General features: G+C 53.0%; 1 protein-coding gene across 7 annotated transcripts; it reads left to right on the forward strand.

Annotated features, from left to right (window-relative positions):
• Positions 1–34,405: 34,405 nt before the first annotated feature.
• BCOR (BCL6 corepressor) lies at positions 34,406–116,659 on the forward strand. Of its 7 annotated transcripts, none has more exons than XM_061359345.1 (15): positions 34,406–34,783; positions 77,013–77,143; positions 78,595–78,673; positions 79,580–82,411; positions 83,088–83,141; positions 83,589–83,772; positions 91,653–91,934; positions 92,339–92,692; positions 99,486–99,814; positions 100,137–100,406; positions 105,841–106,007; positions 112,616–112,761; positions 113,914–113,991; positions 114,202–114,352; positions 115,528–116,659. In XM_061359345.1, exons 2-15 carry the CDS (start codon positions 77,058–77,060, stop codon positions 115,820–115,822), a joined length of 5,307 nt encoding a protein of 1,768 aa, XP_061215329.1. In that variant the 5' UTR covers positions 34,406–34,783; positions 77,013–77,057; the 3' UTR covers positions 115,823–116,659. The 7 variants fall into 7 exon arrangements, with proteins under 7 accessions (XP_061215329.1, XP_061215328.1, XP_061215327.1 ...); XM_061359344.1 differs by lacking the exon at positions 34,406–34,783 and adding an exon at positions 57,938–57,996; XM_061359343.1 differs by lacking the exon at positions 34,406–34,783 and adding an exon at positions 58,030–58,604.
• Positions 116,660–122,321: the final 5,662 nt, after the last annotated feature.

The following is a 122,321-nucleotide window of genomic DNA, read 5'->3' on the forward strand; positions in this document are numbered from 1 at the left end:
GCAAAGGCAGCTCCCTAGGGCCAACAGCTGCCAGGGATGGAGAAGAGATTGCCAAGGGATGAGGAGATGAAGCAGTACTTTCCAGGTCTCAGGGCTCCCTGCTGCATGGGCAGCAAGGTCCCTGGACCAGGCACACAGGACCCTGGTGCCAGCGGCCCTCCTTCCTGGCTGTGGGATTTGGGATTTGGAACTGCCCGGCAGCTCATCTTGCTCTAGCCACGTACATAATCCCAGGGCGGGAGCCATGCTTGAACTGCATGTGAACCGTAAATCCCCACTCCTAAGGCTGAGGGCAGATCCCGCTGGCACACCTGCTGCAGCAGCTCAGCCTGGTCCCAAGCACTGCTGCCCAGAGCAGCCATCTCATTTAAATTGCTTTATAAATGGGCCAAAGAACTCTGGCTCCAGCCTTCATCTGAGTAATAAGTACACAATAAAGCAGCCTCAGTGGCTGGGGGAGGCCAAACAATCAACACTTCCAAAACAGGGAGGATGCTCTTACTGAAAAAAGGTTGGCTTTTGTAATGTTTTAGCCCTTTTCTGCCCCTTCTAAGGATGCTTCCTGGAGGAGAGGGAGTACAGGCTATGTTTAGCCAGCTGTATGCCCAGATGGTCACAGTACTTATGAACACCATCCCCTAGGAATAATTGTAAGAAGTCTTCTTTGGATTTTATACTCTTGGGGTTTAAAAAAAAATAATAATCAAGCAACAACCAATTCTGTCTGAAATTAATGGTTTAATACTTCTGCATTTGATTATTGTATTAAGAGAGCAGCCAGTACCCAACAGGTTTTTGTAGGCACCTCCAAACAGGAGACATCACACAGAACTGTGACTTCTTGATGAAAAGATGGGAAGTATATAATTGAGGCTGAGGTAGGACATGCTGACATGCCATAAAGGACATTTGAACCCTGTTATACCAGTATGCCCACATAGGGCAATATCTGTACTCACCAGCTGGGCAAGGAGTTCTTCTTGCACAGGCAAGAAGAGCCAGTGAACAGTTCTCAGCCTCCTGTTAAGCAGCACGCATGAGAATGAATGTATGCTCTATTTGGCTTGCAAATTTCACATCACCTATTGCATTTCCACTCCTTTCTTTGGGGAGAAAGAAAACAAAGAAAAGCAACAAACGAGAGAAATCAATGAACCATGGCAGAGCACTCTGCTGAGCACACACTGCACACCCACCCTGGGAGAAGGCAGGAGAGTGTGTGGGGACAAGGGGATGAATGAAGGCAACGCCACGCAGTTCAGTTAAGGAATGTGCTGAGAGATGAGAGCGATGACAGTAACGTAAAAACTTTTCAAGGAGACCATTTGGAGAGGTACATAAGTTTTAAAAGCTAACGTACACTTTCCTGGTACATCCCAGTGGAGGATCATGAAGTGCTTGACAAGCAACATAATCCTTCATAATCCCACAGCACTGCCCTCCTGTTACGAAACTCCTGTTTGATGACGTACCCATTTTACAGGCAGGGACACCGAGGCACAGAGAGGTTATCCAGTTTCTGCAAGGAGAAATCAACTTACATTATGGAAAGATAGATAACAGCTGTGATGGCAGAGATCTGGCCTTGATGGTCAGGAGGTTCCTGCCCAAAGACTTGTATTTCTACTTATGGCAGTGCTGGACAAGCCAAGAATAGAGACATACAAAGGATCTCCAAAACATCCATCCCATACACCGCCATCACTGACACTTCCCTGCAACCCATCACAAGCTGTGGTAAATAACCTGCAGATGTAAGTGTTACATTGCAGGGGGAAAAAAAAGAGCTGGAAGTGCATATGACTGCTGGTTTGCATCCCTGTGACGGCAGGCAATGTATTTACAGAATGGCTGAGATGGAAATGAAGACTAGTACTAGCCTACTGCTCCTGGTCCGGTGAGGTCTGAATGCTGCCAGTAAATCTTGTCAGAGGTGTCATGCAAGAAAAGCATGGGGAATTAAATCCGTGCTTCCCTGAGGCCATAGCAGCCTACACATCACACCACAGGCAAAACCAGCTGTTAGTGGCCCAGGAGACCCAGCAAGAGACAGCTGTCTGGTGTCAGAAGAAAGGGAGCATTGCTCTCCACCTCATGCTTGGTAGCTGACTTCTGAAAAGTGCTGTTGCAGGACCTCTTGGGTTTGGGTGTGACTGTCCCTTAGCACTGAGATGTTGCTCTGGCAGCTGGGAGCAAAGCTGCAGCAACGTCTTTGGCCATGGCCAGTTACTCCCCACCACGGCCCTTGTTCAGAGCTTGGGAGAGTGATTCCTGCTCAGCTGCTCCATTCCTCAAGACCTTGTTGAAATGGGTTCATTGCCCCTCTCTGCTCCCGCCACACTGCAGGGAGCCTCAGCAAACCAAATAACTGAGGTTCCTGGAATTATCCTCCTACCACACACAGGATTCCTGTCCCTAAAATGGAGCAGAGATGAGATTAGCATCTTCTCCCTCTCTTTTTATGCCAGCTTTTGACAGACAGTTTGATGTGGGAGTAGAAAATGGTGTACGGATAGAGCTGTGAGTTTTGCTAGAAACTTCTATTAGCCTGATAGCAGAAATGCGAGGTGGGGATGAGGTGGCTCTGACTTGCTGTGAGCCGTGGCAGAGGACGAGAACATGGTGTAAAGGGGCTTTACCTCAGCACAGCCCACAGAGTGAATGGGGATAACAAATCTCTGCCTCTGCCTGCACCCTAACCTTGTAACGCCTAAAACCCTACAAACTCAAGTCACACAGTTCATCCTTCCAAAATCACTACTGCAGCCTGCAGGACCAGGCATGTACTTTAAGCCCATTTAATGTATCATTCAGTAGTAAACCAGGTCGTTTTTACTTGTCTTTTAGAAGACACATTTTTTTCATTATATATGCACCAAGTAGAGGCTAAAGACCCAGAAACAACGGCTATGGAGTTTCAGTGTTCCCTCTCATCAGCTTGGTTAATTGCTTGTTTCATTTACTAGCTGGGTTTTAACTTTTCTATGGATCACTTGGCTCCTGAAATTCCATAAGTACTGAAAGTCAGCAAATTTTGGAAAGTGTTCTCTGGAGGAAAGTCCTGGAACTCTTACAACAGGCATAATTTTCGTTTGTGCACATTTAGTGCTCTCAGAGAATAAATAAGCATTAACTATCCAACAACCGCACCAAAATGCATCAGGTTTGTAGCCTGCCATGTGCTGCACTAGAAGCCTAAGCGTTTTACCATGCAGACAGCCTCTCTGAAACTGCAACCATTACTCAGGAGATACCTTCCAGCTGAAGCCTCACTCAAGAATCACTGTGTCTGGACTGACCATTTTGCATTTAAACACTAACTTTTGTGCGAGGGGAATCATGAAGGACAAAGGTAAATTTTTTATTAACCCTTCTAGCCACTGGGTGCCACTAGTGATTTGTGAGGTTAACGGAACAGCAGCAATCTTGCAACTTTAGGGGAGAAATCCATATGTAAACCGTTGCAGTAAACTGTTAATATACATAGGAAGTTCACCTTCAACCTATTCAATTTATTTAAAAACATCCACCTGCATGTCTCTGATTTCCTTCTGTTCTAATTCTCAGTGACCCTATGTCAGTGTCGGGGTATCATTTAATGTGACGATTTAGAGGCTGTGTGTACCCAGCTCTTAGCCTGATGAAGCAAAGCACTCAAGCTTACGCTTACCTGTAAAACAACTGGGTAGTGCCTTTGCAATCAGCGCAACTGCTCACGTGCTTACAGCTAAGCATATATTTGACTGGATTAGTGCATAAACTGAAGACATGGTCAGCAAAGCCCCTCAAGCTATTGCCTTTGCTGCTGGTTATCTTCCCCAAATTCACCCTTTGCAATGCAGATTCAATTCCATACCCTTACGTAGGATACGTACAACTACTGCTATTAATTCCTAGCAGAGGACAAGATAAGACCCCTGGTTTTAATGGTCTGCTCTGTAATGTCCATCCCATCTTTCATTCTGCTTTTCACTTCAAAATATCCTCGCCTTCCTCCCCCTCCTCCATCTGTATTGTTCTAACGTTCCCTGCCATAATATCTCCAAAGGCAGGGGTAGCGAGGCAGTTCAGCTACAACAGTCCATTTCCTCAAAAAGGGACATGCAGGCTGAAGTACGTGTAAGAGTTTATACTACACCTGAAAACATAAAGGGCAAAATAAACTCCTGGGATCTAGTTGAACACTATACCTACAGAGAGGTCTCCACTGTTTACCTGATTTAAAATAAAGTGATACTAATTCTGTGCAGGGAGAAGTCTTAGAGAGTCAGTAATTTGCAGGTGCATATTAAACCCCTACAACACAGATTTAAATTGAAACTGGGCCCCCAGATAAAAACTATGACAGATGAACAGTTGCTGGGGTTTAATGAACTATCTCACGTCAGCTGCACACGGGTAAGTTGCTGGTTGCAGATGTGCTTAGCCAGTGGTACCTGCAGTGAATGTAATACACCCCATATCACTTGTCAGCCCTACTTTGCACATCTGCAGGGGGAGAGCAGGCACACAGGCATCGCATTAGACTGGCTGATGTGCTGTAGATTCACATGTTGGTACATCTCGCTATAAAAGTGCCCATAGACCCCAGTTCACCTTCTTCTCTCTTTCCTCCAGCACCAGGCATATCTGAAGTCCACTGGCAGCTCCACTCACTCTTCCTCCACTCCCCCTTTTCCATTACTGCTGCTGCTCCAGCCGCAGGGGCTGGCAGCTCCTGCGCTCCCATTTGTATGTCACTCACGTGGCTCTCCCCACTTAGAGCTGTCTTCTGTTTCCTGCTGCAAAGAACCATCTCTATTTGAGGCTATCTTTCAAACCCATGATTACTAGAAGCCTTCCTCTCATCTCATCTCACTTCAGCTCTTCCTTACTATTCACTTCTTTGTCCACGTTTTATTTTTGTCTGCGAGTGCATGCTGTGGAGCAGGGAAGCCCCATGTGTGCTCACTGCTCTGCAGAAAGATGTGATGGCATGTTCCTCATTGCACAGAATTAGCCTGGAGAAAAGGGTGCCGCGTTACCTGAAGTCAGACAGGACAGCACCATGATGAATTTTTAACTATTAACCCTGATTCTGCAGCCAGGAATACTCCCATGTTTTTCTCCCACCAGTGAGGCAGCCTCCTGTGTCAAGAGTAAGGGAGAACAGGAGCAGACATCACACAGCTGCCTGCAAGTCTCAGCTGATCTGCTCTCCTCTGGGCCATCTTTTAGCACAGGTTAGATACCAGGCTCAGAGCAGTTTGGTGTGGAAGGCTATAGAGGAACATATTGATGGGAAGCTGTGGGTGCAGAAAGATTGTACTCCCAAGCCCAAAAGTTTAAACCAGAGTTTCATTTTCAAGTAGCTGTACTGGGTAAGTAGGGCAGGATGCAGATAGGTAGCCTGCATGGCTAAGGCCAAGTCCATGGACCATGCTCAACTGCTCATAGTTGGTAGGACTCCCATTTTAACTAATTAAGGTTTTTCTCCCTCAGACATTTAAAAAATTAGTCAAACAGAAGAAGGGTCACATGAAATCACCATTTAATTAAATAAACACCTCTTTGGTCGATGACCCTTCTCCAAACTTGGAACCTCCTTGCCAGCATTAGAGCCCCACATAAACTGTAGCAGTTAGCAGCCTGCTTCAGGATTACAGTGTTCCTAGCATGAGAAATTGCTCCTGAGATCATTTAACCTCCCCAGGGAGATGACAGGAAGGAATTAATCTTCCGCTGCTAATCCACCCTGTGCTGCCGGATCAAAAATTGGCATCAATGGGGGTGCCTACGTAGGGGAGCCTGCGGTGGCATTTACCATCCGCATGTACTCCCTCCCACCTCCTCCTCAGCGCTGCTGAGGAATCAGGGGGCAGCTATTTCAGGAAGCCTGCGTAACGTACTATTAAACTGTTTGTGCTGGCTGGGAAGGATGTTTGGTTTCTAGTGTTACTCTCCAGTCCTATCTATGTAAGCACAGTGAATGCTACAGAAAAGCTTTATCTTTCCAGTCCCAGGAATCAGCCTTCTCATTAGTTTTGCTGTTATTTGCCATCTCTTCCATATTTGTTTGTGTTATTATTTATTATATAGATTTATTTCATTGTGTTATTATATTTATTAGTGATTTATATGTACTACTCACTGGTGCCCAGGTACATCAGGGTTTTGTTCCCCAGGGTGCTTGTAGGAAATAAATATACTGGCGTGACCCCATGCCCATGAGAGAATTTGTATCAAAAGCAGCTCTGCAGCTGTTTGGGATTTCCCTTTTTCTTCTCTTTTCCTCTGGTAAGCACAAAGGATCCAAGGAACAATTCAGTATGCTTGCAGACAATCTGCGAGCAGTGAGGGGGTTCCAGTTGATAAAACCGAGGTGGGGCCAGTCCTGGCACAGGGACAACACCTGGGGATACTGTGCCCAACCATACAACAAAAATAGCAAGTAGTAAATGCCATTAGCAACTGGATTGTGGACAAAAATCATTTGATAAAAAGCACTGGTACTAGGTCGCCTTGAAGAGTTGTAAATCACAAGCCTCTCTGAAGGGAAACCTTCTCCTCTGTAGTCTGTGAGCAGGGATGGACTATTATGATGGATCTGACTGTTCCTAGGTAGCATGAACTTATTAGAAGGAGCTCAGAAAATAGTAGGCTCATACAAATCAAAGGCCAAGCTCCTGTTGATGTTGGCAGAGGCAGGATGGGACGCAATGGGCAGATTTTTCCCAGTAGAGGACAGCTGCCTGGTTCCTTCTCCACAGCACTCACGTTTTCAGCACAGATCCAGCTGCCTCTGCTGAGACCTTGGGGTCCCATAGCTCCCACCTCACCAGGCAGCAGGAACAAGGGGTAGGAGCAGGGTACCCAGCCAAGGCCCTGTACCTGGCACAGAAGATGCTGTGGATAGAAAAGCCAAGCCCAGAGAGGGACAGAGCAGCAGTGAGGGCTCTCAAGAAGACTCTCACCAGTAGGGCGGGCTGCCTAGTGCGGGAGCAAAGTCAGTCCTTTCTGTTGCTAAAACCTATCCCAACACAGGCTTTTTTCTCCCCTGACTGATGCAAACACTTGCAAAGGGCAGGTTTTCTTTTCACTAGCACACCACCAAATGGGATTTGCAACAAGGAAGTGTGAGGGATAACAGCCCATCCCTCATACCTGACAGAGCCTTCTGGCTTCTCTTGCTGCTTTCAAGTTTCCCCTGCATTATCCTCCCAATAACATATGATCATCAGGAAACCCGTGGGAAATAAGGGGCAGGGGGATATGGATGCTTTTCAAAGAGAAAGGTATAAAAGGAAGCAAAGAACATCAGAGTGGGAAAATGTAGGTTGTTTGCTTTTCCTTTCTTTTTTTGTCAAGTGGTGATTAGAAGAGAGAAAGGTCTTTCTGTGCCAGTTGGGAAAAGAAGAAACATGTTCCACTTCCCTAAAAAAAAAACCAAAAAAAAGAGAAGAAATCAAGTGAAATATGAGTTCTGCTTTCTCTAACCCAGAAAAGCAAAGCAATCTTCAGGGGTCTGTGAAGGTTTCTGAAGGTGCCCTTGCAGTTATTGTCCTAAACACTGAAGAAAGCTTGTTTCCCAGATGTGCAGGGTGGCACAGGTGACTCCTTCAAGATGCTTTTCAGTGCCTGGGTATCCCCAGCTATCTAAACCTGCCTCTGGCATCTCTCACCTGCAGTTTTGGAGAGTTTCCTGTAGGTGCCCTGCTGATTGTGCAGCTCTCTGAAGCTGCTCCCCCATCTCTCCGAAGCCTCACCAATGCTGGTCCTGATGTGGCTTGCTCTTGCTGTACCCTCCAGATGCTGACACTGGAGGAAAGCAGGGCTCCTTCTGGACAGATCTTCTTTTGTCTTCTATGCTCCACCATAGGAAGCTACCGCTAACAGCCAGGATACACAGAAATATACTTCTGGAGCACACAGACTGGTGTGGGATCATGGGTTATTGTAGTCTAAAGCAAACAATAACTCAGATGACATAAACACAAGTTTCAGCTCAGTGAATTTCTAGTTCATCTCTTTCCCGGAGCTTTTCTATGTTGTGATGTTTCTTTTTTGTTCACCGAGCATTTTCATTTGGGCCAAAAGTAACATTTGGCTGTGTTCAGGGTGACAACATTCTGCATTTTGTTTCAAGGAGAGCACATCTAGGTATGCTGAGGCAAGTCCAAAGAGCCTGCAATGCATGAGCTAGAGTAATGAGCATGACAGAACTTGAGCACACCCCTGCACTGGTGTGGCAGGCAGGCAGGCACAGGGCTGGAGCTGCCTGCTCGACAGGCAGCAGTGAATGGGTCAGGGCTCCTGAATGGCCATGTCATCCCTGCACGCTCTCGCATTGCACTTCAGCAAGTCTGAGTGCCCAGCCACGGTCTGCCTTGGCTTTGTAGGTGCTGATGACATGCACCATGCACGGCGCAATCTCATCTAATACAATTTCACACAAGGAGTCGTTCCAGCTAGTGATAGTAAAAGATGTATATTCAACATCGCCCTTTGACAGTTCCCCATCTAACATAATATGGTTAAAAACAAACAAACAACCTCATGTAAAACAGAAGTAGCTGCAGCAGAATGTATATTTCATTTTTACATTAAAAACTACTTACGGTGATAGATGATAGCACAGTACGATCCAGAAGCCAGCTGTCTATATTTTGCATTATATCAATATTTATTTTAATTCCAAAGAACTTAGTTTGGGGACTTCTACTAAAATAGATAGTGTAAATGGTATCCTGATGGATTACATTTTGCTCAAAAGTAACTTTACTTGGACACCTCTGAAATCTGTTTGTCATTTGCTCCTCTCCGAGTTTTTTAGCATGCTTGAAAAAAGAAATGATAATAAAAATAGAGCTAGATGTGTATCTGTGGTGAGAATTATCTTCCCTGGAACTGCAGCACAATTGGTCTCCAATCGTAATTACTGCCTTTTTACACTCTAACAATAGATCTGAAATTGTGTTTTGGGGATATGGGGTTCTCCTTTATATAGCCTTTGCTGTGTGAGTCTCTGTGTTAAGAGGACATGCTTTTTCCCTCTTCCCCTAAACCTTTTGCAATGCTAGTAACGTGTCACCTAAGCAAATACCATACACATACAGCACATTGCTATATAGAGAGTGCATTGCCTAAGCACATAGCCCAGGCTGAGGCTCTGCCAACGCTGCTGACGTCACTAAGTCCATGGGGAGCTGGGGGATCCAAAGCAATGCTTGGCACAGCCAGCAGCAGCAGCCAGAGCCCTGTGTGCACAAGAGCTTATGCTGGCTCAGAGTGGCCCAGCAGCAGCAGTACTCTGAGGCGACTTCTCCACAATAGACAGGGGCTCAACATTTGCAAGCTCCAAAGACCACAGGTAAGGGCATTTTGCTACATTGCTGACCTGCAAGATTCTTCTACTGCTTTCTCCTTGCAGAACAAGAGTTAAGGTATCATAGAAAACATGGGAGCTATCAAAAGGGAACATTGACAATTTTCATTCCTTGAAAATGCGTTTATATTTTTGCATCTTCTCCAATGCACAGTTGCCCCTATCCATGAGCAGCATGGCTAGAATGTAGCATTTGTTTCTATTTGAAATCGGAAACAAGTGTGTTATTTCTTTGGTGCAGCCCTGTTTATTTGAAAACACTTGATTCCTAAAATGCAGGAGGAATCCAGAAAGAGGAGAAATTTCCTTTGGCCACAGGTTCAGCTTTTTTCTGGAAGCACTTTAACACCAGAGCACTTTGAGCATTTTCTCAGTCCTGCTACCAGTAGTGCTATGCTTATTGCTCGTGACTTTCCTGAAACTGTCCATGTGGTTTATCTTACCCATCATACATACAGGCATCTTCTTCTACCTATTTTCCATAACTACCCATTTCAGTTAAATTGATCCATTAAATGAAAGATGGTGGGTGCACATTTAATTTCATTATCAGCCAGGTTAATTATGATATTTAAGACCCATTGTTGTGTTGGAGATACTCAAATCAGTGATCATTGCTTTGTTATTGCTGTTACCACAATGATCTGGCATCATTTAACCCAAACCCTTTTGAGAGACCACTTCAGAGGGAAGTGGCTGCTGCCATATGCAGTGTTCTACTCTCTTCTCCAGGATAACTCCTATATGCAGGATAGTACCAACATCCTCACTGCTCCTTGCTGAGGTCTGAGCCCTTAGATTAGTGCTTCCAGGGGAGCTAGGGCCAGGGGGGTATCATCTCCTCCCTGAGCACTGGAGGAGGCAGAGGCAACCAAATGCCTCTGTTGCAGGGAGTGAGTCTGAGGCAGATCCCCACAGTGTGACACAGTTTTATCTTGGGTAGGTTGAGGAAGCCCCAGAACCAGCTCGTCCCCAGTACAAAATCTTTAATCCTGTTCAGACTGCTGGTTCCAATGATGAGCGTTTCTGAAGCTCCCAAGTTGAAATGATATCTCATCTCCCAGCAAATCCAGGAGAATCAATCTCACCTCAGAAACGAGTTTACTAAAATGTTATGATGCTTTTAGTGCTGACATTAAACTGCAGCCAAATTTTACTGGGAGGTGCTCAGCAGTGACGAGGCTTTTTCTGCACTTGCATTATTTAAAGGTTAACAGTACAAGGGCATATTCCTTAAGATATAGGACAGCATATATATGTAAGGTTAACTGTTCTTCAAACAGGGAGCCCTGAAAATGACTGTGCAGGTGTAGCTTAAGGAACAACATAAACATTAACCAATTACTTTTACGTTTTTTCTTTCTTAGTGTAAGCATCAGCAGCTGGGTCCTATATGAATATGTCATCACAGATGACAGTGATATGAGCAGATGAACCCCAAGGCAACCCACTATCCTGTCAAGGAGAGGGCAAAGCTGGGTCCCCTCAATATGCATAGGCTGTGACACTGACAGCAATTTACTGTTGTGGTCAGGCGCCTGAAGTCTATATTACTGTACAAGAAGCAGGTTTTAAAGTATTTTTAGACAAGAATACCATTAAGGTTTGCCTTCAATAAGAATCACTGACAAAGGAGAATGCAATCTTCCACAACCTGGTGAAATTTCACTTTTCTTTTTAATCTGGCATTTAAAATGATGCTTAACTAAGCCCTGCCAGTCTTCTCTACCTGTCTCATTCAGGCTAAGGTCTATAGCAACATTAAGCTGTCAAGTGAGAGGAAAAAAGGTTACTGGAATGGTTTATCATAAGAGTTTACATTCTTGCAATTTAACTTACACCTGCTTTTTGTCTGGCTCTGGCCATGTGGTTCAAAACACTGAAGATGGGGGCAAATACACAGTGTCTTCCTTTAAGGTAAGGCCAGAAACATTTTTAGCATCAGTAGGGTGCAAAAAGAGTGGCTAATCCATCACCTCCATTAGGAGCTGTATAAACAAACCAGCCACCCTGTGATGCTGATAGCGTACAGCCTGTTTCTCGAAACCTTGGATCAGTTCCTCTTCTGGCTCACACCACAGAAAGGGCATAGTGACTAGTGCAGAGGTTTGTATGACAGTACAAAGCATGGGACAAATCTTGCTCCTGGTGCCTCTGTAATAACGGGAATTCAGAGCCGGGCTTACATATTAAATCCTTCCTTTTCCATGTCCTGGTTTCAGTTGTGTTCTCTGTTTGAAATACCTTCTCTGCTCTCAAGTGGTGACCAAAAGCTTTCTATGGCATTTTAAATGGATGTCAGTGATTCCTTACAGCAGGGATTCATATTAGGGGAAGCTGGCTACCAGCTAAAATAAACTGCTCTCAATCAAATAAAAGGGAGGGTGTCAGTGCTGAGGCCATAGTTAAAGCTGACCTGGAATCTGCAGCCAAAACAAGAATCAAATCCCTCTGTATCAAACTTCCCTGAATGAGTTTAATCTCCAGATTCTAGAGACCAGCTCTTGCATAAGGCATGCATAGGTTAATATATCGTTTGCTAGTATTCAGAATTTTATGCTCTTTTCATTTCACTTTTATTTCTAAATAGTTATAAATACCAACGTTAACAGACAAAAGATCTTGTGGCACCTCATGATTTCTGTTACTTTGTACCTTGGAAATTTCAGGCACCAGGAAGTCATCCTTCCTGCTCCAGGTAGCAGATCAGAGGTATGCTGAGTTTAACCAAAGGGACTGGTTGCATTTGCCAGCAGTGTGAATTTAAAAGCCTCTTGCATTCCTCACCTGACAACAGAAGTAATGGAGGTGGATTTTTAAGGTAACAGGGGAGTGAGATGAGTGGGATATGCGCACGTGTGTGCACACATGATGTGACAAGCAAGTGGCTTGGTGATGGGTGAAGTGGTTAAGCCCTGCTAAGCGTCAAGTGCTCCAGCATCTCTGCAGTAGAGGAGGAAAGGACTAAGCCTGGCCCCAGGCCCTGAGGTACTGCACCAGATCAGCTCTCCCTGCAGATGTCTCACTGTGTCACCTTCCAATCCCCCTGCACTCAGCTCATGCCAAAGGAGCTGTGCCTCTGTGCTGGGGCATGCCAGCCCTGACCGCACCACAAAGCTGAGGCAAGAGTGAGGAGCTCCCTCTGAGGCTGCTCCTGTGGGGGTGCAGACTCCTAGCTTTGAGCCTCCCCAGCCCTGTTTCTGCTACCTCTGTCTCTCCCTTAGGCATACTGGTTTCATGGCTGAGGGGATGCAGCGCAGCTGCAGCAGCAGGGTTGGGTGAGGCAGCATGGAAGAGAAGGGAGAGCTCACATGAAAGGTGCTCAGGGTAGAGGAGCTGCCCAGGCTGTGTCAGCACACAGTTCCTCTGTTTCTCCCTGCTCAGGTCCAGGCTGGCTACAGAGCTAGTTTTCTCATATCTCCCTCCCCCTTGGAGCTTGTCAGTCCTGCAGACTCACAGAGCACATTACAGGCAAGCTTCCACCTACACTTCAATAGCTTTATCACCCCTCCCCATGCTGCCCTTCTTACTATCCCATACATATCCCCTTTCTCCTTCCTTTCTCCCTTGCCACCTATATTTTTCTCTCAGTGCCCATAATATATCAACTCATATGGCTATCTCCCATGATTCTGTACAAACAAGCAGTGAAAGAGCTGACTGAAGAGTCAGAAAATGGGAGAAAATGGTTAGTCTGGGCTCTAGGAACAACAGAATATAGAATTAACCTGGACATGGTCTGAAAAGAAGACAGAGAAGGGGACTTAAGTAAAAGGGTTATACAGAAAGCAAGGTGTTATGTGAAGATTTAGGGCTTTGCAAGACACTATAGGAGAAGCAGAGATGAAAATACATGAGCCACCCATGCCATCTGTCAATGTTTGCACAGAAATCCCACCAAACCAAAAATATTGTTAAAGATCCGTTGAAGTTGCTCATGGCACATCCCACCAACAAAAACATCAGAAAGCTATGAAGTCTCTAGCCAAGCCTTTGCTGAGGTTTTGTAGCCCTTAACCACAGTTTCACCTTCGGCATGTCACCCCACTGACTTCTAGAACCCACAGGTTTCCTTCCTCCCTTCCCACTTGAAACCTTTAACCTGAACCCTGCACACAAACCTCTCCTGACAGGAAAACAGAACACAAGACCGTACTTCCTCAGTGCACCATCTAACACATATTCGCACAGGGAGCAGGTGAGAACCCAAAACTACAAACTCTCCTACAACCCATAAGTCACCCACTTACAAGCAAAGCAAAGATTTGCATCATGCACAGTCCTCTCACATAGGACCAGCTGCCTCAGCACCCTGAACCCCAGCTGCTTCACAGGATCCACACAACCGTTCCTCTTGCACGGTTTGAGCCTCCTATTACACACCCTGTGTGGGGATGGAGGGAGGAGGTGTGTGGGTTGTGGGTGGTGGATGTGGCTGGCGCAATGGGGCTGACATCATGTGGAGAAGGTGAAATCACACTTGCAGATCGCAAGAGCTGGGTGAGGACTACACTGGCAACTTCAACGACTATTTCTATGGCTCTGGTAGTGCCTGGTACAGGTGAGACACATTTTTTCTCTCTTTTCAATGAATTTCAGTAAAAGACAAGCGTGGCAGTAAGGAGTGACCATGAAACATAATGATATTTTGTTGTCATCCTTTCCAAATGGTTTTTTTGTTGACACCTTAAGGTCACAGCTATTGGTTTCACTGAGTTTTTCCCCATCCCACTTCTCTCCCCGTGTTGGTGTGAATACATCAGAGTGCTTTTTTGCCATTATGCTGTGCACTGATTAGGAAACAGCCCTAGCACCTTGTGAAGCTCCGGGCTGCTGCAGGATTGGGTAGGAGGAGCAAATGGCCTGATAAATACCTGAAAGTGCACCATCCACTCACAGTTTTCACCATCCTCCAGCCCTACTGCACCTGCATGTCTTAGCAGTTTTGCCTACGAGGTGTAGCTGAGGGCCCAGAAATTAAGACTTTTGTAATCTGTGGCTATTTCTGATCTCACATAAGATACCTATCCAGTGCACTGGACTCTGTCTTCAGGGTACTTACAGCTTGGGGAGGGAGCAAGAGCACCATTTTTCTCCTGATGTCAGTATCTGTAATGAGCATTGCTATCCCAGTGGTATCACAGTTCAAAACGTGCATGATCCCTAGGTGCCAGTTAGTGCAATACAGGCATGAGCAATACTCATCTTACATATGCTGGGGGCTGCCCCATTGCCTCGCCTTGCTCTGCAATGCCCAGCCTCCCATGTGGCTTCCCCAAGCTCCCACCACCACTGTGCCACTTTTTTTTCCTCAGTGCAGCAGGATAATCTCCCTGTCTGGGAAGCAGGGAGCTGCAGGAGGGAGCTCTGCACCCTCCATACAACTCTTCCTTTCTCCAGTGGCATGCCAAAGAAGAACAGATCCCCAGGAGACTCAGTGTCAGTGGCTGTCTGAAACTGAATGAGTGAAAGAAGGGTGGGGGTTGTTGTGGTAAGCAGCCCTATACCTTCGTGAAAGGCAGGGGAGGAAGAGAAGCCACGGTCCACCCTACCTGGGATTAAAGTAGCCCAGTTACAGGGCTCAGCCCCCCTGGTGATATCACATTAGGTACGAGAGAGTGAAATGGGGAAGTGCCTCCTCTTCCACCCATAGCATTCTGTGACTGAGGAGACCATGATTGTCTCTGCACTACTATAAAAGAATCAAATATGATAGATTGCTATTTAGTAGGGTACAAGCTTACATCGTTGCCAGCAACTAGAGAGGTAAAGAGCAGAGCTCATTTAAACAGGACGAGCCAAAGTCCCTGCCTGAAATCCAGCAGCTCCTTGCAGGGCAGGCTGGCCAGGCGCTCACCACTGGCAGCCAGATTGATGCTTCTAGCCAGGCAGCGCGCTCGGAGCAGTGCTTCCCAGGGAATCACAAGGCTCTGAGAGAATCTCTTTGCTCATCAATTACTTGGCTTTTTCTGCCAAGGTTTCCCCCCAGAATACCACGTGCTTATTACTGGCTACCCAGTTCAGCCTAGCTCATTTAACAGAAACCTTAAGTTTAAAACAACTTCATGGTAATCCTGGACATGCACTTAATAGTGCAGAGGTGAGAAATTACCCTGCCTAAGAGTGATTTGATAGCCTCCGAGAGTCCACATAAACCTTTCCAGCGACCAGGACACTGATTTCTGCAGACCGTTGGAGACTTTGGATGAAACCAAGAAAACCTGCATCTTACATGCTACTTACAAAGCGCCAAGTATTGTCTGGGCACTGTTGGTGTTGCCAGAGCTGGGCCCCTACACATAGCACAGGAAGGGTCAACCATTCTGAGCTCAGTGTTTGACCAGCATTCCCAATCGCACTGGTGACCAGACATGGTGGTGATGGAGAACTAGACCACATGAGAACATTTGAACCAGGTCCCTGGTGTGGCAGTGGCCACCATCAGATGAGGGAAGAAAAAAAGGGGGAAGGAAAAAAAGGGGGAAGGAAAAAGTATAACATAAAGCCACATAACACGAAATAGTAAAATGAATTCGGTTACGTGCTGGGAAGGTTTCCAAAAGGCAGGCAAACATTTCTCCAACAGGAGGAGCTCTTTGCTTTGGTGAGACCATGTCAAAGAAGCGGTCACAGTTTTACTCCAAACCCCCTCCTCCTCCTTCCCCTCCCGCCCCCGTTTTATACGAGAGCGGCAGCTTAATTGATTTGATAACAAAATAATCAACAGCCAAAGGCTGCCCGCAGAAGACAGGGAGCAAGGTGATGGATGCGCATCACGCAGCCCATCCCGGCTATCCCCCTCTGCTATCCTCCGTCCCCGGGTAGGGGGGACGGGACAGGGTGAGAAATACCCCCGGGCATTCCGGTACTCCCCTTCCCCGCGCCTGCCACACCGCGGGGGCGCAATTTGCCCCTGGCTCCGCACAGCTTCGCAGCCCTCCCGGCGGAAGCAGTGCGGAACCGGTAGCAAGTCTTTCCCTGCGCTTCCCCGGAGGAGGATGCTTTTTATCTCCCACCCTTTTTCCCTCCACGCAACACCCTCCCCAGACCCCACCACCACAGCCACCCCAGGCGATAGCCGCTAACTTCGCAGCACAAATTAAACTGCTCGTCTTAAAGGCGCTTCACTGTATTTCCGGGACATAGCGCGGCGAGTGCTTTGGGGAAGGAGCCCGCTTAAAGGCTGCCACGGAGGGAAACCGCCGTGGTGGCTGAACTCCCCGCGGGACATTTTGTGACGGGGAAACGGGGTTCCCGAGCAGCCGCAGCAGCAGGAAGAAAACCCGCCGAAGTAACTGCGCTAAGCGGAGCTCGGCGACAGCCCTAACGTGCACTTTTTCTCTCTCCCCCCACCCCCCAGCAAACGGGGGGCTGGCCGCGACCTTCCCTTCCCGGAAGGGTCCCCACGGAGGCCCTCGGGAGCCAGTCTCTGCCGCAGGAAGGTCACACCGCGTGTCCGTGTCCATCACCATCACCCTCCGGTGTCCTTTGGGCCACCGCAGCGCTGCTCGGAGCCCGGTGACCTTGGCGGGGGGCTGGTGGGATCCCCCGCGCCCTCCCAAGCGTGTTCGCGCCGTCAAATGCGAATGAGGCAGTTACACGCTGCCGCCCATGGGGATTAGCGCAGCCCCGAGTAGCAGCACCACCAGCAGCGTGGAGTTTCCAGCGCTTTGTCCGCAGTTTCAGCTTGTTTTTCTTCCTAATTATTTTTTCAAAGACTCGATGACTCCTCTGTGTGCGTTGGGATTTTGGGCTTTGTTGGGTTTTGTGGTGGTTTTATTTATTGGTTGACTGCTTTTTGTTTTCTTCTAGTTTTGTCTGCACTGCAATGGGGATTTTGAGCTGGAGAACCCGAAACCAGGAACCGTGACTAATTTCGGGGTGTATTTCTTCGGTGCGTTCATTTTAAGACAGTAAAAGTTAAAAGATGGAGTGGAGGGGCTATGAGTGTGGGCGAGGGAAGAGGGAGTGAGCATGACGCTTAATCCCCCCTGAGATACTACATAGAGCCCGGGAGGAGGGAAGGGGGAAACACACGAAGCAAGTAAGGAGCAGATTGCCTTAAGATTTAGAGCGATGATGAGGTTTATCATTTGAACACTGATGAATTCAGGGAACATGAGAGCTGCAATTGACATTCCTAAAAACAATTAAATCGATGGGGAGTACTGCTGGAAAATCGATACGGCCCAGGGTAATACGGTTTGACTATAACCAGATTCCTCCCGTAGTAATAAACCACGAAGTGAGTGTGAAGAAGTACCGCGATTCCCTGGCTGAAAGGAGGTCTTTTCCCTTCCCTGCCCCAAAACACAGGCCCCCTCTCGCCCCCGGCAATGCTCCCCGGCTCCCGCAGGGACCCGGTGCGACGGTACCAAGCACCTCGGTGAGATTGTCCAGCAGCAAACGTTCAGAACCCCGAGGGAAAGGCGGGGGATGAAGGGGGGGAGGTGTACTTGGTATTTAAATAGCTTCCCGAGTAAGCAGCGAGCGCTTTTGGACTAGGACGAAAATAAACCGGGACTTAAGCTTTAAATATCCAGGCTTGATTTAAGAGCGGGATGCACTCGGCTGGGAGCGCTCCTGGGGTGGCTCCCGAGGGGGGCAGGCCTGAGAAAGGAAGGAGAAACGTGAAGGGAGGGGATGGAAAAGGGGAAGGAAGAGAAATGGAAGGGGAAGCACGACCGCGGAGCCAGGCCCCGCTCTGGCTGTGCCTCCCCCTCTGCTCGCCGCTGAGCGCGGCGGGGACGTTTCCTGCGCCCGGAGGCGGCAGCCCGGTTGGAGGGGGGAGGTGATGGGGCCCCCCCGCCGCCGCGGTCCAGCACTGCGCGGCGGTTTCCAACAGGGGGCGAGGAAAGCCCGGGGAGTCAGCGCTGGGAGCCCCCGCGAGTGGGTACGGGAAAGGGACCGGGGCGAGGTCGGCCTATCGGTCCCCACCTCCCCCCCCCCCCAGCGTCGGCGGCGGCCACCGCTAGGGAGAGGCCCGCCCTTCCCCGAGCTGCGGAGGGGAAAAGGAGAAACCGACGCCAGGCAAACCCCGCGGACGTTTGCGAGCTGGCTCTTATTCCGGCTTTGGCTGGCGAGCGGAGCACTGCGCCCGGGGCCGCCGAGCCCCGCTGTGCCCGCGGCTTGGCACAGGCAGGCAGTGCCGGCTGCCAGCGCCTCGCCGCCCTCCGAGAGCTGCCATCGTGCGGTTTGCAAAGCGGCAGCGGCGGCACGCCGGGGGCCCACGCCTGCGGGCGGGAGCCGGGTGGCGGTCAACCCCCGCCGGGGGCCTCGCCCGGCAGAGCCCGGGGGCCACCGCCGAGCGCCGGGCCAGAGCGGAAAGCACCCGCTCCCCGCCGAACAGCCACGCTCGGCCGGCTGCGAGGGAAACAGGATCCTGCTGCCGTGCGCTGCACGGGAGCCTGTTCCTGGCAGCCGCCGGCTTCCCAATGCCTCCACGGAAGAGGATACAAGTTGAATATTGTTTGCACGGCCGCGACAGAATATCCAAGGCTGGCGGAGGGGAAGGGGGGGAGGGATTGTGCTCCTCCGCCCGTGATAATAATCCGGGCCGGCCTCCCGGCTGTGGCGGCCAAATCGCCCTGAGATCTGCCAAGAGATCAGCCGCGCTACTTCTGCCCGCGCCTCGGGCACTGTTGGCCTTTCCCCGGCTGGCTCTGGCAGCACGCTCACCGCCAAGCGCACGGTGTGACCTCCGCAGGGGACACTCTCCCAGGGGCCGCAGCGCTGCTCCAGCATCAGCCTGGGACAGAAGGGAGGGGAAGATTGAAGTCTAGCAGTGGCGGAGGAGCGGGACCGGGGGTGGTGTCACCGGGGCGGGGATGCCCCGAGGCAGGTGGTACCCCTGCCGCTGCTCCGCGCCCCGCCGTGCCCGCTGTTCCGGGCTGGACAGCGCGGGGCCGACTGACCCCCCTCCCTGCTTCCGCCTGCCAGGGAGTCTGGTGGGAACAAACACACGCTGTTCCGGCCCGGGGCCACGCAGCTGGCCCAGCGGTGGCGGCGGAGCGCTGCCAAGGGGCCCGCGAAGAAGGAAGGTCCTCGGGTTTCCCGCAAGCTCACACACCCGCGCACGGCGCTAGTGTCGCCCCGGCGTGCAAGCGGCAGAAGCTTTCTGTGTGTTTGTGTGTCTGTGTGAACGAGCCCCTGTGCGTGCGGGTGTGGAGTGCCCGGGGAGCAGCGGGCGTGCGGCTCCGCGTGTGGGAGCCCGCGGCGGCGAGCGCCTGCGAAACGATGCCCGTGAGGGACCGGGAGCGTGCTGCGAGGGAGGCGGCGGGCGTGTGTGTGCCTGTGTGGGAAACCCTGAACGTGTGTGACAGCGTGGCGGGTAGGAGGGAGTGTGTGTGTGTGCGGCTGTGTGACACGGGTGTGAGAGAGGGAATGTGTCTGCGAGCTTCCCCACGAGGGGAGGCAGCGGGTGTGCGTGGGAATCAACGCGTGACACGGGAAGTGTGCGTGACACGGCGCGACCGAGGCAGCCCGTGTGCCACACGCAACGTGTGCGTGACACAGGCGGCATGCCCGCCTGACTCAGCCTGTGTGTGAGTGCACGCGTGGGAGAGAGCTGCCGAGCGCTTGGCGGGCGCGCTGCGGGTCTGAGGTTGCCAGGCAGAGCCCTCACTTTTGTGCTCCCGGGGCCCCCCGCGGAGGCCACTCCCCGCCAGCGGCCCCGTCCGGGACCGGAGCCCCTCGGGCCCACCCGGCTCCGCGCACGGCAGCGCGGCCGGCACTCGCCGGAGGAGGGAGCTGCCGGGGCAAGAGCCGTGGCTGGGCGGGCGGCGGGCCATGGAGGAGGGACCCCACGCTTTTCCCCTCCCGCGCTGCGCCGAGGGCGGCTTTGCCCGTCCCCACCTTGTTTATGTGCGGCAGGAACTGGGATTTTCCATCTGCCTGCTCTGCTGGTCGAGACCTCCGCGCAGGGCTCGCAGGCACCAGCCCACCGGAGCGGGACCGAGCTGCAGAAGCAGCGGGAGATGTTGCCGCCCGCCCGGCGGAAAGGGATGTTCCTCGCACAGTCTGCCAGTGTGAAAAAGGAACGATGGCAGCGGCGGGAAGGGGGGGTGGGGGAGAGAGAGGAGGTTGTGGTGGAGGAAGCTAGCGGGGGGAGGCCCTGGAGATCTGCCCTTCCCGGGGAACCCTGCCAGAGTTGTCCTGCCTCTGCACGTCCAACTACTTCGGCACGATTTTGCTCTTTCCCTGCCCTAGCCTCTGATTCCTCTTGCCGGGGACAGCATAAATACTTAGAGGGGTTTCGGGGGAGGGAGAAGGGGTACCCAGCTTCATTGCTCCACAGGGAGTACGAGACTGCTCTGTGGCTGTTGGAGCACTACAGAGAGAAAGGCCCTCAAGCTCGGTGCGGGAGGCTGCTCCTGCTCCACTGGATCCCAGAAACAACGGGAAACTCCATGGGAGAGATGCTGCGGTTCCTGCTAGTGGATGTGTGTGACCCTCGCCCGAAGGGACACTAAAAACACAGGGACGCGGAACGGATATGCGTACCAGACCTGATTGTCCTGGCAGGGACAGCAAGGTGTCCCCCGGGAATCGGACGGGGGATGCCGGCGGCCTTCGCCCAGAGGCGGCACGGCAACAGCGATGTGAGGGAGCAATGGCTCTCCTCCTCCTGCGTTATAAAGCAGAGGCTGGCTCTGTCTGAGCAGCCAGCAGTGATAAGAGCTGATTTACAGGTAGGGGTGAAACGTGCTCTGAAAACCTCGTGACACTTTCCCCTGGTGGATTCAAATAATATATAAAGACCGTGAGGTGGCGATCTCCCGGGTAGCTCCTAGGATGCGTGGCGTTGTTGTTAACACATGTTTCAATTTTGGATTGAGACTGTCAATTACCCGCTGAGCTGCGAGTCTTAGCCTCAGGCGGGCTGGGGAGAGGGGATGGGTGTATTTATTAACCTCTCAAGCCTGGCGGAGCTCCGCTTCCAGCCTGTCGCTCGGGCTTTCTCGCACCTTCCTCCTGTACCAGCCGGTGCCACACGGGCTGCTCCGGCGACTCCCGCCGCCCGTTGGCAGCCGTACTTTGCCTCCGCCGGGCCCTGCGGAGGGGGCTCTCACTAGGGCAGAGCAGAGCGGGCAGCGGCGAGGTGCTGGGAGCAGGCTCTCTTGGCCAAAACAGCCCCGGACTGCAGCATTTCCTCGCTTCCCTAAGGCACTCTATCGGTTGGAAAAACAGGCCAGCTCTGCTTGGCATAGCCGCTTGGGTTTAGTGTTGACACCCCCACCCCAGCGGAAGAGACCCCGTCTCCCCCGGAGCAGGAGCAAACGGCTGCGAAAGCCCGCTCCAGAAGCAGGAGCGGAAGGGCTGACAATTAGCATTTCATCTGGCAGCAGAGATCTGCAGGCAGATCGCTCAGGAAGCGCATCGCCCCCCTCCCACGGCGTGCCCTCGCTGCATCGCACGGCTGCTGCTAAGCGCTCCGTGCCGTTTACAGAGGCGGATTCTCTCAGGAGGGCCCCGCCCGCTGCCCCCCGACCCTGCCTTACACCGCCCCGAGGACGCTGCGCTAGACCAGCCCAGGAGGCCCCCCAGCACCACTGTTTGCCCGATTTGCGCCTTCGCCGTTTCCCCTCCAGCTGCCTGAAAACAAGCCACCCCGACACTCCAAACACCTCTGCCTTCTTCCTTTTCCCCCTCCCTGGCCGCCCCAGGCTCCCAAACTTCGGGGGTCGGGCACGGCGCCCCCCGCGCGGCTCTCTCTGCTGGGAGCTGCGAGTGCTCCTCTCCACCCCGAGCCTCCGTGACGAGAAAGGCATCGTAGGCAGCCTATAAATAATTTCCATTATGTTCAGCTGACAGCGCGAGGCGATTAATTTTAATAGCTGTGTATTTGCCTGTTTCTCCTAATGCTCTGTAATGAGATGAGAAGCCATCCAACCCCAGATGGCTCCAGCCGCCTCGTTATTTATTTATTTTGTGTATGCGTGCGTGTGTGTGCAAAAGCGGGGAGAAGGGGGTGGTGTGCATTGGTTCCCGCAGCACCCCCCCCCCCAACTCCCTCAGCTGCCCGCGTCCCCGCCACCCCCCCGGTGCTGCCCGCGGGCCGTGGAAGCCATCGTGACACTGCACATTCAGCCACCGGGGAATGGGTACTCGTGGGCACCCCCGGGGACGGGGGCCGGCACCGGCTGGGTGTTTCGGGGCTATTCATTTATTTCTGCGGGAGCGCCGGGAGCCGATCGGCGGGGGAGTAAATGCAGCGGCTCGATGTCGTTCGGGTTGTTGGGCGGGCGGAGGGGACCACGGTTCAAAGCCCATCCTATCAACCTAGATTTTGCCTCCGCGTAGCCTGAGGTCCCGGGGAGCGGACGGGGACACACACACGACGGGAGGGGAGAGCTCTGTAGGAGCCGGGAAAAGCATACCCGTCGCTGGCAGCAGCCAGCAAGGTGGCTGTGTGTGTGTGTGGCGGCGTGACAAAGCCTCGCCGCGCTGAGCGAGCTGTCCCTCCGCCCGGGTGGCGGGCGGGGAAGGGGAGGGCGAAGGGAGATTGAGAAATGTAGAAACGGTGGAGAGTCCCACGTTTGGGCACTGCAAAAGGGGTGTGTGTGTGTGAAAAGGGGCATCATTCCCTGGTAGGACGAGGCTGGTTAACCAGGTGGAACAGCACCGAGGCGAGCACCTGTGTCTTTTTCTAAAAGGCGTGTACTGATAATTACGAGAATTAATTGCATTGCTTTGAAGGTCATTTGAAGTTACGGGGCTCTGTTTTCTTTTCAGGCTCGCAGACAATGCCCGTACGCTATTTTAAATGTAAATCAGAGGGTATCCACATAAACCTGTATTGTAGGATCGAGGCGTAATGGATTCACTCCGGCTGCGCCTGAGCTCGCCACAATACAGCTGAGCAGCCGAGCTGGGAGCGCGCCGGGGTTTCTTTGCGGAAACGCAGTTGCCGAAGAACATGAAAAGCATTAAATCGTGATGGGAAGGGGGCGGCGGGGAGGGGGAAGAGCTCGGGACCGGAGGATGCGTTGCGGCGGCACAGCTACCCGTCGCTAGCAGCCGGGAAGTTTCTAGCCCTGAACAGGCACAGGGCTGGCGTGTCACGCGCGGTGGCACCGGCAAGGACAGCCCCTGCATCGTTCCTCCCGCGGGTGGGGGGGCACCATCCTTTCTGCCCCATCGCCCCCACCTCGGGCACAGCCGTCCTCGAAGGGCTGTTTGCTCCCGGGGAAGGAGGGTCCGTTCCCCGCCTGGCTCGGGGGGACCTCGCCCCCGCCACCTTCACCCCCTCTCCGGGGAGGAGCGAGGCCCGGCCCGACCCGACCCGGAGGAATGTGGCACTAGGGAGGCCGGCCGGCAGCCTGTCCTTGCTGCCTCTAAACCTTCATTAATCACACCGCCCGGGGCCCGGGCGTCCCGCCGAGCTGAAATGCCGTGCGATTAGCCCCACGCCCTGGGGTACGGTTCTCCCCGGAGGCGCTGCCAGCCAGCCCTGGCCTCCGTAGTCCCCACTCCGGCACCTGCAGGCGGCTCCGCCGGAGGCGAGGACGTGTAGCACCGAGCCCGCAGAGAGCCTTCATTCCCTTCCCTTCCCCTTCCCCCGCTAATAACAGGGCATCGCTCAGAAGGCGGCCGCGCCGCACGGGAACAAACGCTCATTGATTTCCACCGCCGGGCTGCTGAAGAACGCGGGGCGTCCGGGGAGCGGAGAGCCAGGCTGAGCTGTGCCGAGCCGCGCTCCCGGCACTTGGGGGTGGGTGGATGAACTGGGGAAGTAACCGACGGCACCCCAGACGGCAGAGTGCGCTTCCCTGGGTATGTCCCTGGGGCCGCCCGTAGGGAGGACGCTCCTCTGCACATAGACGTGCAGGTGACCCGGGGCCGTCTCCCGGGAGAGCGGCCGTTCGGAGAGGTCGCGGGGCGAGCGGCAGCGAGGGACCGCCGTGGGTTGTCCCTTCCCGCGACGCCGGGCCACCCCCGTGCAAATCGCGCCGTGTCACCTCCTTGATAGCTGCCACCACCCCCCTCTCCAGAAAAGTCGTCAGCCCGGTACCGCCGCTTTCCCCGTTGTCCACGGCAACCGGCGTATCTGATTGAACCTCGTTGTAGGCAGTGACACCCGCGTAATGGATCATCCTGTCAGTGCTTTTTTACCACAGGCATTTATTTTGGTCACGGCTGGTGATAACTTTGGTGTTTATCCCTTGTGTCATTACGGGCCCAGCCGCGATCTCCCTTCCGCCCTCGCCTCCGGGCGGGCAAGCGCGGGTGGGGAGGACGGGCCGCTCCGGATCCGGGGGGACCGCAGCTTCGCCCCCCCTCTCTCGCCCAGGCACTGCTGCGAGGGGCGCCCTCACCCAGGGTTCCCGCGGCCCCGGCTGGGTACAGAGGGATCGATCTCTTCGGTTTGATTTCGCTTGCGAAGCGCCCTCCCCCCGTTCGGCACGGCCTCCCCGGGGCTGGGTTATCTTGGGTCATGCGGAGCTGCAGCGGAGCGCCGGGTGCGGTAAGCGGAGGCTCCGGAGGAATCCCGGTGCAGGAGTGAGCCAGGGAAAGAAAGTGCCGTCCGCAGTTGTCCATCAATCCAGACACTTCAAAAGTAAATAAAGCAGGGCAGGGCCTCCGGGGAGGGGAGAGAAGAAGCCTCTGACAGGTGATTGTCTAGGGCGGAGCCAGGGCTATTTCCAGCCCAAGAATAACAACACTCGGGCTGCGGTGGCTCCGACCCGCGTGGCCAGGAAAGACCGGATCGGGGTGTTTGTTTTGCCTTTATTATTGTGACGGCGGGATGACACAGCGCAGGCCAACAATGGCCCCGAGGCGAACGAGAGGGGCACGGGGAGGGCAGCGCCTCCTCAACCCAGGGGAGGGGGTGGTGCGGGGCCAGCTTGGACCCCCTCGCCCGCAGTCGGGGACAGGAGCAGCCCGCAGTGCCTGCTGGCGGAGGACCGGGCCGGGGGCGGCCCACAGTCCCGCTGTGAAACGGCGGGAGATGGCACGGCGGGCAGGGAGGGCTGGTGGGAGACCGGGCCGGGGCCCCCAGTGCGCTAGCGGGAGAGGCTGCGGGGGGCGGGAAGAGGAAGAGGCGAGGCAGCCGCGCTTATCTGGGTCACTAGGGTTAGAGGGAGCAGCTGATAGAAACAGAGGAGCTGAGCTCCCGCTGCTGCAGATACAGAGCCGCGATACGGGCGAGACAGGCACCGAGCTGGAGGAAGGGCGGGCAGGAGGGAGGGAAGAGGGAGGAGGAGGCGGCGGCGGCTCGTTCCGGCTCCCGAGCCGAGCCCAGGTGCGCTGTGGTTTCCCTGCGCTCAGCGCTGTGCTCGGAACCCCCTCCCTTCTCTCCCCATCCCCCGCCCTCCTCTCCCCGTCCCCGTCGACGTTTAACCCCTTCCCACCTCCCCGGGGGTGGAGGCTGAGGCTTGCGCTGGCCGGGCCGACTCCCCTGCGGTTCCCCACTCCCTTCGTGGCAGAGACCGATCGCGGTAGGGGGATAAACGGGGGAGGGGGGGGGGGGGAAGGGAGTGGAAAGGCTGGCCTTGTGTGCGGAGCACCGCCCTCAGGCAGCTCTCGGGACCCGGCTTTGTACACACACACCCTCTCAGCTGCGCCGAGCCAGCCCTCGGCGGCTGCCGCCGCCGCTGCTGCTTGTAGCGCGGCCGGTCTTGGTTTCAATCAGCCACCCAGCGGGGTTTGCTGCGCAGCCGCTGCTTTCTTCCCCCTCTCCGGTCCCCGCCGCCCTCTTCCTTCCTGCTCGGGCTGGGCTGCCCCGGAGCTTCCCCTCCTCGGCGGCGGCAAGTCCCCGCTCCCGGCCACTGCCGGCGGGGAGGCGGATGCGGCGCGGCCGGGAAGAAGGGGAAGAGCTCCCCGAGCGCCCCCATCGCGCGCCCAGCCCTTTAATCAATTTCACCGTATTAATTATTAATTTTCCGCCAGTCAAGCTCGCCCAGGAGGAGCGGGGGGGAGGGGAGGCTGATGTCAGCCGGAGGCGGCTGCGGGGCCGAGGGCCAGACTCCCCGCTCAGCCCCGGCCCAGGAACTTTCGGCTCCGCTGGCTTGGGCAGCGCCGAGAGCAGGGGGAGGCGGCGATCCCCATTCCGGTGGATACTGCCCCCCCCACCACACACATCCACACACGCTTCCCCTCTCGTCAGCTCCCTCCTCTCCCCGCCCCCACTTCCCCCCCCCCCCCCCCCCCGTGTAGACACATCCATACAAGGGCCCATTGCATCGTAGCGATGATGGATCGTGCCTAGCGGGGGTGATTTGGTGTTGATCGCATATTATCACGGGCAGGTTGGACTGGTTGCTGATGGACGGCTTTCTAGCAAGCCGCTCCTTCCGACGCTCGGGGAAGCTGCTCGATCGAAAAAGCAGCTTGCTTTTTACTCCTTCTCTCACCAGCACGCGTAGGGCAAAGCTTAGCATCTGTCACAACAGCTCTCCGGATAGCGCTTTTCCCTCCTCCCACTCCCTTTGCGCTTCGGCAGACCCGCCGCCGGCTGCCTCTTTCCAGTACCGGGCGAGCACCGGGCACGACTGGGGGGCGTTAGGGGTGGCTGTCAGGGTCACCCCAGCTCTCCGGGGGGGAGCTGCGGGCCGGCGGTCGGGTGCCTCTGGGGAGGGAGATGCCCATGGGGGTCCCCACGCCTGCCTGGGGAGAGCCTCCGGACCCCCGGCCCGGCTGGCTCCCCGCCTGGTGAGGGCCGATCCCTCTCCCTCGCCTCCTCGCCTTTTTTTATGTAAGTGCATGCAGATACAAAGGCGGTTTCGTAACGCCTCCCGTCTGCAAGAACCGGGGACCTTGGCTAACCTTTCGGAAAACTGATTGCAAGTGCCTGTTAACAGCCTGGCCCTACTGCACGGGGGATCGGGGCAGGGTCATCGCTTCGGTGACAGGCAGCGAAGGTAGTCATGGAGCCACGGCCAAAGGCCTGCTCGCAGCCTGCCTCCCCAGAAACGCTTCGTGCGAGCGCTTATTCTCTGGCGAGAGAGGAGGGCGGTGGAGGGGAGGCTTAACCCTTTCGCTCCGCGCCGCCAGCCGCCTGGCAGCCTCCTGCTCCGAGCCGAGCCGAGCTGCGCTGCGCTGGCCACCCACGGGCCCGGGACAGCCCCGCTAGGGCCAGGAGCCAGGCCGGGAACTCGTCCGGGACAGGCTGCCCCTATCCCACGTGATGGTGCGCAACGGGGACCGCCGGTTTTATGTTTTTATTATAATTCTTTTACACAGGGCTCTAAAGAGATGCTGCAGGCAGCTGCCTCCTTTGCTCGCTGGTTTAACTCCTTCCTGCAGCACCACTACAGGTTCTTCGGTCGGGGGACTGTTTTCTGTTTGGAAACCGGAGACGGGGAGAGGCTATCGGCAAAGAAGCAATAGCTCGCTCTCTCTGGAGAGCTGCTCTCCAACAGGCAGCGCCTTGAAATCTATTTAAAGAGAGGGAAAGGCGGGGGGGGGAGAACAAAGGGGGAAGAGGAGGAGGGGGCCGAACCAGAGCCAGCGAGAGAGTGAGAAAGCGATGGATCAGCCGGTTTGCAGTGTACATCAAGCTATCACATCTGTATATGCTCCGATCGATGAAAAGGATGGATAATATTTGTCAGCTGCAGACCTTTTTCTTCTCACTTCCCAGGGAAAGGACGGGAGGGGAGGAAGTGAAGGAAGAGGTAATAGGGAGCTTCAAGGCCAGAGGCGCTTCCTGATACAGCCAAATAGAAGAAGAAAGGCTGGGGATTATTATTATTATTCTACAGCAGTCAAAAGGACGATCAGGGGACCGTGCAGCCTTCTCTGCTCCCACTGCTTTCTCCCCCCTCTCGTTTTTTATTCTTTTTTTCCTTTTTTTTTTTTTTTCTGTTAAAACAGGGCTGTTTGCTTGCAGGGCTCCGCAGATTTAACCCTTTGCCCGCGGAGGCTTGAGGTGGGTGAGCACAAAAACACATCGCGAAAGCCTTGGCCTGGAAAGAAGAAAAAACAAACCAACAAACGTGCCCAGCGAGAAGTCAGTAAAACGCACTGTTACACACAGCGACGTGGTTTGGCTTTAGGGAAGACGAAGGGGAGGGGAAAAAAAGAAAAGCGAGAGAGACATAGCCTTTTTCTCCACCACTCCCTGGCCCTGCCAGCCCCTCGCCTGGTGCCTGCAGTTGCACTCTGAGTAAATAGTTCCCACACATGGTCCACATTTTGCACAGCAGCAGCGTGTTTCCTCTCGGTCTCTCGTTGCTGCTCTCAAAGAGAGAGGTTTAGAGGAAGTTAAAAATCGGGCGAGCTGAGAAGAGACTATGTTACACACATCCTGAGTGAAAGTGAAAGCCCAGCGTTTCGGCCTTCTGAGCGCCAAGCTCACCCCCTTAGTAATGTCACTAACATACATGTTGCACATCCCACAGTACTTACACCCGACCAGACGGGCTCTCGGGCGCTCACAGTAGTCAGGCTGGCTGCGGAGCCCGCCTGGGGGAGGCCGGCCGGCAGCCCGCCCGCTGCCTGCAGCTGCCCGCGGGAGCTCCCCGGGAGCGCCGGGCTTTTTCCCCGTCGCCGGGGGATTCCCCGTCCCCGAGGAGGGGGATGCCCAGCAGCCAAGCCGTGTTTGCAAGAAACGGCGATGTGCAACCCGCTAACCCCCAACCCGTCCGGTATTTCTCGGGGCACAAGGTCGTGAGGAGAGAGGATGCTGGTGTGGCCAGGTGGGGCATTCGCGGGGTCGCTCGGATCCAACCTGGCCCGGGCCCCACTTCCCACCCTGCACCAGGGGAGCTGGAAGCCACGGTGCTGCAGCGGTGTGCGCCGCAGGGAAACCATTATCCGGCGTCCTCCTTTCCTTCTCCATCCAGGCCCCGTTCCCGTTCTCCCCGCCCCTGAGCCGGGATCAGCAACCGATCCCTGGCCGTCGGCTGAGCTGGAGACGCATCGTGAGCAGCGTTAAGTGCTCGGCCACACCGCGCTCCCGTGACCTTGCCGCGCCTCGCTCTCTCCGTGGAGGCCTCCCCCTCGGAGTCCGGTGCCCCAGCAGCTCCGGCTGTGCGATATTTAAAAGAAGGGTTGCATTCTCCCCGATAGAAGCCCACTCGTTGCCTTGTTGCCAGGAACAAAGCGTACATTCAGAGGGGTGGCTGTTGACGGCTCCCTCTGTATAGCACTGGAAAGCGGGTGGCCTTTGGTTACTGGAAAGGAAAATTCTAATCAGGGTGCTTGTAAGCGGGGCTTTATAGAAGCTTAGTTACAAAAGGCTTACACCAGAGTAATGCAATAACTATAATAACAGCCAGGGAGCCCTAAAGAGGGTGGAATGTGCTTGTGTCTGGATGATTTTCCCCGCTAGCACAGAGAGGGACTGTTTACCGCGAGTGCCATTAAGTATCGCTGGAAACTCACCAACCGCAGCCTTATTTCAATATACTTTATTGTTGTATCTGCTCTAAAAGCAGCTTGCTTCGGACGACTTTTAGATCGCCCTAGAGAAGAAGGGAAGAGAGGCCGCCCTCGGCCGTCGAAGGGGGCTGGGAGCCGAGGGGCAATGCCAAGGGTCAGGGAGCAGCGAGCCAGGGCCCGGCCAGGGCGGGTGCACCGGAGCGTGCCCTGGCAGGCAGAGCCGCCGCCGAACAAAGCTGCGAAGCGAAACGGCCACCGGGCCCAGCGGCACAAAGACCCCGGGCTCCCGCCCCCCTGGGGTGAGGGGCACCGGCTGACGCCGCCGATAAGGGCTAGGAGGCTCCGGGGCGGACACCGGGGTGGAGAGCAGAGCCCTCCCGCTGCTTCTGACGCCTCGGGCATCGGTGACCGCTGTGTTCCGGCTCAGCCCGGCTAATGGGATCAGACACTGCCCTCCGCCACCGCTGCTGCGTGTTGATTTTTCCAGCCCGCCGCTGCAGCCTTTTTTGCCCGGCACCTCTGCCCGTGGTACCCCAGCCAGACCCAGCTACCGCTTGGCTGCCGGCGAGGGCCGCGGCTCCAGAGGGCAGGAAATGACTTGGCTGGGGAGCCAGGGCCGGCCCCCGCCGCGATACCGGGGCACGGCGGCGTCCGGCTGAGCAAAAGGCTGCGCCAGGGGTGTCCCTGGAGACGGCAGGTCCCCGGGCGGGACGCATGAGGCGAACACAGCTTTACCGCCAACCCCTATCCACCCTTCCCCGGTACCCCCGAGCAGACTTTGCAGCGCTTTATTTTAACGGAACAACGAAGTGCGGCAAGCAAACTGCTGTTCCGCGCAGGGCAAGAAAAATGGGTTTTTAATAGGCAAGGTCGGCGTGCTTGGCAGCCGGCCACCGCGGCCGGGGAAATAAACAAACAGAGGAGCTGCGACTTCAGGTCGGAGCAGAAGTTGCGCTCCCGATGAGAGGATCCCGCAGCACAGTCCGTAAGGCGAGATGCAGCCGCACACGGAGCCGCCGCGGAGAGCTCCTACCGACAACATCACCCCCACTCCCGACCTCCCGGCCCCCCACTTCGCCCCTTTCCGCCGCTCTCGGGGTCCCTCGGCGGCTTCCCGCCGCCCCGAGACCGGAGCGGGAAGGGGTAAGGAGCCGCCCTGCGTGCTGGGAACTGTGCCCCCGGGCTGGCAGCGGGCGGGGGAGCAGCCAGCCGCCCCTGTTTATCGCGCTCCGTCGCTGATGCACGCCTAACCGCTGCCGTGCGGCACGGCCGTCCTCGGGGAGGCGGGAGGAGGGGAAGGGAGGGGAGCGGAACGGAGCCGCCCGATGGCGAAGCGGCAGGAGGGTTTGCAGCAGAACTCGCGGGGCTCCCGTTCCGCCGCCGGGTCGGCAGGGCTCAGTAATGCTGGTCCCGTTGGCCGCTCCCGTTGTCGCCGCGCGTTCCGGGCTCGGTGCCGAGAGCTCCCTCCCGGGTGCCGCGCATCAGCCTCCCCGTTGCCTCACTGCTCGCTCCCGGCTCCGCGGGCAGCGGGGATCCCGCGGTCTCCCCAGCTGCACTGGCCGCCTGTGGAGGGGCCGGGGAAGGGAATGTCCATTCCACCACTCCCTAGCCCATCAGTCCCTTCTCCTGCCTCTTTGCAGCACCATTCTCTGCATTCCCACGGGGGCGAAAGGCGACCCCGACCAGAGCAGGAGCTGTGCAGCCCCTCTGCTCGGGTAAGGCTTGGCGGGCACAGACACCTCCTGTTCTGCACCCACCGACAAACCGGGACGGAGGAGCTGTGGGGAGGGAGGGACAGGCCTTACGTGCCGTCAGGAGAGGAGAGTGAAGGGAACCGGGCCAGGAGAGCCAAGAGCGAAGTCCAAGCCTGGGGAAGCTGAGCGATAGTTCAGAGAGAGGCCGGCAAGCCGCGCCCCGGCGGTCACAGGCCTTTCCCAACGCTTTCGCCGCTGCCCTCAGCTCCCACCGGAGCACAACCCAGGCTTGGGCCCGGTATAACAGGAGAAGGCATAGGAGCGAGGCATGCACCTCAGCTTCCCATGGGGCCGCGGCCTGGGCTCCCGCTGTCACCAGAATCTCCCGGCCGCACCGCGGCAGAGGGCAGGTACCCCCGCTGGTCCCGGCTTTCTCCCCCTTCCCCCGCCGCAGGGCTTGGAGCTGGGTGCGGAGAAACGGGTGCTGCCATCGGGATGGGCGCCGGGCAGGGCTGCGGCGGCGGCTGTCAGCGGCGCTCCCGCTTCGCGCCTCCCGGGCAGCTGCCAGGGTTTTGGCAGCTCCCTCCGCAGACTTCTCCCAAGGCCTCCTGCGGGGGCTGAGGGGGGTCACGGGGAATGGCTGTACAGTGCGAGGGGCCGCGGAGCAGCAGGCAGCTAGGCCGAGCAGGGAGAGAGGGGACCGGCCAGCGTGGAGGAAAGGGAGAGGTGCGAAGAACCGGGACGCACAGGCACACACACAGCATAGGCAAGGCCACCAGCCTGCAAAATGCTGAGCTGGCAGCGTGCCGAGAGCCTGGGGAGCTCTGCAGTCCCGAGAGCCGGGGAAGTGGCTGTGAAGGAGTATCCTGAACGGGGCAAACTCTTACAGACCTGATGTGACCTATCGCTTAAAGAACCTGGCTTTCACTTCCAGTGCCAGGACGTACCAGCAGTGTAGTCTCTGTCTCTCGTCCCATTATTCCAGTACAGTCTAATCTTCGTGTTGTGACCTACAGCAGCGCTCTGATTTATTTTTAATGCGCTCCGATTCTTGTTCCGTTGTCAAGAGATGCATTGAGATTCATTTTATATCCCTTGCTTTTCAGACTTCTGTTTTGCTGGAGGGACCCGCCAATAGAGTTTAATTCGATTTGATATGATTTAATGAACACCTTTATCTTTTGTTTTCTAGCAGGAGGATAAAGAATACAACCGCATTCAGCTTTTGCGAAACCAGACATGTATCCCACCGAAATGCTATCTGGTGGCACATACTCGCTGTAACATTTCATTAACAACCCCCTTGATATATTGATTTTTAATATTTGTATTAAATGTTGTGTAAAATTGAACTCAGGCGTTAGAAGAGATTGTGCAAGCCGCGAGACATGACTCCTACTTAATTGTTATTTTTTTTCAGTCCCGGAACAACAGTTGGAAAGAAGCCAGCAGGAGGAAAAAAAAAATAAAATATTTAAAATAAATTCTCCAGGGGGGGGCGGGGAGGATAAAGGGCAGTGCTCGGGAACGCGCAGGGGAGATAGCGACAAGGCGCAGCCCCTCGGGAGCGCGCCACCACGGCCCGGATGCCCCCACTACCACCCAGTCTCCCCGGTTCCCACCCGCGGCTGCCCCTGTTCCCTCCAGCGCCCCAGGCCGTGGCGGCCCCGGTTCCCCTGTCCTTCCCCTGCTCTGCCGGCTCAGCTCGCTCCGCGTCGCCTCCCTCCCTCCTGCTCCATATGGTTTCTCCCCTCCTCCTCTTCCTCCTCCTCCTCTTCTCCCCCCCTCCATGTTGTCTCCGTGACTCTCCCCGCTCCATGTTACGCCTTGAGCCCCCGGGGGAGCGTTTCCCCGCAGTGGCAAGAGCGGGCCACGTATCACGGCTCCGCCTGGCCCGAGCGGGATGCGCATGGGGCTCTGCCGGGCCAGCAAGCAGCGCAGTGGGGAGGGGGGGGGGCAGCAGGGGAAAAAGAAGGCCGTGGGGAGTGGTGCCAGCCAGAACTCCTGTCCAGAGTTTTCCGGGTGTGCGGGAGAAGAGCCTGAAAAAGTTCATTCCCTTTCGTTCCCCCCCTTCTTGGTTTGTTTTTCTGTTCCCCCCCTTCTCCCTCCCGCCCCCCCTTCCAGGAATACGAGGCATTCGGAGATCAACATAATTCACCTGCATAAAAAAAAAGAAAACACCTCTCGAGCTATAAACTAGCGGCTGATCCTCCGCTTAGACTAGTGTTTAGCCGTTCATGCATCATGAGTGTCAAATAAATGCCTGATTGAGGCCCTCAGCGGAGGAATTAGCTTTCCTTGTGCTGGAAATGCATAATAAAGTGCTGAGGCATCCCTCCCGGAGTTAGCTCGGGCTCCGCTCCCTGCTCTCCTCTTTTCGGGAGCTTTCCCTCCCGCGCCCCTGCTCTGTCCCCTGCCTCCCAGCCCTTATCAGCACGCCCAGCTGGCCGGGGCCGAGGGGACCCCCCCTGTGGGTCCCAGATAGGGTGGAGTGGGGACGGGCTGGGGGTGGAGGGAGCACACGAGCATCGCTCCCGGTGCCTGGGTCGCCGGCCGGAGCTGCGGGGGCTCCCCGGGGAGAGCTGTCCCAGGCCTCCCAGGGTCGGGGAGCAGCGGGACAGGGGAATATCGGGGAACCCGGCAACGACCGGCGGATACGACCCAGCCCCGAAGCCTGGTGGCGAAGTGGGGGGCAGCCAAGCCGGTGCGGCCACCCGGCCAGAGCCGAGGTATCCCCGGGCAAGGGGTGCTGCCGGCTTTGAGGGGTGGCCGAGCGGGGCACACAGGGGTTAACCGAGCCACAGTCGGGAGGAGCAGTTGAAGTGCACGGGCTGCAGATGCTTTTTCAGGCCTCGGTGTCTACCGTTTTAAATTAAAAAAATGCACCCGGCCCGACCATGCACCAGTGACCTGCAATTTCCCCTTCTTCTCAAACTGAAATATGGCCAAACTATCTTCAAGTTAAGGGCTGGGGACGGAGGCGGGGGATGTTGGGGGGGGGGGGGGGAGTGGAGGGAGGAAATCGCTCTGGGTTGAGATCTCTGTGTCAAGTTTCATCCCCTCCTGACATTTCTGGCTCCGCGCCAAAGTCCCGAAAATGGAAAACTGGGGAAGGGCGGGCGGTGTGGAGCGGAGAGGAGGGGGTGAGGGGAGCGGGCTGCAGCTCTCGGCGGAGAAGCAGTAGCGAAAGGCTCCGGCCAAGAGGGATGCATGAGCAAGCCCGCCTGAGCGGAGCGCGGCGGCATCTTCCGCCATCCGTTCCGCCGCCGGCCGCTGCCATTGTTACCGGCGGGCGATGCGGGGACCAGAGCCTCCGCTCCGGCGAGAGATAAATAGCCCCTGACAGCGCCTCTTCGCACCCACAGCTCGGCAGATCGGACTCAGCGAACGGCCGCAGGTCTGTGTCGTTCCCTTTCGCGGGAGTCCCTTTAAATCTCCGCTTCCTCCCACCACAACCTCTCCCGGGGGATGCTGCCGACCTTCCCCCCCCTTCTCTCCCGGCTCCGCACGTCCTCCCCTGCTCGCTCCCGCTATTACGGCTCGGCACGACGTGGAGCCTCCGGCCGGGGGCAGAGCCCCGCCGGGGGTGTATGGGGTGAGAAAAGTCTCTGCTGAAATACTTTCGGCAGGCTGCGCCTTTGCCAGGAAGGGTCTTAGCGCTGGGTCTTTTGTCTCGGGGCCTTCGTCTGCGTCCCCCGGGGCGGCTGGCGGCTCTCCCGGGGAGAGCTTCCGCGGAAAGCGCGGCGGCTCCCCAGACCCCCGCTACCAGCGCCCGGTCGCACTCCTGCAGGCTCCCCCGCCTCGCGGTTCTCCTCTCCCGCCACAGAAACCGAAGGGTTGAGCCCTGCCCGCCGGATCCTCGTCCTACCCGCGCCGCCCCTTCGAGTGCTGAGCGTGACAGCCCGAGGGGGACCGGGGGAGGCCCTCGCTGGCCGTGGTGCTCCCCTCCACCGACCGTCCCGGAGAGGGTGCTGGGGAGCAAGACTGGTAACCAAAGCGCTACTTTCTAGCTGCTCCCCCGCCCCCGGCAGCCCCCGGGCTAACCGGGCGGTCATGTACTCTCCGAACCCCTTGGCACCTCTCCGGACTGCCTTCCCCCGGGACAACGGGGAACGCCACGTCCCCCGCTGGCGCTTGCGAGCGGCTCGGCGTGAAGCAAGCCAGCACTTCATTTCTTTCAGCATCCCATTCCTCGCCCCCCGCCCCGGCTGAGGCCGAGCCGGTATGTGTGTGTGTGAGACGGGGTTATCACCACCCCGAGGCATTTTCAGGCCGGCTGCTGCGGGAGTCTCTCCCAGGTGGAGCCGGTACGGGCGGCCGGACAAAGGAGGGAGCCCGGGCTGCGTTCGGAGCCCCGAGGCGCGGAGAAGTGCGGGCAGTGCTGGCCCGGCTCGGCTCAGCTTGTCCCCCACTCCCCGCCAGCTGTGGGGCTTGGCTGGGGCCTCGGGGTGCTGCCGCCGCCTCGGGAAGCGCGGGCTAGGCTTTCAGAGCGTGTCTTTCCATTTCCATTTAATGCACTTTTAGGCGATTGTTTTCCCTTTCCACTTGTTTGTCTCCTGCTAGCCTCGTAAACTGCCTCATGATTTATTACCTAGGCTAAGTGCTTAATTTGTGAATATGAAACAGATTAAAAGGAGATCGGCGTATTTTAGCAGGCAGGCCAGAGCAAAGCCAGGCAGCTGTTTCCAGTTTGTAGGCATCTCCAACCTCGTGTTAAGCGGGCTAGCCTGCTAGTGATCAAGGGGGTATCCCCGGCTCTTTCCGCGAGGCCCACCGCCGCTGGCTCCCCGGGTGCACGGCTGGCACGGAGACCGGCCACGGGACGGGCGCTTTGGGGTGGGCTTTGAGGCGTGGGGGCACACGATACTGACGCCGTCCGTCGAAACGGTACCCGTGACTCTGGGATCCAGGACCCGCTGGGCAGGCTCTGCCGGCGTCGGGCCCAGCAGGCACGCAGAGGGTTAACGACGACTCTGCCCTCTCCTTCAAAAGACTCACTCGAGATAGAATAAATACGATCGGGGCGGAGAGGGGGTGCCGCTCAGGCCACATGATGCAAAAAGTAAGACAAGCACACTCCGGAGAACAAAGGCTTCCTCCCCCTTCCTCCCCCTCCCCCCAAAATCTGTCTCAATTCCGCAAGTAAACTTGAGCAGCTATAAACCAAAGAGGAGCGGTGGAAGTTACAGCCGAGGGAAAATCAAAATAAATACCTTTGATGCAGTCCAAGCACGCACTTGGTATTTTCTGGAGACACCCCTCCTCAGCCAGGCGGGACATTGGGGGCTGCCCCCCACTACAGTGTTGACGTGCTCCTCCGGGGTTGTGCCTCGGGCCGATTTAGGTCTCAAAGTCCAGGGAGCACCCGCTGCCCGCAGCCAGCACCATCTCGCAGCCAAGCGAGAGGGCCCGCTCCTCACCGTCGGGGCCGGGGTCAGGAGCAGCAGCAGCGGGGCAAGGCTGTCCCAGGTGTCCCGCGGGCCATTTCGCCGGGAGCGAGGACTGCGTGGCCGAGATACATCGCGGTGAGATATGGCCGGGTCCCCGAGCAGGTCGTGGGGCTGGGGGCGATGCCCGGCTCTACGGGAGCCCGGCAGGAGCCGGCGTTTGGGTGATTTGCCCCCTCTATCCTGTGTCATGCAAGAGACACCTCTCTGCCCGCGACCACTGCTCCTGCCTGCCCTGCGTTTGCAGAGCACCCCGGGCACTTCCATGGCTGTCAATAGCACCCTGGAGTAATTCCCATCCCCAGTGCCCCACAGAGCCTGCCTCCTCCCTCTGCACCCCCTTCCTCTGCCTCTTGCGTTGGCCTTGGAGGAGGTTTTAATGCATCGGGGATGGCAGAAGAAGTGAAGGGGAGAAACCATCAAGCCAGCAGCCTGTGCAGCTGAGCAGACCATGAGGCCTGCTGAGTACAAAGCACTGCCAGAGAGGCAAAAATCTATAACCTGCCCTATACCTCTGCGCACCACATAAGAATTGGGAGTAAGAGCACTGTGTGACTCCCACTGGAGCACAGCAGACAGAGCTGGGTAGGAGGTAAATGACTCGTGTACCCTCTGTGCACCTCGTGCAATTGCTCTGCTGCTGCAGATGTGCTTGGCATGGGAGTTATAGAAGGAGCAGGAGATGAGGACAGGCTCTGGGCAAAGCATGGGGACAAAGTATGGGGTGGCACATGGCTGGGCAGGCTGGGCCTCAGTCTGCTGGGGAGCAGGAGAGCAAAAGACCATGCACACAGCATTTGGAAAGATCCCTCTGTGTGTGCGTGTGTGAAGATGTCAGAGCAACTCTTGTCTGGGGAAAGCTGAATATAAGCTGTTGCTGGGAAGCAGTGCTTGTAGGTACTTGAGTGGTGGCTTGGGGACACCCTGTCCCATGTCAAGGAAGCACCTGAAAGAAGAGCGCAAGAACGAGACAGCAGATGTGTTTGTATCTATGCAGATGTTTCAGGTTGGCTTGAGACAAGGTCCTTCTTCGGTATTGGGGGCAAGGGTTGTGGCAAATACTGAACCCCATTTCCCAGGGGCCTGACAGGCTTTGGGTGTAGCTGACAGGCCCCTGCCTTGTGACACGATAGGAGAGCTATTGCATAAGTATTACACACCAGATATTTCTAGCCCTGGGCCTTGTTCTTCACTGACTGAAGGTAGGACTAAAACTTTTGAGCAGCCTGAAGAGCAGTAGGCAAAAACGGCCCCAGGGTCTCCTCACCTCCCTGTGGGTTCTGCACAGAGCTGTTCTCTCGCTAGGTCCCTCCAGCATTTTAGCAAGCAGAGAAAAACACAGGTTTGTGTCATGATGGTAAGATATAGCACTTTTTTTCTTCAAGCAATATACATAAGCCATAAAAAAAAGTGGCTGGAAAAAATCTTTCCAACTTGTTGACTTGGCCTTTGCAGTCATCTCTACCTCAGGCAGGGCCACGGCCACAACGTTAAACACACTGCCGAAATCCACCATGCTATAAAGTCACCTGGTCCCTCAAGCACTCTTGCAAAGCACTCCAGGTCCCCATAGAAAATGCTTTGCATGTGCTTAAAACTATGTGGATTTGCTTCCAACAGCGCATAATGCCAGTTTGAGCCTGATCCTGTCTGGCTTTCACTGAATTAATGCCTGGATGGATCTAAGTCCCAATATCTCAGACCAAAGTGGTTCAGATAGTTGTCCTGCTGCTGTCCCTCACTGCCCCAAAGGCATTTTAAAATCTCCTTGGAAGTGCTGTTATGTGGCCATGGCTAAGCCTCAGAAACAAAGCAGAGAACACTACTAAAGACTCAAAGAATCGCAGAATGGTTTGGTTTGGAAAGGACCTTAAAGATCACCCAGTTCCAACACCCCTGCCATGGGCAGGAACAGCTTCCACTAGACCAAGCTGCTCAAAGCCCCATCCAGCCTGGTCTTGAACATTTACAGGGACTGGGCATCCATAATGCAGAACGAGCAAACCCCTATGGCTTGCAGTGGTCGTATGGACACTGAAAGGTATGAACACTGCTTCAGTTTCGATCAGATGCACCCCAGGCTCCCCTCCTGACCACAGTCCCTTCCTGCCAGCACTCACAGACTGTAGGCACCCCATCCCCAAGAGTCTGCAGCCCTTCTTGCTGCAAGGCTTACACCTTCATCGTTCACCCAGTGACAGTCTGTCAAGTCACAGTGTCTCTCTTTTTCATCACTGCTTCCAGAATGCTCACAAGCAAGGGAAAAATGTTTTCAAAAGTCCTGTCACCAAAAACCCTTAAAGACCACTGCGTGACCACCTAAATGATGTCTTCATGTTCTTATGACCTCTAGGTATGCCACCTCTCTGGGTTCTGTTTAGATTCGTAAGGTTGTGGGACTTTGTCTTGCATCGTCTGATGTACTGTGGCTGTCACCTAAACACAATACAGTGGTGGGAAGTTTTGAACTCGGGTCAGGCTCAGGATGCATAGAGATAGGGGCTAAATTTCAGTGGCATTTTCTCTTTCCAGGTCCACAACTATTGTGTGACAGCAGCTTTAGCATGCTGGGCACTCTGTAGGCACAGAAGGCAGATCGTTGTGCTTGCCCATAAAACTGTAAAAACCTACAACAGCAGATGAGCAGAAGAGTGATGCTGGTGGTAAAGGGAGGCAGGCAAGTTCCTGGTTTCCCCTGCAGGCTCCTTTGCTGTTGCTCTCCAAGGCCACAGCTCCCAAAGCCCGTGTCCTGCAGTTAGAACAGTGTGTGCTTGTATGCGTGTGTTCATGTGAATTTTGTTTCTACATAATGTGGATTACCTTTCTTTTAGCAGCAAATCCGTTCAGGGCTTTGGATAAAAAGGGAAATCCTGCAGCCATTCCTTCTCTGGGAAAGGACATGTCTTCTGTGTGCTCCTTTTTCCGAGCCGTCCCCAAACACCCTTTTTCCTAGCTCAGCATCTGATCTCACCTTAAAAGCCTGCCTGCTCTCAGAGTGAAGCACTCTTACATGGGGAACGAAGGGAAAACACAAGGATTAAGGCACAGCAGGTGAGGTGCTGCTCAAATAAATGGGAGGAGAAGGGAACCAGGGTGTAGAGCATAGAAGTAACCCCCAGTGGCATTGCATTGGGTGGTGCTAACAGAGGGCTTGTACCCCCCACTACCAGCCCCCTAGGAAGCCTCCCCCACAAGGAGACTGGGTGTGCCATAGATGCGGGACACCTAATGGGCTTCCTTCTTCTGAAGCCCGGTAGGACTGCTTGGCTTTACAAAGTGCGGAGGCAATCTTGTAGGAAAAGAGAGCTCCATTGATTTAAATGCAAAATTACCCTCATGCAGTTCTAATTTCCCAGGCGAGGGCTATGCAGGCTCTGAAAACATGAAAGTTGTTGATGTATTGGTTCAATTAATTTTTAAAATAAGTTTGAATGCCATTTGTTTCACATCTGATAGGAAAGCGCTGTAGATTTTTGCAAGCAAAGAGGTGAGTGTGGATAGGGTGTGTATGTTGCATAGCCTTGAAAAGGGCTTAAACGAGGCATTCATTTAGTACCAGGCCTCTGTGCAGGGATGAGCGAGACCCGTGGTGAAAGAAAAAGACCTGAACATCTGTATTTGCTAAGTGGCACTGGCAGCAGTCAGCCAGCTCACAGAGAAGAGCAGACATGCGGGTGTGAGGCCCAGTGGAGGCTGTTGTGTCCCTGGTGCTTTTTAAAAGGAAATAATAGCTAGTGGGGGAACCCTTTCTGGTGGCCTTGGCTCCCGTGACCCCCCTCTGATGTATGATATTTAAACAAGGAAATGTCAATATTGGTTTTCCACATACAACCTCGTTCTGCTCTCCATGAAAACTAATGACAAACCCCTTGGAGGGTTAGAGCAGACCCCAAAACAGTCACTCAGACCCACATACTGTTGGCTGCAGCAGCCTGGAAGGAAGAGGGAGCGGGCTGTCATGAGTGGTATGCGCTTGCAGGTAAATTAGAAAGAAGAGAAGCAATCCCACCCTGCGGCTCACAGAGCCTGAAAACTGCAGGTCTGATGGTTTGAATGATTATTGCTTTTTTAAATTATAAATTGCATTTTGGTACAGTGAGTGAGGATAATGGGCTGCTTACTAGAATTAAGTGCAACTGAAGGGTGTGTTGTTATAACAAAGGTGACTTCTCTGTGCTGGCTTTTTCACGGTCGAAGCTAATGGAGAATTTGATTTAAACCTGATGGCTGTCTGGCAATGGTTTTGGAAAGGAGATGCCAGTTGTACAAGAAGGTGTCTTTAAACTGGGCCATCAGATGTGTCTTCTGATATAAATGTCCTCTGAGGTAGGAAAGTGTAAGTCATAGTAAGAGAGGGCAAGTGTGTCTCATAGTAAAACGAGGGCTCGTGGAAAGTATGGACAAAGGGAGGGCTGCTACTAGTGGGACATGAAGGCTGTGACATGTGTCATGGGAAAAATCATTTTATTGTGGATAATTTAAGCTTAAAGGGGCAGTTGTGGTGCAACTGCATGGCACAGAATGTGAGGTGGAGCATATGCACAAAAGCAACTTAACCATGAATCCCATTCTGCCCTTGTCTTGGTTTACGCAGGCTGGGCCTCTCTGGGTTTTGCAGTAGCAGCTTCAAGGTCCTCTAAGATCACATGAGCCTCATCAGAGTTCACTCCAGGGTAAAAAGCATAGCTACACAGGCTTTGTGCTGTGTTGGCACTGTGTTCCTGGAGGCAGTAGCAGAATAAGTGGTATACGAGTCCCTTAGAGCAGATCTGTGCAGATGGAGAATCACTCCTAGATGGGGACCAGCTTTCCTGGGCAGGTTATAGCTGCTTTCCCACTGGAAGGTGCCTATGGTGCAGGCCCACTATACTCACCCAGTTTCCAGCATGTACCACAACCTCAGGGCAGATGTGTCAGTGGGAAGAGCCTGGGGAACTGAATGAGTGGGTTACAAGATGCCATAGGCCAGTCTGATTGCTTCTGGTGGGGAAAGCACCTTTGGTCTCATGCATGACCACAGTATCATGATTGATGTGAATCTCCAACTGAGACTATGGAAGAAGACCTATCATGTGGGAGGAAAATAAATAAAGGAGTGTTGCTCAGCTATGAGTCCTAGGAAGCACAGGGTTCATGTATGAGGCTCAGCCACTTCCAAGACTCTGTCCTGTAGGATTTTCTGCTTTTGAGGATACAAACAACATGGAAAGAGATCTTTGGGGCACAGGCTGTTTCACCCTCATTACATAAGGCCCAGCACAACATAGGCCTAGCTACAGCTGAGGCTTTTAGAAGCCGGTCTCAATCCATGGCATCTAGGCTACAACTCAGGCCATCTCATGCAGTCCAGGCTTGCAGCACCAAGCGTGGTTGCTCTCACTGCATGCAGTGTTTCCTGGTGTAGCTTGAATAGATCAGAGATTTGGAAGTTACAGGAGCAATACAGTTGCTTCTGTAATACATAGACCTTCCATGTCCATTCCATACTGCCATTGCTCAGCAAGGCTATTTCAGAAGCTGGGATAGACTGAAAAACAGATGGGCATCACCAGGATGGGCAGAGGAAGGGCAGCTTCTATTTCTTTATCAGATGATATATTTAATCTCTTGTCCAGTAGGAGAGCTTTACCCTGCTTTTTGGAGCAGATATTCATGTGAAGGTGAATTGGGAATGACCTGGGGTGTGAAAGGGACTGTTTGCCATGGTTGAAGAAGCCCTTGTGGAAGCTGTCTGTAAAGTATCTGGAAGTACTGTCTCAAAATTGAGCCACGCCACGGCCAGTAAAAAGACTGAATAGTGAAGGTGTTGCTGGAACTTAACTGGGGCTTCAGCACTGCAAGAGAGGAAGAGGGAGGAGAGGGAATGGTGTAGTGGAGCACTGTGCTCATCTCTTGAAAGTGCACAGCCAGGGCTAGTGCCATTGTGAGTATATGTAGCAGTTGCTTCTTACAGCAAAAGCAGAAACATATGAAGCCCTACTGAAGGCTAGGGCTGATGGACACTGAAAAAGCCCCAGATAGAAACACGAAGCTAGCTTTTGCAGTTTGGTCAAATGACGCTCCGCACTGTGAATTTGATGAACACTAGTCTGCATGAAGACAGGTGACTTTTTAAATGGGGTTTTAATAAAGTCAGTATTGCTAAAGCTATCTATAAAGGTAATCTGCATAGGGTTTTAAACAAGCTTAATGATGCCATTAATGCTTTTGACATGGAGACCATTGCCAGAATATTGTGTCTGGCTCTGTTGTGGTGTTTGCATGTTAAAATTGCATTGGCAAATTAATATGGGATCAGAAAAGAGCTACAAGAGTGATTCAAGCTCTGAGAATCGCATCTTATTGCAAAAGACTAAAGAAATCCCATCTATTAATTTATCCAAGAGGAGGCTATGACTTGGTTTGATCATAGTCTTTAAGTGCCCTAAGTGTCTCTATGGGGAGATTTCTGATAGTAGAGATCTCTTTAATGTGGCAGACAAAGGCATAATGAGATCCTATGTTGGAAATGAAGCTATATGAATTCTGAGAAGAAATAGGTACATGTTTTGTTTTGTTTTGTTTTGTTTTGTTTTAAACCAGTGAGGGAACACAGCCACTGGAACAACTGAGGCAAGCAGTGTGTTTGCTGTTACTTAGAAGTCTTCAGAGCAAGTCTGGATGCCAGGTTAAAAGCTCAGCCAGAATTTATGAGTCTGATACAAGAACGTCTGGCTGAAACTCACTGGCCCATGATATGTAGCAGGTCAGAACAGCTGATCATAAAGGTCCATTCTTGGTTTAAAAAAACCTGTGAATTAGGTATTTCAAGTCCCCTGAGCCCCAATATTACTGTACGTCTCGAAGGAATGCATTACAAGCTGTCATTGTTTAATTGTAAGCAAGCAGGAGGATTGCTTTTTTTATTATTATTCATTAATAAAATTTCCAAGCCCTCGTAAAGCACCAGAGTTTAGCAGCTCTCAATAAACATGACAACATTTTAAAACCAATTCAGCTAATTCTCCTTCCCCCGTTGGCTCAGCTTTGGTTTTGCAGTGGCACAATTTCATCAGTGCTGCACCTACCCATGCTTCTGTAGGGAAAACTGTGAATTCCAGCCAAATTAAAGAAAAACCCACAACCTACATAGTTAGGGCAGCCCCCTCACTTTGTGCCCTCCTTCATCTCACAGATACATCACAGGCTTTCTCTCTGCACTGTGCATGAGCAGAGCGGGAAAGAAGTCCCTGTTTTCTAGTACAGGCCCCTCGGATTCCCCTCGGGAGGCCATTGTCCGTCACGGAGCTCCTGGCTTGGCCGAATGAATGGCAAGGAAGGAGAAAAAGGTATTAAGGAGACACCTGGTATTCCTGAAATTATGCAAGCTATTAACCTCCTTGAGGTTTCATAAAATGGCGTCCAGCAAATGGTCAGGATGTTTGGCTTACACGGGAGGAGCAGTTTGCAAGACAGCACAAACTTTCTTAATATCTCTTCGAAGGAAAAGAAAGATAACAAAAATCCCCAGCCGCGGCTCTCGGGAGCCTTGAAAATCATATCCACGGTTGCTTGGACATACTAAACCTGCGCTGCATTCACTGCCTCCTTAGTCTCAGTTATCAAAACTGAAACAAGAGGTGGGAAGGAGCGCAGCCAAAGATGGAGTTTAAAGTTGCCCGGGGACTGTGCTCACGTCGGCGGGAGTCCTCCCCCCATCCCATCCCGCCTCCGTTTCTCGAGCCCGCAGCGTGTGATGGGCAGGCAGGGGGTGAATCAGAGGGACGAGGCCCCAGGGCTCGGCGAGCTGCTCGGCGGGGCGCCGCTGCCTCCCGGGGAGCAGGCGGGGGGCCGGCGGGGAGCCAGGCAGCGGGGGAGAAGGTGAACCGGGAGCCGAGCGGGGCACAAACCCATTAGTTGCACATAACTTGGGAAGGCGCTTGGCCTCGCCATGACAACCGGCGGCTCGGGCGGCTCCCACGTCCCACCGCCTCCCCCCGGGAGCCCCTTTCTGCCCCCTTTCTCGGCGTTTGGGGAATGCGGGGCTAGAGGGACAAGCCCGGTGCGGGTAACAAAAGGGGATGAAAGGAGCTCCGTCGTTCACTTTACACGTCCGAGAAGCATTTTCATGCTCCGTAATAAGAAGGGATCATTCCGAGGAAGTTCAGATCAAAGGGGAGAGCATCCGAGGCATTTGCATAATTGCCGGATTTCGGAGCACGGGCAGCCGATCGGCTGCTGCCCAACCTGGGCACCGCACCGGGGGCTGCTCCTTGCACCGCCCGGGGGCCCCGGCGAGGCCCGGAGAGAGGGAGAGGCTGCAGACCGTGCCCCCGCGGGGAGACAGCGAGACCCATCCCGGGAGCGGGGATACGGAGGCCGGGGGGGCCCGGGCGCGGTGCTGGGGCACGGCTCCGCTGCCCGACGGCAGGGAGCTCCTAAGGGCGACAACCCCCCAGTGTGCCCAAGCGGTGTCCGGGTCGTCAGGGGCCGCTCTCCTGTCCCCCGCCGCTTTTAAAAATTATGTTGTGAATGAAGGTGGTGCCGGTGGGGATTGGCTCCCTGTTCCCAACCGGCGACATCTGCGCCGCGGAGCCAGCACGTCGCCTCCTCGGGCGGCTGGCGGGTGGCTGCCGGCCCGGCGGCTCGCATCGCCACCAGCGAGCAGGGATAAAGGGATTAACCGGCACGCTCGCTCCGCCGGCGGGGAAGGGGGAAGGGAGAAAGGGGGGGGCACTTCGCGGGCTCAATCCTCCCGCTCCCCCGCACCCCCCCCCGTTGCCTCTCCCTGTGCCCGAGCCCTCGGCCGGCCCCGCGGCGCTGCCCCCGGCCGGCCCCAGCAGCGGGAGGCACCGGGCGCGCCTGCGGTGCCTTATTGTTCCTGTAACCAGCCGGGGCTGCCGCAGGCGACCGTGGTGCTCGGGGCGAAGGGGCTCTCCTCTGCTGCTACAGGGGAGGGGATGCCCCTGGACACCTTTTTCAGCCATTTTAAAGCGGTAAACCTGGCGTCTCGCCGCTGGTGCTTCAGCCCCCCCTTGCCCCCTTCTGTGGAACCCACTGCACGCCCTCCGTGGCGCACGGAGATGCGGGGCTCCCTCCCGCCTCTAAATCGATGCAACCCGCAGCTGCCCTCCACCTGCGGCCCCGAGGCAAAACCCCTGCCTGCCGCTGGGCCGAGGCACCAGTTTCTGTCCCGGGGATGCGGCCAGCCCTGGCCCCTGCTCCCGCTGTAGCGCAGCCACCTATTGCCCCATCCCCGAGCCGGGAAGCCGAAAGCCTTTACCCCGTCCCCGAGTCACGGTTCAGCCCGTCTCCGCTCAAGCCGCAAACCAGGATGCAGCCGACCCCAGGCCGGGGTGCAGGCACCCCGTGGGAGCCGCGGCTTCTCCCCTCCAGGCCAGCCCCCGAGAGGGCTGGCTGGGCGCCAGGGAGGTGAAGTTGGGCTCAGTGATGGCTGGCGGATGGCGTGTTAGTGTGGAAAGCGAGGGGGGGAAGGCGAACGGGAGCACGGATGGCACCGTACAAGCTCGCCACGTGACCAGAATGTGTTTATCTCGTCCGGCGAAGCCTACGGAGGCCAGCCGTGCTTCCGCGGCACCCGCGCAACTCCCGCGGACGGAGCTGGGCCCTGCGAGAGAGCGGAGACCGCATCTATTTGCTTTCGCTGTCGCTTCGGCTCTTATCATTTGCCTTGTCATTCATCATCAACCTCTCCCGGTCTCCTCCCCATTTGCCCCCAGCCACCTCCCCCAGGGTCAGTAGGGAAAAGGCTGGGAATCCATCTGAGGAGACGTGGGAATAAGGGTGGGATGGAGATGTGGCTGGGGCGGCGGGGGTGTTGGTGGTGAATAAAAGCAGCTGCATGCAGAACAAAGGTGCTGGAGGGTGGCTTTTGGTGGTGGAGCAGAACCTCGTAAATGGGAGATTTCCGTTCACAAGACTCCGCTTGCACAGTTTCTGTCCTGCCCTTGAACTGACAAGTGAATATCTGCATCGCAACCAGCAAGTAAATCACCCGGAGCCTAGCTGGGGGAGGGAGTGCACAACGCTTCCCTCGGTTGCTAAGAGCAGAAAAGTGGGAGATTTCAGCTTCGCAGCGCAGCCCCGCTTCCCCGCTCCAATATTTACTTCGGGAGCCCAGCGAAACGCGCTCCGTGTTTATCCCGGAGAGTGCCGGAGTAAGCTGGCCTTTGCGTGATTAGGAGCGAGCGGAGGAGCTGCCGTGGCGCGGAATATCAAAGCCAGACCGCCTTGGCAGGGCTCCCAGGCTGGGCTTTACTGGCACCCGTGGGATTCCGCGGGGCAGGGCGAGCGCGGCCCGGGCGGCGCTCCCGCTCCCGGCTCCCCTGGGCACGGCACAGGAGAGGGGGGGGAGCTCGCAGCACCTCGCGGCAGCGGCCTTTCTGCCGTGGGCTCCACGTTAACGAGGCGCAGCGGCTGGGCTTGCCCGCGGGCTCGGCGCTTCGCACCATCAGCTGCGGGCAGCCGGGCGGTAATTTCATTAGTGCCGTCGCGTTCGGGGAGAAAACCGCCCGTCGTCTCCGCCCAGCCTCTGGAGAGCAGACAAAGGTCTGCGAGGCAAGGCCCCGCGGCCGTCCCCTGTTAATGTTCAACCGGGAGCGAGGCAACCGTGCTTCTCCTCCCGGCTCCTCTTCGGGGGGCGCCGACCCCTGTCTGCCGGTGCCGGCCAAGGCTGCGTGGAGGCCAGTCCAAGCGCAACGCACCTCTCCGTTTTACCCCTCCCCGGAATCTTCTCTCCTTGGAAGTTATGCTAAACTTGTGTGCACGTTAATGATTTATTTACGTGGCTAATAACGCTCACATTCTCGATAGTATCTGTCTAGGCGAAAGCCCCGCAGCTGTAGCCAGTGCTAGAACAGAATGCCTTGGAACCAGAAATCAATGCTCCTGAAATGAACAAGTGGACAACTTATTAGGCTTAGTCACTCCCTACGCCGTCCCCTAATAACGGATTGTCAGGAGAAGGGACACGTCTAGGAAAGTCCTACATGCCCACTCCGTGGCGAGGCCGCGTAATTCTACATCCATCCCTGGCCAGCGCAGGGCAAGGGGCTGGGACGCGACACTCGCAGGCTGCCTGGGGTCAGATGGCGATAAGGACGGCGAGTGCCCGCGAGAACGGCCCCGGGAGTCATTGATAAAGGTGTCCGGTTTCCCTGCTCGCTCCCGAAAGCAAAACCGACAGGTTCAGCAAGATCACGTAATCGTCGCCTCTGCCTAGAAACAGTCGCGCTAATTTTGCATTGCTACCCACGGAAAAGAAAAATACCTGCCTTCCCGCAATGCAAATCCCTACGCACATTCTGCGGCCATCCTGACCTCCCAGCCAAGAGTCGTTGGACCGGCATTCAGCCGCCCGGCGGGGCAGCACCACAACCCCGAAAGCAGAAATGGGATCGGGCAAGTTCCCCAGCAGCCCCTCGCAAACTCGCTGCTAGCTGGCAGAAGTCTGACCAGGAGCCTGCGGTTAGGCTCCGAGGCCTTCCTGCATCCCTGGCGAGCAGCGCCCCATCGTTAAGTGCAATTAACATAACAGACACTAAAATAGGAGCGAGCGGCGCTGAATGTAATCTTCAGGCTTACAAAAAGAAAAAAAAAAAAAAAGGAAACCCCCCAAATTAGCATTTGGAGCGATCTGGTGACGAACGCGGGGAGCGAGGTGGAAGGAGCCCTCCTGCCTCGGACAGGGGCCGCGGCCCGTCCCGCAGGCCAGCTCAGGGAGCCGGGACCATCTTAGGGCGCACAGTACCATAAAGCGTTGCTAATGAAGTGAACTCCCCCGACGGGGTTACCTCCCGCTACGGCTCCCCCCCCCGAACTGTCCCCCCGTAACCCTCCCCAGTTAGGGGCCGTCGCGGCGTTATCGGGTCGGCAGCGCGGGCAGGCACCTCAAGGAACCTCCTTTCCCGGAGCCTCCTTCCTGCCCTCACGATAGGCACACAGCGCGGTCAGGCTCGTTTTCCTGCCTCGGGGGAGAGAGAGGAAATGGAAGAGGGGGGAGGTGAGCGAGGGAAGTGGCGGAGTAACCCCCTCCCCGCTTTTCCTCATATTCCTCCTCCTCTGGTTAACTGCCTCCCATTACCCGCTGAAGTTCACAAAAGAGCAAGCCATAGAGGGAGATCTAGGTTTCCGAGAAAAGGGAGAAGCTAAAATAGCGAGGTAGAGATAAAGAAAACAAATCGCCGCAACCGAGGGACCCACCGATGGGCTGGGAAGCTAGTGGTATCCGGCCGGGAAAAAAAGGGGGAAGGAAGGGAGAAAAGAGGGCTTTAAAAACTGGAAGGCAAAAGCTGTTGGGGAGGAAGTGTAAACCGAGAGGGAGGCTGGGGGAGGGGAGAGCGCGCCATCTTTTCATGTCACAGTCACAGACACAGCGCTGGGCTCGGCCACAGCCTCACGGTTTCTTTTTAACAGCGGAAAACGTGCGATTAGCAGCAGACGGGCGGAGACGACCATCCCTGCGCACACACGCAGCCCGCTTTCTGTCTCCGCGCCGCGTAATCCCAGCGCTCAGCCCTGCTGCACCCCCTCATTAAAATCCCGGAGATTTCCTCCTCCTCCTTCGCTCTTTGAGGAAAACAACGCCTGCCACCGCCTGAACCGGGGCAGCGCCGCCCGTCCACGGGCCTCGCCGGCAGGGCCCTGAGAGCTGCCCAGTGTTCGCCGCCCGGCCCCTGCCTCCCCGCGGAGGGCTGCTGCTCACCCCCTACTCCGGGGGCCACCCCTTCGGGGCCGCACGGCCGGAAGAGGGGGGTAGCCTGCCTGCAGCATTCCCCCCCGTCCTGTCTCCCGTCCCCAGAGGCTTCTGCTCGCTGCTCCCACTCCCCCCGCACCCTCCCTCCTTGCATCCCGAGGGTGGGGTGCGCCGCGCCGCGCCGCAGCTCCCCGCGTTGGGGTGGGGAGCAGCGCCAGGATCCCCCTGCCCCGGGACCAGCCGGGCCCTGCCGCCGCCCAGAGCCCCATGAAGGGTGCTTTATTCCGCAGCGCTCAAACCCCTCATTGTGTTTGGCAGAATCACCTGCCTCCTCCGGAGCCGGGCGATTAATTTAATGCGATACAGAGCGCGTTCCGTCCCGACCCCTCCTCGGCGGGGAGATCTCCGCCGGGCGCTGCGCTCTTCCCGCAGCCGCGACGCGGAGGAGGGGCACGGCGGGGCGCGGCACGGCACGGAGCGGCACGGCACAGCACGGCGAGGCGGGTTGGCATGCTCCGAGCACTGGGGTTTCTCGGCGGCGCCCGGAGAAGCCTTCCCCACCCGGTAGCGGCAGGGGCAGCAGCTCCGGTCGGAGTCGCACAAGCAACCGCCGCCGCACAGACCTGCTCGGTGCCCGGGGGGAGCTGCGAGGCGGGCGGGGGCCGAGCCGTGCCTGGCGCGGGGATTTGCTGGGTCGTTGGCTGCGCCTGGGGAAAGGCGGGGGGGGGGGAGTTGGCTGCGCCTGGCGATGGAGGATTTGAGAGGAAAGGGGAGGGGGTGGCTGGGCTCAGTGGAGGGGGGTGGCTGCCGCGGCGGCTGGGGACGGCGGCTGTTATTATTGTTATTACTGTTATTGTTATTTTTAGGGGGCAGCGGTGGTGGGAACGGGGGAGCGGTGTGGAAGGGGGGCCGCCGGCTGCTCCCGCGAAGGGGGCATGAGGTGAGGGCGGTGGGAGAAGCGTCTCCTGTTTCTAATAAAGGAAACGACTTTTATTGAACGATAAATGCAGGGGAACGAAAGTCGTGTGGGTGCGCCTGGGGGGGGGGGGGGGGCGATTGATTTGGAGAAGGGGGGAAGGCTGCCCATGGCGGCGTGGGGTGGGAGGGGGGCGGCACTCGGCTGCCCCGGCCCGGGGGTTGGTCTCGGGGAGGGGGCGAGGGCTGCCCCGGTTCGATGGGAGGCTGGAGACGGGGAGAGCGGGATGCTCGCAGTGGGGGGTCTGAGGGAAAGGGGGGGGTAGGCCGTGGGGTGGTGCCGCCTGCCCCTCTCGGGCAAGGGGGGGGGGCTGAGGGGGAGGTGTCGGCTGCGCCTTGCCAGTTGGGATTTGATAGGGGCGGTAGGAGACACGTCTCCTGTTTCTAATAAAGGAATCGGCTTTTATTGAAGGATAAATGCAGAGAACCAAAGTCGTGTGGGCTGCAGCCGCCGAGCTTCGTTAGCTGCTGATGTGACTATGAAGATAAAACGCTCCACAATAACCCGAGCACGAAGGCCGCCGAGTATGGGGATTCACAGTCCCCGGCGGCCCCGGTCCCCATCTTCACTCTCGCCTCTGCCGTGTCCCACGCCCTCGGCTCCGGCCCCGTGGCGGAAGGTGCCCGGGGAGCCTCCGACCGTGCTAACGGCTCGGGTTTGGGATTTTGCCAAGTTTCTCTGACTTAAGGGAACTCGGGATGAGTAATCGCGCCAGGCTGGGGTTTGGGAGGGTGTTTTTCTTTTCGCTCGTTCGCTCTCTTTTTTCCCCTTGTCATCAGCTGCTGACCCACTCACTTCTAGAACACGGCACCGACGGGTTTCTGAGAAGGGCGGCGGGAGGAGACGGGCAATGTCTCGCTAATTTGGGAAGTTCCCCGCACCGTCTCGGCCGAGCTGCCCCGGCTCCGCTCCTGCCCAGGGCACGTCGAGGCTGCGGGGGGTCCCCCCTGTCCGGGCTCCCGTGAGGGACTCTGGATGTGGCTTTTCAGGGAGACGAGGGGACCCCCGTATACCCATAACACACATTCCTCTCTCTCTCGTGGAGGCCCATAGGGAGGTTTCCCAAGGCAGCGAGGACAGGACACGGCCGCGCCTGGCCCTCGGAGAGGTCTCAGGAAGCTTTTTCCGCTCGTCAGTGGCGACGGCTCAAGGATGGGAGATGGAAACTCCGAGCCTCGTGTTGAGGCTCTGCAGGACGGGGAAGCAGCTCATAGCCCCGGCTGTGGCAGCAGCAGACGTGGGCCCTCCAAGCCCCGTTGCAGGGGGAGAAACGGCGCCCGCATCCTGTCCACGGGGCCGGGGAGGGAGCAGCGGGACCTTCCCTGTCAGGTGCCGCGGAGAGCTGGGCCGCCGAAGTGTGTGCCACGGCCCATGCCCTACCGGGGCCTCCGCCGGTGCCTGCCGGGCAGCGGGACAGAGTAGGAAGCGGCCGGGAGCAGGTCGGGGAAGTGGGTTGGGAGCAGAAGGGACTCGCCCCCGAGTGTAGCCGCCGGAGGAGGATGCTGCAGCTTGATGGGGGCAAGCCTTGGGGAGCATCGCTCTGTGCCGTCGGGAGTGTGCAGGTTTCTGTGCAGCAAAACGACCTAGAAAAGGCAGCCCGGCTCTTGTTCTATGTCACCCACCACCGCGTGTGTTGCTGGCGTTGTGCTCTGCCCAGCTCAGCTCCCTGCCCTCTTTACCCGCAGCGAGGGGCCTTTAAGGACGACTGCGGCCCCTGCCTGCGACGGGGCGGCGGGCGGGCACGGCCGGAGAGCGCTGCTAATCTCGGTGCCTGGCAGGTTTCGGTCCTCTGATTACCTGCGTGATTTGGTTTCCGAGAGGCGCGCTAGGAAGCGGCTGCTGCCCGGGTTTGGGTACCGCGGCGGGGGGGGGCCCAGCATAGCGAGATGAAGTGTGGAGGGGGTTTTAAATGGCATTTCTGAGCAGAAAATACTTCTATTTTCTCTTGTTTTTTTGAAGCTGCTTTCGAAATGAACATTTTCTGCGATAAGAGGTGGCCGATCAGAATCGCTGGGGGGAGGCTGTAAGCAGACGTTTTGCCCCAGCTTACTGTTATCTTTCACACTTGCAGGGCGAAAAAGTGGCTTATCTTTATACCCACCCCCCTCTCGCCTTAATTGCTAAAAACACTGCGAAGTGTTAAGTACAGGACTAAAGAATCTCTCCGCATGTCTGCCATGCGGGGGGGGGGAGAGGATACAATTTGAAATATTAGGGGCTTTTCTCTGGAGAAGTACACACGTTTACACACCGAGAGCCTCTCCCTGCCCCCTCTCCGCTGCGGCTTTGATGTTGCAGGCTCTCATTTCATATGGATGCACCCCGGCGAGCCACCCGCCGCTGCCAGGCTTCCAGCCGGGGCGCATATCCCGCTCCGAACGCCGGCGAGCCCGGGGGCCGCACCGCGGAGGCCTCCGCTGTCACCTCTGGGGCGGAGTGAATAACCTCAGTGTTTATGAACCCGAGTGAGGAATTGGTATTCAGCTCCGAGCCACGGCATCGTCTCCTCGCTTTCTCTCCCCACCCCCTCCGAAACAAAACACAACACAAAAACAAAACCAGAAGGAGGACGGAGGTGATTCATCGACTGTATCCAATTATTAACATACAAGCTGTAGTCTGCAAACACACCTTCAAACCATGGCGGTTCCCCCGGCCGCCGTATTCTATTTAAACACGGGAGGGTGGAGGCTGCGGTGCCTCCGCGGAGCCGCCGCTCGCGGCCGCTGCTCCCGGGCCGAAAAAGAACGGGGCTGGGGCGCAGACCGCGACCCCCGGGGCTGAGGGACCTCAGCGGGAAAAGGCTGGGGGCAACCCCGTGCTCCTGCGCATCACCTTCAAAAGGCGAAGGCTCAACCTCTCACTGCTCTCCGGCAGGGGCCGGGGTTTTGTTTGGCTTCGGCTCCTGCACCCTCCCCGCCGAACCCCCCTTCGCCGCCCGCTGCCCCCCGCCGGGCTGGGGGGAGGCGAGGGGGAAAACGACAACCTCGCCGGCGCTATTTTTACCCCTCTCCAGACTTGTGCGGCGCACGCCCCCTCCCCTGCAGGGCCTTGCCTGGCGGCTGCATCTCCTCGTTGGCTGGAGACGGCCGGGACTGCCCGCGGCCCTGCCTTCACCTTCTCCTGCTCGACACGCCAGCGCCAGGGCCTGGCCGCTGCGCCCGGGGCAGTAGCCCCCTGCCCGAGGGGTCACTGCCGGGGCTCGGGGAGGGGGTGACACATGCGGGACACAGGCGCGCCATAAGCAGACAAAATGGCCGAGGTATGCAAGTAGAAGAGGTGGAGGGGGCAGCTGGCAGCCAGCCTGCCTTCCCCCCGGGGAACTGCTGTATCCCAGTCCCCAGCCTGGGCCCGGCGAGCGTATCCCCGGCTGCAGCGGCAGCCGGCCCCGCATCGAGCTTCCCTCCCGACTGGAGACGTGCGTCTGTGTTTGCCTGCCTGTCCCTCCCGGGCTGCCCGCTCCGAGCGGCGAACCGGGCCCGGAGGGCTCTGGGTATCTCCGCTCTTCTGTGGTGCGGGGAGAGGGTGCAGAGCAAAGCAAGCACAACCAGAGAGATTTGTCATTCGCCTCTGTGAGAAAGAGGGGCTTAGTCCGTGAACCGAGCGCGTCTTGGGCTTTTCTGGGGGTGAGGGAGAAACGGATCTCCTGTCAACTGAGTAGCCCTGAACGAAGTAAATTATAGCGTTTCTGCTATCCAACCCCCCCTGGATTGCAGGGGGTGTGGTATGGTGTGTGTGTGTGTTGCACGGCGGTGTAACAATGTGCTGGCACCGCGTCAGGGCTAGAAGCGCCGCAGACCCTGTATAACGCCAAATGAGGCTTGTTTTTTTCTACACTTCCATTAAAAACAGCCTTACAATAACCAATGATAAAGGTCTGATTTAAGACACACTCAAGCAGAGCAATTCAGAGCTTAGGACAGTGATCTGTTATTTATAGGCTTTTCCTAGCGCTCATCACCAGGCTGGCTGAGCACCTCGGTCGCATTAATTCATTTTACCTCCGCAGCGCCCATCTCCTCCCTCTTTCCTTCTCCGTGCCCCGGAGACCCGTGTGCTCCGGTTACCGTTGGCGCGGAGGGGGACGGGCATCGCCGCTCCCACGGTTGGACTCCCAACTTTCTGAGGTGTGAGCGAAAAAGGGTGAGGCTTCCAATTAGAGGCGGCGCTGGAGGTAAATGAGAGCCGGCGTCAAGCGATTCCACTTGGAAGCCTCCTGCGAGAAGCCCATTCTGCCATTAACAGTGGATTTGTCTTTACGAGGAGGTTAAGTACTTCGCATTATCGAAGCAGCCGTTTTTTAGCGAGAGCATCCTCACCCGCCTCCGCGGCGGCAGCAGCAGCAGCGCGGAGCCCAGAGGACCCGTGCGCGGAGCTTCACCTCCTCTGCTCCCGGGGAGGGAGCAGCGTGCAACGGCCTGACCCAGGGGTCAGATCCCTCCGGGGCCGGGGTGCGGGGGGAGGCAGGCCGGTAATCCGCATGCTCTTGAGTTTTTCGGAGTTAGCTCGGCGGTGCCCGCCCCACCCGCGGCAGGGGAAGCGCGGAGCCGGGCCGAGCCAGGCCGCGAGGGGAGCAAACTGAAGCCCAATGTCTTCGCCGGGAGCCCTCGGCCTCCCGCTGCAAAGCTCGGGCACCCGGGGAACAAAAAAGGCACAGAAGTGAACAAGCGTGGGTCTGTTCCTCCCCACCACGGAGAAAACTGCGCGCACAAAGAAAGTTTAACTGCGGTTAAAAGTGGGGCGTTTACCCCGAGATAACTTGAAATCTTAAAGTGGGATAAAAAAAGGATCCCCAACCAGGCAGCCCCACGCTGTCGGCGCACACATGTAATCCGGAGTTCGCAGCCCGGGGCAAGGGAAACGGGCGACTTCTGAGATGCAAGTGCGGGCCGGTGGCACCGCGGGTTCAGACCTGCGGGGAGAAAAGCCCAGACAAATGCGTCTGGGGACCTGGGAGACGCGCTAGTTCTGCTTTCCTACCGAAAGAAGCAATTTAGTTTTTTTTCCTAGGAAAGGGGTAAGAAACCCCCAACAAAACAACCCAGCACAGGCCTTTCCTCCAGCTGTGTGCCTGTAACTCACGTGTGTTCAGTCTAGTAACTTTTAATGCCTAGCCCTAAAACATCTTTATAAAATATAGGTTTACAGTGTAAGAGGCCAGGTGTCTTTCTGCTTGTTATCGGAGATTAAAAAAACGTGTAGAAGCCTTTTCAGATGCGTGGCCCGCCGCGCAGGGATCAAACCGGGCCGCTGCCTGGGGCCGTGCACCCAGCCGGCCGGTACGGAGGGACCGCAGCCCGTCTACCGCGCTCGGCTGCTCCCCGGGCTCCCTGCGAGGAAGCCGAGTGATGCGGATGGAGTTTCGGGTTTCAAACGGTGGGGATTTCACTTCTGCTTTGTGACGGCCGAGGGTTTTAGGGTTTTTTTGCTTTGAGCCTCAGCGAAAGCCCAAAGCCTCGTGATGGCACTTTCATAAAGTGCCACCCCTCTGGCCGTGACCCGAATGCTGTCTTGTGTGTGCAGTGTCCCCCTCCCCAAGCATCTGGGGATCCCTGTGTTTTTTACGGACGTGCCTTAGATTCTGACCAAAAGAAAAAAAAAAAAAAATGAAAGCTGTTTTGTTTTTCTTCTTTCTTTGTGTGTGTATGTGTGTTTTGGTAGGGACAACTTTCGGGAACTCCTGGTTTCCCATCTTCAGAGCTAAGCGCCAGCAACAGCAGGCAGTCCCGGCAGTTCTGCTCCGGCGCTAAATCCTCGTCTCCTCGCTCGCTGCCTGTGCGCTCTCGGCGAGAAAAGCTTTTGTAGCTCGCAGCAGCTCCGCAGCCTTTTCGCTCAGTGTCCTGAACGTGGCGATTAAGAATTCCCCCCTCCCCTTCCCGGGCGAACTGTCCGCGTTAATCACTTGGCGTTTGGCTGGCACTCGCTCCCACACGGAGCGGCGGCGGCGGCAGGCGGGGGGAGGGGGCTCGATGCGGCGGCGCTGAAGTGGCGAATCTCCCTCTTCCCCGGGCAGGCGGCGGGCGGTGCGGGGGAAGCTGCGGGGCTCAGTGCACGGCTGGCCCGGAGGCCTCCCACTTCCTCCCCCCCTCCCCAGGTTGCCTCTGCGCCCCGGCCTCGGCGGGACCAAACCTGGGAGTATCGGCAGGGATGGGCGTTGTGAACGTGAAATTTACGAGTGGAGCTCGCCAAGCCAAAAGTTGCCTTGCCAAAGTAAATAGATGCAGCCGATAACTACCAACCCGGAGATTTAAGGGCTCCACAACCCGGGCAAAAATCTTAAAGCAGCCGTAGAAATGCCAGCGGAGGGAAACGGTGCTTCAACCCCCTTCCCCCCCCATTCCACCGCTTACCCCCCCCGCTTCCGAAGTGGCCACACCGCTCACACGCGGTCAAAAGCGCGTTAAGGGCTACCAAAGCCGGATCAGGCGAAAACGCGCTGTAATGAGCTCCCCCCCCCCCCGCAATGCAGCCGCTGATGGACGAGTGGCTTCCCCCCCCCCCCCCCGCCATCCCGATTCAGAGCTCGCAGAGGCTGCCCCGGAGGGAAGCGCGGAAATCAGCGCGGTCGAGTCGCGGACGACGCGAAGCTGGGGGCATCGGGTGGGACCCGGAGAGAGGAAATGGGGCCCGGGGGACACCCGCGGACACCCTATCGCGGGTGGGAGGCTGCGGTCGAAAGGGTCGGTGCGGCTGTGATCCCTGCGGGGGGTGTAGGAAGGATGCGAGCAATCCGTGGGTCCTGGGGTGGCGGGGATGCACTGGCGCGACAGGGGGGAACCCGGAGCCGGCGGGTCTGGAAGGGGGGGTTGCGGGCTGCACCGCCGGGGGGTTGCCGGGGAAGCCGGGCGGGAGGACCGGGTGAGTATGGGGCGACATGGGGTGTCAGCGCGGCGCGACCGGCCACGGAGCCTCGCAGCGATGTCTGGCAGCGCCGCCGCCGCCGGGGTTTTCACAGCTTGGCTGAGCGGAGTGAGCGGAGCTTTATGGTAATTGCGGTTCTCCACTGGCCTTCTGGGTAGCGAGCGAGGGGGGTATCTGCGGGGCGGGGGGGCGGCTTTCCCTGCCGGCCGGGGGGGTCGCGGGGTCCCTCCGGGGAGCCGCAGCTTGACAGCGACCTGTGCCAACCGGGGCGGGGGGGGGGGGGAGAGCGAGCGCAGCGAAGCGAGGGGCTGGCGGGGGAACGGGGGGGGCAAATCAATTAGCCAGGGCAAGAGGGGGGAGCGGGTGAGCGGCCGGGCGAGCCCTGCTTGGGTAGGGAAACGCAGTCAAGGGAGGGGGAAACTTGCAGAGGGAAAAAGCGGTGGCGGCGCTGCTGCTGCTGCTGCCGCTGCCGCTGGCGGCGGCTCCCTCGGTGCAGCGCCTGCCCGGGGGGAGGGGAAGGGAGGGGAGGCGGCGGCTGGAGGAGGAGGAGGAGGAGGAGGGAGAGAGAGAGGGAGGGGGATGCGAGGGGAGCGCAGCGTGCAGCAGACGGAGCCCGGTCTCCCAGCGGCAAGGTGAGGAAGAGCGGCTTTCCCGGCGGACTAAAAGGGGGGGGGGGGGGGGAGAGAGAGAGGGGAAGAAAAAGAGAGAGAGAGGAGGAGAAGAGGAGGAGGAGAATTAAATCCCCAGCCACACACACACAAAGCCGCGGCGGCCAGGGCACGGGAGACGGCGGCGCGGGCGAGATGTGGGGAGCGCCGCGTTCGCCAGCGCAGGAACTTCGCCCGGAGCAAGCCAGCAACATGGCGCTGCCAAACCAGAGCCGGCAGCCGGAATGAGCATCGCGGGCTGCCGCTCCCACTACCGCTGCTGAGCCCAGCCGAGCCGGGAAGCAAACCCCTTCCCGCGGGCACCTGCCCCGTTGGCGCAGGCGGCGCCCGAGCTCCTGCCCCCCGCAGCTCAGTGCTTACCCGCACCCGTTGCCCGGCCTGCCTGCGCCGGGGCACGCCGCGGTACACGCACCCACGGAGACGGGGAGGGCGATAGGGAAACTTTTCTCGCCTCTCTCCACCTCTAACCCCCGACGGGGTTGCCCTTCCCGGGAGAGCGGCAGGGCGAGGAGACGGTGCGGGGACCCGCGGTGCGGACGGCGCTCGCCGCAGCCCCGCGGCGCGGCAGGAAGGTCAGTGCTCCGCTCCGCGAACAGCTCCCGTGCGGAAGCGCCGCCGCCGGCGGGTCCCGCGGTGACCGGGCGGCCGCGGGGCTCCCCTTGCCCCGCCGCGGGGACGGCAGTGGCGGCGGCGGCGGCGCAGCCGAAAGTTCCGGCGCGGGTCAGAGAGGCTCGGGCGGGAGTGCTCCAGGCGGTGGCGGGGCGGAGGTGTGTGGGGGTCTCCTAGTGCGGCTCCGGGGCTGCGGTGAGGGAGGGCGAGTTTGGAAGCAGTTGCTTGTAAAGATGCCTGTTCGGGGCGACGGGGGGAGCTGCCGGTCGCGCTGTCGGCTCCGGTGCGCCCGTGTGTGTGTGGGGGGGTGGCCGTGGTGTTCCCGTCGCCTCGCACTTCGCGATCGGGAAGGCGCCGGGGCAGCGGCGACGTGGGGCTCCCGGGGGACAGGCCCTGCCGACCAACGGAGCGGGGACGGTTCCCAAGGCGTGCGAGCCGGGCTGCGCGCTCCGTGCCCGCTTAGAGCAGCGGGCAGGTGAGCGGCAGGGTGAGCCCGCTGCTGGCTGCCTTCCCCCCACCGGGAGAGCCCGGGGCTCCGCTTCCCCCCTCCGCCCCGGCGGGGCGGGCGCCGCCGCGCACGTGGGGCAGGGCGGCCCGGGGCTTTCCCGTGCGCGGAGCTGTGGCTGGCGTGAGGTCCGGCGTGACACGGAAGTTTAGTCAGCCCTAAAATGTAGTTTGGAGTTAGGAGAGCAAGCCGGAGGAGAGGCTCGGGCTTGCCATCAAAGGGCCGGCCGGAGGGGGCCGGTCGGGCAGGGGAGGCAGCTTTGTGAAGCCGGGGCCAAGTGCGGCGGCTCTGCGCAGCATATGAGGCATGTATTTGATGTTTGCGGAGGGAGTCCGGGGGCGAGGGCTGCGGAGCAGCGTTCACGTTCCTCTTTCTTGCTCGATGTATGTTGTGTGGTTCCCCCCCCTTTACTCCCTCTCTGTCGTTTCCGCGATGTCTGTCGGATCCCGGGTTTGGAGATGGGGGAGGGAGAGCACCTCCCCGTTTTCCCCGACCACAAGAAAAAAAGCTCCTCGACCGTAGCGAGCGGTGTAAAACTGCCAAAGTGTGGGGACTGGCTTTAATGGTATCGCCTCGGAGCTCCTCGCAGCATTAATTCCCACTAATGAATCTTTTCCAGAAACTCCGTTCATTGCTTTCATCTGCTCTCTGGAGCCCGCAGCTTTTGTATTCGTGTTTGTATTAAAAGGTTGGGGGGGGGGGGGGAGCCCAGCCAGCACCATGCAGCTAAGCCCGGATTTTCTAAAGGTTGCCTATTAACTTTTTAATTATTATTATATTTTCCATTTTCCCTCCCCCCTCTCCGTGTCCCTTCCGCGGGGGCGGCCGGAGCAGAGCCGTGCCCCACCGGGGCTGCTTGGGAACAAAGCTGGGAGCGGGCGGGCGGGCGGGCGGTGCGGAGTCTCGGTCCCGCTGGGGGGGATGGACGGGACAGCTCCCGCCTACCCCGCCGGTGGTTTCGCCGCTACCCGCTCTTCCCTCCGCTTCTTTCCCCCCTTCCCCGCTCCAGGTTTGTGCGCGCCGGTGCCCTCCGAGCCCTGGAGCACCGCTCGCTCCGGCCGCCGCTCTTGGCTACTTTCACCCCCGAGCCGCGGGTCCCCGCCTGCGTGGAGCCCAGTGCTGCCGCGCTTGCGACACACCGGTTAATTTCCTTTCGGTTCTGCTGTCGGAGCCGCTGGGTGGATTCCCTCCCCCCGATTTTTTATTCCCGAGAGGTAGCCAGCGCAGCGCTCACCCTAATTGCTTTTAGGAGGATTAGGAGCAAATTCCTCTTCCCCCCCCCCCCGCCCTTTCTTCTCCACCTCCCCTCCCCTTCCCCCCCCCGCGTTGCCTTCGCGCGCCGGGGTTGCAGTTTATCCCTGGTGCAGTTCTTTGAATTGCTGTCACAAATAGGTGACTCAGAGTTAATTAGGAAGTATGCACCGGATCAGTGGGCTGCACAGCTCATTAGTTATTCCCCAGCCTTTTGCAGCGTTGGACCTCCGGCTCCTCGCCCCTTAGACCTCTTTAAATACGCACCCCGGAGGGCTGGCAAGGACCAGGGAGCACTTGGGGTGAGGGGGGGGGGCTGATTGCGAAGCGGCGTGATGAATACGGACATTGAAGAGCTTCCAGGTTGGGAGCTTGCGTGTGGACGACTGGTTGGGTCCCCTCTTTATCTCATCCTCTTCTCCCCCTTCCCAAGCCACTCCGGCCCCAACTATCCAGCCTGTCCCCCGAGGGAGCCCTCGTTGCCCCAGGGCCGGAGGGACTAGCCCGGAATGTTACCAAAAACAAACAGGCACCCCCCCCCCCCCAAAAAAAAAGTGTGTGTTTATTGGAGCGTACGCGGGGAGAGCAGACAAAATCTCATTTGTCAGGCATGAAGGTGGGCTGTGTGTGGAAGGCTATAAATACACCGGAGAGGATTGTATCGCGGTCACTTTTCTGTTCTTCGCCATTTCTAAGGTGAGTGGCGGAGGCTGAGGGACCGGGCAGGGGCTTCTCCTGGTATTGTTTGTCCGTCTGTGATAGATCGGTCTAGACAGCCGCTCAGGCTCCCTGCGAGCTCAGGAACCGGAGCCTGAAAGGGAGAGTGGGGGAGCCGGAGAGGAAAAGGTCACCGCGATATTTTTTCTTTTTTTCTTTTTTTTTTTTTTCTCTCTGATGGCGATGGTTGTTAACCCTTAAAGCCGAGAGGGGATCGGGGTCGGCTGCTCCGGCCTGGAAGGATGCGGGAGCATCAGCAGTCACAGCGATGCTGCCGGAGAGGGGTGTGGGGCAGTGCGCCTCGGGCCCCCAGCGCTGCCTGTCCATCCGTTGGCTTCCTCCGAGCTGTTTCCCGCAGTAGGAAAAGAGTTCACGAGGCGAGCGCCAGAATATTTCATTCCCAGGAGTTTTCTCTCGTTGGAAACTCCGAGGAGCGCTTGGAGCCAGGGGTTGTGTGGCCAGGGTGTGAGGGGAACGGCGAGGTCTCTGGGGTGGCCTGCCGGCAGGGGGTGCCCAGCGGCTCTCCACCTCCCCCGGCCTCGCCGTGCCCCCCCCTTTCCCCGGAGCTGCAGGGGAAACCCAGCGGCGGAGGTTCCCGTCCCCGTGGGGGGAGCGCCTTTTCGCGGTCACCTTCAGGTCCCATCAACTTCACCGCTGGCGCCCTCGGCACCACGGGGCCACCACGGGTGTGCTTACGACGTGGGGCAACCCTCGGCCCGTGTCCATGCATGCCAAGGCCGAGCGTACCCACCTTACATCGTGTGGAAGCCCATGGGGCCACACATGACTTGTGGGGGGCAAGGGCAAGCGGGGAGCTGGGTCTTTGTGGGGGCTTGGGTGGGTCGGGGGCTGTTTGCAGCCCCTGCGTCAGTGTGTGCTTCCTTTTGTACTGAGGCGTCCTCCGTGGTGGATGAGATGAGATGCGATCGTGGCGTGCAAGCCTGGGCTGTACAGATTAAAAGCAGTTACGGCTTTAGAGCGATGGATAAAAGCTGGTTTTGTTGGATTCGCCTGCAGCGCAGACCATTCCCATTCCTCTTTGTCTGAGCCCTGGTTCCGGGCGCTACAGCCTTATTGGAAATGCTCCCAAGCAGCCCGCGCAGCCAGGGCAGCAGGCAGCTCAGTGCTTATTTACACGTCACATCTAAATACATCTCTAATTAGAATAGAAGCAATGCCGGAAATGGCAGATTTGTTGCATATCTAATAGAGACCAGTGCAAACAGACTCAGCAGGGTTTTCCCTGTCTTCCCCCCCCCCAAAAAAAAAAAGACCAGCAAGACCAAGCCAGTAATCTGAGACCGAACAGAAATTACTTCTCCCATTTGAGTGCATTAGGAACCACACTGGCGACTGTCTATTCTAATATTTAAAGCAATACTTAGGATGTGTGAACAGAATGCCCAAATATGGACTGGGTCTTGAAACAATACTGGTGCTTTGGCTTTATTCTTGCAGTGGTGGACAATCCAGGCGCTGTGTCACACACCGTATCTGCCTTTACCAGGATGTGCTGAGAGCTGCAGCCTCTTTGGCAGTTCAGAATTGTCCCTTTTCCCTGCTCTATCCCTACCTTGTTACAATCCACTTTTTTTAAGGTTGATAAAGAAGGCAAGGTCCTCTAATGAGGATGCCAAACACAAGGCCACAGAGCTCCAGGGCCTCCCGCATGGTCTTGCACAAGCAAACTCTGGATCTGTGCAGCTGCGAGACCATGCAAAGTTGTTGACATGCTTTTGGGTCTCTGCTTGGGGAGAAAATGCACCCAGGCCACCACAGCCCAAAATAATGAGTGCTGCGCATACCAAAGTAGTTTTAGCAATCTGTAGCTGTTTAAAAGGTCTCAACTTCGACCGGTGAGTGGCCCCTGCAAAGAGGGGCAAAAGGCCTGCTCCAGCTCAGGTCACAGCTCTAGCAGCCGTGTTGCCCTCGGAGGAAATGTGGCTTGGAGTAAACAGGTGCTCAGTATGGAGGAGAAGTGGGCTCTGATTTCTGCATGTCTTGACGAAGGTGTGGGCTCTGGCTGGGACTCTGCGGTGCGGTTGGGTTGCACAGGTGATACACAATACGCTGTCTTTCCCCCGAATGCCGTAATACATCATGCTTTAGTGTGGGTTCTGGAAAAGCAGCATGAAGCCGAGTTTAATACTTCCTCCTCAGGCTGCTGTTGCTTTAGAAATAATTGATGGCCAGAGTGGGCCTGCTCCCCTCTTTCTTGGTTCTGCCGTCACCTGAACTGAAGACGCAAGCCAGGCTGAGCCCTGTTATCCATGCCGAGCAGCTCTGCCTGCCTGCATGCGTGTGTATGCCTGCTTGCAGGAGACAGCGCGAGGCCCGGGCTGCAGGCAGGGGGAGTTCCCTGGCCCTGAGCAGCTCCCGTTAATCCTCGTGTCCTTTCAGGGAACCAGTTTACAGCAGCCACTGCTCCGGAGTAAAACTTCCCCTCCGACCTGGCCTGCTCAGGTCTGGAGGCGGGGGCAGGCAGGGTGTCTCCATCCTTTTCTGGGGGGAATGTCTCCGGAGCAGGCAGCCAGTACTCCTTTGAATGGCCCAGCAGATGAGGTGGGGATGGAGAGGAGGAGGCTGCGAACTTGTTGGAAATGTGGATTTAGGAAAGTTCTGCTACATTCCAGCAGGGAATTCATTCTTCCTTGTTTGCTGGACAGCAGTTCTTGGCTGAGTGGAGATTTTTTTTCCTCCTCTTGTCCACCACTGGAAAAGTTAGCGAGCAAGAGCATGCTTCAGTACCTGCTGTTCTGTTTGCCTGTTGTCAATTATCCGGGACTATCCCTAGGCAGACAAGTGTTCCTCGCACCTCAAACCTACCTTATGAGCTGGTAGATTTGGTGCTGTGTGATTAGACATGCAAGGAAGTTTGCTTGGAGAAGATCCTGACAGCATGAAATATAATTTGTGATCTGAAAGACAGTTTCCAGTATAATCTCATTATGCGCCACAGACTCCCGGTGTTATTTTGTAGAAGGCGGACAATGATCAATTTACATTGACCTAGGGCTGGGCGAGCTTTTAGATGGTAATTGCCATATTGATTTGCATGCAAAAAGAAGACCTGCTAAAATTAAAGACCGGAAGCTAAATTAAACTAAATTTATTGTCTAGGTGAAAACTAAAGGACTTGTCACAAGTCTGGGGTAAACTTGGAAAGCTATGAAATACGGAGAAAATGATTCTCGTCCCAATTGCTCCGGAAAATGAATCTGCATGACAGAGTCCGGGGCTGCAAAGACCCCATTGTGAGCGGAGGCACACAAGCCGGGGCTGTTCTGTGTAAGCCCCGACTCTCTAAACAATCAGAGAATAAAATATCTCCTCTGTCCAATGAAAATCTCGGCCTGAATGTTGGGATTGTCGTGCTAAGGAAAACAAAGCTTTATTTGGATAAGACAATTAAAGTGGAAAGCGCAGAATCCACCAGCCACACTGGGAATGGCTCATATAAAGAGCCGAGTGTGTGCAACGGAGCGCTGGGGAAAGGGGGAGGCTTGGGGCTGCCCTCTGCGGCCGAGCCTGCACCAGGAAAGCCTGGCATTGTGCTTCCTCTGCCTGCTCCTCGGCCAGGAGGGGCGAGAACGCTCCGAGCCAAACCCGCTCTCCTCTCCGTGGCTCCTGTTGCCCTCAGAGCAATCTCCTGAGGCTGGGAGCTGCACCCGTGCAGCTCTGTGGCAGGGTCAATCGTTCCCCACGCACCTCCAGATGGCCCATGGTGTGCTGCGGTCTGCCAGCACTGACAGTTCTTTCTCAGCGTGTTTTGTTTTTCACTTTCAGCTGGATGAGCTCTTGCTCTTACCCAGGTGTTCATTTAATGCCCGGGAATACCTCTCCTATGGGCCTCGTATGTCTTTCAGTATTTGGATATTGCAAAACATTTGGGCCTGTATTCTCAGTTATAAAAGTCAGGTTTTCTCCTCCATGGAGTATCGAAGTGGTTGGTGCCTGGCACAATTGGTAGCAGAGTATGCCTGTACTTGCACAGGAGTCAGACAGACCTGGGGCCTGGGGCAGCCTGATGGCAGTCCTTGTGCTTGTGTGGCATGAGTACCATGGGGCTGCCTGTCTCTCACCCACTGCTGCATTTCTGCCACGCTTCCCAGGAGTGGGGTGGCATTGCAGATGGGGGGCTCTTGGAGGGGTGTGAGGACTTTGTGGACTCATTTAGCCATGGCTTGAGGATAGATGGCATTTTCGTGTGGTGGCAGGTAGGGAGGAAGAAGTGAAATCAAAGCTGGAGGGGCGTATTCTCAGCTCTCCTTGAAATTCACAGAGAACTCGCTAATGGCGAAAGAAGGGATGGGCTGAGCTCCTTCCTAAGTGTAAATTCCCTCCCTGAGCCAAACTTTCTCCATGTGAAAGCCCCTGGCTATGAAGAGATCCTACAGGAATCCCTGATCCCTAGGCAATCCCCTCTGCTCCCACGCCCCGGCATGCTGGGTTGTACTCTAAGCCTCTGCACCTTGCCTACAGCAGCAGGAGTCTGAGCTGGGGATTGGGGAAAGCCCTTCCCACAGTCTGCAGTCCCCCTGGCTCACCTTGCTCTGGCCTGGCCGTGCTCTATGGGCAGTGTTTTCATTTCCTCCCGTTTCAGTAGTTGGGCACACAGTGGATTAGCAAAGCCCCATACAGAATTAAGCAGCCAAGTGCAAAGTTATGCCGAGCTCCACCTGGGACAACTTGCCTGCCTCCGCGGTGCAGACCTCCCATGTGGTAATGTGCTATGACGTGCCAGGGCAGCCCAGGGCCAGCGGGCAGGGATGGATGCTTCCCAGGGTCTCCATGCAGCCGTGGGTGAGGAGAGAAATAGCTCTGGCTAAAGTTGTGAGCAGCAGGGGAAGCCGGAACAATAGTTGTGAGCAGGAAGTGATCTCCCAGGGTAAACGTTTTAATGGGAGTGTAACCTGGCATTGCAGAAAAACCCAACCCAGGGCGGCTGCTGCCAGCTGGGGAGGATGCAGGAGATGTGTGGGAGGCCGTTCTATGCCGTGCTGTGCTGTGCTGTGCCAGGGGCACCCACAGCGGAGCTGGGGGTGGCTGTGGCGCAGCCTGCCCTGAGCAGGTGGCTGAAGGTTGTCTTATTTTAGCTACAGAAATACCTCTCTAGATCCATTACTGCGAGATCTTGCTCGCAATAAACTGTATTGGCTCTCCTCTTTATACAAATTGCTGGTATGAAAGAAAACCCAGCCTATATGCATGGAGGCAAGCATGAGCTAGTGAGATCAGGTTTCTGACTGAGCTCCCGGAGGAGAAGTCAGCATTTGATTGAAGCTACACTTGGTTCTTGGTTCCCAGGGGACAGCAGCCCTGAAACACGAGAGCCCTCCCTCCTTTTCCCCCCTCCGCCCCTTCTCTCTCTTCTTCCTCTAAAAGCCTTTGTGCTGAAAGAGCCTCAGTAGGCACGAATCGCCGGTCTCTCACAAGAGTGTGTTGCAGCCTTTGCTGACATTGTTTTGTTAGCAGTGTTTTTTACCAGGCCAGCAGATTTCCAGCTACGTATGGGCAGTGAGTAGTCAATGATACTGACCTGCGAGTACATACTGGCATAATTTGTTGGAGAATCCGATTCGGAAGTTGATAGATGTATCACGTCAGTGTGAAGCACCTTACCTGCCTGGGGAGTGCTGCCCTTTGGCAGAGACCAGGCCAAGATGGAGGTATGCTTCTGACATCAGCTGTTTCGCCTTGCTGGTGCTGGCTCTCAAACTGCATACAAGCACCTAAAAAGTGTGCTGCCAGATCCTGTGGCCTCTTTAAGAGTTCGTGTGGTACCAGAGAAAGTTGATATATTGTGGGTTTTGTCTTCGAGATGCATGATTTGGGTAATGCTAGGAGTCAAACTGGGCAAGGGAAGGGTTCCTCCAGGCCCTTTATGTTCCCCTCGTTCCCGTTCAGTAAATCCCACCTCTGCTCTAACTTTGCTGCTGATACAGAAATAAGGCCAGGGAAGGAGGTAGGGGCATTGACACTCAAATTCCAGCTGTGCCCAACAAAAGGCCCGCTGAGAGTGTTCGGTGGTCATATCGCACGGGAAGTCCGACTCGTGTTTTACGTTTCGGGGCTTTTTCTTGCTCTTTTCCCTTACGAGGAAAAGGACTAAAGATGGAAACGCGTCTCTGGCGGGATCCTGGCCCAGGGCACGGCCGGCCGGGGCAGAGGGATTCCTCCGCGGGAGGTTTGCTGCTGTAACAGGTCGGGTTCCGGGGCCACTGCCCCCGCTAAGCGCGGTGTTCCCGCGGAAGAGCCGCTCAGGGGCGAGCCGCGCCACGGGGGCGAGCTCTCCGTGTGCCGCTGCGCAGCTGCAGGCACGGCTTTCCCCGCTGCTGCGGGGCTTCTCCTCGCCCTTCCCAAAACCCACATCGAGAGCGGAGCTCGATTACTGATAAGGCTTTCCGTCGGGCGGGCTGGAAAGTCCTCTCCGCTGTCGGGGGGAGCCCCGCAGCGCTCGGGACTTCCACCGGCATCGGGCTGGCGGAACGATTCCTCCCAGCCTCCCTCTCTTCCGCGGAAGCTCCCCGAAGCTCTGCCTGACCCACCGCCGGGTACAAGCACGTTTCTGGCCCCGGGGCGGGGGAGGTGGGTAGAGGGTGTTCCTTGTTTCGAGTAAACCAGCTGCGGTAGTTGATGGTGAAGCAGCGAAGGCAGACACAATGCTGCTGTTGTTGGTTTGATCTCTAACTGGGGATTGTTAGTCGGGATTTAACTCTGTGGCGAGGGAGGGGGGAGCGAAGGCTGTTTACAGCCAGTGCAAATAATGTGACAGCTGTTGGAGCGCGAAGAGCTCGCGCCTCTCCGGCAGTCGCACACAAAAGCTCTCGCTGCGGCCAGAGCAGCCCCCGGGGCCGCTTTCGGGGCCCGGACTGACACCCCTGGGGCTCGGCGGGCATCCGGGGAGGCGGGGCGCCGAGCCTCACTTCCCTACCGCCGCCGGGCGCGGAGGAGCCACCCCATCCTCCTTTTTCACCCTCCCCCTGTTTCCCGGTTGATTTACAAGCGGGAGGGGAAGGGGGGGAGGGATGCGGCGGGCTCCGCGCCCGACCACGACCGGCTTCGGAGCTGGGAAATCCCTCCCAGCGGCGGGGTTTGCGGTGACTTGGTGGGAGCAGCGAGAGGCGTCCCGGGAACCCTGAGGCCGCAGCAGGCCGGCCCCGCTGCGGCCTCGGGTAGGGGGCATGGCATGGCATAGTACAGTGGTGCCTGAGGCTGGCAGTGTGTTTGCCTCCCGAACACGTGTTGGCATAGAAGTTATCGAGCTGGCAGCGTGCACCTCTGGTAGCTTGGACGTGCAGGGACCCCAATAACAGGTTTCTGGTGGAAAAGCTCCTGCATAAATACACCAGGCAGCGATTTTTCTCCTGAAAGCTTCTGCATCTAAGCCCTGCAGCTTGCCTTTTGAGCATAGGACATAGAATATGTTGCCTGTTCTTGAAGTTTGCTCCGATACCCAAAGTGTTCTCCCGGCTCTTTCAGAAGAGCCTCTGGAAAGTCGAGGGAACTTCGAGAACTGGGTTCCGGCCTATATTTGTATGTGACATAGTTCTGCTACTTAAGAGAATCGCTGTGTTTTATATAGTAAGTGACCTCCACGTACTATTGTCTTTTTAATGAGGCAGCTCTGGGGTGGAAAGCAGGTGGGAAGAGGAGATGCTTATTTCCTCCCCTGCCCCCCGTTTTTGTAATCTTGGTCGTCAGTGTGTTGCGTCTATTTCTCTCCAATCTGTGTATTTTTTTCCCCTCTTTTGGCCATGACTGTCCCCTTGGTCCTTTATGGATTATGCTGTGCTATTAGCAACATAACAATTTTCTCATCAATTTCTACAAACTGGTGTTTTATATGATATATGCCATTTTTTCTACAAGAATACAGCTTGCAAAACTAGTTTCACCCTGGAGCAAAGGCGGAAAGATAAACAAGCCTGCATAGCCAAAACACTGGCAATCTATACCTTCTTCCAAATCTTTTAAAGTCACGGAGCAGTATTTTCACGATTATGCTGCTGCTTTTGAGGAGGGAATGTCGCTGGCGTCAAAAAAAAAAAAGGGGGGGGGGGAAGGGAGAAGAGGGAAAAAAAGCGCTAATGCAAATTAGAGAAAAATAATTTTCTTTCAGCGATATGCAATGTATTAGTCACTTGTTATCATGCTTAGAGGCAGACCTCATTTGCGCGTCTGCCAACTCGTTCACATCTGCTCGGAGCTGTTCAGGGCATTTTAACCTTGGCGGTGTCGTGTCGTAGTCCCACGGATCAAGAACGAGTAATTAAAGCTTTAAGCAGCAGCAAAAAATTCATAGCCGCCCATCTGCATCGCAGTTGAGTCGCTGCTTTGTTTCGGTGCAGAGCGCCGGGATGGGAAGGCAGGGCCGGCGGCGGCCTCGTCTCCGGAGGGGCATCTGGATTGCTTTTTCTCCCGCCCCCCCCCCTTTCCTTCCTTTTTCTTCCTTTTCTTTATTTCATTATTTTTCCACGGGAAAACCGAGCCTTGTCGTTGGGTTTCCTTTTTTTTTTTTTTTTTTTTTTTTTTTTCCCTCCCCGGTGTTTTCCACTCGCTGTGGCGGGCGGCGCCGGTACTGCCGGCCCTGGACGTGCGTGAGCTCTGGTTTGTGGGGATAAGGGGCTGGGATACGGAGTTGCGGAGACGTGAGGATGTGGTGTGTGTGGGACACTGAGTTGCGGAGACGTTTCTTGAGGGGGATTCATCGTGCTGCTTTCCGAACCGAGGGCTTGACACCGCTTTCCTGAAGCGTTCAGCAAAGCGTTTTCCGTCAAGGAGAGACGTTAGCACCGTAAAGCCGACATAAACTTTGGGGCGAGGCTAATTTTTATGCACTGTTTAGCAGAAACCGAGCTGTTTGTTGTTGGGAGGAGGAGGGAAGAAAGAAAAAAACGGGGGAGGGAAAAGCCCCAACTTCCCAAGCACTTTTTCTTACGTGTGTCCGACGAAGGTCCCACCACACCGGGGACCAGCCCCGCAAACAAAGCCTTGCGGAGAGCGGGAGGCTTCTGGGCCGGCCGCGCTAGGTGAAACGGCAGACGGAGGCACCCAAGTTTAATATTTCGGTGTTGTGCGCCGGCCATTTGCTGCATGAGGCGCGGAGCCGCTGTCCCCGGCGGGGCTGCCGCGGGAGGGATGGTTGGGGGGAGCGGTGGGAGCCGCTCCCCATCCATCAGCCCCTCGAAGCTGTTGCTCCGTAAATGAGGGAACCACAGGCCCTGTCAGCCGCAATTATGCAAAATGAAGTCGTCCGTGATCAATATCTCCCAACGTCCCCGACGGATGCGGGGAGGGAGCGGGGAGGGAGCGGGGGGGAGCCCCCGCTGGCGTGCCGCGGCGCGAAGCGCCGCGCCGGGTGGCCGGAGGGAAACCAAGGGCGTACGTCCCGTTAATCACTCACACACACCCCCCCCCCCCCCCCCTCCGGGATGCGGCCAGGGTTGGGGGAAGGAAACGGGGGCTGTGCTCCGGTATTTCTGCAGGGATAACGTTGCGGAAGTGAGCGTAGGCTTTCTCCCAACTCCCTTTCGCTGGGACTTTCATATGGGGGGGAGCGGGGGGAAGGAGGTGTGTCTCCTCCCCAGTCCCGTAAGTTTGCCAGGCTATCAGGGGTGAGAGAAGGGGACGCGGCGGGTCTCTGCGAGCCCGGTGAATGGCGAGCCCATGGCGCTGCGCTCGCCCAGCCTCCCGCGGCCGAACAATGGGGGACGGGTGGGGGGAAGGGGCTGGCTTGGTGGTATTTGTCTTTTTTTTATTCTTCTTTTTACCCCCCCGTCCCCTCTGTGTTTTCTTTATATCCCTGTCCTGAAAAGCAAAAGCCATACGGAATAAAGGCAACAATGAAGGGCTATTGGGCTGCCGAGTGCGCGGCGGGTTAATGGGGTGGGGGCACGCAGGGCTGCGCTCTCTTCCCCGCGCCGGGAATGCGGCCTTAAATTACCTGAAATGCACATTTCTGCGTGTGTGTGTATGTGTGTGTGTGTCCCTCTCCCGCCGCTGCCGCTGCTCCTCTTTCGCAGCCCGGGCTCGGCTGCTGCCTGTTGTCTCTGGCAGCAGTAGCGGAAACCTCGCTCCCGTGCGTGTGTGTGTGTGTGTGTGCGTGCCTCTAAAATGGCGCGGACGCCCTGGGTAGGGAGATGCCGCGGCGGGTGGGCAAGGGAGGGAGGCCGGGCTCTCGCCGGGGGTCCCCGTCTGCGCGGGGGCCAGGGGGTTCCTGCGGCAGAGCCGGTTTGCGGCTCTCTCCGCTGCCACCGCCTCCTCCGGCAGCTTTCTTCACGGCTCGGCGGCGGGCTGAGCGGCCGGGCGTGCTGGGGAGGAACCCCCCCCGGTCCCTCTGGCTCCCCCCCTCCGGCGAGGGCAGCCCGCCCGCCGCGGCGGGGAGCGCTGGGCACGGAGGCACGGCCCGTGTCGGAACGGGGGAGTGGTTGTGGGGGTGGGGGCGAGCGCCGTAGCGGCAGTACAGGACTGCCGTTGCGGCGGACGGGATCGGTATTTCCCCGGGAAATCCTTCATGCAGTGATGCCTCGAAGTTGGGTACCAGCTGCCTCGTTCCCCCCCCACCCCCGTCCCTCCCTCTGTGTGTGTGTGTGTGTGTGTGTGTGTACGCGCACCTTGCCTATCGTGGCCCGTCGATCCGTTTTAATGGGGAGATCGGGGGGGGAGGGGTGGGAGTGTGAAGGAGGGCACCCACCCTGCAGTGTCCCGTACCCTTCAGGTGTGGTGGGCATCGCCATGTGCCGAGGCAGCCTTGTCCGTTCCCCCTTTTCCCGGGCCTCCCTAAGGAGCCGTGCGTCTGGGGATGCGGGTCATTCCCCGGCGCCCACACGGTACTGCCTGCAGCGGAGGGAGCCCCGGGGGAAGGCGGCCAGGGTTATTTGAAGGATCGCCAGCCATTTTCTTTCCTTATTGGCCTCCTCCCCCGCCCCCTTCCCCAGTTCTTAGGGCTTATCATTAATTGAAAACTTTTTTTTTTTCTATTTTTTTTTCCTCTTATTTCCCTTTTTGGCTGCCGCCGGCGCTGAGAGCGATGCGATGATTCGCCTCGCAGCATATGGGAAAGGGGGAAAGCGCCGCTGCCGCTGCGACGCAGCGACTGTCTCTGTGCAGGGTCCAAGGCGTGACAGGCGGTGCGGGGGGAACTCCCCCCCCTCTCCGAGCCCTGCTGCGGGTGGAGAAGGAGGAGGAGGAGGGAGGGAGTCTCCGCCGGGCCGGAGCCAGGCCCGGGGCGGCGGGCGGCGGGCGGATACCCCGCTGGTGCTGGCGCTCGCTCGGCGGCCGGGGCTGCCCTCGGACGGCTCCGCCGCGTTGTGTTTACACGGCAGAAAGTCCCGGTCGCCGTCTGACACGTGACGGTGTGGGAGCCCCGGTGGGACAACGGGGACACACGATGGGGACATGACGGGGGTGGCTGCGGCAGGAGCCTTAAAATAGACTTCGACCCCCGTTACACTGCCTGCACCGAAATGCACTACTATCGTGCATGACTCAATATATATTTTAAATCGGTTTAGCGATCTCGCTGGCGCATTGTGCTTTAGCTTCATGGTTAAATGAAATGCCACACGTCCCGGGTAAAGGTCAAACTTCTCTAATCCTGGGATCCGTGCGGCGGCTACTTAGTCTGCAGCTTCCTCCTCTGGGTTACAGGACGTGGCACTGGTGGTGATGCCGTGTGGAGATGGCAGAAAATAACCTACGGTGTAGATAGTTGTATGTGTATTAAAGCGCAGCCACCCCTGTTCTTTAAGCACTTGTCTAATATTAGATCGCTGGCTGCTGCCATTGTGAACGGCGCATTGTAAACGGTGCAGCGGTACGGTGCCTCTGAAGTCTCCTTTCTCTCCGCGGCATTGTGCGTTGTTTTTTAGAACTTGTAAATATGTAAGTCGGAGGTACAAGATAAACGAGGTACCTGAACACATTCATAAGCAGCTGCCCATATTTAAGCTTATAAATACCGTACAAGCGCTGCCCTTTAAATCAAGCTCCAGATGAACGGGTTGAGGGCTAATCGAAGTGAATCGCTACGAGTCCCCGGTTGCTTTTCACTTCTCTCGCAGGGATTTTCACAAATCTAGAAATGATCATTTCAGTGGCCTGGAACCGGGTGGCGGGGGGGTGGGAGGGGGCGCGATCAGACCTGGACAATTTATTGGCTCGGGTTTAATCTCCGAAGGGCCGGGTTGTTTCCCCAAGCGCCTGTCGCTCCGTCGGTGCCACAGGCTCTCATAGGCTTAGGGGTGTTGTTTTCTCTTCCTTTTCACCCTCGCAGCCCTCCCCGCCGGCTGCCGTTGAGCTGCTGCTGCCTCCGTCGCCGCTGCTGCTGGGTCTGTGGCTTGTGCAGTGGAAACTGGCGGGCTGCCAGGCAGAGCTCGGAGGTGGAAAAGAGTAAAGGCGCCAAAAGGGAACTCGTGCGCCGCTGCAGTTCTCCTCCGCTTCCTGGCTCGCTGCAGCAGCCGGCCCCGCAGGGCTTCCTCTATGCCTCCCCCCCTCCTCCAGACATCCACCTGACTCGCCTCCGGGCACCCCTGGGCCGAGCAGGGGATGTGGAGGGCGAGAGGAGGCTGCCCCGGGCCGGGCGGTGTTGCCCTCCCCATCTCTTTTCCCCCGAGGCACGGAGAAACGGCGTCTTCCTCCTCCTCCCCCCCCCCGCGGGCATTGGGTTTTTCTCGTTTCCACGCCAGGAGTGCGTTAACAAAACTTTGCTGCTGCTGCTGCTGGCGTCAGTGGCTGCCAAAAGTCTGTTGACGTTGCGAGGGAGACCCAAACGTTTCCCTTTTTAATCAGCTGCCCAAACAGCGCGGTGTGTGCCTCTGCCTGCCGCTGCGGCGCGGGGCAGCGCGGGGCCGTGGGTGTTCCCGGCACGGCACGGCACGGCACGGCTCCGCTCGGCGCGGCACAGCGCGGCACGCCGGGGCCCTGCTCGGCACCACGCCGGGAGGCAGGTTAGTGCTTGCAGGCGCTTTAAACAACTGGTTTCACACGTCGGCATCGCTGCGGAACCGCGTGTGTGTTGCGCGTCTCCCCCCCTCCCGCCACCCTCCTTCTCTCCCTCTCTTCTTCCCTCCTCCGTGCATCACCGTCTATATTTAGCCGCAGATGGCTTTATCGGCCAGACACCTCCCGGAGGAAATGCCGTTCGCTCTCCGGCGGCCGAGCCCCGCTCCGTTCCGCACCCTGCAGCGCAGCGCAGCTCAGGGGGAGGAGGAGCTGCGGCACCCTGGGGTGCGCTGACAGCGATGGGGGGAGGGGGACCCACGACGGGAGGGGAGGAGTAGCTGGAAAGGAGAGAGGGAGAGACGTGTCCTCGGTTTCCTCCGCACACCGGGACGCTCAGCCCGCCGTCGGGGTTGCATAACGGGGACGGTTGCGACCATTCCCGCGGAAGCTGGGTATAAATAGAAGTGGTGTCGCCCCAAGCCCCCCCTTCTCGTCCCGTCCCCACATTGCCGAGGGCCTGTGGAGCTGCCAGCGTTTGGCTGAGTCGCCCGAGAGTCCTGCGAGCTGCTGTCCCCGACGGGCATCTGCTTGCAGGGAGACAGCAGTAGGAGAGAAGGGGCGTGTGAAGAGTTAAAAGTCTGCTGCTCGTTGCAATGAAATTATGGCTGGCAGTGGCGCCGCTGCTCGTTCAGCAGACCTCCACTTTTAAACAGTTCACAAGAAGTTCATCAGGGCGGTGATTATAGCTGCACACACGCGCACCCGGGGCAGTGAGCACCAAGGGCGGCTTTGGGGAAGGGCTGGCAGCCGTCGGGGTGCAGGCTCTGACCCGCCTGGGTGGCCCCAAGGATATCCCACGGCCTCTCCGTGCCGTTCGTCCTGGTGGACTTTGCCCCCCTCCAGAGGTGGTGGTGGGATGTGGGGCCTCCAGATCACCCGCTGCTGCGGCTGGGGAAGCTCTCGGCCTCCCATGCAACTTCAGCATTTCGCTATCTGCACATGTCAGGGGATTGACGGGCTCTAATTCAGGCACTGCGCCTTATCTTAATGATACACTTCCATCGAGGAAACCAGGCAGGCGCAGGCCGCCCCTCCAAGGAGCAACGGGGGGTTGGCCTTGTGTGCCGCTGAGGCCCGTGTCCTCTGAGCCAGTGTCCATCCCTCATGGATGAGGCAGCGCACGGGGTGGCTACTAACCTTACGTAAACCCCTAAATCACTCTCGCCATGCTGCTGCTGCCTCTATTGAAAACATTACGAGCAGCGCATCTGGAAACCAGTAAATCTGTCCAGAAACCGTCTTTCCAGTGAAATAATTCCTTTTGAATGATAGCATGGTATCTAATCTCAGTGGACTTTTGTTTCCTCACAGTGATTTTTGTGGACTTCATTAGGGAAAGCTAACCGTTGTGGAGGCAGGAGGATCAACATGCCGTTTCATTAATATACATTTGTTCCAGACGTGGAGTTCTGCACAAAAGGCCTCTCTGAGGGGAGAAAAAAGTGTTGGGGAACAAGGCTTTCCTGCCGTTTCAGCTCTTAAACCTCTCTGAACCTGTGTGAAGTATTGTGTTAAAGGCCCAATCTGGGCTTCTTCCCCATTAAATGCCAAAGTGATCATTTGCATATTTGTAGCCTGACAAAGGAAATGAGTTTGCTGGGGAAGCATGGATGCATTGGGAGACACTAGGCATTAAACTCCCAGTGGTCAGTCGCCCGTTACTGGCTTGTGTGTGTGTGTGTGTAAAAGGAGTATCATGCCTCCTGCTTAAAGCTATTTTTGTGAGAGAGGAAGAGCTGAGGGATATCCTGTGCATTAAAGACTCCCCCTACTTATTAACCCAGCATTTAGCAGCAGGATGCAGGCTGAAGCTCAGTCAAAAGAAACGACTCAACCTCCGAAGAGCAATTAAAATCTTGCACTGGAATAAATCATGTGCCGCGATAATCCTGTTAATAAAACGCAGCTTGTCCTGACACTTCGCTCATGCAGCAAACTAGGATTTAATGCCAGCGAAGGTGGCATTAGGAAAGGTACAGGGGAGGAAAAGCCTTTCCCTCTCCACCGCTGGGCACGAAATGCGGTTACCTTTCACCTGCCTCTCTGGCTGCGCACGGTGCCGATCCTCTCGGACTGCTAATACTTCTCCAGCGAGCCCGCTAATGATTTCTTTCCCTGGAGTGAGCAGGCATCATTGAATTACTGAAAGCACTTGCAGAAGCAGCAGCAGCAGCAGCAGCAGCAGCAGCAGCAGCTCCGATGCAGAAGCCACCAGGGCTCCATGCTTAAATCAAATCAAGGGGTGTGGAGCTTGCCAACCCACTTACTATTTTTAACCCCTTTCTCCAAGTTAGTCATGTGTAGATGCTAAAGGGGAGTTTTTATTTAGATCCCTTCTGTAGCAGCGTCTCTCCCGTTTTAAGTCCCTGCGTGAAAGCTTTGTCAACAATCAGCGTAGCTAATACACATGGGATGTGGCTGTTCTTGCTCCACACGCCTGCTCCTGTGCCTTCCTAATGCAGGGCTTTTGTGAGCATATGTGGGTAGTTTGGCATGTTCCATCAGCCTGTGGGGTCTCCCTCCCTGGTTCAGCCTGTGTGAAATGAATATTTGGGGACCAGTGTGTGTACTTGGCTGGCTGAGTCATTTCTTGTGGAAATGAAATGCAGCAGAGAAACTTTTGTTTGTCTATAGCTTGGAATGATTCTTAATTTTCTGGATGTGCGCTGGGGAAAAGATCCATCTCCTCTGACCTATAAATGCCCTCAATTTGCTCCTTTATTGCAGGGTATCTCCCTTAGCGGTTAACGTAGGCAGCTCACTCCCTGCACCAATCCTGCATTCATTATTAATTACCTGGAGGGAGGCTAGCTGCTCTGCCGTGATGTTTGCACTTCCTCCTAGACAAATCTGCTCAACTTTTTTTTCTCTTCTTCCTTTTTCTTTTCAATAGAATATAAAAACTGTGAAGAAAAGCGGTGACTTTTAAGAAGACGTCATGCTTTCTGCAACTCCCCTGTATGGCAACGTTCATAGCTGGATGAGCAATGAAAGGGTCCGCATGTGTGGAATTAATGAAGACAGGTAAATATTTAAGCTTCTGGCAAGTTAAACCACACTGTAATTCTGCAGCGTGAGGTCTTGGAGTTTGCTCGCTGCCCTAATACTGGAGCAGATAGCTCACTGCCCTGCATTGAGATCAGCCCAGCTTGGAGGGAGGGCAGGGGCGAGAAACAAGACGTGCCTGAGAGCAGTAGAGCAGTCGCTGATTTACTATTTAACAGGTAACGTGGGTCAGTGAAGTTGGGATGCCCTTTAAAGAGATTACTCCTCGAAGCAGCCTTTAAATGCGCTTTTACAATTAATTTATTAATTCGTATTTGTGAAGGGGAATTAAACCAAATAGTGCATGTGTTCTTGCGGTGACTCTGTGGCAGACGGGCTTCTGCAAAGTGACTTGGTGTTCCCTGCCTTTGAGCCAACAGTTTGTCCTGTGAAATAGGATCAGCAGCAGCCTTTGCATGCCCTACAGGTGAATCTCTCTTCATCTCGACCTTTTTTTTCTGCTCAATATCATTCAGTTGATGATTAAAATTATAGTCTTTATGACACTGAGCAGAATCAGCAGGCACACCTGTGGTTCTCTGTGCCAGTTCTGTGTGGTTTTAGTGTTTTTCTGTCTTCTCTTTGAGTCCGTGTTCTCACTGTTTGTGGAAAGCCTCTGAGAGGCACGGGAAAGTTTTTGGTCTTTGTAGGGAATACTATTTGCAAACATGCACTGAAGGAAAATGTCCAAATGTCTCACTTTGCTTCCACTCCCTCACTCCTCACTTTCCTCCCAGTTACTTAGGGATAATAATTCTATGTGCTGCTTGCAGGAAAGGTGAATCTTTTAAAAACAGATCCATTAAAATTGCATTCCTGCTTAAAGGTGATGATGTGCCTTTAAGCACTTTGATTGAAAGGACTTCTTCTGGGTAATGCTGAAACTTTCCTTCTGCTGCATGTCAGCGATTTTTATCCTTGGGATTTGAAATTTGGCAATAAGGTATATTCTTTATCGGTGCTTTCTGTGATAACAAGTCCCAGTGCTGCAACACTGGTATGGCACAGATGTGCATCTCCCTCTTTAGCATGAAACAGCTGACATTCATGATATTAGCATGTGTGTTTTAATTTTCTCCTCAGCAGCGTTTATGGATGGTACCTGAGCAGGGAATGTTTAAAATGGCATATTCTCTCCTTAGAAAAAGAGAAGGACAAGAGGCAAAAGAGAAGACATTGACAAAAGTCACTTGCATCGAAAGAGGGTTTTCTGAGATGTGCTTGGTGTGCTCTTGGTGTCAAAACCCTTTATGCTTCTTTTCAAATAGTCCTTGCTTCTAAAGTAGCCACTGTGCATGGGTACACAGAAAGATAAATATGGTATGATACGGGACTTCTTTAGGGCAGTCAAAATATGGAGGTGATACAATCCCGTGCTGATCTGAGATGCAGAAGATGCTTTCAAGTAGTAAGCTTCTATTTTTTAATAGGAAAATTCCCGTTAATGATGGCGATGCACCAAAAAGCAGACTGGAGTTGAGGGAAGAAAATCACCTGAATCACAGCGTGGTAAGAAGTTAATAGCTTCATGGTGTGGCTGAATCTGTGCCTGTCCTCCCCACCCTGTTCCCTACCCCTGGATGTTCCTCGGTGCTAGTACCTGATCCACTCGGAGAAATGGTTGAAACACCTTTCTGTTGCAGCTCTAGCTGGGCTTGGGCACATGGGAGCTGTTTCTGTGAAACAGTGAAATGGGGCCTTATTTATCTTGTTAATCTCTTGACACTGACTTTGTGTTGTGTTTTGTTGTATGATGTCATATTCTTACTTCCGCTCTGCTGTGAATTATGTCCCACAGCATACCAGCATGTGTAACAAAAATAGTTCACGTAAGCATTAAGTACATCCATGTTTCAACATAGTTGGTGGTTTTCTCCTTCTTTGTGCATACGCTGGGAGTAGTGGCAAGTGGGGAAGAAACTCTGTGGCAGACCTTTCTTCTTGTACATCCTCAGACACCTTGCCCTATGAATCATGTGGTGCTGGCAAGCTGTGGCTGCAGGAGAGGTCCTGGAGGACGAGGAGAAGAGGCTCTCTGTCCTTCCTGCTTTCCATGCCACAGCCCACATCCTTTTACTTCGACAGGGCTGGGGCTGAGGAGCCAGTTGCTGCACAGAAGTGATGCCACTGAGCATCATCTCTGGGCTGCTTCTGGGTGCTTGGGCTGTGGGTCCTCATTTCTTTGTTTCTAGCCAGTAAGTTTTGGGTGCAGAGAGATTTTTGTTGGTATTCGTGGTGATACATATTGCTCCATAGGTTCCTGTTTTCCCATTTTCCAGTGTGATCAGCCTCTGTACGTTTTCATGACGAGCAGTGTGTTTGCTTTGGTGTTTCTCTTCCAAAATGCTGATGTATCTGCTTGAGTGGTATCATGTTAGTGAAATGCGAAAGTAACATACTTCTTGTTCTGTGAAGGTGGATGCGACTACAGCACATCGCATCGACAGTCTCGCAGCTCTGAGTATGGACAGGTCTGGACTCATGCGAGAAGGACTCAGAGTCCCCAGTAGTATTGTCTATTCCAGCTTGTGCGGACTCGGCTCGGAAAAATCACGGGATGCTACGGGCTCGATAGCTGGGCTCGGATTTACTCCTGAAAGAAACCCAGAGATACAGTTTAAGTCTAATCCCCCCGAAGTGGTAGAAAGCGCAGCTGTCTCTGGAAAGGCCCCGAACGGCTTCAGCGCTATATACAAAACACCTCCTGGAATACAAAAGACCTCTGCTGTCCCGACAGGGGAGACGCTGGGTTTGGACCGCACTGCGGGTGACAGGCAGAGTCCCCTCGGTGTCAGTGGTGCTAGTTACCTAAGGCTCCCCTGGGTAAACCCCTATATGGAGGGCGCGACGCCCACCATATACCCTTTCCTTGACTCACCAAATAAGTATTCATTGAACATGTACAAGGCATTGCTACCTCAGCAGTCCACCTACAGCTTACCACAGCACCTGGCTTACTCACCCGTGTGTACGAACGGTGAGCGTTTTTTATACCTGCCTCCCTCCCACTACGTTGCCCCTCACATCCCTTCGTCACTGGCGTCGCCCATGAGGCTCTCGACCGCTTCGGCTTCACCGGCGATCCCGCCGTTGGTGCACTGTCCGGATAAGAGCTTGTCGTGGAAGATGGGTGTCAGCCCCGGCAACCCTGTCGATGCACACGCCTACCCCCACATCCAGAGCAGCAAGCAGCCCCGGGTCCCAGCTGCCAAGCCGGCTCCCGCCAACATCCCAGCGGATCCTGCGCTCCTGCTGCCGCACTCACCCCGGCCGTCTCCGCGCCTTCCCTTGCCTGCTCAGGTCGGGGATGCCTACGCTGATTTCCACAAACACTTCCCCAGGATCACCACCTCTCCCTCCTCCGCTGTTACCCTCCCAAAGCCCTACATGAATGTCGGAGGCGAATTTCCACCTTCCCGCCTCTCCAATGGGAAGCTTCCCAAAGGCAGTGATGCTGGGGAGGCACCCCCACCGGCTGCCCCCCATGTGAGGAAAGCCAGCCATGACCGGAAAGACGGCAGGTCCCCCCCGCTCCTGGAAAAGCAGACCCCGACCAAAGACGTTGCTGACAAACCACTGGACTTGTCAGCAAAAGTTGTTGATGCGGAAACCACCAGCAAGTCAGATCACAGTAAGAAAATGATGCCGACAGTCCTGGTGCATGGCAGGGCGGGAGGGGGGACACACTTGCCTGGCAGCGATATAATACAGAAAGAAACTCTTTCTCCTGGGAATGGCTGCCCCATCTACAGGCCTGAAATTATCAGCACGGCACCATCCTCCTGGATTGTTCCTGGTCCCAGCCCCAATGAGGAGAGTGGGAAGAGCGTACAGCTGAAAAACAAGGCTTTGGACTGGGTGATCCCTCAGCAGAGGAGCTCATCCTGCCCCAGGATGGGTGGCACAGAGGCGGTCATTGGCAGTGTCTCAACGACGGTGTCGGCAGGGGGGCGGCCGGCGTCGGCATCGCCAGCTCCCAATGCCAACATGGATTGCACCAAGGCACCCAGGAGCTCTGCAGAGAGCACTGCATCAGTTATACAGCATGTCGGGCAGCCTGTCGCCACCCCGGTGAAACACAGCAGTAAGGTGGCCAAATCCTGCAGCCAGGAAGCCAACTTCAAGGCAAGTGAGAATGCCCTGGCCTCCAGCCCCATCTTTCTGCCTCCTAACGAAGCGTTTCGGTCCCCGCCTCTGCCCTACCCCAGGAGTTACATCCCATACCCAGTGCCGGAGGGAATAGCCATCAGCCCTCTATCCCTGCATGGGAAAGGACACGTGTATCCACACCCTGTCTTGCTGCCCAATGGCAGCCTCTACCCCGGCCACCTGGCTCCCAAACCCGGCCTTCCCTACAGCCTGCCAGCGGGTCGAGGGGAGTTCATGACCTACCAAGACGCGCTGGGGATGGGCATGGTGCACCCCATGCTGCTGCAGCATTCGGCTTTGGAGATCAATAAGGAGGAGAAGGTGGAAAGGAGGTCACGGTCTCATGAGAGGGTCCGCTATGAGGACCCGGCTATGCGGGGCCGGTTGCCAGAGCTCCTAGAGAGCAATGGGAAGATGCATTTTGAAGTACCCAGTGAGAAGAGTGTGAAATTGCACCAGAGCTCTGGCCACAGTAAAATCTCATCCAAAAGTGACAAACACCTCTTCCCAGATCTTCTGCGAGATGAGCAAGAGGCTAAAAGCGAAGCAAATGTAACTAAAGCCAACTTCGTTGCAGAAGGCAGTAATCAGGCTAATGACCCTACAAAGCACAAAGTGGAGCAGGCGTCGCAGCACAGAGATTTTATTGTAATGAGAGAGGAGTTTGGAAGAAATAATGATCTTCATGAAACCTATAATTTCAAGCAAACCCAGAGTTCATCGGTGTTCGGCTTAAGGAAAGAAGATTTGTCTGTGAGCCAGCCTAAAGACAGAGTGGTGGTCCAGCCTTCGCCTGCTTACTTGGAAGGTGCTCACGACAGTGATGCTCCAGCTCTAGCTTTCGGCAAGGTGCAGGAGGATGCGAAGCCGTTCTGCATGGGGACAGCACCTCCAAGTATTGACACCAACCAGACCTATACCAAAGATGGAGCCGATGATACAGAATCTGCCGATGGCAAAATACTAAAACCCAAGCCATCGAAGTTGGCCAAGAGGATCGCAAACTCTGCTGGTTACGTAGGTGATCGATTCAAGTGTGTGACAACCGAGCTGTACGCGGACTCCAGCCAGCTCAGCCGGGAGCAGCGGGCCTTGCAGGTGAGTCCGCACGGTCCAATGAGTGCCGCGCTTTGTGTCGTTATTTCTGTATGGCAAGTCACAGTCAAGTTTTAAAGTTGAGAGAAGCAACACAGGTGGGGAAATCAGGAGGTGTTTTTGTCAGGGCGTGCTCTCCAGAAAAACGGTTTTAAGTAGCAGAGTAAGTCTCTTGATGAGAATAAAGAATAGTATGCATGGTTTTTACCTGTGTATGTGCTAGTAAGCTTTAAAGGGCTTTTACTATGATCTGGTAAAAATGTTAATGTACATATGCAATGTTTGTGGAGTTATGGAGGGGAGTCGGACAGGCGTGCATGTTCCCTTGGCGCTGTAATTTCTCAGCTGGCCTGTAGTGCCAACTAGCAAAGCATACCCAGAAGTTGTGATTCGCATGCCAAATGTGCAGCTTGATGGAGAGGAGTTGCAGCCATGTATTAACGGGACTCAGGCAACATTTGCGCCAAGCAAACGTGTAGGGAAAAGTAGGAGCGGTACTGAGGTTGATGCTGAGGGATGACAGATACTGTATAGGAATATCCTTAAGGTATTTTACTTTAAATGAAGGGATGAGTTAAGCCAAATTGTTATGCATTGTTAAGAAAAGAATTGGTTTATGCTTATAAAAATGGATGAAATTATCTAAATGATCCATTGAGTGCCCATTTTAATTACATAGATGGAAGGATTACAAGAGGACAGTATTTTATGTCTACCTGCTGCTTACTGTGAGGTCAGTTCTTCAAATTTTTATTACTAGACTCTTACATAAACCTTTGAGTTAAATTTCATTTCCAAATACACAAAGGGAAGTCTGTGGGCCATGGTCTTTATTCATTGTACAGTTTTGTGTTGTTTTTGTTTTCTTTTTCTTTTCTTTTTGTTTTTGTCTCTTTTTACCTCCAAAATGGAATGTTTTTGTTTTATATACAGTATACATTTATATATATCTTTTATATATATATATACATACTTACATATGAAAGAATTGTGTGGTTATTTGCCTATAGATGCTAGAACACTGTTTTACGAGTCAGGTGTGTTAAGCTCCTACCCTAGCTATCTATCTGAAAGCTTGGTTTTGAGCTGATTATTCTTTGGAAATGCTTTCATATAAGGTAAGGCAAATGAAGTCGCTTTTATCGCAAGACTTTTTTTTTCATATCAATTCTCTTTCTAGCGTGCAATGATGCGCTTCTCAGAGTTGGAGATGAAAGAGAGAGAAGGCCAAACAACTACCAAAGATTCAGAGGTCTGCAGATTCAGCCAGGCAGACTGGGAAAACTTGAAAGGAAACAGTGAAAAGAAGCCAAAGCCTGTCTCTCTGGAAGATGCCGTTGCTGACCAAAATGACAATGACAGATGTAAGCGAATTTACATGGCTTTCTGAAGCGCGTATGTGTGTGTCTGTGCCACGGCAGCTTGTGGCAAAGCCGCACGGGCAGTTTAATCTTTGTGTTCTTGGGGTGTTGCTGGTTAAAGTCATTGACCTCAAGCTCTGCAGGTGCGGAGCTGCCATGGATGGGGCTCTCTATACTTGTTTTGGGGTCTGCAAGTTACTGATTACAGTTGTACTTGCTTTTCAGGGGATAGTTAACTGCCCCTGAAACTGCCACCTTAAAGAGATTGTCCTTTTAATTGGTGCGGTACCACATCAACCAGGGGAGGCAAAAGGTCCAAGATTATATTTTAAATGCAGAAAGGAAATGAGGGAAGAGAGGGAGGTAAAAAGGGGTTCAGCTTCCTGAAATTACTGTAGTGCTGGGAGATGCCAGTATTGCAGCATTCAGGCAAAGCAGGTATGGAGGACAGAGGGGTGGTGGAGAGTGGGGTAAAGGATGTGATCTGCTAGGCTGGCTTACCTGTAAAAGCTGGCTGTAAAACTGCAGGTGGTGAGAAGCTGGTTTGCCTGGGTGCCTTCTTGCTGCAGTGGCTGGGGATGTGTGCGTCAGGTCCTCATGGGCTGGCAGGGTGCTGCAAAATTCCCCATGGGGCTGACTGTCCCTCCAGGCTGTGGCAAGGTGTTGGAGGACTATGGAAAGTGCATGCTAGTGACATTGTCTTAAAAGTAAGAGAAACTTCAAGAAATAAATAGTATTAGGGGATTTTTTTTACTGTGTGCAAGAAAAATAGCTTTTTTAAAAAACCTCTTAGTGAGCATGTGGCTTCCATCAATTTCCCTTTTTTTTTTTCTCTTTTACCTATATAACTAAGGAATGGATCAGTTCTTCCTGCTGCTACTTTGTTTTGAACAACCTGGGGGAAAAAAAAACCCGACTATGCTGAAAGTATTGCAAAACAAGAGGAATCAATGCAGACTGCACTTTGTGTGTGTGTGCACTTGTAACTCGGTGGTTGAGTGTGCTCTGCTGTAGGTGGGGATTCATGAGTAGGGCTAGCAGAAAATTTCGTTCAGGCAATTTAATAACTTTGAATTATTCTTCTGGTCTTTGGTTAATGCTTTTGGCAGAGATCATGCTGGTCAGTCGTACTTGCTCAGTTATTCACCTAAATCAAGTTACTGGGGTATTGCTGTCACTGAAATAACAGCCCCAACAAAAATCGGCCTGGCAAAATCGCAAGGGGAAGTTCGAACTATGGAAGTAGAGAAGGTACCATAGTGGGGAGAGGCACGCTGAGCTCCTGGAAGCCAACCAGGCTTTCCCTTCTCTAAGTAATACTGAGGCAGATTTTGGAAGGAAGGCACGGCTGCCTTTGCTGTCCTTGTGCTAAAGACGAGCTCGCCAGGCTGCTGCTATGGCTGCCCCACTTGCAGCCTTCCTTGCTTGTCAGAGGGCTCAGGGTGCCTTGGTGTTATGCTCTCTCGGTTATAATCTCACCCTGAGTGTGCTGGAAAGCATAAAGAGCTGCAGATCAGCGGGGTCCTGCCAGCTTGTTCTGGCTGCAGGGCAAAAGGGATCCAGGGGATGAGAGAGGGACAGTGGTCTATAGGGTAGGGATCAGTGCAGGGCAGGGACAGAGAGTCTGCTTAGTGGGTTTGTGGGGAGGAAAAGCACTATAGCATCGTTATTTGCTGAAACACCGCCTTCCATCCTCGCAAAAAGCTGAATATGGTGCCTCATTAAATTCGTCATTTAGTGAGGTCTGCAGCACTTGAATCTGCTGGCTAAAGTGTGTTTGAGACTATTAAATGCAGGGAAGATATGTTCAGTCTTACATTAGTACGTTCCTCTCCTCTACGAATTAGCTCCGACTTAACAGGCTATTTCAGAGTTGAGAGGAAGGTCTGAATTCCTAAAGGTGCAGATATGCTCTGCTGAGGGAGCTCGTCTTCTGTATGCCTGACTGTATAGCAGCAGATACTTACTGGTACAGATTCAGGTCTCAGTAAAAGTTTTTTATTGTGATGGTTCACCTCCTGCCCCTCGGGATAGCAGCTGATAAATCAAGAAGCCAAGTTTCACACTTCTTAAATGCATGTAGTGTAGTGGCTTGTGCTCTGGTGCGGCTTGAGTCATCAGTGGTCGTGATGCATCTCTCACGATGCAGCTAGCAAAGGGGTGATACGCTCTGCCTGCTCTTCCCTTCATTCACCACCAGCGAGACCCAGAGCTACGTACCTCTTGCCTTCCCTTTACCTCCAGTTTCTCACCATGCTGTTGGTGTGTTTGTCTTTAAAGCTCTTCAGTGGGGACTAGTTTATGGTTTGGAACCTCTTCCATTTTCATTTCTGCCTCCTGCAAGTGATTTTGCTGCTGAAAAGATGTTCACCTCGTTTTATGTAGCATTCATCCAGCACTGGCTAAAAGCAAGCAATGCGCCTTTGTGTGAACAGGAGATTCAGGAGCAAAACCAGTGAGCTTTTGGACACAAGCACTTCACCTGCCCAGTGTTGGTGGGGAAGAGGAAAACCACAACTGAAACTGTGATTGTAGCACGGAGCTGGCTTGTGGGGTTCCGTGCTGCTGCCTTGGTGTGGAGTGCGGGAGCCCATTGAGTCCTATCAGCTGCTCAGCCCCTTGGCTCCTCTAAATCTACCATTGCAATGACAACAACAACAACAAAGGCTAAATAACAAGCAAGTGATGCTTATAGAGGCATCTGATAGGGTGGAAACTCCTTTTTTTAGCTTGCTCTGGGATCTGCTCATTTTTGTAGCTGTACAGTGTATGTAGGGATGGACGTTTTTGGAAGTAAATGAAGGCAAAATACTTGATTCCTTAAACTTTCCCTCTAACTTGGTGGTGCATGGCTTTGCTGTACCACGAGTCTTCTTAAGCTTCATCATGCATTCTGGAGACAGGTAAAGAAGATGGGGTTTTGTTCTTTGTTTTTATTTTTTCCAGGTTTTGTTTTTCAAAAAAGGCCCAATTTAAGGGAGGTAGCCGTGTTAGCTAATTAATGAGCAATTAAAGCCAAGGAGTAAAGTAGAAGTGCTTTAATTCTCTCCCATCTCATTTAGGTTTTGCCGGGCATTCTAAGAACAGCCTCGAAGCTGCTTTGTTGCCAAGGTGACTCGTAAATGTTGCTGAGGCGATGCTGCTCTGGTGCATTTCCATAGCACAAACATGATAAATTATGGGATGCATATGTCATGAGTCATAGGATTGTTCAGAGATCAAGTGATTTAAGCTATTGGCATGGACATGCGCGTTAGTACGGGCATGTGATGATCGCATGTCGGTTCATAACAAAGCTCTTGTAGCGGTACTGAAAATCATACCCAAGTGTGAAAGATTGGATAAATTCTACAAGCTGTGAATTTCTTGATCAAGAAGCATGATTTTACCTCTTTCTCTAATTTTCTAAGAGGAAAACACTGCCCGTTTAAATCTGATCTGGGGAAAATGAAAGCTGACATGTTAAAAGCTTGATCTTAAGGTGTGAGGTCACGGGGAAAAAGTTAAACCAATTTCTGTGTGTGAAAGTAAATGGTATAATGTGCCAAAGCCTTTAGAGCTGGTGTGCAGCGTCCAAGTGAGGCTTCGGTGTCCCTTTGCATGGTAATCCCCTGCTTTCCAATCCGGGCTGTGTGTATACCTGAACAAATGAAAGATGGAGACAGTAAACATGTCCTTTGACCTGGTCAGTTATTACCTTCAGCAGGACAGGACATAGTGCAGAAAGAAAAAGGGGAAGAAACAAAAGCCAGCGCAGGGAGAGTGGTGGTTGCTTGCTTGTGCAGTGTGCTAGGCTTGGGCAGCAGGAAACAAATGTGGAAAGCTCCCAACCAGAGGGACTGGGAAGGAAAAATGAACTCATCTGGGTTCCCTTTGCTCCATGGGGTACTCAGAATTGGATGCTGAAGGTGACTTCACAGAATTTCTTACTGATGTTGTGATCTCCAGGCTGAATACTTGGTTTTAGCATTTGTATAGTCATTATCATCCTTGGATGAATAAAGGGTGCCTCTATAAGTGAGCGCAATGAGAGGTTGCTCCAGGGAAGAGGAAAGGCTGTTTTTAGCTGCCATGTTATTTGAACAAGAGAATTGCAGCCTAAACACTAAGATGTGTTTCCTTGTTTGCATCGCATGGGAGGGCCTGGTCTCAGGCAGCTGACAGCAACAGGAAGATGGAAAAATGAAGGAAAGTTTTTTTGTGGATAGCATGTTTGTGTGTATGTGTGTGTAACTGTTTCTCGCGAGATTGTAGCCCGTGCACTAGGGAGATACTGCTTCAGGCAGAACCCATATGTGAAGAAGCATCTTTAATTCTTCCTTGTTTCTAGACTGGTAGGACAGTGAGAAATGGTTTGGGTTGTTGGTGCTGGCTCTTAGAGGTGGTGTGACACCGGCAAATGCTGGAGGCTTGAGGAAGGAACACATTTAAGAGTTTAATCTCCTTACTCATTGAGGTGTGTTGCTATGAGAACTCAGCATTTGTGCTGTGTTTCTGGCTACCTCGTCACTGTTTGAATAATGATGATATGAAAACTCACAAGAATTTTGTTGTTGTTTTCTTCCTGGCATGGAGAAAAGCATGTTGTAGATACATGGCAGGGGGGAACAAAAGCAAATAAATGTTCCTTGTCCTTGTTGGGCTTGCACGATATGCTTATGTTGCTGTGCCTCTTGTTGACATTTATATCTTAATTTGGGGAGACACTGCGTCTGATCTGGGTTGCTTGCAAAACAGTTTGAGGACAGAGTGGAATCCGGTGGTAAAACATTAATAGAGCCTGCACCCTGTAGGCTGCTGCTGCTCTGCCAAGGGGAAAAACCTCTGGGCATGCAACGTGTCGGTACAAGCTTGCGTAGGGAGCCTGACAACCTGTGGGTTATGCTGTGTCCTGAACAGCGACTGACCTTTGGTTTGTCGTGGTGAAAATTCGTCTGTGGAAGAGGCAGGGGGCATCAGCAGCAGAGCAGCCGGGCAACAACGCGTCCTGCATGGCTCTACAGCTTCGCTGTCCTCCTGTGCCGATGCAGGATGATTACACAACCCAGATTAATGTGCGGAGATGTCACTGATCTTTATGGCCTTAACCACATCTAGGGGGACAGATTTTAGAGACACATGTGCAGAGGGATTTCTGGCTTGGGAGCCCGGGAGATGTGGCTGTGGTTGCCCCAGGGGACCCCCTCAGATGTCACCAGAGAGCAGAGGCAAAGGTGTTGCAGGCAGCGAGGGCTTTCTGGATAAACTTCAATAGGTGTTTGCTGCTCTCCCCAGCATGTGGGGCCCCGGAGAAATGCTAACGGTGACAAGCTGTTAGTGGGGTTACAGCAAATGTCTCTCCCCTCCTTTTGATTCGTTAGCATGGATGGTCTGAGTGAGCAGTGCTTGGCATCCTTGTGTCGAGTCCCCTTGCAGATAGAGAAGGAATTAATCTGCAGCGGGTCGCTTTCAGTGGTGGCAGGCTGGAATTAGCTTGCTGTTTCCTGCAAGCCCCAAAGATTAAGAGTGTCAACCCTCCCACCCTCCCCAGCCTGCTACTTCCTCTGACCCTGCAAAAGCTTCTCTGGGAATTGGTCAGGATGTGCCTGCCTTTTCTCAGGCTAGACAAGGTTAGGAGCAGGAAAGCTGTCCAGAACGAGTGACTCTTAGCATGAACCATGGTGTGTAGCTGCTGGTGCTGCTGGAGACGTGAAGGCTATAAACAGTGGGAGTGTGGCAGAGAGTGACCTTACCTCATCTGTTTAGGGAAACTGACCATATAAGTATCATGTTTCCTTATGAAATGGGGGAAAATAGCAGGCAGCGTTAAAAACATAAAATGGAGAGAATAATTTCTAAAGTGATACTTAAAACGTGGCTGGTCCAGCTTCTTTCATGCTGTGTGAAACAGGGTTGCTGGTGCTGTTGATGTGGTTATAGTATACAGCTGTTGGGCAGCATCTTCATGCCACATGTGCAAGCATGGGATGTTGCCAGATTCTGGTTCAGGAGGACACTGGCGATTCAGAGGCACAGTTGTAGGAAGCTGGGATACCCGTTTTCTGCAACACGTCAGCATTGCTGGCTGGAAGTGTGACAAACTGCATTTTAAAGTCTTGAAGGGAGCAGGTGTTGGCCAGGCGGCCTTGTGGAGAGGAGCATCGCCAAACAGCAGAATAGCCTGAGCGTCCAGCTTGCCTGGAAAGAGTCGACTCTGTTTTGATTTTTCTTGGCCAGATATCTTCTGCTGTTTCATAAAGCAGCCCTGCAGGCAGCTTCCCAGGCAGTGTAAAAATGATGGTGGGGTGCCTGCAAACATCTTTAGAACCCTAGGTGCTATTTGGAACTATTTCCAAGTTGTGGTGATGAATGATCTCATGAGAGTTCTCCCCTTTTTCGACTTCCACTGCTGACAACAGGTGCTTCAAGGACAGTTGTGAAACCAGAAGGTGTTGGCAGACCTGTAGGAAGGTGCTCTCAAGGTTAGGTGAGGTAGAGCTGGGCTGTATCCAGGGGCTGCCAGTGCTTGGGTATTGATGTGGTGGGTCTCTGAGGGAAGAGGAGGGGAAAGGGGGCTGCAGGGGATCAACTTCTGCCTTGGTGAGGGGGAAGAGCAGAAGTTGAGGGCCAGGCTGCACAGGAGAGGAGGCTGAGTGAGGATGGGGAGGGGAGGGAAACTGAGCTATCAGGAGCCCAGGTAGGAAACTCGCAGATGAGTTTGCAAGAAGGGAAATGGGAGAATGAGGAAGAGCAAGGAGGAGAAAGAGGAAAAGGAAGAGTGAGCCATGGGGAAGTAGGATGGAGCTTGCAGTTTGCCAAACAGCGGCAGATGTGCTGAAAGGCTATTGGTCAGCCAGGAGAGCTAAAACACATGGGAAGACCAGCTTGCTTGTGAGACTTGTAAATAGGAAGCCGATTAACCGTGTTTCAGTCTGTGCTGTGTGTCTGCCTAACCGTGCCTCAGCTAGTTTGGTTAAACCCAGGAAAATAATACCTACCCAAGGTGATGATTATGTGTCACATTTAGAATTGCTTAAGCTGTCCCTAAATTTGGGGCAGCAGTATTGGAGAGGGGAAGCTGAAGTTAGGGCAAGCATGGCAGCACGGGGTGTTTTTGTGGCTAATTTGTCAGTCTGGTTTCTAGTAAGCTTTTCATAGCTCGCTGCTGGTGGAAGTACTCCCTGAAAAAAGTGAGGTCTTTTTTAAGAGGAGGTGACCGAGATCATGTGATGTTCAGTGACTGGCTGATTATTCGAAGAGAGGGAACCTTTTTATAACCTGGGTTTCAAGTAGTGCTTTTTGCAAAATAACACCGCTATTCTTGGTGGCATTCCCGTGTAGTGTGTGCGTGCTCCATATCCCATTTATATCTCCAAAAGAAGGGACAAATGCTTTTAAGTCAGACTCCGCAGTTCGATGCAAGAAGTTAGGGAAGAATTAGGAACTAGCAAAAGGCTAATACTTGGGTATCATCAAATGGTATTTTTGAAAGCAAAGTCATTGCAAAGTGGAGTTTGTATTATTGTTATTTACCGTGTTTTTGTGGGGCCAGGCTGCTTTCTGAAAAGGGTCCGCTCTTTTGATATCCAAAGATGTTTCATTATTTGAAAGAGCATATTGTGATGTTTCTATGGATACAGGTATTTTGAATATTATACTTCTTAATTTGATGCAAAACCAACAGAAAGTATTGTGCTGCTGGAGGTTTTGTACTTAACTGGTGAGAAAACTGCTGCCTTAGGCTGACCAGAGGAGACTTGCTCCGAAGTACAGTTTCGTGTTTATTTGCATGCCTCATGAGGAGGCATGATGGAGATGACTCTGAAGAGATCAGAGAGCATAGCTTGCTCACAATGAATTGTTTTGTATTTATTAGGTCATGGTGTTTGGTTTTTTGTTTTTAGGTAACTTTACTAGTACAGAAAACAACCAAGGTCACTTTCTTGAAAGTCCAGAGGAAAAAGATCTCTCAAATGAGAAGTGTTACTTAGAGAGACATTCTATATATGAAAAAGCGGAAGACCAGTCAACAGAAGATATTAGCCAACATCCATGTCCACATCTGGACAGGAAGCGTAAACACTCTGGTGAGAGAGTGCAAAATGATGGCAGCCAAAATGAAAGCTTTGTGGATGAACTGCAGGATGAACTTGCATCAAAAGCAAAAAAGAAGAAGAACTCCAAAGGTAAGACAGTATTTTGCTTTGGTCTCTCTTAAGGAATGTCTTGTGAAAGGAATGTCCCTTTGGCTTAATGTGTTTCCATTTTTGAATTTGATAGTTACTAATGTGAGCACTGTCATTTCACTTTAAATTATATATATATATATTTATATATGTATGTATATATATGTGTGTATATATATATGTATATATATAAAAATCTTGGTATATAAGGGTAAAACACTAGTCGCTGGACACTGTAGCCACAGCAGTGCAAGTTACTGTAGTGCATGTAACCCTTAATGAGCGAACCTTTAAAATGCATAGTGTGGTGGTAAAGCTGAGACTATATGCCCCAAAAGTGAAATGTAGCTTTTGTTTTAAGTTGAGGGGGCTTTTTGATTAATTTTTAGTTATTTTTCCATTAGATGACTGGCCTGAGAGGGAAATGACAAACAATTCCTCTAACCACTTAGAAGAGCCCAATTGTAATGAGGTGACCAACCTGAAGGTGTGCATTGAATTAACAGGGCTCCATCCCAAAAAGCAGCGTCACCTGCAGCATCTTAGGGAACTATGGGAGCAGCAGGTGTCACCAGAGAGATCCCCGTCCGGCAAGTTGGGCCGGCAAAGCAGGAAAGATTTAGCTGAGGCTGTTCAGCCAGAGGCCACTGCAAAGGTCAAAGACTTCACAGAAGAAAGGCACACCAAGAAAAGGTCAGAGGCCAAAAGCAATAGAAGTTGGTCTGAAGAGTCCCTCAAAACAAGTGACAATGAACAAGGTATGCAGAGACTACTAGGGAAACCAGCTGGCTTTAGCATTTACAGTGACGCATGCTGCCACCAATGTTAAGGAATTGTTGAGAGCTTTTTTATTATTAAAACATTGTATTTCTGTAAATGTCCATTTGTATAAGGGCTGACAACTCCTCTGTAAGAATTGCATTGTAGCTGATACTCTAGACCAGAACACGTGTTTGTGTATGTGTGTGTAACTGTGTTTGTGCGTGTGTGTGTGTGTGTGTGTGTGTGTGTTTTGGCTTTAAATACTCTTTCATAGATAACGTCAAGATGAAGTTTATGTCTCTAGAGGAGAACTGGGTGGGGGGGCATGCAACGTGGGCATGTGAGGGAGGCAGTGAAGAGGCTGCTAGTTGGTGTAAGAGCATTTAAGTAGACGTAGTATTTGAGGGGCTGTGACCCTGTGAAACACAGCTAGCAGCTCTTGATCTCGGGAACCCAACGCCTCCAGCACCCTCACCACGGCTCGGATTCCCTGCCTTTCCCAGGACATATTGCTCAAGAGCAAAAACGCATCCTCCTCCCAAAGAGGATTCTTTGCTTGTTCACATGGGCATGTCCTGTAAACTCCTGTGGCCCCACTCCCTGGCCCCTAGGAAGAGATCTTCCCAGCAGCTCTCTCCTAAAGGGTCACTTCCTCAAAGCTCATCTGCTTTCTTTGACTTGTTTCCAGCTGCTTCTTTTCCCTTCACTCCACTTCTTCCTTTTCCTCATCTTCTCCCCCTTTTCTGCTCATTCCCTATCCTAGGGGAGAGCCTGTGGAGACAATCTGCCAGATTTTCCCTTTGGACCGGCAGGTCACTCTCCTGTCCCTGCCGTCCTCTGCCCTCAGGCACATTGTCTGCTGTTGCTTTTCCGCTTCCCTGTTACATTTATTGCTGTAGCTTGGTTGGAGAACTGGTAGCGAATGGCAGCATGCAGCTCACGTAGCTGATACCCCTCGTGTGTCCCCTGCAACTCATCATGAATCCCCATCTCCTCTGTGCAAAGCAGGGAGCCCTTGTCTCCTCTTTCAGCTTTTCAGGTTGCAAATACTTTTCTTCCTCTCCTCCTCTTACCCCTCCAAGTCCTCTGTCTGCTTCTGAGGAAAGGCTGGTTTTGGGAGCTCTGAATTGGATATTTCGGGTCCTTTCTCCTTCATAGGCCTGAGAGTTTCATCAAACTGGTAGACATTCACCCTCCACATGTAGTTCAGCTGAGATCCCCTCAAAAGAGAGAAGCATGAATAAAGTGACTCCTCTTATTCCATGCCATGGAAAGGACCAAGTCCAGATCATCCTGCACTAGTGAGAGTTTTCTTGGGTAGCATCTCCGAAACAGTCACAGGCAAATATATTGACTTCCTTTCTATCCTAAAGCTCCTCACCCATCTTTCCCCTCAGTAGGGTTATCTTGAGGGCAGAAATTCCCAAATTTTGATGCTTATTAATGGGGAAGGTTCTCCAAAAGGATTTGTGGAGCAGGAGATCAAAACTTACTTTAAAAGGAGCTTTGACTCTTCTTCCCTTGCTTTATGTGCTGCATTGGTGAGCATGGTATTGGCCAAACACCCCTACCCATCACCTTTGTACGTTCAGAAAGAGACACCTTGTAGAGATTAAATGAGGGCTGCTAACAAGAAGCCACATTGTCTAAGGATGCTCTAACTTTGCCCTGTGATGCCTCCTGTGGCAGCAACAGGCTTCTCTAACACATGACCTCAGGAAGGAAAAGGACTTGGCTTGTGATTTATGCACTTACACACCCTTGCCAAGGGCATTCAGATTCAGTTTCCTCATGGCTATGAAAAACCTCCTGGGTCTGGAAGCCCAAAAACCATAAACCTGACTAAATTATGCCTTGCCATTCATGGTGCAGAGGCATTGGAAATTGTTGAGGTCACTTTGCTGATGCTCCTCCATCCAGTTGAAGCGTAAACCTTTGGATCTCCTTTTTCGTAGTTCATTAGGATGAGGACATTTTTCCCCATTGTGCAACAGAGCACCCTGCATTGACAGTTGCATGGGGATGGAGACTTTCAGCTTGTCTTTCTTGCACAGGAATAGTTCTCAGACTTTTCTTAAACAAGCAGGTATCAGGAATACAAGAATACACCCTGTCTTTTGCAGCTTTTTGTGCTCTGGGACTGGGAACAGCTGGTTCCTGTGCCTGTGAATATGGCGGTTTTTACTGCTGGGAAGCTGGTTGTATCCCAAGAAGTGGCTGTAACAAGGTATCCAAGTCTGCCCCTACACCAGAGAAGCATTAGTCCAATAGCAGGATGATTTGCTGCCTGTGCCAGCAAATCTCCAGGAAGAAGGAAGGGGCTGACTTCTAGGCTTGTTGCTCCAGCTGTGTTCAACCCAGGATTTTAGGTGTATAGGTCATGCAGTGCACTGCAAGCCACCACTGGGCTTCCACCCCTCTGTTCCCCTTTCAGTGCCTGCTGGCTGGGTGACCAAGTGGTGGCCTCTGGAAATGTTCCTTCAATGACACTTCTGGCTGTTGCCTCCTTGCAGCCTCACTTGTAGGTCAGAATCATGAAAGCTTGGGATGTGGCTTGCCCCAAATAATTTCAGAGCAGAGAATGGATTTAGAGCAGCCCTGAGGAGAAGGACCTGGGGATGTTGGAGTATTGTGTGCAGTTCTGGTGTCCTCAACATAAAAAGGACATGGAACTGTTGGAACAAGTCCAGAGGAGGGCCACGAGGATGAGCAGAGGACTGGAGCACCTCCCGTATGAAGATCGGCTGAGAAAGTTGGGGCTGTTCAGCCTGGAGAAGAGAAGGCTGCGTGGAGACCTCATAGCAGCCTTCCAGTATCTGAAGGGGGCATATAGGGATGCTGGGGAGGGACTCTTCATTAGGCACTGTAGTGATAGGACAAGGGGTAATGGGTTAAAACTTAAACAGGGGAAGTTTAGATTGGATATAAGGAGGAAATTCTTTCCTGTTAGGGTAGTGAGGCACTGGAATGGGTTGCCCAGGGAGGTTGTGAATGCTCCGTCCCTGACAGTGTTCAAGGCCAGGCTGGACGAGGCCTTGGGTGATATGGTTTAGAGCGAGGTGTCCCTGCCCATGGCAGGGGGGGTGGAACTTGATGATTTTAAGGTCCTTTCCAACCCTAACTATTCTATGATTCTGTGTTGGTTGACAAGAGTCATAGAATCACATACTACCAGGTTGGAAGGGACCTCAGCGATCATCTGGTTCAGGATGCCCCAGCACTCTGTCCAGCCCAGTATTAAAAGTATCCAGTGTTGGGGAATCTGCCACTTCCCCTGGGGAGATTATTCCAATAGCTGATTGTTCTCATTAGTAAAAATGTTCCTCTTAATGTGCAACCAGAGTCTCCTTAGGGGTAAGTAGTGCCCGCTACCCCTCCTCTTTTCTGTGTGGCTCCTTGTAAAAAGGGAGTCTCCATCTTCCTTGTAGCCACCCTTTAAATGACGCAACATAATGATAAGGTGCCCCTGCAATGTGCACTTGCATCCCAGAGAGCCAGCCATAACTTGGGCTGCATAAAAAGCAGCATGACCAGCAAGCAGGTCGAGGGAGGTGATCATGCCCCTCTACACTTGTGGGACCCCACCTGCAGTACTGTGTTTAGCTCTGGGGACCCCAACACAAGAGGGATATGAACCTGCTTGGGCAGTCCAGAGGAGGCCACAGAGATGATCAGGGTTCTGGAGCACCTCTCCTATGAAGACAGGCTGAGAGATTTGGTCTTGTTCAGTCTAGAGAAGAGAAGGCTCAGAAGAGACCTCAGAGCAGCTTCCAGTACCTACAGGGGGCTACAAGAAATCTGGAGGACTTTTTACAAGGACAAATAGTGATGGGACATAGTGGAAATGGCTTTAAGATGCAAGAGGATAGATTTAGATTAGATATTGGGAAGAAGTTATTCAGTATGAAGGTGTTGAGACACTGGAACAGGTTGCCCAGAGGAGCTGTGGCTGCCTCATCTGTGGCAGTGTTCAAGGCCGGGCTGAACAGGGTTTTCAGCAACCTGGTCTAGTGGAAGATGTCCCCACCCATGCAGGGCCGTTGGAACTGGGTGGTCTCTAAGGTCCCTTCCAACCCAAAACATTCTATGGTCTCCCTAGGTAACCGTTGCCGTGCTGACTCTCCAGGGTGCAGCAGGTCTGTTAGGGTACCTGCAACCTCAGGGCACTTAGCTGGACCTGTGGCTGAGGTGGGAGCTATTGTCTCTGCTGAGGTCCTAGCTGAGGAATAACCTTCTGGTGCTGTCAGTGGCGTGGTAGCCAGCTCCCCAATGTTCTCCAAGGAAGCTGCAGCTGCTCACCCAGCGCAAGGAGAAGACCCAGGTAGAACAGACACTAGAGCCCCGAGGAGAGGAACTGGGAGGATGTAGCACACTGGGAAAACTGCTGCCTGCCCCTTGGAGCTGCCTCTGATTACAGGCAGTGCAGCGGCCACTGGCTTGGCAAGCAGGAGGGGGCAGCTGCTGGGGGGGGAGCCAAACAAACAAGCATTTAGGTGATGCAGCAGCAGCTGCTTTTCCGCATGGACCTCTCTGCATCCCACTGTTGTGGGAAGGGAGGCAGGTCCTGCTCTGAGTCAGGCTCACCACAGCCCACATCAGTCAGAGGTCTGGGGTTTTGGGGTTTGGGTTAGGTTGTTTTTTATCCACGGGTATTTGGGGGTATTCCTGCTCGCTCCTGTCTTTTTCTACTCCATATATATAGTGGTCAGAAGGATGGGGTGGGATTCCAGGATTAAGCACTTGCCTCTTCTCTGTCCGTTTTCCCAGGCTGATGCTTGGATTTTTCTGGATAACGTTGGCCTCTTGCAGCGTTATTGATCCTGAAGCTGCTGGGCATAGCGTTGCTACTCTCCATCTCTTTGCTTCACACACTCTTAGCCAGGTGCCTGCTGTCACCAGTGTGGAGGGTGAATGTGGAGCGCAGAGTTTTATGTGGAGCTTGCAGGCTAGAGTACATGCTTTGTGGCAGTTAAACTTCTGATGCATTGGCATCCCTGCATGGGCAAGCCTTCAGTTTTTTGAGATAGGCTTCTCTTCCTGTGTATTTTCTTCTTCCTTCCTTTTGCTATTTCTGTCCTTCTCCAGACCTGTGAGGTTTTTCTCTTTCTGTTCTACTTTTCCTACATGCAGCAGTTCCTTACTTCCCTTTGCACTCACCCTCACTGCTGCTGCTTTCCATCTTGGGAATCCTTTTAGTAAGTGATTAAGTAGAGAATGATGATACTTTGGTATTGGAATTGGGATTCTTGCATGCTACTCCAGTGAGGTTAGTTTGGAGCAGGAGAGTTAAACATTCATTTCTCCATGCTGTCTGCAGAGTTGGAAGACAGCCTTGCATCCATAGGCTCAGCCTACGACTGGGCACCTGCCTTCAGGATTGCAAAGCCTAAAGAGCTCAGTGGGTTTTTGCTGAACAATCTGCGCATCGTGTGTCCCATAAATTCCCTGACATCTGCTTGGCTGCGCTACGCATTTTTTTGCTAGAAAGTGCCTTGAAAGATCCAAGGGATTTCTGTTTTCATCTTTTAATCTAGAAAGCCTTCTGCAAGTTGCTTTCACAGGTCTATTTAAGGGAAGACAAAAGTGTGAAGCTGCCCGCCAAGCGCATTCTAGATTTGATTTTCTATCGACTGGCTCTGGATCGAGTCTCTTTCAAAAAAGATCTCTCCTTTCCGAGCAGCTGCCTTGTTTGCTCCTGCCATCTCTTCTGTTCTGAAAGTAGCATCACTTCAGAGACTTCTGAGAGCAAAGGAGCCTCTTTCAAGTGCTCAGGGCTTTTTCCGCACCTTCCCTCAGTGGTGTGGTATTGTTTGGCTGAAGTCTCCCTTCCTTTCCAGCAACCTTTAATTTTTCTGCAGAGGAGTTGGTTCTGAGGTCACCTCAATTCTCTTCCCAAGGGAAATTCAGACTATAAAAAGTCAACTTTCCTGTCCTTGTTTTGTTGCAAACCTGCTTGCACTCTGAGGGGAAAAAAAGGTAACCATGCTTTTTGCATGTGGCCCAGAGTGTGGGATCTAGTTTGTAAGAGCTAACCCCTGGAGAGAACACAGCCCTGCCACAGGCAGCAGTGCCTTAGCTTCTCTATGTCCCAGGACTGTCTGGTCTCATAGAAAGACTCGCTTCTGGATGGACTCATCAGGAAAACACAGCTGATTGCTTTTCCTGGGAAATCCACATGCTTTTTGATAGAGTTTGCACAGGGCTTCTGCAGGGACGTCTCTTTGAGTAGCCTTTCTTCTCTTTGCTTGTTTCTTGAGTGAAAATGCTGCGAAGGAGATGTTCCCCATCTTAATGCCATCTTCAGGCTAAACTCAACTTTCCTCCCGGTGCTGTCCCATGCTTCCTGCCTCCCTTGCTTCCCCTTCTCCCCCTCCATCCATGTATCTGCCCTGCCACCACACCTAGCCAAAGGCAGGCAAACCGGCCAGGCCCAGGCTGCTGGAGAAGTTGGTTCCCCTTCAGATAAAGCAGTTCCAGGTAAGCAGGAGTTTTCCCCACAGCCTGGCGGTGGCTTTCCGCTCTGCCTGCAGCGGCTGGGCTGCAATGGCATGGCCTTCGCGGTGCACCGGCACGGGGCATTTCATTTAGTGATTTTTATCAGCATTACAGCTGTGAACGTAACGTTAACTGGCAGGATGCTATTTACAATTTGAATGTGGAATGCTTAAAATATTAATGATTTGAAAATGTAATTGATAGATCTCTTCAGCAGTCGAGGAGCTTGTGTTAAGTGCTAGCGATGCGATTTAACACACCATGCAATGTGTAATGCCTTTCCTTCCCATTTAGGCTTGCCCGTATTCCCAGTGTCTCCGCACATGAAGAGCCTTTCATCCACCAATGCAAACGGCAAAAGGCCGGCTCCACCAGGCTGTACTCCAGCCTCGAGGTTGGCTGCCAAACAGCAGAAAATTAAAGAAAGCCGGAAGACAGATGGGCTGTACACAGACGAAGAGGAGGATTTCCAACATGCATCTCTGCTGCAGAAATACAGCGAGTGTGAGAAGCCATCAGGGAAACGTCAGTGTAAAACAAAACACTTGGCACTGCAGGAGAAGAGAAGGAGGTCATCTCTGACAGGGGATGACACCACAGATATTGAAAATGCTGAAGATAAGGTATCTTTATTTAGACTTAATTGTCCACTGGCCTCTCGGAAGGCAGAGCCAATCTGCTTAAAACTAGCGCACTGTCATACATTCAGGGTAGTGGGGATTGCATTCAAATTCATCCATGTGTGCTTTGCGCATTCTGTTTTTGCTTTTCTTAACCTGACTTAAAGGCACTACTGGGGGGGTGAAGCATCTCACGTTTAAAAGCTGTTGCAAAAAAAAAAAGTATGGGTAGGAAAGTGTAATTCTTTGCTAGCAAAATAAAATCCCATCACTGGGCTGTTTAAAAACAAGGATAAAAACCTCCCCTCAATGATGGTTTTGACAGATCACAGTAACGAGGAAAGTCAGGAAGCGACCAGAGCCTACTTCAGACTGCGACTCCTCGCCAGCCAAGCCGTACGAGCAGAAGCTGTACGATCGCCTGCAGCAGACTCCCTCATTACTACCCGGCTCACAGCCCCCTCAGCTGCCGATCGCGACCCCCCCTCAGGAGACCACCCCGAGCCGGCCCATGCCGCCCGAAGCACGGAGGCTTATTGTCAATAAGAACGCAGGGGAAACGCTGCTGCAGCGGGCGGCGCGCCTGGGGTACGAGGTAAGGAACCGTCCCGCAGTGCCCGGCCGGATTGATGGCTGTTGTTTTTGTTCTGAAAATTAAACACCAATTTCCAGTTTTATAGAGGTCAGTTTTGCAAAGCAGCAGCTTTGAGGCTGGTGGTTGAAATTTGCAAGCCCCCCCCCCCCCCTTCCCCCTGCTGCATTCCCTTCCCTGGCACATGGGGTTTGGAGGCAGGTCACCGTGGGAATGAGTCCCCACCGCTGCTGGATCAGCTGGTGGGGACCCAGCAGCATCCTGTGTGAACGAGCAAAGGGTAAAGCTTTATTGCTAACCCTTGCTTCCCTTTAAATATAAACCATCTGCAAACAGAATGAACGTCTTTTTTCCCCCTTTTTTTAAGTAGTCTTTATGGTGATCTTTAATGAGCTGTACGTTTTTCTGCTTTTGTTATTTGTGAAGAGCGTGTAGTTGAGGAGAAGGGTTTTATTTTTGTTCTTTCCTCCAAGGAGTATCTGGTATGTGACACAGGATGTAGCGCTTGGAGTGTCCTCTTGCATGATCAGATGCATCGCAGGAGCACTCTGCATGCTTTATGCTCAGAGTCTGGAGCTGCTTGGCGTAACTGGAACAATGTTGTCTAATGAAACGGCCCCCCTGTTGCTACAAAAATCAGAAACCGATGAATCGCCTAGCTCTGCTGTTTTGAAGCACGCTTTTATTGGGGAAATATGGGCATGTAGGTATGAGCGTCGCTGTTGCTCAGCTTCAGATCTGGTGAAGAGGTGTTTCATTGCAGAGGGCAATTGCTGCCTTTGGTGTGACTGCGGGGGTCACCCCAGCAGTGAGAGCACTGTTTGGACCGTAGATCTGTGATTGAGCCCCGCACTGGTAGATGGCATCTGCCCGGGCCCAGGTGTGCCTGCCCAAGCATCGGGGATCTGCTGAAGCCTCAAAATGGCCTTTGTGCAGCTGGAGAGCTTTGTGAGGAGAGGCCTTCTTCAGGTCTGGAAGGCAGGACTTGTTGGAAGGTTTTGTTTACCCTAGACAAAGGCTTCTTCTAACCCACGGCTCTTCAGCTCTAGCTAGGAGGAGAAGTGGTTGTTAACAACAGTGCTTCGTAATTTAAATGATTTCAGTTCCTACAGACATAAAATCTTCTATGTATCCGAAGTCAGAAGTAGCATGTGCTCCTAGCTATCTTCCTACATGGTGTATGTCAGGATGAGTATGCATGGGCACTTCGCTTTCTGTGCCTGGTGCACGCTGCTGAGCACAGCAAAATGGGAACAGCTCCAAAATGTAGTGATGGGCTGAGGTCTTGCTCTAGCAGAGGCCAAAGGCTCTCTGCTCTGCTGATAGTGGAAGCTCTCTGAAGCACTTGCCATTAGTGGGCTGGTTGCAGTAAGCTGAGCATGCCTGGGCTCACCAAGACGGGGATTCTTGGGCTGTGGCCTAACCTTGTGTGCACACCATGCCTTCCCGTCATCAGTTGATGGGGGATTTGATTTTCTGACTTGAAGTTTAATAGGCAGCACAGCAGTGGGTCCCATTGTTGTTGGAGTGTGGGACAGGGGAGAGATCCTGATCCATGTGCCTGAGCTGCTGCTGGGATCTGACATAGTCTGTGTCTTTCAAGGTCCAGAGTGGTGTGTGGCTGTGCTGCCTTGTTGGGACTTCATGAGGCCTCTTGGTGAGCTGCTGTATTTTGGTCAGCCGTGGAACCACTGTAGCTGTGGTGGTTTTCTTGCTAGCAACCAGACTACTGCAGTCAGTAGAAAGCCCAATTTCCTCCGTCTCCTGAAAAATTAAAGCAGTCAAGAAGTTACAAATGCTTCCATTTAAAAATAAATAAATAAATCTGGATGGGTCGAGGCAATTTGCTGGTCCATGACCTGTGGCAGCTGTACACATCTGTTTCTGCCGTCCCTGTCAGCAGGGCAGCAACCTTCGGTGGCTGCAGTGCGATGGTCAGGAGCTGGTGCTGAAGCGGAGCGTGGGTGCTTGTGGACACATGGGGCCTTCTCATGGCTGCTGCAATGGTGTCAGGCAGGCCTGCAGCGCCTTGCCAGCTTGCTGGCAGGCAAAGCAGATGAGTTTGCACCACCAGGGCCACAGCTTGCAAAAGGATGCTGAGTGCTGATGCAGGACTTGGAGCTGGAAGTGACTGGCACCGCAGGGCACCGCTGAGCCCTGTCAGCGGCAGAAATGTTGTATAGGGCAGAGCAGCAGCAACAACTCTGCCCTGAGACCAAGTGAGCTTGTGCCTGCCCTTGGCAGCCTGCCTGCCTGCCTTTGCAGCAGGAATGCCCTGCAGCTGCGCAGAGATCCCACCCCAAATGCAGAGGCAGTGTTGTCACCTTTGGCATGCAGAAGTGCTGGTGAGCTGTACATATTAGCTGTGTGTGTGCGTATGTATATATATATATGAACTGTATGTATTACCCACAGGGAGCCCAAATGCCGCTAGCTCAGGTCTTGGGTCTCACAGTACAGATGTGCCATGACTAGTTGCTGGAAGGAGGACACAAGTGGTTATGATTTTGTTTGTAAAAGCTGACATGACATCGAAATGTTGAAGGACAGATGCAACTTGTGTCTGGTCAGATAAATTGCAGGGTGGCAGCCAACAGGGCTACTGAAAGGCAGTGCAGCAAATGGTCTTCAGCTCTGGAAATTCATACGTATGAGCAGAACCCTGCTGAAGCTGGTGAGAAACTTTGCCTTTTCTTCACTAGGCTTCTGTGCTGGGCCTTGTTTCATCAGGGTGGTAGCAACCCATCTTAGTATATGGGCACTCTCAAATCCGTTCTGTTTTCCGCCTTTGAAACAAATGAGTTCAGATAATAGTAGTCCTAAAACTGTTAATTTACTTTTTGTGAAGGGGGAATTACAGGGAGTGTAGAGTCTTTTTGGGAAAAAAATTACAAAAGGCTTGTGTCACGAATTTGACAGGAGAGGAAATACTGGCTGTAATTGTGCCACTTGTTGCTTTTTGGTGTGTGTCTGGGCTTGGAAAGTTTTCTGGTGAATTTGGGATTAAATGCTGCCTGGGAAGGCAGTGAAATTAGAGGAATGTGTAGTGTGTGACGGGTAGGGGAAGGATGGCCTGTGTTTCCAGAGGGTTTAAACAGCCATGAAGATGAGGGGAGAGGGTTTCCTCTGGGGATGCCTCACATGAGGGTCTCAGCCTGGGTCCCTAATGGCACTTTTACAGGAGCTCATGCACTTGCACAGCTCCTGAGGGCTCCTGCATCCTGCCTGGGAGTGAGCATCCTTTATGGGATTTGGCACACCTGCCTTGCAGTGCCTCGGCTAAGAGCCATGTTTTGAGGTTGCATAGAAGGGAATAGCGCTTCTTGGTGGCAGCATGTGTGCCCAGGGAATGGGAGATGAGCAAGGGGGTGCTGACCCCTTCCCTTTGAAAAGGGTTAGGAGCTGCTGAGGGGAGGGGTGGAAGAGACTAAAGTGAAGTGCACCTCTTTGTAGATGAGGATGGAGCATACATATTTGCATGCACCTTTTAACGTTGCTGTTTGCAATTTGGCTAACAAAATGCAGGCAGCGGAAGCAGTGGTGGCACATGTCATGGCTTGAGATGTGCTAGCTTGACTCTCTGGATTAACTGCATCTGATTCTCAGATTGCTGGTTTAAACAGAGTGCCTGAACAGACATTAAATTGCCTTGTGGCACTTTCACGGCCTTTCTCTAGCGAAACCAAAAGTGCATTTGTGACACCACGTGTTCCTGTATGTGGAGCAATGGCTAATTTTTTTTTGTAAATTGAATAAATCATGCTAAAAAAAAAAGTTAATGAGGCATTTAATTAATTAACAATGTAGAGTTTTATGGTCTTTATGGTTACATTTTGTGGTTAATGACATTCTTCTTACAGCCTCTTAACACAGAATTGCCCAACAAAATTGGCCTTTTCGGCCAGTAGTAGGTGTTCCACCCTAGGACGAGACTTTCCTTTCTACAAAAATAGATGAAAGGTCTTTTATTTTGAGTTGCAGGATCTATTTTAAATGGTAAATGCATGCTAAAAGCGGAGCCGAATATGGCAGCTGCTTCTGCTACCTGTATCCATCTGCTAATTTGCCTGGCGGGGTGGTCTGGTGTTGAAGCAAAATTCATACCTCCGGGGTATAATTTTGCACAGACTTTTCTTGGGCTCGAGTAAGCGCAGGGTAAACAGCATCCCTTCTGGACCAGTTTTTGGCCTTTGGGCTGATTAGTAGGAACATTAAGAGCCGATGGCTGCATCAGGTGTAGGGGTGGACCGCTTGGTCCCTGTTGCAGGTGAGGGGGATGCTCTGGTGCCTGGGACAGGCAGCTCATTAGCTTTAGCCTGGTTAGCGAGGGCCTGCTAAAAGAGCAGTTTCATGCTGTATCCTGGATACCGGCTCTCGAGTCAGGTATACTCAGAGCACAGATTATTGCGGGCTTTCCGGTAGATTTTGAAACGGGAAGAATAATAAATGCATTGCAAACAGTGATTGTTTTATTCTCTTGTTTTGGCAAAGCAGACACTCACCCTCTTCATGCCGTGTCTGGCTTTGCGAGGATGTAGCTCAGACCTCGAGAGGAGCAAATGCAAAATTAATGGCTTGCCACTAATCTGGGAACCAGGGGTCTATTTCATGCATACAGCATCTCTTAGAAATGCCGTGGTCTTTTCTCCTGCATTTGACACAAATCGAGGAAGACTCACACCATCCTAAATTTTTGGTTGAGTGATGGAGCAGTCATTGTTTCAAGGCCGCATGGCAGCGTAGAGCTGAGTCTGGCTTAGGCTCTCGACCATGGTATATTTGACTGCAAGATGAATTGTGTTAAATTCACATGGCTTCCCACGGTGCTGGGCTCGTTATTGGAACCTGGCGCCTGGCTTTAGTTCTGCATGCAGCAAACCGCGGTGGGTGAAAATGGGATTTCCCTGATCTTGATAGAGCTGGGCTTTTTTTTTTTTTCGTTTGCCGATAGCAAACTGTCCTTTGTGTGTCTTAAATGTGTTTTGTTTCGGGTCATGCACTCTTTCTTTTTAAAATCAAACTGACGTCGGCTGTGCTGCTGTTGTGCTTGCAGAATTTTCTGCTAAAAAATGCAGATGTAAGAGTAAAAACCTCCCTGCTAGCTTTACGTGTGGAAGTTTTGAGAAGCGAAAAGCTGTGTGTGAGTTTTGTCTGTGAAATGCAACGATTCCTGACGCTGGGGGCTACGGGAAGATCCCCGTGGGGCACTGAGCTCTCGGTGCTGCTTGACCAAGCGGTCTCTGCTATGCCTCCTGAATAAACATGACTTTCAATGGCTCCACCTTTTGTTTTCCTTTTGACTGACCCCTCTCAAAAAGGGTGATTTAGGCATCATAGGGATTTGGTGTTTTGCCCTTTCCACCCTCCTCTCCTTCAAGAAGAGAAATCTCGGCATAAAGAAATAACTGTATGTATCTGTTTTCCCTCCTATTTCCAGGAAGTAGTTCTGTATTGTCTGGAAAACAAGGTGTGTGATGTGAATCATCGTGACAACGCGGGTTACTGTGCCCTACATGAGGCCTGTGCCAAAGGCTGGCTGAGCATCGTGCGGCATCTCCTTGAGTACGGGGCTGATGTCAACTGCAGCGCTCAGGATGGAACCAGGTTAGCAGCACCGCCGGCCCCAATGCTAGGAGGAAGCTCCCCTTGCCCCTCTCTTTATGCCTCTCCTTTATAATCCCCTTGTCCTACCTCCCAGCCTGCATGAAACCCCCCCAAAGCAGGTAATACTGCTGCAGTATCCCCCTGCACGTTGTCCTCGCTGCTGGTCTTGGGGCAGGAGGTGCTAGTAGAGAGGTGGGGGTATGTGTTTGTTGTGACTCGACTTCAGTGTAATATGTTTTCTTCGGGGAATTTTAATAAGTTGTGCTTTTTTGTGAAATTGCCAGCTGCAGGGCAGGAAGGAGTGATACTTGAGCTGCAGCCCTGCTCTTATGTATGCGCTCCGGGTCCTTTCAGCTGTGCCAGAAGAGCGGGCTTTGCCTTGTTAGTGGGGTTACTTTGAAGAGCACTTAAGGCTTTTGTGGCGATTGGGTGTGTGAGTCCTATATGTGCTATATAAAAAAGTTGTTTTCCTGTACTGTTAAACTATCTTCTCATTAGATATTTTTGATTTTTTTTTCTTTTTTTTATCCCAAATTAGCCTTTTTCATTTCCTTCACAGAATGTCAGGAGTGCTTAGTTCCTGTGCTCACAGCTGAAGGAGCATTTCCTTTTTGCATTGTGAAATGCTGCTCCCACACCTTTTTTAAATGTCTTGTGCATCTCCTAAAGTACCTCTTTAACCAACTCTGAGGGGCTGACTTTGGGGTTATTTGTCCTCTGCATATGCAAAACATTATCCAGTCTATGCATTTTGGGGACTGGTTGCTTTGTATTCTGTGAAGCTCCCCTGCAGCTTGTTATCTCAAATGGTTTATCCCATTCACTGTCGCCCTCCAAATAGCCAGGGAGGTAAAATCAGCATAACTAAGAGTCTGCCTCTTTTGTTTTTAATCTCTTGGGAAGGGAGGAGCCAGGAAAACAAAAGTCCCAAGTGGGCCCGTTAGAAGTTCATGATGGTCAGTCGTTCCCGGCCCATCATGGTCCAAAAGAGACGTTTCTGGATAAACATGAGAAATCTGGGTGGCTTGTCTGATTCCTTCTCCAGCTCCCAATTCTTTGTAAGAAGCCTTAGCTCTCTGAAAAACAGCTCCACATTTTCTGCTGTCTCCAGTTTTAATACGTGACCTATGCAGCAGCAGCAAGTTGCCATATAAAGAATCCCAATTTATTTTTGCCTCACTTGCTGGAATAACCTGTATAGAAATTAACCCCAGGAAGTTTTGGACCAGTTTTAATTACCCACCAGTTCAGAGTCCACCTTTGATTTCAATTCACAGATGGAGCTGATTTTCGAGAAAGAAACTTGGCTTGTATACCCTGAAAAGTTGTTTTGGGGAAAATGCATTTTGGAAATTAATGTAATAATGATCTGATCGTAGACGGTAGTGTCAGAACTCGTCTTGCAGTTCCCTGTCTTTTCTGATGGCAGACTTACTTTTTGTTTGAAAAGCTGCCCAGCAGGCAGTGTGAATCCAAACCACATCTAATACACAGATGAAGGATGATCTAGCTGCCCCAAGTTGGGCAGGACAGAGAGCAGAAGCTTCTGTAAGGAACTTTGGTACCCTCTTCCTTTAGGTAGGGCCAGACTTCTCTGTCTCTATAGAGTAAATCATGACGTTTGTAAGGCAAATCCCATTTCTCTCATGAAGCCTCGGTAAGTTTTTCTCCTGTAACTTTTAGGTGGAAGAAAGTGTTTCTCCTTCAACTGTGTTGCTTTTAAAATTCAAATTCCTCAACATGTTCACCCTTTGGAAAGATAGTAAGATCTTAAAAAAGCCCCAAACAAACACACCATCAAAGACTTCTCCCCCTCCCCTGCTTTTTTAACTACACCGAACATGCCTTCTTGCTGCCTCTCCCACCTCACAAGCCCACTAGCCAAAGATACATTTGGTCGTGCTGGAAGCTCTTGTGGCTCCAGACAGTGGCAGCGGATGCATTTCATTCTGTTCAGCCAGTTAAGGTCAGTGTGTATAGAGTGCTGTAGCTGCATGAGCTGTGATATAACTGCACACGCTGGGTTTGTTGGCATGGCACCCGGGGGTGTCACTTGGATCCAGGGTGCCTGAGGCTTCGGTCTGCGTTGCTCACTGCCTGCCACCTCTGTGGTTAATGTTTTGGAGGACGCTCTGCAAAGTTGTGACAACTGAGGATGTGGCTTCATTCTAAGCAAAATGTCCATATGGTTGTGAAGGATGTAGTGAAGTTCTGCAAAGTCCGTGCTTCTCCTTTCAGTCCTGTCTGAAGTGTGCTGCCGATGCTCTGATCAGTGTGGTTGGTGCTTTTGCATGGGTAAAAGAGAAGCAAAGACCTGAGCCTCTTGCTTCAGTGTTGCCTTTTATGCACCTATGCAGCCAGAATGTCTGAGTTCAGTAGATAAGGTAGGCTTTCAGCCTCTAGTCTGTAATACTATCAGAAATCTCGGTGAAGCCAAAAACAAAGGAAGTGTCAGACTGTAGTGGCAGGGCAAGGGGGTGGCAGCACCTGGGGGTATAGGTATGGTGCAGTCCTTCCCTTCACTCTCAGCTGGGGCTCTGCCTGCACACCTACTGCTGCCTGCGGCGCAGGGTGTCCCTGTGTCTGCCCTATTCACAGCACATCTGGCCCAGCTAAATACTGTGGTCTTCCATGCTTTCCCCCTTAAACTGTATGCTGATAGTGGCTCTCCAAACGCAGCGCCTGCAGACCCTGAATACACAAGCACTCTGGCACTGAATTAGTGGCTAATCAAAGATTATTGTAGAACCGGGCAAGATCTTTAAGACCTGTCTCAGAGGTGCCACAGTCACTAAGGGCTCTTAATCGTCTTACCTATAAATAATAACAGACCGTGCTTAAGAGGTGAGAGCTTTCCTTCCCTGACAGGACCCCAGTAAGTGCAGTAGCTCCACACCGACCAGTATCTGACATTAGCACGGATGGTTGCTGGTGTATTTGCCCTTATCTCCTCCTTCTCCTCTTTCTCAGCTGAACAGGCATCACGTTAAAAGCAAAGCTGCATGCCAAAACTACAGGCATCTCCTGCCTGTTAGCAAGGCATCTATTGCTCCAGAGTCCCCTCGCTAGACTTGCTCTCCGAAGCCAGTTCTGCTTTATCCTTCTTGCTGGCAGCTGATGAGCTCAGCATTTTTTATTTTTTCCCTGGGAGGACCATGCCAAGATGGCTCTCTTCCTGTGTCCTTTCAGCTGGTCTTGGCAGAGCCATACCCTCCGGCAGCTAATTGCGTTAAAGAAGACGCATCCTGCCTAGCTGCCCTCCTGCAACTTGTGCCTTTGCCTCCTCCATGGGGCAGCATTGCATAACAGAGTAGATGGAAGTAAAATAAGATGCCAGAGATATGGTATTGGTTGGCGAGTTAGGAAACCTCTTATTGCAGCGAGGAAAATTCTGGTGGTGCCTGAAAGGCTGAGAGCAAACCCTGACTGGTCTAAATAGTTTATAATTTTGGTGGTGGAAGGATAAATCCCCAGTGAAATGTTTCCCTAACTCTAGTAGTGGTAAAAATAGTAGAAAGAATTTGAGAGTACACAAGAGAGGGTTGAGATGTGCGTCTCCTGTAGGAAACTGCAGCTCTCGAATGTCCTCATATCCTTCTGGGGCCTTCTGAAGGGTTTGTTTTAGAAATGAGATGTACTACCATTAACTGTACCATTAGGGATAGAGTGTTTATTTCCACGATGCTCAGGGTGGAAAAGATGATAGGGGCACAGCAGCCCATGAGAGGACTCCCGGGGATCTTTTTTTTCACATCTGAAACACTTTCTGTCTCCAGTAGTCACTTTTGCATCCTACAAATAGGATGGTTAAACTCTGCCAAGACTGAAAAATACTCCCTCCTCTGCTGGCCCTGGTGGGAGAAGCAAACAAGTAGCTGTGCCTTTAGCATGGTCCTGCTCAAGCTTGCCAAGAAGCTGTGCTAGCCAGTAAAAGAGTCTGTCAGCTTTCTGTTACTGCCTTTTTTTCCCTTGCTTTATCTATGGGGAATCTCCCTTTCACACACACACACACACACACACACACACCAGTGTTTTCTTTCCTTTTTTCACTTCCTTCTATTTATTGTTCTTCCTCCTTCTGCATGGCTTTACTGCGCCTTTCCTTCCCCTTGCCTCTATAAAGTCCTCTCTCATGCCTGGGGCAGCCTCTCTGTGCTCCAGCAGGCAACAAAGGTTGGTCTGCCTGCCCTGCTGCCTGCTCCACTGCCAGTCCCGCTGTCTGCTCCTGTCTGCACCACCATGGGTGACCTATAGAAATGGGAAGGGGGTCCCATCCTGGAGTTACAGCCCATGTGCTGTGATTTTTCCTTCCTGGGGAGTGCCCAGGTGCTCTTTAATAAACTCATCCGGGTGTTGTTAAATTGATTGAAACGCTGGGCGGTGATTTAGATGCTGTTTTTAATAAGTTAAGGGATCATCTTGAATTCATTACTGCTTCAAAAGTCACGTAGGTGACTCAGTTTAAGAAAAAGCCAAACAAGAAAACCCACAAACCAATAAATCCACAGTGCTCTGCACCCCCACCCCCCAAAACCAGAAAATCCTAATTCTAAAATAAAACGGAAAACAGTTCAAAATTAAAGACTCCACTAAAGTGAGGGAGTGGGGGAAAAAAAGCATCCCCAGCATTTGGCAGCAGCCGTAACTCTCATCTGTTCCTGATGCCTGTTGCCAGACCGTCAGCCAGGGATGCTTCATGCCCAGTGGGGGACAGGAGGGTTTGCAGCAAGGCTGACCTTTCCTGCTGTAGATAGTGAGTGTGTTGTGACCTGACAGCTCAGGCCTCAGATGCTTGCTGACAGCCAGAAACATGCGATACTTCTTGAGCCTCCGTGTCATCGCCCTTATTATTTGTTACCTCTTGTGTTGTATCGCCTGGGATGTTTAGCAGTGGCCAGATCCTGGATGTGCTGGGTGCTGAGTGCTGTGTAGGCACACGATGTTGCGTTTGTCTCTGTGTGGAAGCACTGAGTCAGCAGGAGGAGGTGGGAGAGTAAGGCTTGCGGGGGACCCTGGGGATTCCAGCTTCTCCAGCACCGTCTGTCTCAAGAGCATCACATAGTTTTGAGTGTAATGTTAGAGACTTCCCTGAGACATGGAGAAGGGATATCCTCACACTTTGCAAGTGATCTCCATGGACCTCTTTAGTCTTAAGATTTGAAAGTGACTTTCCAAAGAGCGGCATGTGGGTGGCATGTACGTGCTGCAGTCTGGTCACTCAGTCACAGCCTACTAGAAAGTACTTGGAGTAAACGCACCTGGAACATGCTTCCTTTTGAGGCAGATTAGAGTCCCCCTCCTACCAGCAGCGCTGTGGGATAGAGGGAAAACCGTGGTGTGCCTTCCTCTTCTGACTGGTTTGATCTCCCCTTCCTCTGCCCTGCGGTCACTGGGGTGTCTGGGGTGACATAGAGGGGACGTGCTGCCTGTGGTAGAAGGAGTGGTGGGACACGGCCTCTTTGCAGGAGGGAGTTTAGGCCCTGGTGGATAGCCAAGCGTGGTTTGGTAGATGGCGCTGAGGGCTTTGCTTCTCTGTGCTTCCATATGACTTCTCCTTGTAACACCATTCCGAAAGCTTTCCAGGAAGTCAGTATATGATCCTGGTTAAAGACCTTCCTTCTCTTGCTTTTTAATACATCTGTTTGAGAGCTTGAAAGCCTTGTTGTGGGGTAGCGGTGTTGACAGCATCAAGGAGGAGGAATGTAGAGTTGAGTTGAGCTGCCATGATTGCTGGCCATGCTTTTGACTCTCTTTTCAGTTCCCTGCTCATTGCTGTCTTAAGGAGAAGATGTGATTTTAACACATCTTCATTAGTCTGAAGGGTAATATGTCCTACATCTAGACAACTCCCCGTTCCGTATAATCAATTTTAAAGGCAAAAGTTAATGCGATTTATAATTAGCGATAAGGAATTCTAAACCTGGAATTGCAGGCATGTGTATTAATGAATAATCCTTCTGTAGGCTCACAAAATCTATGTCTGAGCCTGTATAGATTGCTCATGCCATGTAAAATACGTTAATGTCTGGGTGGACTAAACTTAAAATAACATGTTTTTCTGTTCTCTGAGTAGAAGGGTTGAATTGTGCTGCAAATATATTCACAAGTACTGTTTAAAGAGGGTATAGCATGGAAGTTTAATTCCTAGCAAATTTTCATAACTTATTTCTGTGTGCATAATTTAGGAGCTTTGGGTAACTGATTTCCATGCTTGTCCAGAGGCAATTAGCCCTTACTCCGCAACATGCTGTTAAATTGTCAGAGGCTTGGAACAGCAGAGTGACTTGCACCAAAATGATCTTTGTGAGGCTTCACGCAAACTTCTGCTTTCTGTTACAGTAGTGTTATTATTTTACTGGCCTTCAAAATATGTAGAGCGATGAATAGACGTAGAGGAAATATCTGCCCTGAGCAGTATGATTGTGAAAAGACAAGGGGGAGGGGATGATGTGCAAGTGAAACCAACAATAAGATAATTGGCAGCTGTATTAATGGTGTTATTTGCTATAAATAACTTTGATCTGAAGTCAGAAATTTCTTGTCAAACACGTTTGAGTAATACTGTTGAGTCAAAATGTAATGCTGTAATCTTTCTCATTTCTCTCTAGACCGATCCATGACGCGGTTGAAAACGATCACTTGGAGATTGTCCGCTTGTTACTGTCTTACGGTGCTGATCCAACACTTGCAACCTACTCTGGGAGGACCATTGTGAAAATGACCCACAGTAAGCTCATGGAGACCTTCCTCACAGGTTTGTGGCCACGTTGTGTGGGGCTTTGATGGTCATGGCAAGTGGGGGGATATTCCCTGGCCCCTCAAAGTCCCCGCTGCCTGATGGGGATGGCTCCACGCCAAGGAGCATTAATTAGGGTAGGCTGCAGTAGCTCGCTCTCTGTCTGCAGAAACTCAGTGGCTGCAGGTGGGAGGTATAGCCATGCATGGGGGCTCCTTCTAATTGAAACTCTTAATAAGTCATAAGGATTATACCTCTATCAGATTTGATAGGTAGGTAGGCGGTCAGCGAGCTGCTTCAGTGCCTTCAGTTTTCTGCCTGAAATGAAAATAAGAAACTTACCAAATCAAGTAGCTGTTTGTTAAACATAATAATGTATTCCCATGGTCTTGCTTTTTATCCTAGCACTTGTCTTTTTGCCTCATTTTATATCCAAAATGCTGTAAAACTGTATTAAAAGGCCCTTGTGTGTAAACATGTCTATGTTCTAACATGATTTTAGGTTTTTTCCTATTAGTTTTGGATAAAGACACTTGCATTCCCTAATAACTCACTTCTGAAAATGCTTGCAATGTTCACAGTCAGTCAGTTTAAGTACTTATCCACTTACCTGTTTACATGGTGCATAGGTGTGTTAGGACTCAAGTGAAGTCCAGTGTCTCAGACTTCTTAACATCTTGAGTCGCAGTGTATTCCCATCAACTCAGCTAGCAAATCTCCCAAATTATGTCTGCAGGAAAGAATGGCATCTTCTGGACATAAATGTGTGGAAAACCCTTTCCCACCAGTTTCTTCAGGGCCCCTGTTTCACCCCCAAGTTGGTGTCCAGAATAACTGCAGGCTAAAAAGGGGGATACATCCTATGTGTCATAAAAACAAAACGCCACTCTTGGTTTCCGAAGCTTGTGTCCCTGTTACGCTGTGACTGATCATTTGATGTGGTGGGTCATTATGTGATGTGCTGGGAGAAAGGATGCAGGAGAAAAGCAGATTCCAGGACTATTTGCGAGAACAGTGTGTATATGCTGTTGTTTGTAGCATGTGTGTCAGGATATACGGTGTGGGTTTCTTTGATGGAGGATGCATAGTGAGACTGTACGACACATGGTCTGCTAAAGTTGCCAGCTTTTTGTTCTCATCGCTACGTTTTTGTTGTTTTTCCCTCTCCAGAGTATTTAACTGACCTGCAAGGTCGAAGCGTTGATGACCCTGGTTTGTACTGGGATTTCTATGGCAGCTCTGTGTGCGGTGAGCAAATGTTACCCTTTATTTCTTTGTATGCGGAGACTTTCAAAACATGTGGCATGTGGGGGTGGGGGCTGTTTTGTTTTTATGGTGGAGGAAGCTAGGAAGGAAGCAAACTGATTTTATTTACAGATCACGTTATTGGAAGAAAAAGCAAAGACGTGCAACAGTCTCTTCAATGCTGACTTGGCACCTTTATTCAATTTTGTTTAGATCCAAAAGATGAATCTGGCTTTGACATCTTGGCAAATCCTCCCGGCCCAGGTGATGAAGATGAAGATGGTTTTAGCGATGTGTTTGAATTTGAATTTTCAGATGAGCCTCCCTTGCCATGTTACAACATTCAAGTGTGTCTCTCTCAGGGGTAAGAACAAATACAGGTTTTGGGGTAAAAATAGATGAGACAATCTGCTCGGGATGGCGGCAGTTTGTGTCCGCGGGGAACAGTGTTTGAATTCATGTAGTGTAAATGAGAGAGCAATACTCTTAACTGCCGTGCTGTTTTAGAAATAGGCTAATAGGAGGTGAAAGGGGGAAAGGCTGACTTGTCAGAGCTGTGTTTTGACTGCCATACTGCAGAATGGGAGGAGTGACGTTTGAACACACATTCCTTCCCTCATCCCAGGCAGGCAGCTTGGTATAGCATCCGAAAATACAAGTGCTTCTAGCACTTAAATTTGGCTATCGTGCCTGTAAGGTGTTCTTAATTTTATTTAATGAGCTTGTCTATTTTGCTGAGTGGACACACTCTGTAGGTAACGAAAGAGCACCATTACTGCTGTTGTAGACTTTGCATCAAAACTGGTTTAAAGATCTGAATTAGATCAAATACGTATCTTACAGAAGATGCTATGATACTTAATAATAAGCAAAGACCTGAAAGTTTTATTATCTATTGTATTCAAGATCTAAATTAGTTTTGTAAAAAGCACCCATTTGTCATTTGCACCAATTTTTATGACAGCTGTGGGAAAAATAATTTCAGATATTAATCATGCAGGAGTGTGGGTTTTAGCATCGTGTTATTATTTGGGTGATGGATATAACTTCAGTTCTTTGAAATGGACAAGTGCAACAAAAACCAAAAAAATGTATTCTTAATCTGAGAAAAATAGCGTTGTGTTGACTTGTATCTAGTATTGGCATCTCTGCAAGTCAGAGCTGCCGAAATTTCTGGTTATAAGTATAAGCCATCTCCTAACTTACTAAATGAGGGCCAGGCTCAGCAGGGTGAACCTTTAACTGTATGAGCAGCTGTTGGGATGGCTGCTGACCCACGTGCATGTTCACAAGCCCTGGATTTATAGGCTTCAGTGCCCCTGCATGCCTGGTTCCCCTCCTGCCTCAAAGCTACGGGCAGCAGTACTGTAAGTAAATAAGTGTGCACCTGCACCCCTTAGGGCAATGGTCTTGACTTCAGGGAGGTTGCTTGTGCAGGTATGATCAGGGAGGGTTTGTCACAGGGAGATACAGCGAAGAGTCAACAGGCCTGTGACTTAATGTCAGTTACTGGAGCCTCTTTTTCCTTCACCTCCACAGACCACGAAACTGGCTTTTGCTCTCAGATGTGGTGAAGAGGCTGAAAATGTCATCTCGCATCTTCCGCTGCAACTTCCCTAATCTGGAAGTCGTCACCATTACGGAGGCAGAGTTTTACAAACAGACGGCTCTCAGCCAGTTGTTCTCTTGCGCCATGGACCTTGAAGCTTTTAACCCAGAGAGCAAAGAGCTGTTGGACTTGGTTGAGTTCACAAGTGAACTCAAGACTTTGCTCGGCTCCTCGCTTCACTGGTTGCATCCGCACGAGGACCCTCCCTTTGACATCCTCTGGTGAACCATCAGGCCATTTAATGTACAGTGATCTATACAGTTACTTCTTTATGTATATGTGTTCAGATGCAATTGTTTCTGTAAAGAAAGGACACTATTAAATATGAAAATATCTTTCCTTTATATAAGAGATCTGAATTCCAGTTGGATGGATTTTGGAAGAATTTTTTTTTAACTTTAGTCAGTTTTTACGGAATTGTTATATAATGTTCCTTTAAAATGCACACAGGCTTTGGGATAAGTTTGTTATTACTCGGAACACATTTTTTTCCTTTTTTTGAAAAGAACACACCCACACATTGACTTTGTTTCATACAAAGCACTGATTACACAGAACATACCTTTTTCTAGGTGATGTGATCAAAGTCGTGTGGCTCGTCTGGGAGGTAGAATTTGGTAAGGCACTTGGTGATATGAGTTTTGTTTTTTTGTTTACAGAATTACCTGCTTTGGCCAGGTAAACCACTATTGAATATAATTCAATAGTTTGTAATATAAATTAAACGATATCCATACGCATCAACTAATTGTAAGAACTTTTATATCCTAATTTAAAAGCTGTGAAATTTAGTTTTCACACATCAAACCGGATTGTTTATATATGTTTAAACATTTTATGCTCTTTATTTAAAGAAGACTTTGAACTATTTTTTCTGTACCTTGTAAAATATTGAAAAACTAACATATGTTGAAGTTGCTTGAAACTGTACATAAACTAAATTTTCTGAATTGTGTGTTTATGTTTGAGATCTGTGTTTTAACTTTGTAAGTAAATCTCCTGCCTTTGTATTTATATTTTACAAAAATTTTCTTAAAGGCAATAAAACTGTTGAGAAATTAAGAGGCTAAACTTGACTCCCATTAGTCCTGTGCCTGGGTGCGAAACAGGCTCTGACTCATTACTGTCTATGAAAAGAGGCTCTGGGAGCAGTTCCCGAAGCGGAGCAGGGCTGGCACAGGTGCTGGTGAGCAGCTGGTGAAATCTGATGTGGAATCTGCATCGGCTTTCTAAATTCAAGGTTGCAAGAAGACATTGGGTGGGCGCCCTTTGTGGGACAGAGGTTTGAAAGCGGTATTCACAACACTTTCTGCATTGCCTTCTTGTTAAAGAGTTGTGAATAGGTTCAATTATTTTCCCTCCTTTGTCATCATTTGAAGTTGAATTGGCTGAATTCTCTTTTCACTGGTGTCTGCGGAGGGGTGGAAAATAGCACTAGGGTAAATGCTTCAGTTTGAGTGTGGAGCATTAAAGCTATGAGTGTGCTTTGGGGGAATTTGAAGGCACAGAATGTCACTTTGACATGGCTCGGGAACTTCTATCCATTTTAAGAGGCTGGGCTCCCTGGGCTTGGGCAGATCCTCTCTTAAGGGTCTGTGTATGCTCTTGTGGAAAGAACTTGCTGTGAACCCAAACTTCAGTTTTGCTTTGGGGCTGTTTTTATCAGTAGTATGTCCTGTGATAGCCAGACAGTTCAGCTGTGATGCTTAAATCACGTTTCCCTCCTCATGAGGGCCAGGACACTCACCAAGAGTCTTGAGCAGAGCACCTGGCCCATCTGAGAAAAGCATCTGGAAAAAAGTTTATCTGTCTGGAGCAGTGAGGCTCAGAGCTGTGATCTCATGGACTGTGTACTGCAAGGTATCTTTGCTCTTGGGGGACTTGAAGAAAGGGTCAAATACCCTCATCCTGAAGGAAAGGGAGAATGACACCTTATTCCTGAAGGTGCCACACAGGGAATGATGCAGAACTGATGCCTCTTGTGGTGAGTTGCCATCAAACTGAGTCTTTTGCTTAATATTTGTACTGCGTGGCTTACGGTGCGACTGCTTCTGGGGGTGAAGTGCTCTTGCAGCTGAGCCAAGAGGTGAGAGAAGGGTCTGACAGCTGACTGCTGCTGACAGCTGAAAGCCGGTTTCTGCACAGGACAGGGAATTTTTCGTCCTGATACAATCACTGACATCTTTCTCCAGGCTTTGGATAAAGATGGTTATGGTTTCTTCTGTACTGCTTTACACACACGTCCTGGGTTTACTTCTAAGCCATCCTCCAGCTTCGCAAGGAACTGTAACCGAGACCTCCCTATTCCCTGGTGAGGGCTGCTTTTACCCCCTGATTTTCCCAGAAAGCAGAGATGGGGCAGGAAAACTTGAGGCAAAAGGGAACATTAAAAACCATTGTTACAGTCACCTTTATCTGATGAGCTATGTAATGCCTGGATGGTTTGAGCTGAGCATAAATCAGCTTTATACTGCTTCCATGGGTGCATGGCAGACACCTCACTTCTCACCATGCCCACAGGCAAGCAGCAGATTGACTTGGCTTCCTCTTTAGGCCAGCTCCTCCTCCAGTAATCTTGAGCATGTGCTCCTCAAACCTCTCTGCTTAGTCAGCTTTCCACTATCTCCAATGAGTACAGTTGGGCCTTCTCCATGCTGGCACTTGCATCCATGCTCAAACACAGCAACAGCCTCATGCTGTCACAATGCAAGCATGTGCCTGCCCTGCGGCTCGTCTGCTCTCTAAAAACGGGGCCTTGGCGGGGAACACCTGATCGCAGTGCTGTCCCTTAACATAACACAACCATTTTATCTCCTAGGATGTACTTTTTTAAAGAGACTTTGCTATGTGAGTGTGCCTGAGAGCACATGGAGGGTTTAGCAAAGGAGGGTAGCATCCTGTGCTGCTGGGAGCCTGAGGCTGGCTTGGTTGACCCTGTTCTAGGTGGGTTGAGAGACTGTCATGGGAGAGGCTGGCTGCACAGGCAGTAAGCAAGCCCAGGGGATAGCTACCCCGGGGAGAGGAGAGATGGCAGCAACTCAGTGACAGTGAGTGCAGGCAGGGAAGTCGAATGCTGGCTGGATCCTGTGTGGTGCGGAGCTGGGGACTGAGCTGGCTCCAGCTGGTGTGGCAGGGAGTGCTGATGTTCAGCGTTTCAGCTTCTGGACTCACGCTGCTGTCCTGTAAAGCACTTTCCTGTGCATCCTCCTTGGGCCAGAGATACTTGCTTCACACCACTGGCATTGCTCCAGGTTCATGAAATATAAGGAAACAGAAACTCAGCCTTTGGGGATGGGAAAACCCTGCCAATCCTGCGTCCTGCTTTCTGCAATGTGAAAGTGCAGTGCTGATGCTGTTGGGACCCAAGCCAAGGTGTCTCCTTGAACTTACCCTGCTTATCACTTGGATTTGCGTGTCTGGGAGGTTGTGTGCTCCATGGAGGTGTTGAAGAACTGCCGATGCAATAGGGAAAAACCTGATCTCCAGCTGGAGCAGGCAGGTGAGGGAGTTTCCTTTGTCAGACTTTGACTTGGTGCTGGCTGGGAAATTCCAGGAAATACCCAGCTCCAAGCCTGGCAGTGGGAGGAAATCACAGCGTGGGCAAGGCTGGTAGGTTTCCCCTGAGATAAGTGATGGTGCTGAGCACTGCAAAATACTGAACTCCTCCTTTGCCGCCGTGTTGTACCCGAGAAGTTCTGAGTTCTGCACCGAGGGTCAGTCCTGGGAGTTTCCCATTTGGGTTGTTTCTCCCTCCAGACACTCTTCTTGTTCCTTCTGCTTGGCTGTTGTGTCCCCTTTTTGCTCTGATGGCTTAGCCATAGACTTGGGCCAAAGACATTGCTACAGTGAGTGGCAAGCAAGAGCCAGAGACGTTTGGTCCTTGTTTGTGCTCTTTGGGGAGTAATCTCCTAAAGGGAGAGCCCAGATGCCTGCTGGAAGCCCAACCCATCTTCTAGTTCGCAGGATCACAGGAGCAGAATGGAAATTGTCTTAAAAACTGCTCCCAGGGGTGATCTCATGCCATGAATCAAAAGAGTTTGAAGCTGACTCCTCCCTTCATCTCTGTGCTAAATAATGAAACTATAGATGAAACCCATCGTTTGTGCATTAATATGAACAAGGTGTCAGGGAGTGGTAAATGCAGGCAGCTGCCATTCCCAGGCTCTGCAGGGCTGCTGGTTAACATTCAGCATCATTTCTTCAGTTCAGAAAGGAAAAAGGCACATGTTGCTACTTTAAACTTGTACAGATGCAAGCTAAAGGAAAAATAGTGTATCTATTTAAAATTGTTTGCAGAACATCATATTTTCATTTCAGTACAGGTCCAGTGTTGGTAGGAGAGGGCTTGGCACAACTTTGCAAGACAGAAGAGTTGAATGCCACAGTTGTGAAGACAGGTATTAGGTCTTTTCTCAATGTGCTTATTCACCATTGCATTTCTGCTAGGAGGAGAAACAGGAGAAAATGACTGGAATCCAACAAGTTTCACTTTGTGAGCTTGTAGTGTTGTCAGGGGGAAAGCATCCCCAATCCGATCCGAAGAAGATGAAGCTCTCTTTAAGAACTGTGTCTAGATGCCCCCACTGTATTCCCACCTACATCAGTCTTGCCAGTTCTGCATTTCACCTGCTAGTGTGCTTTGCCTGGGTTCACCATGGTTGCAGCGTGAAGCGATTGTATTTCCCTGCGAGTTCAGTGTGATGGATCATTAGGAGCAATGCTGCTTTCTACCCTTGGGGGGTGAAGGCAGTGTACTGCTTGTTTCTGGTTTGCGAGCCCCAAAGCAAACCTTGTCCACACCACGTGCACATATTGCTCCGGCAGACCAATGTAACTGTAGACGGTTGCTCTCTTGAGCCAGGTATGAACCACAAATCTGCCAGTAAATAGATTTTCCTTTTGTTGTCACATTAATTTGCAACTCATTAATAGTGACAGCAATGAGGTACTGCACTGATGCAGATTTGCATATTCATGACTAACTTATTATTAAACAAATAAGATTTCCCTGGCTTAGGAAGCACCCAGAGTAATGCCATATTGTGCATTATATCAGGCTGGATGTTTTATTTTCTCTTTAATATGTTAATAGATGCAAGGGGTGCTCTTTTTTTTTTAAGTAAACATACATCTATATAAAAAAAAAAGTAAAATATCAGAACCGTTTAAATAGTAATCTATTAACAAAGCTGCCAATAATTGACCAGAAGTACCTATTTAATGTACAAATCAATTAATCAATTCTAACTGCTGGCTTTTGTCGCCTGATGACCGTAACACAGGCGGTACAAGCAGGGCGCAGCCAAGTCACTGTATCAGTGTGATGAGTGAGGAGCAGACAGCTGATTCCATGTCTTATGATTCCTACAGTCAGATTGTGTGGGTTTTCTTAGCTGCTTTTGTTTCTTCACCCCAGAAAAGTGGTGGAAGAGAGCATGAAGACCATATCGTGTTGGTACCTGCTGCTGCCCTCCCGACTTACTCGCATCCCTTTGGTATGGCTGAGGGAAATGTGGCCATCACAGCTCCGCAGGGCCCCTGCTTTCTCCCTTATCTCTGCCGGCAGGCAGGCACTCCCTGTGGGTGCCCTCTTGACACCAGTAATGGTTGGCCCTGGGGAGGAGGAGGAGGAGGAGGGCAGTGCTCTAGCCGTGTACTCTGCCTGGGGCAGTGGGTAAGATGCATCCTCAGCAGAAGAAACCAGGGGAAAAGCCTTGGAGCTCAACAGACACTCAAAACCTGCAGGCAGGAGGGACAGGAGATGTCATGCAAGCGGGTATCTTATTTCACTTCCTGGTAACAGTGAAGGTCCTTTGCCCATAAACTAGCACAACTTTTTCGTATAGGGCTATTCAAGACCAGTCAGTATGTATTCCAAAACACTCTTCAGCTCCCTGCTGAATTGTTCATTCCTTTCTGGCTCTTTAAAAATGTGCAGTATAATGGGCATAATTGCATGTGTGGGAGTCAGGGAGATACTGCAAAGTTCCCCTCAGTCCTCAGGTTATTTTATTTCCTCCTGGACTTTCCAGGGGCCTTTGATGGTGTGGCCTTACCGTGGGGCCAAATGCAGTTCTTACCCCATCCTACTGTTTACTTCTGAGTCACAAGACACCTCCTTTGAACGGCTGGTCCCTGTGCATGGCCCTGCAGAGACACAGTTAAAACTGAGGATGGTGCAAAGCAGTCCTAAGTCACCCAAAGATTATAGCCCTGCATGTGCAAAGCAGGGTGAGGCTGGTTTTAAAACCCATATACAGCAATCTAGTGATAATTTCATTTTCTGATGTGGGGTCTGTCCTTGTCTCCATCTCCTCTCTCAGGTTCTTCCCTGGCACAGTGAAGGGTGACAGAGGGGCTGTAGCTTGATTTCCACTGCTCTGTGGCTGCAGCCTTTGCTATGCAGGGTGTAGGGGGTTAGGCAGCGCATGTGGCAGATGCTTGTGATACCAGAGACAGTGTTTAGTATTTGTAGCTGTTGAAATTTCAAGGAAAAGGCTCCCTCATGAAAACCCTTTTCCAATACGCCATAAAACTCTGTGTTTAAGTAAAGCCTCTGCGAAAGCAAGTCCTGACAGGCCTCCTGAAATGAAAAGGGCAGATTATTTAACAGCTGATCAACACTAATAACCCTTGGCAAACGCTGTATGCAAATTCAGCAGCGGAGCCAACCCTCACCGAAGGGACTATTCCCTAACAGCCAGGCCTGGCTGCTCTCAAACCA

This window comes from Neopsephotus bourkii, unplaced genomic scaffold (genome assembly GCF_033783945.1).
Source record: "Neopsephotus bourkii isolate Nb327-2 ecotype Australia unplaced genomic scaffold, CSIRO-AGI_Nbou_v1 NB_962, whole genome shotgun sequence".
In the NCBI taxonomy this organism is placed as follows: Eukaryota; Metazoa; Chordata; class Aves; order Psittaciformes; family Psittacidae; genus Neopsephotus; species Neopsephotus bourkii.

Excerpts from the sequence above, each read along its gene's own strand:
- BCOR (XM_061359345.1), top strand. The coding sequence starts at position 77,058 with ATGCTTTCTGCAACTCCCCTGTATGGCAACGTTCATAGCTGGATGAGC. Across the intron at positions 83,773-91,652 it reads CCAAAATGACAATGACAGAT|GTAACTTTACTAGTACAGAA; the intron begins GTAAGCGAATTT and ends TTTTGTTTTTAG. Across the intron at positions 91,935-92,338 it reads AAAGAAGAAGAACTCCAAAG|ATGACTGGCCTGAGAGGGAA; the intron begins GTAAGACAGTAT and ends TTTTTCCATTAG.